The sequence below is a fragment of the Neolamprologus multifasciatus genome, chromosome 2 (genome assembly GCF_963576455.1).
Source record: "Neolamprologus multifasciatus chromosome 2, fNeoMul1.2, whole genome shotgun sequence".
Lineage (NCBI taxonomy): Eukaryota > Metazoa > Chordata > Actinopteri > Cichliformes > Cichlidae > Neolamprologus > Neolamprologus multifasciatus.
In genome coordinates, this window is record NC_140440.1 from 27,260,371 (window position 1) to 27,375,231 (window position 114,861).

General features: G+C 38.6%; 9 protein-coding genes, 2 long non-coding RNA genes and 1 pseudogene across 14 annotated transcripts; 2 read left to right on the top strand and 10 right to left on the bottom strand.

Annotated features, from left to right (window-relative positions):
* Positions 1-2,655: 2,655 nt before the first annotated feature.
* LOC146524559 (uncharacterized) lies at positions 2,656-8,198 on the bottom strand (annotated as a pseudogene). Its single transcript, XR_014869391.1, has 5 exons — positions 7,723-8,198; positions 6,339-6,657; positions 5,541-5,792; positions 5,333-5,452; positions 2,656-3,049 (listed from the first exon to the last, which is right to left on the bottom strand). The product of XR_014869391.1 is annotated as an uncharacterized LOC146524559 (transcript).
* Positions 8,199-16,538: 8,340 nt separating this feature from the next.
* Positions 16,539-21,092, bottom strand: LOC146524560 (uncharacterized). Its single transcript, XM_085134404.1, has 4 exons — positions 18,968-21,092; positions 18,682-18,837; positions 17,724-17,816; positions 16,539-17,359 (listed from the first exon to the last, which is right to left on the bottom strand). The coding sequence occupies exons 1-4, from the start codon at positions 19,958-19,960 to the stop codon at positions 17,039-17,041; spliced, it is 1,563 nt and encodes a 520-aa protein (XP_084990530.1). The 5' UTR covers positions 19,961-21,092; the 3' UTR covers positions 16,539-17,038.
* A 2,682-nt stretch (positions 21,093-23,774) lies between these two features.
* On the bottom strand, positions 23,775-26,702 carry LOC146524561 (uncharacterized). The gene is made up of 3 exons (XR_014869436.1): positions 25,611-26,702; positions 25,232-25,354; positions 23,775-24,816 (listed from the first exon to the last, which is right to left on the bottom strand). It is a non-coding gene; the product is annotated as an uncharacterized LOC146524561 (long non-coding RNA).
* A 5,479-nt stretch (positions 26,703-32,181) lies between these two features.
* Positions 32,182-38,894, bottom strand: LOC146524562 (pregnancy-specific beta-1-glycoprotein 4-like). The gene is made up of 6 exons (XM_085132960.1): positions 38,663-38,894; positions 37,278-37,598; positions 36,456-36,713; positions 35,613-35,933; positions 34,924-35,181; positions 32,182-33,524 (listed from the first exon to the last, which is right to left on the bottom strand). Exons 1-6 carry the CDS (start codon positions 38,709-38,711, stop codon positions 33,343-33,345), a joined length of 1,389 nt encoding a protein of 462 aa, XP_084989086.1. The 5' UTR covers positions 38,712-38,894; the 3' UTR covers positions 32,182-33,342.
* Positions 38,895-48,275: 9,381 nt separating this feature from the next.
* LOC146524563 (uncharacterized) lies at positions 48,276-63,027 on the bottom strand. The gene is made up of 5 exons (XM_085133143.1): positions 62,085-63,027; positions 60,702-61,022; positions 59,904-60,155; positions 59,696-59,815; positions 48,276-48,854 (listed from the first exon to the last, which is right to left on the bottom strand). The coding sequence occupies exons 1-5, from the start codon at positions 62,131-62,133 to the stop codon at positions 48,673-48,675; spliced, it is 924 nt and encodes a 307-aa protein (XP_084989269.1). The 5' UTR covers positions 62,134-63,027; the 3' UTR covers positions 48,276-48,672.
* A 3,882-nt stretch (positions 63,028-66,909) lies between these two features.
* On the bottom strand, positions 66,910-70,734 carry LOC146524564 (uncharacterized). The gene is made up of 6 exons (XM_085133051.1): positions 70,501-70,734; positions 69,487-69,807; positions 68,952-69,209; positions 68,743-68,868; positions 68,501-68,608; positions 66,910-68,244 (listed from the first exon to the last, which is right to left on the bottom strand). Exons 1-6 carry the CDS (start codon positions 70,547-70,549, stop codon positions 68,066-68,068), a joined length of 1,041 nt encoding a protein of 346 aa, XP_084989177.1. The 5' UTR covers positions 70,550-70,734; the 3' UTR covers positions 66,910-68,065.
* Positions 70,735-76,117: 5,383 nt separating this feature from the next.
* On the bottom strand, positions 76,118-92,058 carry LOC146524565 (uncharacterized). Of its 3 annotated transcripts, none has more exons than XM_085133236.1 (4): positions 89,703-92,058; positions 89,243-89,614; positions 76,475-76,610; positions 76,118-76,381 (listed from the first exon to the last, which is right to left on the bottom strand). In XM_085133236.1, exons 1-4 carry the CDS (start codon positions 89,755-89,757, stop codon positions 76,330-76,332), a joined length of 615 nt encoding a protein of 204 aa, XP_084989362.1. In that variant the 5' UTR covers positions 89,758-92,058; the 3' UTR covers positions 76,118-76,329. The 3 variants fall into 3 exon arrangements, 2 of the variants coding, with proteins under 2 accessions (XP_084989362.1, XP_084989369.1); XM_085133243.1 differs by lacking the exons at positions 89,243-89,614; positions 89,703-92,058 and adding exons at positions 78,535-78,906; positions 78,995-80,416; XR_014869405.1 differs by lacking the exon at positions 89,703-92,058 and having other exon boundaries at positions 89,243-89,696.
* A 2,993-nt stretch (positions 92,059-95,051) lies between these two features.
* Positions 95,052-98,544, bottom strand: LOC146524566 (uncharacterized). The gene is made up of 3 exons (XR_014869434.1): positions 98,483-98,544; positions 96,752-96,862; positions 95,052-96,476 (listed from the first exon to the last, which is right to left on the bottom strand). It is a non-coding gene; the product is annotated as an uncharacterized LOC146524566 (long non-coding RNA).
* LOC146524567 (uncharacterized) lies at positions 98,538-100,654 on the top strand. Its single transcript, XM_085133202.1, has 4 exons — positions 98,538-99,052; positions 99,191-99,442; positions 100,017-100,106; positions 100,279-100,654. The coding sequence occupies exons 1-4, from the start codon at positions 98,923-98,925 to the stop codon at positions 100,536-100,538; spliced, it is 732 nt and encodes a 243-aa protein (XP_084989328.1). The 5' UTR covers positions 98,538-98,922; the 3' UTR covers positions 100,539-100,654.
* A 575-nt stretch (positions 100,655-101,229) lies between these two features.
* On the bottom strand, positions 101,230-106,344 carry LOC146524568 (uncharacterized). The gene is made up of 3 exons (XM_085133275.1): positions 105,992-106,344; positions 102,023-105,432; positions 101,230-101,462 (listed from the first exon to the last, which is right to left on the bottom strand). Exons 1-2 carry the CDS (start codon positions 106,342-106,344, stop codon positions 105,306-105,308), a joined length of 480 nt encoding a protein of 159 aa, XP_084989401.1. The 3' UTR covers positions 101,230-101,462; positions 102,023-105,305.
* LOC146524569 (uncharacterized) lies at positions 103,292-104,514 on the top strand. Its single transcript, XM_085133297.1, has 3 exons — positions 103,292-103,418; positions 103,995-104,084; positions 104,255-104,514. The coding sequence occupies exons 1-3, from the start codon at positions 103,292-103,294 to the stop codon at positions 104,512-104,514; spliced, it is 477 nt and encodes a 158-aa protein (XP_084989423.1).
* A 1,890-nt stretch (positions 106,345-108,234) lies between the features above and the next one.
* On the bottom strand, positions 108,235-110,555 carry LOC146524570 (uncharacterized). Its single transcript, XM_085133284.1, has 2 exons — positions 110,024-110,555; positions 108,235-109,464 (listed from the first exon to the last, which is right to left on the bottom strand). Exons 1-2 carry the CDS (start codon positions 110,374-110,376, stop codon positions 109,338-109,340), a joined length of 480 nt encoding a protein of 159 aa, XP_084989410.1. The 5' UTR covers positions 110,377-110,555; the 3' UTR covers positions 108,235-109,337.
* Between the last annotated feature and the right edge of the window lie 4,306 nt (positions 110,556-114,861).

The following is a 114,861-nucleotide window of genomic DNA, read 5'->3' on the forward strand; positions in this document are numbered from 1 at the left end:
GAGGAGTTCCTCTCCTGGTTTTAAACATAAGGAACATTTGCCCAGTGAGGCTGGACAGTGGGATGACATTGTATTATTTTTTAGATAGTGTTTATTTATTTCTGCCGACAGGGTTTGTAGCATATTGAGAAAGTTGTTTTTATTGTATAAGGGTATTTTAAAATTTTATTTGTAATTGTATTTGTGTTCTGGTTTTTCTTCCTCCACTGGAATAAATGGTGTGTCTAAGACCAGTTTAGTCTCTGTGCCCTGAGCGCTGATTCGCTTGCTCCCCTCGTCCCTGTATGCGAAAGAACGTTCAGGTGGGATATAACATACCCCTCCTCTTTGTGGTGCTCATGTTCTCAATTCTCCACCCCAAGGCAGTCGGTTTCCCGCCCCAGGTTCCCTAACCCAATTTGATCTCCCACACTAAACAGCGTTCTTCCATGTGTCCTCCCCCTCCTCCTTCCACTGTGGTCTTCTCTCCTCCCCACTTTGCACCAGTCCAGTTGCAGTCAGTTCTCTTCAGTTTTGTCCTGTGTAATCCAGCTGTCTTTTCCATTGCCATTTCACTCCAAATGTGGCAATTATGAAACTCAGACAGTCTTCCCAAGGTCCATTCATGCACAGTGAAGTTGCCGCTTGTTGGAAACACATCTCCAGCCATCCAGTCCTGATGATGGTGTTTTCTCCATGCTGATGCCGTTTGCACATACTGCTGCTGCTGGACCTCTCACTGCTCAGGATACTGCTGTTTTCTCTTGACCTGCTGTCAACTCTTGATGTCCGAAAACTGCATTACTTGTCTTTTCCTTTCTCTCCAACTGCTCTTCTACTTTTCAGCTGGTTCATGCTGAGTGATCCCTTTCCCACACAACCATTCAACCTTCTCTGCCATCTCACAACATACTTTTACCTACAGTTCTTACCATACAGTTACAACTGCCCGGAGCTTCTCATCTGGCTGAAGTGTAGTGCCTGCCCACAGCCGCCTCTTTAGCCCGCTAAGTTGGCTCAGCTACTCACAGGATACAGCTTCCCTTTACATTCAGAGCGTCCTCTGCAATGGACTTCTTCCCTTCCCCATGTTCCCTTCTGCAGAAAAGTGCTAAAATACCATCACTCCACGCACTGTAGTACGCAGAAATGATTCCCGACACTGGACTCGAACTATCGTCCCTGTGATGGACCTGAACAGGTAAATAAAACTATTTTTAACTTATTGTTACTGTTTCTTTAAAAAGCTCCATACTTGACAGTTACTGTGTAGATTTATAATGACTTTCCTGAATTGTCTGCTACAGGTTTGTGACTGAGCTTCTTGGAGGTGAGACATATGTCTCATGTTCAGTGGTTTTACATGCTTCTAACACCTGCATCACCCCACGGAGATCTCTGATGATGACTCAAACTACATGGTAAAATTTAATACTGCCTTCACAAAGGACCAATCTCAATGTGTAGCTACACGCAACCATCAGTGGCTCAAGATAGCCACTGTGCTTGACCCATGCTTTAAGGATTTAAAGTGTCTTGCGAGGGGAGAGCGAGAAGAAGTTTGGACCGGCCTTGAGGCCCTGCTGCAGGAACAGTGTAGATATAAAGGAGCCAGCAAAGACAAAGAACCTTCTCCTCTTTTGATTGTCATCAGATTCTGATTCAGATGGAAAGTAAATAAGAATGGAGATATTTTGAGTCCAATAGGTTTGTTATTTTTTGCACTAATATGTTCGATAATCAAACTGTTTTAGCCTAACGTACAAAATAATTTTGGCTAAGGTTACTCAGAGTTTAAAGGTGAAGCTGGTCAAATAACCCGTTATGTTTCTGCCTTATTTTTTTAGGAAAAAAAATGGCACTTTATGTTGAAAATTGTATTATTATTACAATACCCTTTTCAAAATGTACTGGTGGAGAAACTGAGATCTGCTGATGGCCTTAACAGTCACCAGATCTTCAGTATTTTCATGAGCCCTTCCAGTCTGTGTCTTCAGTTTCCCGTTCTTAGCTTACAGGAGGAGCATCGCAGCGACAACAGGGGTAGTAGAGTGGCTCCAGCAGAGTCTACAGGCAGGATTTTTAGCGCATGTTCTTATGAAGCTGAATATGCAATGGATTACAGAAAAATATATTTTACTTAATTCCACCATGAGATAAAAAAAACGAAGATTTTCTGCCAATTGTCAGTTATCAAATCTGTATCTGATCTCTTCTCACACTTTAACAAGTTTTGTTGGCATCAATTTCCCAAAAATTAAGTTCTATTGTCCGACACTACACCATTTTGTGAAGCACTTTGTGATTTTTATCTGTGAAAAGTGCTAAATAAGTTAATTTTACTTAACTACCACATAGAGAAAAAGATATCCTCTTTTAAATGCAATGTTTAAGTTTAACTTTTGTTCTTTTTTTCTCTTTTCATCTAAAGCACCAAGTTTTTACTTCTGTGTTCTCCATGGTCTCTTTTCTTTGACTCTTCTTGCATGGTTACCAGAAATAAACTATTTTATTGGCACTTTATTCACACACTGACATCACATTGTAAGCTATATGGTTGATTATTTTAAAATGCAGCAACAAACAACAAATGGCGAAAACATCTGTACACAAACGTGTCCTTCAGCACTACAGTTGAAATGTAAACGCAAAATAAAAAGTATGAAGGACAGAGAGTTTTTATATGATGATGATTATATTTAAGAGGACCTAAATAGAAAATTGCAGAAATTACAAGAAGAACCACATTTTTATGGAAATTTATACACAGTTGTTATCTTGTGAAAAAAAAAAAGTGGAATGAATGAAAAGGAAAAGAAAAACACACTAATCCTTATTTCCACACCTACACGTATATGTGACAAATGTACAGCAGGTGAAAGGTGACACTAGGTGTTGGAGTAAGGACTCATTTCAATCATGAAAACAGAGTTATCTGGAGATTCCACCTTTTCTGGGACAGCAGGGCCTTCCAATATTGTTTTGTTCTTCCAAGTGAACCAGATCCAAATCCCACTTAATGACAGAATTACCACAGCGGCTTTCAAACCAAATATGAACCAGGAAGTACCTGTGTAGACAGAAAAATGTTTATGACAAGTTAGAGCTGTGAAAGAAGAGTCACAGTAGAGTTTTCACTCATGTACCATAGTTTATAGAAAGAGGAAAAAATACATGAATGCGTCCCCTTAATCAGAGTTCATTTTTACTCATTTATATACAGTGATGGGAATAACGGCGTTACTAACGACGTTACTTTTTTCAGTAACGAGTAAACTAATTACTATTCCTATCGTTACTACGCCGTTACAGTTACTAACAAGAAAATGCGGTCCGTTACTATTTTTCAACAAACAGACGGTTGAAGCTGTGTTCAGCTTACCGCATCTTATATCAGTTGCACGGAAGTAGCTGTCTAGTAAGTAACCTGGATGCTACAGCTTCAAGCAGCTGCACGCGCTCCCGCGGACAGCAATCACTTTCTGCCCGACGATCACTTTTCGGCACAACACCTGGAGCTCAGGGGGGCAAAACAATCGCATGAGTGCTGTTTTTTGGCTAAGGAAGAATAAAGTAGTCCTGGTAAGCCAATCACATGACCACTTCAAGATGACAAAGCAACAAGGTGATATATACCAGTTTTTAAATTGTGTTGATAGGTCACGTAAAACCAGAGTCATGATAAACAATATGTGCCGCGTTTTTTCCTCAATAGTTTAACTTTCATCACGTTTACTGTCTAAGGACAGCGCTAGGAAGCACTCTCTGCTTATGAACAAAAAATACAAAAACAAAACAAAAAACAGCCCTTTCCTGTTGGTGGAAAAATGCGCCATGTCAACAAATCAAAAATGATATGGCAACATGACATTTGGTTGTTTAAGAAGAGAGGGACGTTTTAGCAGTGAGTTAGAGAGAGAGAGAGAGAGCAGAAAAAGAGAGAGCAAGTTTTGAGATGTGAGAGATTTGTGACTCTGTGTGATTTGTTTGGAGTGTGTAGTTAATGTGTTGTCTTGTGTAGTTAGTGTGTAGTGTTGTGGATGGTTTTGTGTTGTGTGCCAGAACAATGAGGCGACTGCTGAATAAAAACAGGAGCAGTGATACACCTGCTGCTGTCAGACCTGCAGGTATCAGGCTGTGATGTTCTCCTTTATAGTGGACAGAAATTATGTTTTTGGAGTGGCACAAATAATTTGTGTGGCATCTTATTGAATGCAGAACAGCTGATTGTTCTGTAAATAGTTTGAAATGGTTATTTAAAAAAATCAAGGTAAAAGGTAAATGGATGCAAATAACTGTGTCGTTTGCAAAACTTGTGCTTATGATTTTAAAATTGACAATTTATATTTGCATTTAAAGTTATGAAATATGATTCATTAAACATGTTTGTGGTTGTTACAGTACTCTGATTTCATGTTTTGTCTGATTTTAGATCAATTGTGTTAATACAGTATGTCAAAATGAAAACATAATTGTAAATTCAGACACGTGAGGTTGTGCTGAAAAGGATGATACCAAACAAGGCAAAGTAAATCGTTTTTAAAGGTGAAATGTTGAGGTAAAATCAAAAGTAGTCAAAAATGGCCAATTATTGTTAGGATGCCTGGGTCGTTGACCCAGGGTTTTGAGTTTATTGTATTATTTATCTTTTCTATTCTTTGGTTTCTTCGTTAGAGTTCTGTCTTATGGTTTGTCTCTGTGTAATCCTTAGTTGCTGTCTCCCGTTTGCTATATCCCCGTGTCCAGTCAGTGTCTGTGTCTGCCCTGGTCCCACGTCTCTGTTCCCTCTGTTGCAGTGTACGCGTGTTAGTCTGTGTCTTTAGTTCAGTCTGTGTCATGTTTCCTGTTTTACTTTGAAAGTCCATGTCTGATGTTAATGTGTCTGGTCTTGCTTCCCCTTGTCTCGTTAGGCCTGATTTGCCCCAGCTGTGTTTCCCTCCTGTTACCCATTCCCTGATTGCTCCCTCTGTGTATTTAAGCCCTGTGTTTCTTTGTGTCTGTGTTGTGATCTACTCTCATTTATGCTGTGTGTGCCATCTGCCTGTTCATGTAAGTTTATTTGGATTTTTGTTAAGTTTTTCCACGTTTTGCCATCCAGCAATAAAAGCTGAGTTTTGAGTTACTTTCCGCCTCCGAGTGTCTGCACATTGGGTCCTTCTACTTCCACTCCTGCCTGCACACAGCCCTAACCTGACAATTATACTCAGTTACTAACTTACTTTTTTGAAGAAGTAACTAGTAACTATAATTACTTTTTCAAAGTAACTTGCCCAACACTGTTTATATATCATGTGTCATCAGTGATGGCAGTTTGATTAAAGAGGGTTATTTGACACTATGTTAGTCTCCTTACCCACTGCAGTTGGTGTGACTGGTGTAGGTTCTGTTGTTGGTTCAATACACAGGCTGTTACTGTCCACAGGCATCCACCCTAATATCTGTGTCTCATTGATTGAGGTGCAGTTAATGAAACCTGGCAGAAAAAAACAAATAATTTGAGAAAGATGTTAGAAGTGAATTAGTTGTTATTATTGACTTTCATTCATAATGTTGTCACTCACGACAGGTCTTCTGTTCTTCTGAGACATTACTGACGTTGTTCCTGACTGAGCAGACAAGACGTCCTGACACGTGCTGTTTCAGAGTGATGATGTTAGTCTCATTATTTTCAGAAAAGAGCTCAGCATCTGTCAATGTGCGTCCATCCAGAGTCCAGCTGTACTGAGGACTGTCCCCTTCCTCAGAGGAGCAGGACACCCTCATCTCTCCCTGGGACAGACACTCAGAGACCAGCAGGACAGAGGACACAGGAGCTGAGAGAAACACACACAGATGACTTTTGGTACTATAACAAGATGCACTTTCATGCACTGTGCTTCCTTCTATGTAACTTTACATGGTCTGTAACTTGGTAGCTGATTTTCCATAGTTCCTAAAATCTACTACTTTGCAACACTATCAGTTGGTTATGGAATATCTAGGAGGGAAGAAATATCTCAAAATTATTTGCTGCAAAGGTAGCATCCTGTTACAGTAACATATACAATTTCAGTGAGCTCTTTACAATTATTCATTAATTCACAAATGTTTGTAGAGGCAGACTGCATGGCTAGCTGCTTGGTTTCATACATCTATGCCAATGGAACTAAAAACATCAGAATTCAAAGATTAAGAGATGTGGCCCAATACTTTGGTGAATGTAGTGTGCATCATGTAGATTATCATTATTTATTGTTTGCTAATTAAGAACAGGGGATGCACAAAATGTACGTATGTGAAATTCTGTGCTCTATATTGTAAACATTACCAAAACAATATTGCATTTACATCAATTAAAGGCTGCATTTCCCAACGTTTACCTTGAAAAAACAACTGTAAAGTCCGCACGCCTGATGATGCTCCATCTGAATCAAAGGTTTCAAGGGTATAATCACCACTGTCTGTCCTGCTCAGGTTATTGATCCTAAATGTTCCATTACTCAAAAAAAAAAAGAGATCTGTGTGCTATGTTATTATAAATAACCATATTATTTAACACATATAGTATTAATGAATTCTTTAACAGTTTGTATCTAGGTATTTCTGAGGTGCTGTCCATCAGCTGGATGTCCACAGTTCCTCCCAAAGCTCCATAACACTGAGCTCCATCCTGTCTGCCATCACAGTAAGTTTCCACACCTGCAAATTTTAAAACATTAAAAAAGAAAAGCATTTGTGATTTGTTAGTTTCTACCTAATAAATTACAACAACAATTTGATTAACATTGTCAGCAATCCAAAATTTACTGATGCGAGGACTTTTACTTGTTAAAAAGTAGTTTTTGTATTACCATGTTTATACCTAATGCCTAATTATGTTTTGGATAACCCAGTGTTTTGATTGAATGGTATCAAAGTATTTGAAGTAGCATTACTGCCATAAATCTGTCAGCTCTTAATATCTAACTCAGCGTAGGTAGCAGTTTTGACAATTGTAGGTAATAGAGCCTCAAGAACAAACATACTGCATCCATAATCCCAAAGTTATCACACAAATGTGTCCAACATTTACTAATATATTAATAATTAAGAAATACAGGTAGACACATTCTCCACATTTTAGCGGAATGCAAAAACTAAAGTATTTTCATGTAACCAAAAGAAAATAAATGTCAAACAGAAAACAGGAACCCATATTTCAGAGAAAAGACTCTGCACAGGACAGAGATGTTCATTTCTGAAGGTGGCATTAAAAATGGTAAAGTAATGCAGCCTATACATTCTTCAGCATATCTGTAGTGACTGCATGACTTAAATAACTTAAGATCTGGATTCCTAGTTACAGCCAACCGATAAGTTGAGAAAGATTCTTCAAAATCAGGCAGTTTATCACAGTAACAAATAAGCTTGACGTCTCCGATAAGGATGGAAAGAATAAAGTCCTTTAAAAAGTCAGTTTAAAACTCACTTAAACACACTGCAACAAGGCTGCCAAGGTGCATAGTGGGCTAAGAATTTACCACTGCTACTCAAACTGGTAAAAAGACAGAAAAAGGAACTAAAGCTCTGCTCAAATGGTCACGTACTGCAGATGTAGCCAATAGATTCTAACATTTAATTAAATAAAATAAATCAAAGTGCACACATTGTAACTTTGTGTAAGTATTTGTGCAGCTTTAACATCTCTGATGATGATGTCAGATATTTTGTACAGGTTAAAAAGGTATTAAATGATAAGTGTCACATGTAAAAAGAATATCTCACCATGAGACACTCCCAGTAGGATCACCATCAATCCCAGCACAGCTTCCATATCTCCTCACTGTTCCGTGTGTGTTGACACAGTCGACAGAGTACTTTATTAAATGATGCACATTTATCAAGCAGGTAACAGTCAGAAATGGCTCCTGCTACTGATCAGCCTCTTTTGAAATGCTGTTCTCACTCTGTGTGTGGAAATTTGAAAAAGGAAGTACAACTAGCATGTTCATTACTTTGCAGAAATAAAAGGAACCTCACAGATCTTCCACAGACTTTGTTTAATTATTACTCACACTGTCACAAGACTATTTTTAGATTGGTAACAAACTAACACTTTCCTGCCCATCACTCAGTGTCTACAACATTCATGCAGTTTAATGCAATTCAACAGCAGCCCCATTTATATTCCACCTTAAGTCCATATTTTGGTGCTGATACAAAGTACCTTGTATACACATCCATGAAGAAAAAAGAAACCCTTTTAAAACATTATAAAATGTACACTCTGACTTTAGGGATTGTGGTATTTAGGCTAATTAGTGGTTTGAGTGGTTGTTTTTGCCAATGCTCATTCAAACCAGTACAAGTTCTGAAAAATGACACTATTATTCAAAAGTATGTTTTAAATACTGCATTCTCAATAATCCAGATATAAATATTTAAGAAAATTGTCTTATTCTGCACAAAGCATTGTGCAGTGAGTGAAACATTTTATTGCTCATCTGTCTGTCTGCCTGCGCAGGCTACTGATCCTAAATGTGAATCCCACCCTCAGAGAACAGTGTGTTTAATACTTTGATGAAAGGCATTGGTATACTCATCTTATTTTTCTTTGAAATGAGTAAAATAGTGAAAAGTAGTTTCTTTGTTTTTGTGACTGGTTTCATTTTGTGTTTACTGACCAAAGAAGACTGTTCATTTTCAGTTTGTTTAATACTGTGAAAGCAGAGCCTCAGTGAAATAACAGGGAAAATCATCACACCTATAATGTCAGAGGAAGTTGGTATTAAAATTATTAAATTATTTAAATCTAAAACTCTTGGGTTTAAAAGCATAAACACACAGAATAATTCCAGCTTTGTGTCTTTTTTTTCATTGTAGCTGAAGTACGGGACAAATTGCGTTCCTTTTCACCTCAATACGAAACGCGTAATATTTTCTCTACGAGAAGATTGCGTTCTCTAATAACTAACCTTATGAATAAAATAAAGTTTACCATTAGTAACATCATAGCACCTGCCCAGCAGTATACGCAGTGCGAGTTATTGTTACTGACTGTAAAAAGTTAGCACAATGAAAGTAAACTAAACTTGGTTTATATCTGACCCAGATAGACTGCAGGTCATAACTTCTCACCTGAAGTTCAGTTCCCCTGATACTCGGACCAGCGGTGAGGCAGGAGGCCCACTTGCTGGCCTCCACCACTTGATAATGTTATTGAATCTGTGGAAGCTCCGCCATAGCCACCACCAAACAATTGAGTTATTTCTACACATCTGCCAGTATCTGGCCAATCCACCACCTTTCATTGTTTATACCGTTATGAAAAAAAACCCATAAAAACGAAAAATCACCATCGGCCCACCTGGCAAATGCCCGGTATGCCCGATGGCCAGTCCAGCTATGGACACTGACAGTATGACCAGAGGTTTTGATTCATCTAATAAACTAAACATTCATCCTGCTGCAACCAGGTAGAAGGGACCTAATGTTCAACTATCCACATTTAACTGTTCTACTCTTTGGTGTAGCTGCGGACCCTATAATGTTTTGTTGTTGCTGTTGTTGTTTTTTTATTCAATTTTTAAATCTCCTTTTACTTTTTGTCGGTCTCTAAGGGGATGCCAGGAGGAGAGAAGTGACGCTGCTTCCTGGTCCCATCTTTAAACACAAAGTAAAAAGTAAAAACATGCCAGTCAGCATGGTGAGCACTGAGTGAAGAATATGTTTGCAGGAATATAAATATATAATATAAGTACAGCTTGTAACATACCATTATTTACATATCCATATGTAGCAAGAGTGTGCTACATAATATGTAGTAAAGAATAATGATACTGCTTCACACTTTATTGTTGACCAGCTACACATTTGTTGCCTTTTTTAGACAGAATTATTGTTGTTGTGATTTAGTTTATTAGTTTTATTGATGTAGTCCCCAAAACATCAAAATATGCCATTTCAAAGGACTTTACATATTTACATATTGCACTGCATTAGAGAAATAAAATGTGTTGTGTCCTCTTTCGAGGTGAAGCTGTGGGCATGTGGATTTTCTTTTTTTTAATGACTTTGCAAAGTTTTTGCAGCACTGAAATTCATGCAAAGGTTCATAGTTGGTGATTATACAGAACAGCAGGGAAAGCTACTGGAACTGAGCAGAGGAGATCTAATGTGAGCAAACAAAGAGTGAAATCCAGAGTAGAACAGCCCAGAGGAAAAGTGTGGGGCCTGAAGAGCAGAGCTAGGTAAAGAGCTGCTGTCTGAGGCGGAACAGTGTGGACACTGGATGAGAAGTTGCAGGTCTGATGTTTGGAGGCAGATGTGGACAAGATGATAAAGTTAAGTTTATTGCTTTCGGCTTCCTCCCACAGTCCAGAGACATGAGATTAGTGGGGTTAGGTTAACTGGTAATTCAAAATTGCCCATAGGTGTGAATGTGAGTGTGAATAGTTGACATTTTGACATGATTTTGTTATTATGTTATTATGACAAGATTTTGTTCATGTCAAATCTGCTCAACGATTACGCTGTTGTGGTTACTGCTGTTACTTTGGACTTATGTTTTGGGTCGCTATCTTGCTGTATGATGAACTCCTGACTAACTTGACAGATACCAGAGAGCACCGCATTGTGATGGAGAACCCTGTGGTAGCCATTGTGATTCAGAGTGTTTCTCACTCTGTAAAAGTCACCAACCGTGGATTCAGCTAAACAGCTACAGACCAGACGCTTTCTCTTACTTATTTGACGTATGCTGTTACACACTGAGGAACCATCCCTTCAGCATGAAACAAAGATTTCACATTTTGATTCATCAGTCCATAAAACCACCTTCCAGTCTACAGTAGTCCAACATTTGTGTTTCATGGCCCAGGCAACCACTTTTTAACTTATTCTGGCATCTTATAAATGGTTTTCTTGTTGCAACTCGACCTGTCAAACCTGCAACTTAAAGGCTTCTCTTTGCAGTCAAAACTGAGACTTGTTTTCTACGATCACTATCAAGTTTCAAAGCTGTGGTCTTGTGAGGTGTCCCACACAAGCTATTGACTTTCAGAAATGTATCTTCTGATTCTGTGTGGTTTGAAGTCTGCAGACCTCATCCCGTCAGTTTACTTAGAGTGGCTCTTGATGGTGAAGGAAACTACTGACTGACATCTTGACTTCAGTGCAATTTCTGTGTAGGAAATATTTTTAAATGCTATTTTTAAATTTTAAATTTAGATGGTCTGTCTTTCTTCCAGGGTTAATTTCCTTTTTCTTGCCATTTTTATGGAAACACATGATCTTCGGCTGTACATTATAGTTCAAATAATACTCACAAGGACATGGTATCACAGCATGTTCCAACACTAGTTTTGCAAACGCCTCTATCTGCATGGGCAGGGTTGTAAGTAGTCAAGAACACTTTGGACACATGTAGGAAAAACTTGCAAGGCTTGAGTAACCTCCATCGCTGCAGAACAGCTTTTAAGTTCTTGTTCTTAACTTCTTGTTCCCTGAAAAGGGAAGTGGTAACATACTATACATATATGCACATACATTAACATGTTGTGTAGCAAGAGTGTGGGAAATACTTGCATGCCCTTGGGGTTAAAAAAAAAATAGTAGTACTTCAGACTTTATTTTTGACCAGTTATACTATGGTGTTTTTTATTATTCAGTCCCACAACACAAGATATGCCTCCTCAGATACCTTTACCCAAGGCCCTTTCACATAGGACATAGCATGCATTGCGCTGACCACTAGCTAGAGAGAATGATACATCATACAGCCATGTATACCCGCAATAATCTTGTAAATGACAGGCGTCACCAGAGATGGGCAGTAACGCATTACTTGTAACGCGTTACTGTAATCCGATTACTTTTTTCAAGTAACGAGTAAAGTAAGGGATTACTATTGCAAAAAAGGTAATTAGATTACCGTTACTTTCCCGTAGGAACGCTGCGTTACTGCGTTACTAAAACCGTGATTTTCTTGCGAGAAACGTCTCATGACAGTGACGTAAGCGAGTGTGATGTTTGTGACAACAGCTGTGTGCAGATCAACAGTGGATCATATATCGAGTGCGGGAGAGAGTATGAGCGTGCAGCGTTTAAAGCGTGGAAGTACTGACCTTATTTTGAGTTTGATTCCGTAAAAAGTGACAAAAACATTAGTGTCCGCTGTGCGTGGGAAGAAAACTTTTTACAGCGAAAAAAAAAAACCCCTAAACTTCCAAGCAAGCACCGAGTAGCTACGTCGTAATGAGAAACTCACAGAGAAACTGCGGTATCCTTCCACTGACCGCTGCGGCACACCTGCACCAGGATAAACCTCCGCCTACTCTACTCCTGCTTTACAGGTGAAAATAGAGCAAAAGGACCGCTAGTCTTTGACTTTATTTATTTTCTGCTGTGTTTTACTTGCATCTGAAAGAGTGAGTGTAAACACATATATATATATATATATATATATATATATATATATATATATATATATATATATATATATGCTTGAATGTGCAGAAAATAGGTTTAAATGTTAAAATAATTTCTTCCAGTCAGAGAATGGTGCATATAATTAAAATTTTGCTTCATGCATAAAGTAAAAAAAGACTTTTCCATTTGATTACATTTTGTATGATGGATTATGTAGAAAAAGTAGAATTGGGCTGAAAGATCTATCGCTTTATCACCTATTCAGGTTGTAAATCATGTTTTTAAAAAGTAACTAAGTAATTAATTACTTTTGAAAATAAGTAATCAGTAAAGTAACGGGATTACTTTTTGGGGGAAGTAATCAGTAATTAATTACTGATTACTTTTTTCAAGTAACTTGACCAACACTGGGCGTCACCAATCAGACAATATCACGTCAGACAGGTTTCTTTTAAAAAAGAGTCAAAACTGAAAACCTGGAAACCAAAACTTTGTGAAATGTGGGGTTTTTTTGCAACATTCTTTCCACAAACTCAAGTTTTCAAACAGTTGCAACATCTCCCACACTGTGTCAGTAGCTTCTGTACTGCATTTTCATCAAAATGGTGGTAAAAAAAAAATCGGCACAATTGTTCTCTCATGTCTTCAACCCAGCTGCAATGGCTGTGCACAATGCGCCAAGTTACAAAAATCCAAAGGTGAATGACCAGCCGATGTACTGCCTTTAAATTGGTAAATTCAGGATGTGATCTCACAAATTTTGGTCTTGCGACACCCGCAACAAAAACAGCACATCAAGCATAAAAACCCCATAAGGTCTCCCAGCAGCTCACAGAGAGAAAGCCACCAGTATCAACTGTCCATTAAATACTGTGTGTTATAACCTCAGGATAATAATGCTTGAAAACTCAGGGTCCACTATCAGGACGTTTAATGACCACTTTCGGAGGCATCAACAGTTAGCCACAACACATACAGGAACCTGTTTCCCACATAACATTCCGACAGGTAAAGCCCTGAAAAACCTTTGAAGGTTCCAGGGTGTAATGCCCCCAAACATACACAACATAAACACCAACACTCTCTAAAACACTATGGATCAGGTTAAGTAGTTGTCATAGTATCTCAATGGCATAACGATACTGATATTATTGATAGTATTGTTATCAGTCTGGAGCATGGGTATATCACATGCTAACAATTTGTCAGCTCTCTTGTACTGACTTATTTGTTACTGAAAACTTTACTGTGACCAGATTGAATGTATTAGCATCACTTCTAGACTCATCACAGTGTTAGCCAGTGCAGAAGTGTAAAAATGTTTTGTTTATGACTGCCGATTTGATGTTGTTTTGTCATTCACACACAGGAAGCATTTACATGTACATGGTGGTTCTCAAGTCAACTTAAATTTTTAAAGGTTAAACAGTGTCACCCAACACTGGTCATGTTTGATTCAAAGAAACATGATACCGGAATAATAGACTAAACATTGACTATTAACTGCAGCTACATTAAATCAGTCATTTCTGTAAACTCAACCTAAACAAGAGGCAAGGGAGAACTACATCCCTAAAGCTTTACATGAAGAGGTAATCTGACAATTTTATTCTACTGTAGCTGCAGGAGAATAGAAGGTGCAGGAGGGATAGAAAGATATGTGAGTTAAACTGGCTTGACTTTACCAAGTCAAAAACTAGTCAACTTGAAATAAAAACAGAAGCACAAAAACACTCAGTGTGGGTAACACAGTGCTTCTAATCAAACTTAGAGAGAATATATTTGCCAATTTTCAGTACCCACCCCCCTGTACAGGACGGTGATTTTCTACTGGGTCTTACCCAGTAGATGATGCAGGGTTTAGCTGGAGCCAGTGTGGGTGAGGGAACTCGCCCAGCCTGACTGCACTGATGACCAGGTGTCTTCCCTGATTGCCCTGATATGAAGAAACCTGAGTACGCTTGCAGGTCAAACTGTATCATCTCCCCTCTTGATTGTGGTACTTGTTAACCTATAGCAGGGCTAGGCAACTCCAGGCCTCGAGTGCCGGTGTCCTGCAGGTTTTAGATCGCACCCTGGGTTAACACACCTGAATCAAATGATTAGTTCATTGCCAGGCCTCTGGAGAACTTCAAGAAATGCTGAGGAGTCATTTAGCCCTTTAAATCAGCTGGGATGGATCATGGACACATCTAAAACCTCCAGGACACCGGCACTCGAGGCCTGGAGTTGCCTACCCCTGACCTATAGGATGCTTTTAGAGTGCAGCCTTCGAGGGTGTGTTACCTGGAAAGGCTAGAACAACCTACACAAGCTGTTTGGAGTAATAAGGATTAATACTCAGATGTATACCTTTATTTTCTTTTACAAAGGGTTAAGAGAAAATCTACAATTAAATTGACTCTAATTGTGAGAGATTTTATCAAAGCAACTTGGCACAAGCAAAGCAAAAGCACAAATTTAAAAAAAAATCAAATCGCATCCATCTAATTCACATATCTAATGAAGCTACTCTGAGCTAATGCTGATTTTGTTCTTTGTTCATGTGTGAAGGACTGTGAGAATGAGAACATAACATTTGTCATGTATTCTAAAAGGAGCTTTGAGACGGAACTTAAGCTGACTTAGCTTTAGACGTGATGTTCATTGGATTTTTTGTTCCCTTTGTACAGAGCTGTTTCACCTTGTTTTTAGTTACTGTGTTAAAGCTAGCTGCACAAATTAAGCTGAAATATGATGAGCTATCAAGAAAGCAACTCGCTAGTACTGACTATGTGGAAAATTGAGAGTGATCACATTAGATGTAATAGTAATACATTTCAGACTTTTTACAGTGTTAGTCAGTGCAGCAGTTTTCAAACTGTTTTGATTATTGTAACGGATTCATTCACACTGTACTGTTTTTTCACACTTGTCTAAACTTCATGCTTTTTCTTTATAATGTTCCTTTTCTCAAGCAAAGCTTCTCACACCATCTTCCTCTTCTTTGCTCAAGTAAGGTTAGACCACCCAACAATGGTCTTAAACCTACAAAGCCGACAGAGGAAGACGTGTGTTAAACTGGCTTCTAAGTACAAATAAGCTCACATAAGATTCAACATTTGACAGTGCACATGTTACGATGTGGTGCTACATATATAAATCTGATCTGGATTGTATTTAAATAAATGAGATCTGTTTTTGTTTACAATGTTTTTTGTTTTGTTATCTTCCAATTCCAATTCTATACGATTCCAGTTTTAACAAGTCAAAAAATAGTTGAAATGAAAAATGTTTTTTGGAGATTCCAACTCTGGCTTCCAGTAGTGCCTTGAAAGGAGCGCATATGAATGTGAGTGGCTATTTATTTTTCATAGCAATGCTATTTAGGTCTTGAATGCAGGGCCGGGGAGTTTTAGCCTTTTCATCAACAAAGAAAAACCCAGGTGAAGAGTTAGGGATGTATTTCTCCACTGCCTCTTGTTCATGTTGCAAGAGGTTATAGAGATGACTGGTAGGTAACGTAGCTCTAGATAACAGCAAATGTTAATGTCAGTTAATGTGTAACAATGTGGCATCATGTTTCTTTAAATAAAGCATGATCAGTGTTGGGTGACATTGCTTAATATTTGTTACTCAAGCAAAAAAGAGGAAAGTGGTGTGAGAAATTTAAGTTAGCTTGAAAAATGGAACTTTACAGAGAAAAGGCATGAGGTTTAGACCAGTGTGAAACAAGAGTGCAGTGTGAATGTATCTGTTTTACCACCTTGTAAATGCAAATCAGGTTCCTTTGTGTGGATCACAAAGCAAAATCAAATCAGCAAATTCATTTTTTCACACCAAAACATTTTTTAAATAAAAACATGCACTGTAAAAAGAATAACCCTATTCAAATTAAAAAAAATGATGTCCAATTGTCACATCCAAAATATTTGACTTCATAGAATCCAAATTGAGTCACTTGATATGACCTGATACTTTTATGTTGATATAAACAATATTACTAGACTTGACTGAAACTTTAAATTTTGCATTGATCCAAATTGATTTTTTTACATAGAACCATATTTTAATTATTGAACCAAGCTAATATATTGAAATTTAACCAACCTAATGTATTCACATCGAACCAAATTAACATGAACTAATATGTTTGTGTTGAAGCCAGGTAATTGATTTACATATATTCAAACTATATTTTTTACATTTCATTTTATTTCAGTTCAAAAATGCTCTGCATTTCCTATAAAAAACAAGACAGATGGCCAACCAATTATTTCAAAATTATTTATTGTTCCAAACCATTTTAACTATAATCAATAGAGAGGATTAGTAATATACAGATTTAGTGCTACGGCAGAAATGATTAGAGAAATGTTTGTTTTATAAAACCTGCAATCTTTTGAAAACCAGTATAAAACCTGCAACCTGTCTGAAACTGGCATAAAACCATTATAAAAACTCTTTTTAAACCAATTTGCAAGTACTCAAAAACGTTTATATGTGCGCTGTGCCTGTACAATGTAAAAAAAATCTACACATGTATCAATAAAATCAACTTAAATCTCCCTTTCAAATGGGTGTTCTTATAATTTTTGAATGTAGAATACCACTGCAGGCCAACCAAGCAAAATAACCAAGCACACATGCACATGCATGTGCACATACACATGCACACATGCATGCAAACACACTACTGTGCAGTGTTAAGTTCACAATTAAGTTTGCGAATCTTAGAGGTCATCTTGTTAAAGTCAAGCTCCATCATAATCTTTTGAAGAGCCTCAAAGGTGAACCTGAATCCTCGTGGATATTCCATATTAAGAGCATAACAGAGTCCAAAGACCATTGCCACTCCAGCTGCCACAGAAGGCAACTCATTCAGGACTTCCACACCATCAATGATTATCCCGATGTCTCGAGGCTGATGTAGGAGGCTTGAGTTGTCCCTGAAGACGAAGAGTGCCATGGTGGTACTCTGCAGCTCTTCCTCAGCTTCATCTTTCTGGGATATCTTGAGATAAAATATGGAACAAAATGTACAAGTGAAGAACTGAAGTCTGGCAAACCTGATAAATCTTTGACCATAATAAACTACTATTTTGATAGTTGTTTGGTCACAGACTATTAGAACAATTATTTTACTAATCAGATTGTGAATTGCATAATCATTAAATTAAATCAGTGGTGGAACATTTTCATAAATGTTCCACAAAGCCCAAGAAAAAAAAGAAAACAATACAGAACCCTAAGATATTAACTTGATGAGTTGATTAATCGTTGCTGTCCTACATTAATCACTGCATTTAATAGCAGAGTTGTCAAATTTACATCAAGAGACTGCATCTCATGTAGAGACAGAACAGATATGGACATACCATGTATTCTTTTATCAAGTCCTCAACACGTTCTCCAAGGTAGATAATGAGAGATTTAAGTATACACTCCCTTCTAATGTCAGCATCAGCATCCTGCAGGAACAGTTAAAATTGTTACTATGCAATATGGAGAGTATGCTGTGTGAGAGGAATTTTTTTTCACCTCTCTATCCTCATGAGGTGACTAATGCCCCTTTTCCACCGACAAATCGGAACGGTGCGCTTGAGAGCAGTTCAGTTTAGCGCGGATGAACTCGCTTGTTGCGGTGGAAACATAAAGCGGACGTAACTGGGAACAGGGGCGAACCCATCTGGCTATGAAAAGTCGCGCGCAAAAGTCTTTGTCCGCAACGTCACAGCCCGAAGAACAACAACAATCGCGATATATGTGTGTTTTTGTACTTTGCTCTGTCTGTGGTTCATTTTGATTGGTTTGATTTTTGGTTCTTGTGGAGGAAGTCGCCATGGTCCAAAGTCAATGGAGTATGGTTGCTGGGAGGTTTTTTTAAAGCCTTTTGTGGGAGCGCTTCTATATCACATTACGTGGGCACCACACACACCCGGGCCAATCAGGTGTAAAGGCGGTGGAAAAGCGTCCGCAGGGGGCTAAAGTGAACTGAGCCACACCGTGTTCTGTCGGTGGAAAAGCGGCATATGCTTTCTTGTCCCTAAATAAAAGTTTATATGTATATATGTATGTATGTGTATCTGGCGAGTGAGAGTGAAAATGTGTCTCCAAAATAAATTTTGTTGTAGTTGTGCTCTGTACTTGTATAATGACAATAAATCTCTTCATTCATTCAAGGACAAAGCCCACACTTCCTTTCAACATTTTAAAAGGTCACAGCCATAATCACTGACGTTACCAAAATAAAACTGTAACAGGATACAAATTCTCATTAGATACAGGGGTTAAAATGCTAACTGTCATGTTAATAGTTAATTATATACACCCTACCTGATCAAGAAACTCTAGGATTATGGCAGTTTTTGCTTTGGTTGTCCCTCCTTTCTTTCTGATTATTTTAAGTAGCTGTGGGGAGTGCTTGTCCAGCTGGGCCATGAATCTGGTTAGCAGGGGAACTGCAGTAACCCGCAGAAACTCTGCATTAATCTGTACATGAGTAGACAGTGTACAATACATTTTTTTAAAGACCAACTTCCAACAAGAAAAAGTCAAAACATATATTTCCCGTTTCCAAACTATGATAAAAGGCATTAGTACAAAAAAGTTAAAGTTATACCTCTTCCATCTGAAATAGACCTGGCCATCTTTCCAAGAGGTTCTTGATGTCAGGCTTCTTATCCACAACCTCTTTCCTCCTGAATTCGAAGGTCCTGGCCATCTTCTCTTGTACAGTTTTCTCATTGTTTCTCTTCTTTAATTCGGTCAGGAGAGATATTCGCTCTAGTTCTAGGCTTTCTGGATTCTCACTGCTGGTCTGAGGATAGTAATTGGCCTCACCTCTTCTTGCCTTTTTGTTGTTCTTGGCTGGCTTGGGATAAGGATCTTCTCGTGACTTTGATTTGAGGGTATTTACTAAGAGCTCAGATGCAAGTCCATGTGACTTAAGCTGAGTGCGGTAATTGCTCATCTTAGTCTTTAGTCTGAGTTTCCATCCGTAGCTCTCATTGAAGGAGTCTGGTTGCCTCAAGCAGGGATGTTTCCTTGTCAGAGCCTCCGCAACGTCACTCAGGTCTGCATCACTGGGGTACGCCTTGTAGGAGAAAATCTTCTCTGCCAGTCTTTCCAGAATGTCGGACAACATTTTCGATGTAGGTGTGAGCCTGGTTTGGTCCTTTGTGTATTCCGCATTCCCTTTCTCAAGTTGACCTTCTGTTTCAAAAGAGAATTGTGGGATGTTGAACTCCTTTGGCCAGGGCTCTGTGCGGAGTTTCTCAGAGGAGCTGCTGCTTAGTATGACTGTGTCATCAGTGTGTGTTGAGATGGAGCTTGTATCTAGGTCACTTTCTACAAATTCTAAAATTAATGTTTCAGTAGCAGACGGTATGACCTTGATGGTGGTAAGATTCTTGATCATGGAGGTTGAGTTCAAGTTCACAAATGTTCCACCAAAGTCTACATCTTTATATTGCAGCCTGATACCTCCAGCAACTTTGCATGACTCTTTAACTTGTTCAATGAGCTCTTCAACTGTGTCTGGCACCCTTGATAGATCCATCCTCTCAGAGCTATTGTCACTCAACAAAATGAGGAGTCGTATGAGATTTGGCATATTTGTGGATCAAGTTGCCTCTCAGCGCTAGTGTACACAAAACTTACAACATAAAATAACACAAAGGAAAGAGACACAACACAGTATCAGCTCCCACTGCAGGTTTTTGAACATATGTTATAAGGGTACTGTCACAGAAGACTGCAAATTTGGATTGCATGTTTAGTGTGTACAACCACACCTTATCCTATACAAAGGACATTTTCCAAAGCCAAAAGTGGTCCAGTTATGTCATGGACTTTTCTAGCCTGTATTGCACAGAAGATAAAGTGTGCTCTAAGTCCAACCAAACTCTGTTTGAAGAAATGCCTCAGAAGGGGGCGGTGCCTGATGGATCAGCATTCATGTGGGTGGCAGGCTGAGGTGTGATTGACACGTCGCACTACTTACACAGCAATTCACCCTCAAAACAGCTTTTTTCTGCTTATAAACTGTATTAGTGAGTCTTTACCTATGCAACCTTTCAGTTACTGGGCATTTCTTTTACAATTTCATGTAAACTTGTTAAATTCTACACTTTTTGGTCTAAAAATGTCTTAGTGCTGCCCTCTTAGGGTTGAAAGGTGGCTATTGCATTTGAATTTTGTGATTGGCTGAAAGCAGTTCATGCCTACGTCAGCGGTACATGCCAGTCACCAGCATCGTCTCTAAGACACATTCGCAACCTTGGGGTCCCAACCCCAATTGGGGTCGCGAGATAATTCTTGGGGTCGCCAAATCATTTTGGAAAAATATAAATGAATGTAGCTTCCGAATGAATGACAAGTGGTTGGTCTCAAACAGGTATTTTATTACTCAAAGCCAGTTACTGGCTTTGAGTAATAATAGCAAATGTGGGTTTGTTTTTTTTTTAGCTCTGAATAAACAGATGAACAGAAGCGCTTTTGGACCGTTGTGGAGAAATATGCATCTGGTGTGAACAGCGGAGCAGCTGACAGTGTATGATTTTCCTAAGCGCACCACTTCGAAGTGTTCCTGCGGCCAATGTAAACCATGTGTAAGAGTTAGACCAAAAAGGGTAGAATTTAACAAGTTTACACAGAAATGTCAAAAACTGCCCAAAACTGAAAGATTGCATTGTAAAAACCCATTATAACAGTTTCTAAGCAAAACAAGTTTTTAGGCTTCAGTTACTCTTTAAGTAGTTACACTCCAAAATAACAGGACACAACCAAAATGAAATGTTCCCTTCGCCCTCCATAGAAAATGTTGCTGCATTTATAACTGGACAGAGGAAATTAGTGGACAAGGATCTCTTACTAACTCACACAACGGATGTAACTAATGCAATAGCAATATTACTTACTACTACAAAAGTGATTTTCAGAGTGCTTTTCAATTACGAAGACTAGAAAAGGGGAAATGGGGCACATCTCCCTACACAACCAGCATTGAGCACACACCTGGGTGAAGCCGAGAGAGCAATTATTGCACACAATAGTGCCAACACATCAGCAAGGTGAATGAGAGGATAATGAGGATTATGAAATGTTTAAAAAGGATGTGCAGTGTAAATGCAAAATGATACCTGTTCAGATTAAAATGAAAATGTATGCTTCAGCCATGGAATGGATGGAGCGATCTGTGGTTCTGAAAGCATACAGAAAAAAAAGAATAATGTTACTTCTCTATAAAACACATAACATAGAAAAACCAAGAAATACGTAACATGACATACACATCCTTATAAAAAGCTAGTACTATAATTTGATTTAGGTTTACCAAACAGTCTACAGACCAGCCATTAGCGACTAAGTTTGGCATAGGGTCAATTTTTTGCTGTTAAAATTAAAATTTCTTCAGAAAATGCACATTTTTCCGAGCCGCGCCTGAAAGTCAATTGAAGGAATTAGTCTTATGTCATTGATCTTATATGCTGGCTTGTTATTTCTGTCTCTAAATCATGCACATTAATAATTATCTTTTGCGCTCGGTGTACACACACATAACACACAGATATTTATATGAAGAGAGACAGAGACAAACGTGCGCGCACAAACACAAGCTTGTGTCTAGAAACCGCGAGCTCACCAGAAAAATTCAAACGAAGCGGAGCACGGAGTTATACTATGAATGTTATGAACTATGAACTTATGCTAGCTAGCTGTATCCACCACCGATGCATCGTGGTAACGCTAGCTAGTTAGTATACTGGTAAAAAACGGCTTTTTGCCTAACTTGCATTCCCGACTGTGATGGTCGGTTGCTGGTAACCAGTTCTAACGTCGCGCCGGATAGCTAGCTAGCTTGTAGCTAGCAGCTACAATCATGCAAAAATTGGGGGTGGCTGTCGACCCAGCTTAAATGGGGTTATTTTCTGCAATTTTGGCAATACAAATTATAAAAGCTTTTGTAACATACTTGGCTTTACTTACGTTTATTTTCAGATGAAATTAATCAAAGATGTGACACGATGTTTCCAGCAGCCATGCAGAATAAAAAGGGGTCCCGGTCTATTTCTGGTGGGCGTGTTCAAGTGCAAATCACTTTGACTCAAATTAAAGATATTATCTGTTCAACATGAAAAGAAATATATGTTTTGAGAGAAATCAAAAACTTTGCGTTGTGTCCTTTGTACAGATATTTAGTTTCATCCAAATCAAAAGTGGTATTTTAAAATGCAAAAAGAAAGGGTTTCACAATCAAATCAATGATTTTATTCTGTTTTGAATGGCACTTATTAGATTGAATGAATGACTGCATGTTAGACTTTTTTCAGTGTGATTAGTTCATTACCAGGCGTCTGGAGAACTGCAGGAGCTAATTTAGCCATTTAAATCAGCTGTGTTGGTTCAAGGACACATCTAAAACCTGCAGGGACACCGGCCCTCGAGGCCTGGAGTTGCCCACCCCTGCCCTAAACTATGATGTTGAACAATCTTTGTTTTCAGGTCATTCGAGAGTTGTTTTAAGGCTGCCACTCAGAGAAGATGCAAAGAGGAGAAAAACTTGCAATTGGCCACCTTAAATACCCTTTCTTATAAGTGGATTCACCTGTCTATGTAGGTCAAGGGTCAATGAGTTTACCAAACAAATTTTGTGTTCCAATAATTAGTGCTAAAGGTATTCAAATCAATAAAACATCATGGGTGCCCAAATTTACGCACCAGCCTAATTTTGTTTAAGTAACTATTGCACACTTTCTATAAATCCTATAAACGTTTGACTTCCCAAATATCATTATGCTTGTATGCTATATGATATATTTAAATGATCCAAAAAAACAATCATTTATGAAGAAAAATCCTGAAAATTATCACATTTGTATACCACTGGATTTGGTTTCCTCACTGAATTTATTGTTACTTAGAAAATGAAATAGAGGGAAAAGTTTCCTGACTGAAAGGGAAAACACTGAGTGAAATACATTTTGATTAATTTATCAAAAGAAAGTTTCACTTAAAAAGATCTCTTTATAATGTCTATTTTGTTAATGTTTTTTTTTATTCTTTTTATTCTTTTTTTGAACCATCCTGTTAAGTAAAAAAGTGCTCAGTGAATTAAGTTTATGCCTTCTTTGTTGTACTTTGCTAAACCTCACCATACTGCACCCCAGCTGGTTAGACACCCATGAAACGAGCGCAAATTTCCTGTGACAGAACCACACCAGCTATAATGCATCATTTTCACAGCTTGTTGCACACATTTAGTGCTGCTAATAATAATTAGTGAGTGGAAAGTTTCAGTAATGTAGACAGTCATTTTGAATGTAGTAAAATTAAAAACTGCAGATTCTGCACTGATAGAAGCAAACTCTTACTCTTAATGAGGCTCACTAAGCATTATGAGTGATACATTAATAGAAGAAGAACAGACAAAAACTCATCTGTTAGACAAAACAACTCCTGCATCACAGAACAGAGATGGAACTTAACACCTCTAAGAGGCATGCAGTGAAACTGTCTGAATAATACAAGGCTGTAAAATACCTGACTTTATTTTGCGTACTTTTTCTTCCCCAACTCTAAAAAGTGGCCTCTCCCTACTTCCTTTTTGTTAAAGTTAAGTTGAGCTGCTGGTTTTGGCATTGGAGGTTTTGGATTTTGGCCTTTTAAAAATTTGTGACATTAATGAATTAATATTTCATACCATCAGTGATATTACTAATTTCTTTGTTTGTTTTGTTTTTGTTGGTTTTCTTTTGTTTGTTTTTTTAAATCTGTTTTCCTTTGTCTCATCATTTGATTTACTTCAAGAATAAATAAACTATTGGAATTTTTATTTCACATCTACTCTCTGCTTTGCTATAAATATAAAGGCTTGGGCCTGATAGGCTTGAAACAAATAGTCATCACTGTCTGACCTGCTTAGTTTATTGATACTTAATGTTCCACACCCAGTAACATTTCTTTTAAGTAATGACCCAACAAGTCAACTAAAAGTATTTAATGTTTAATAATTATAAAGATGTATACATTAATAATGATAATAAAACATGGAAGTGAAACAAATGATGAACAAAGTTAAATTGAAAAGAGAAACATTGCAACCATATAACATTTGTTCAGAGCTTCAACAGAATAAAAATGCAGAAAACGCTGACACTGGTAGTATTTAAATATAGAGGAAACTTAAGACTTGATGGATTTTCTCAAAATATTCATCAGATTTAATAGTTTGTATTTCTCTGATAGGAAATCACCTTTAGCTATATTGACACGGACCTTTTGTGCTCGTGGAATAGATACAATCAAATCCTGTTGGTTCAGTGTGTCGAAGTCGCTTTGAAAACTTGACTTGGCCGTACTCCACCTCTGGCTTTGCCTCCACCCTTTGCTCTACTTGCTTCCCTTGCTGCTGCAGCATAACCCTGACATCAGCATACGTGACTTCCTGGTCATCATCTTTCTCTGCCTCTGCAGAGAAAATAAATTGAGCAAATAAAGTCAGTGAGTCATCAAAACAATAGTTTGACGTTTCATGAAACTTAACAACAACTTAACAAGAGTTAAATAAATTAGACACACATATATATTACTGATCACTTTGAGAATGAAGTCGAAATGTGCAAATTACATTTCTTGTTTCAAAACAATTGCCACGGCTGCTATACCCTCAACAAAATACCTGGTTTAGACAACAACAAACATACGCTTTATTGCACAAGGGTGGAACCATCGCTATCCTTGCATCTGGCCATTGCCAACCATTTAAACCCAGTTAAAGAAATGGGTATCAAAAAGATCAAAAAGAATCACAACTTTCTTGGTAATATTAAATAAAGGAAAATATTTTTTGTCAGACTGAAGTAAGTTAAAGGAAGTTTTGTACCTTTTTGTTTTGTAGAGAGTTTATTCTGTTTTTTCCTCTGAGCACAGATGACAGCTACACCCACAAATAAGAGAAATACCAGTGCTGAGAGAACACCACCGATCAGGGGCAAAGCTGCTACTCCTAAAATGAAAGACATACGAAAACAAAACAAATGAACTCAGTAAACACGTTTTTTGTTTTTGTTTGTTTTGTTTGCTGGTTTTACAAATTTATTTGGAAATACAGTGGAAAAAAAGAGCCATTCACATTAATGTCCCAGGTGCAAACAATGGGGAAAAAATGCAGCAAACAATTAGATGAGTTATGACATTTGTACAAAGTGGTCATAATCAATACAAACCGAATATTACCTTTTGTTTATAATAATCTCACTCACCACAGGTAGATATCTTCTCTTCTTTGGAGACATTACTGACGTTGTTCCTGACTGAGCAGACCAGATGTCCTGAGACGTGCTGTTTCAGATTTATGATGTCATCCTGATTATTTACAGAAAGGAGTTCAGCATCTGTCAGTGTGCGTCCATCCAGAGTCCAGCTGTACTGAGGACTGTCCCCTCCCTCAGAGAAGCAGGACACCCTCCTCTCTCCCTGGGACAGACACTCAGAAACCAGCAGGACAGAGGACACAGGAGCTGAGAGAAACACACACCCAAATGACTTATGTTACTATTATAGGATCTTGATAATAATTTTCTGATCACCTGCTAAATTTGCTAGTTTGCTCACTTACGGACACTCAAAGACCTGCAGGACATGATTAGTCTCTAATTCTTATGGTAGTTTTATTATAATGAAGAGAGAACCAATAATCCAGAAAAAAACACATTACATAAAAGTTAGAATTTGATTTAAAATGATTGAATGTCATTCATAAGTATTTGATCTTCAAGCAAAGCATGACTTAGTACTTGGTGGAGAAACCCTTCTCAGCAAGCACAACAGTAATTCATTTCTTACAGTTGGTCACCAGGTTTGCACACATCTCACAAGGGGGTTTTGGTCAACTCCACTTAACAGAAACTCTCTAAATATTTTAGGTTTGTTGGCTGCTACTTGGAAACTGAATGCTTCCTGTCATTCCACAGATATTTTACAGTAGTGAGGTCTGGATACTAGATAGGCACTTCATGACCTTAACATTCTACTTTAGCCACTACTTTGCTGCCTTGGTTGTATGTTTTGGGGCATTATCTTGCTGACAGACCTATCTCCTCCAACACTTTATACATTTTATTCATGTGCTTTTTTCTGAAATTTTTTTGGTTCAAAAATTCACACAAAATGTGTGTGAACAGTGAATCTCTGGGCCAATAAGCACATGTTCAAATGTAACAAGTTGTGAGTTGTATTAAACATATCTGTTCTCAGAGTGTATCAACTACATAAAATTGTCTGTCTTTGAAATTCACTGTTCCCTAACCACAAATGAGAATATCAGTGCATAATTTAGTATTTGTAATTCAAGATTCTGCTTTTTCATTAATTGAATAATATCATTTTTAATCCAATGTTAAAAAATATATAAAAAAATAGGTTATTTTCCACACATAAAGATATTTATAAATGTCTTTATTATATTCAACAATAGCCTTACAGTACTCATTTAAACCATGTGTTTGACCTGAATTCCAATTTTTGTTTCAAACTCAAACCAATTATGCTGTGTGCATTCATTTTTTGTTTGCATAAAAACATCTGCAAGCATTTCTTTGTGTGTATCTTTTAGGACCTTTAATCATGCTCTACAATTTTTATTTTGATGTAATAATTTTAAGTTTCTGCCTATTTGCTTTGTTTGGTCAAATTGTATTCAATTAAATTGTATATAGTTTCACTACAACAAGACTATATATTACATTCTCAAATTAAGAACAGGGAAAGTCCAAAATGCATGGATCTGAAATTTATTGGGATATATTATATACATAGTAAATAAAAATTTTAATTCGTGCTTTGTTTTCCAACAAGGAAAACTTACCTTGAAGAAACAACTGTAGAGTCCGCTCACCTGATGATCTTCCATCTGAATTAAAGGTTTGAAGGGTATAATTACCACTGTCATTCCTGCTGAGGTCATTGATCCTAAATGTTCAATTACTGGGAAAAAAGAGATATCTATGTTCTATGCTATTTGAATAAAACGTATTATTTCTGACAGTTAGTATTTTTGATGAATTCTTTGACAGATCATATCTAGGTATTTCTGCAGTGCTGTCCATCAGTTGAAGGTCCACAGTTCCTCCCAAAGCTCCATAACACTGAGCTCCATCCTGTCTGCCATCACAGGATGTTCCCACACCTGAAAATTTTGAAACATTAATAAATATTTGTCTCAGTTCATACTATGTGAACAAGCATTTTTTTGGCATGCAGATTAACATTACACAGGTCTGTGAGTGAAGCACATTGTGTTAAGGCTCAGCTAGCAGCACTATTTTAGAATTAGTGTCACGTTTTGACATTTTTGTCTGGAAGTCCAAACAGTAGAATGATTTTAATTTAGCTGCAGCTTGTACATGCTGGCTTATCATTACTACTGAATCATCTACTGTGATACTTCAGATAGTACAACAGAGTATTATAGCCACATTAAGAAAAAATATATATTGGTGATCAATTATAGTTTTTGCTACGGTTGCAAGACTCTCTACTAAATGCCTGGTGTAGATGAGTTAGTGAAACAAACTAATCACCGTATTACATCACATAGCATACATCCTCTTTATTGGACAAGGGTGCAACCATCGATAGCCTTGCATCTGTCCATTACCAGCCATTTCCTTTCCAGCCAACTCCAGCAAGTTGGATTGTTTTTCCATCAGATACAACTTTCTGCACCATCTTTTCAAAGTCCTTATACTGATCACCACAAACCACTGTTTATGAAATAAAAGGGGAATCATTTCCTTCCTCGATTCCAAGGTATGATTTCACTAACTCAGTGAGTATAGCTAGTCTAGCGGATTGTCTTAAAACAAGTGTACTCTCCTCATTTGGACTTGAAGTAGATTTTCCTCTTTAATCTCACAATTTGGACATTATTCTTGAAATAATCAGTAATATTTTTTTCTTAATGTGGCTCTAAGCACTCCACCATAAAATAGAGCCATTTTAAATGGTTGTGGTCTTTCTGCAAAATGTAAAGGTGCCTGCTGCGACAAAAATGAACAGTTCCGACACTTTGATGTTTCAGTTAACTTTCCCCACATAATTATGACAAGTTGTTGTTAATGTGAAATCTGTTCATATATACCATAGTTGTAGTAGATACCCAAAATAAAAAAATATGATATATTCTAATAAACAGTGTTTGCACTGATATTACACTGATAGTGTCTGAAAACTGCATTTAAAACACATTTATATTGTAGATAACTGAGGGCTTTTCCAAAATCTAAATAGATTAAATAAATAAAAAATTCTAAAAATGGTACATCTTCCATCATATTTGATTATTAATAAAGCTGTGATGGAGCTAATTCAGGTGATTAAAATTAGTTATATATTATTTAAACAGTTCTTCTTCCATAACTGTATGTACTTTAAGTGCATATCCACATGAAATTGATATCAGAATTTGATATTATTATTACAAGGAGCCAAACTGTGTAATTTAAAAACAGTTAAAGCATTCTGTAATTGTAATTATATTCAACAGATCTATTGTTGATTTTTTCTGTGTTTGAGATTCTTCATCCATAAGAAAAAAGTCAAACCTTTTCACTGACTTTACTGGATCCCATAGCTGTAAAACATGTTATTCTATTTTGAAATGTAGAATTAAGTATTAATTTTAAAATGTTACGTGGCTCACCATGAGACACTCGAAAGAACAGCAACAATACAACAGCTTCCATGTCTGCTCAAGGTTCAGCTTCTGATGATCCAGACAGTGGCTTTCAAGCTTCAGCTCAACGTATGCTGCTCTGAACAGACTGCTGTGTCCTGTTAGTGAACCGCCTCAGAGAGCAATGCGCAAAACCCTTTGTGTTAGGTTTTATTGATGAGGGGATGGAAGGAGGTGGCATCAGTGTTTCTTCCTTTTTAGCTTTCAAGAAGAGAGGGAAACATCTCATTGATACTAAAAGAGGTTTTGAGAATAATTTCTTAAATTCCTAAGAAATCAGTTCACCTGTATTACAGAATTTAGTTTTTAGTTATAATAATTTAGTTTTTATTAATAATAAATTTTCTCTCTCTTTCAAAAAAAGTCACTCCGGATGACCACTAACTTTTTAAACACTATGCAATGAATTGATATATTTTATACTTATACAAATAATTACAGGTCATCTTTAAAGCTTGGCAAATCTCAAGTTTTAATAGTACAAATCTTAAAGCATTAAAGTCCAATAAGCCACTAAAACACAGTTAATCCAGTAATAGCATGCTGCAAAATAGCACCATCTCTTGGTAGAGAATAATGTCAATGCCGCTGAGGCCAAGGGGCAGAATGGACCTTATATACAGATGCAAACAAAGAGGCTCAAAAAAATGGCGTGAATAACGTTTATTTACAAAGATGTAATTTTTAAATGTAAATGACAAATACTAGTGCAGGGAACTGTTTACAGGGGCTATGTATATCAAGCTATGTATATCAGTGAAGGCAACAATAGATCCTCAGCACTTAGCTCTTGCATTTATATACAGTGTTATGCAAATGTTTGGGCACCCCTGATAACTTTCATGATTTTCCTTCATAAAACATTGTTTGGATTAGCAATTTATCAAATAGCAGACAAACACAGTGATATTTGAGAAGTGAAATGACGTTTATAGGATTTACAGAAAGTGTGCAATAGTTACTTCAATTCAATTTTATTTATGTAGCACCAAATCACAACAAAAGTCGCCTCAAGGCGCTTCATAGATACAGAGAAAAACCCAACAATCATATGACCCCCTATGAGCAAGCACTTTGGAGACAGTGGGAAGGAAAGACTCTTTTAACAGGAAGAAACCTCCGGCAGAACCAGGCTCAGGGAGGGGCGGCGATCTGCTGCGACCGGTTGGGGTAAGAGAAGGAAGACAGGATAAAGACATGCTGTGGAAGAGAGACAGAGGTTAATAACAGATGTGATTCAATGCAGAGAGGTCTATTAACACATAGTGAGTGAGAAAGGTGACTGGAAAGGAAAAACTCAATGCATCACGGGAATCCCCGGCAGCCTACGTCTATTGCAGCATAACTAAGGGAGGATTCAGGGTCACCTGGTCCAGCCCTAACTATATGCTTTAGCAAAAAGGAAAGTTTTAAGCCTAATCTTGAAAGTAGAGATAGTGTCTGTCTCCCGAATCCAAACTGTGCGTCTGGCAGCACATATGAACTAGCTAGTCGATGGGAGACACTCAGAAAGGCCGGACAGCCCTGATCCTCAAGGACCCCCAGAAGGGACTGGTCCCATTCAACTACCGGCAAGGCAGCCGGTAGTTGGATGGGACCAGGCCATTTAAGATGAACAGGCACATGGCAAGAATACCAGAGGCACAAAACATTAGCTCCTGGTAGACCGAGCAGACAGCCAAGATTGCAAGACTAGGCTAACCAACCTGTGCACTGGATTGATTACAAGAAGGTTTATGACTCAATGCCCCACACCTGGATTTGTCCTGCAGACAGACAAAATGGTGTTGGCTAACTAACCGGAAATAGTGGATGTAGAAACAGAAGAAGACAGCCGTAGTGATAGATGTAGCGATGACAGTAACATCCGAAAGAAGGAGAATGAGAAGTTTGAGAAATACCAAGGGCTTAGAGAGGAGTTTGAGAAGATGTAGGGGGTTAAGGTAACAGTGGTCCCAGTGGTAATCGAAGCACTAAGTGTAGTGATTCCCAAGCTAGGTGAGTGGCTCCAGCAGATCAATATTCAAGATCTCTGTCCAGAGAGAAAAAAAAGAAGAAGAAAAAGAATACTGCTAGCATAATGGACAGGTTTTTAATGGGGGCTCTCACATAAAAGCAAAGCAGAGGTTGAAGCATTGCAAAATATGCTTCCAAACCAACTCCCTTCCAAGCCAAAGGCTAGAAAATATGATGATGCATATCTTGTATTGGGCTTCACCTGCACAACGACGGTGCCAATGTAGGTATACTGACAGAATTTGTTTCCCCTGCGTTGGGAGCACGCGCTGGGCTGTCCAAATCACGGACAAACAGTATCCCACATTATGGATTTTCAGTTCACAAACACTTCTAATAATGACATTTTGGCAATGTTGTAAAATAAAGGGGGTACAATCGAACCAGAGAGAAAAAAAGTACACTTTCTCCAGTCTGGAATCATTGTAATCTCATAATGTCAAATAAGGTACATGTTTTCCGCTCCTATGCTTATGTATTCCTGCCTCATCAGTACCATGTGGAAGAGTGTTTTTCCAAAGCAGGAGAACTGATCTCAAACAAAAGCTTCTGATTTCTTAATAAAAATCTGCCTTTTCCCCTTACACACACAAGTACACAAGCACACAGTCAAAAGCACTTATATTTCCTAAACCAAACTTCCCCTTTATTTCACATTTTTCTCTCATACTTCCTTGAATAACAATAAAGTATAAAGTATTTTTCTGTTCTAAACATTACACACTGTATTAGTCAATTATATTATTTTTTATTATATTGAAATTATTTGGAATATATAGACTTCTCTTTCATTTAGATTAACACTTTATCATCAGCTGGTTTTGTAAACAGGAAAACAGATGTCAGAATAAATATACCTAGTTCAGTTCCTTGGCACAACCTTTATCCATATTGCCGGCAATACTTTTTTTGTCCTGCAGATGTCGGTATTGAGCGATACACTCCACTAGAAGTAATCTACCCATCATTACTCTCCGCCATATGTTAAAATACCATAAGATAGCTCACTAAATGTAAAGCTATAACAGTTTTTTTATTACACATTAAAACAGCTAAATAAAAAAACTTTAAGTTTAGTTATTTTAATAAGGACTTGGACTTGGGCCCCTGATCGGCACCGGGCAAAGTGGTCTGGTGCGAACCAGGGGAAGGCCCATGGTGGATGTTGGCACAGTGTGAATTCTGACCAGTGCTCTGTCAAAGTGAAGAAATTCAATGAAGCACGGGTAAATGGCGAGAGTAACTATGATTCTCTTAAGGTAGCCAAATGCTTTGTCATCTAACTAGTGAAGTGCGTTCAATTCCAGAGAGAGTTCAATTCCCACCATCAGGCTGGGGTCTTGCTGTGCTAGTCTGCATGTTCTCCCAGTGTTTCTCTCCGGGTACTCCAACTTCCTCCCACAGTCCAATGACATGGAGTTAGTGAGGATAGGTTAATTGGAAACTCCAAATTGCCCATAGGTGAGAATGGTTGTCTGTGCCTATGTGTTAGCCCCGTGAACAACTGGCGACCTGTCCCTGCACCCTGCCTCTCGACCTAAGGCAGCTGGGATAGGCTAAAAAGGATAATGGCAGAGAATGGATTGATGTAGTTTAATAAATTTTTGGCAGTGACAATAAGCATGAAACAGACTGAGCACAAAAATCATTTACTGTTTAATGCATGATTATTTAGTCAACTAAAATATTTGTTCTCACAAACATTACTGAGGTGTATAACTATGTCTGTAAATCACCTAATGTTCACTATAAATGTTAATATGTTATACAAAAGTATTTTTACAGTGTAGAAGCAGAAGTAAAAGCAAAGTATACAATATGAATATTTACTAAATTAAATGCAATCTTTAGTACAATGTAAACTTATTTTATAACATCATATTTCGATATAGGATTTTCACTTCAGTAAGGGAAGAGTATTTACATCTTTATTTATTTGTCAATACACTGGCAAAAACATATTTAACTCTCCAAAATGCTGAATACATTTTTTCAACAAATTCCCAAATAAAAGGCAGAAAGCATCATTAAAAAAAAGGTTAAATTTAGTATAAGCAGCAGTAACAAGTGGGCTGATTCTTTTTGTTTATAGCGTTTTCTAATTTCAGCTTTACCTAGAAAAAAAAAGTGGCAAATGACTATGGACTACTTTTCTTACATCTTTTTTTCTATTAGTTTCCACAGAATCCAAATCCAAAAATACTCATAGCTTCACCAGATGAAATTTGCAACTTAGTGTTGGCCTAAGTTGCAGAACTTCTCATTTCGACCATCAAAACAGAGTTTTCTGGGAATTCTGTTTGCGGGACAGCAGAGGCTTCAACTTTTTCATTTTTCTTTTTCTTCCAAGTAAAGTAGATGGAAATCCCAATTAATAAGACAATTACCACGACTGCTCTCAAACCACATATAGGCAAGGAAATATCTGTTCAGAGACACAAAAATCACAAGCAAAGCTAATGATGTGACAGAAGAGTTATCAGTTATATACTGTGGTTCATATCTACTTTTTTGCTGACTCTTTATTTACAACGACTCATCACACCAGGTAGTGGCATGTATTTGATTTGTAAGATTTTCTTTTTTACATATATCATTCCAGATACCATTTCGGAAGCAACCCAAGGGGATTTTTGTTTCCTCCAAAGAGCTTTTGGTCATTAGGCAAATGTGCAAACCACTACACTATTCAGCCACTACTATGGTTCACATTAGTTAAATCCTTTTCCAGTTGTCAAAGGCTAATCACATTCACAAATGAATGTGATTATTCAAGAATGGTGAAATAGATAACATAGATGTGTCTACTAGGAGGATGAGGGGTATCACTGGTGGATGCCACTATTTTTTGTTGATTGTGATCTTTAAGACTTGCAGGCACACAGTCTAGTGTTGTGTGGTCGTGAACGAAACGGCTCGTAGGGCTGACTCTTTGAAGTGAATGAGCAGAGGGAGAAAGGGCGGTACTTACACTTGCAGCAGCAGTAGCACACGAACAGAGCAGGAGGGAGAAAGAGAAAGAGAGCCAGGGGCAACAACAAGTGACAACATCGACACATTGAAAAGTTATAGTGAAGAAAATGAGTGACACCAAGAAAAGATGCAAAATCTGGAACCATTTCAATTTTATTGACAATACAAAGGTAGAGTGTAGAGTCTGCAAGAAAAGAATAGCATGTAGAGCCGGCTCCACAAACAACCTGCACAGGCACCTGAAAACTGTCCACCAATCAGTGCAATGAGAAGATAAAACACAGTTAGATGAGTGTGATATTATTGAAGATGCTTTTTGTTTTCTTTTTGTTTTTCATATTTGAATCTATATTTTATTGTGTTGTGGTTTGCAGTGTTTTGTGATGTTTCACTTTAAATTTGTTTAAAAGGAAAAAACAGAAAATTTAAAGGGTTAAAAGTTGAATTGTAAATAGTTGTTTTTTGTATTTTATAATTTATTTGATATTTAACATTTATCATTTATAATTTATGTGGCGTGAATAAATAAAAGCATATGTAAATAATAAACATACATAAATAATAAACATGTTTTTCCATTAGTAATTTATTTTGTGTATAATTTTATATTGTTGTTGATATTAAATTAATTAAAGCAACAAAACAAACCAAAGAGCTGCTTGGGAGCTGAAAGAGTCAGCTCTTTTTAGTGAGCCGAGCCAAAAGAGCCAGTTCTCTAAAAAGAGGAATTGCCATCAAAACCACTGTCTGTTGTTGGTTTAAGACAGACTGTTTATGGCTGCAAGTGCACAGACAATATATTACAGATAATATAATGATTAAGTTATTTTTTTTATCGTGTTCTCACTCACCACAAGTACATATGCTCTGTTCTTTGGAGACGTCACTGACATTGTTCCTGACTGAGCAGACCAGATCTCCTGAGACGTGCTGTTTCAGAGTGATGGCGTTAGTCTTAATATTTCCAGAAAGGAGCTCAGCATCTGTCAGTGTGCGTCCATCCAGAGTCCAGCTGTACTGAGGACTGTCCCCTCCCTCAGAGGAGCAGGACACCCTCCTCTGTCCCAGGAATAGACACTCAGAAACCATCAGGACAGAGGTCACAGGAGCTGAGAGAAAAACACAAAGATGACTTTTGATATCATAATAAGATGCACTTTCATGCACTATGTGCCTCGGCACTTGATGCCCCTAATCTCTCACATGGTCTGCCACTTGGCGCTGAGTTTCTGTAGCTACTGAAATCTTCCACTTTGCAAAAATATCACTTACAGTTGGTTATGGAATATCTTGGAGAGAACAAATATCTCAAAATAACTTGCTGCAAAGGTAGTATCCTGTTACAGTAACATACACAACCTCAGTGAGCTCATTAGAATTATTCATTAATTCACAAATGTTTGTAGAGGCAGACTGCATGGCTAGCTGCTTGGTTTCATACATCTGTGTCAATGGAACTGAAACCAGCTGAATTCCAAGATTAAGAGATGTGACCCAATTGCATTTACATCAATTAAAGTCTGCATTTCCCAACATTTACCTTGAATAAACAAATGTAAAGTCCGCTCGCCTGAAGATCTTCCATGTGAATCAAAGGTTTGAAGGGTATAATCACCACTGTCATTCCTGCTCAGGTTATTGATCCTAAATTTTCCATTTCTGGGAAAAAAGCTAGATCTATGTACTATGGTATTAGAAATAACCTTATTATTTCTGACAAATAGTATTACTAATGAATTCTTTAATAATTGGTATCTAGATATTTCAGAGGTGCTGTCCATCAGCTGGATGTCCACAGTTCCTCCCAAAGCTCCATAACACTGAGCTCCATCCTGTCTGCCATCACAGTAAGTTCCCACACCTGCACAATTTTGAAACATTAAAAAGAAAAACATTTGTGATTCATTAGTTTCTGTTTAAGTGAGTCCAAACTCACTTAAAGACACCACAACAAGGCTGCCAAGGTTCATAGTGAGCTAAGAATTTACCACTCCCACTAACACTGGTAAAAAGACAAAAACAGAATGAAAACTCTGCTCAAATGGTCACGTACTGAAGATGTAGCCAATAGATTCTTACATTAATATATTAAATAAAAAATCAAAGTACACAAATCTTACTTTCTTGTATTTGTGGTGCTTTAATTTCCCTGAGGACCGAGTCAGATATTTTGTAAGGTTAAAAAGCTAGGTTCACTTGTTGGTTTAATACACAAGGTTCTATTGGCTTCATACACCCACCCTCACACCTGTGTCCCATTGATTGAGGTGCAGTTGATGAAAATAAAGCCTATCCGTAAAAACATATAATTCATGAATAAATGTACAAAGTGACCATAATAAACAAAGTCATGATATTGTTTTATCAAAATGTTCTCACTCACCACAGGCAGATATCTTCTGTTCTTTGGAGACACTATTGACGTTGTTCTTGACTGAGCAGACCAGATGTCCTGAGATGTGCTGTTTCAGAATAATGATGTCATCCTCATTATTTACAGAAAGGAACTCAGCATCTGTCAGTGTGCGTCCATCCAGAGTCCAGCTATACTGAGGGCTGTCCCCTCCCTCAGAGGAGCAGGACACCCTCATCTCTCCCTGGGACAGACACCAAGAGACCAGCAGGACAGAGGACACAGGAGCTGAGAGAAACACACACAGATGAGTTTAGATACTATAATAAGATGCACTTAGATACACTGTGCTTCCTTCTGTGTAACTTTACATGGCCTGTAACTTGGTGGCTGGTTTTCCATAGTAGCTAAAATTTTCCACTTTGCAGTTATTTGACTTACAGTACATCGTGGGATATCTAAGAAGGAAGACATATCTCAAAATGACTTGCTGCAAAGGTAGTATCCTGTTACAGTAACATGCACATATTCAATGAGCTCTTTAGAATTGATTCATTTACTCACAAATGTCTGTAGAGGCAGACTGCATGGCTAGGTGCTTGGTTTCATACATCTGTGTCAATGGAACTGAAACCAGCTGATTTGAAAGATTAAGAGATGTGGCCCAATACTTCGGTGAATGCAGTGTGCATCATGTAGGTTATTAGCGTTATTTATGGCTAATTCATATGCTAATTCGAAACAGGGGATGCACAAAATATACGTATCTGAAATTATGTATACTCTATTATAAAGATATCCAAAACAATATTACATTTACATCAATTAAAGGTTGAATTTCCCGATGTTTACCTTGAATAAACAACTGTAAAGTCCGCACACCTGATGATGCTCCATCTGAATCAAAGGTTTCAAGGGTATAATCACCACTGTCTGTCCTGCTCAGGTTATTGATCCTAAATGTTCCATTACTCAAAAAAAAGAGAGATCTGTGTGCTATGTTATTATAAATAACCTTATTATTTCTCATATATAGTATTCTTAATGAATTCTTTAACAGGTAGCATCTAGGTATTTCTGAGGTGCTGTCCATCAGCTGGATGTCCACAGTTCCTCCCAAAGCTCCATAACACTGAGCTCCATCCTGTCTGCCATCACAGTAAGTTTCCACACCTGCAAAATTTGAAACATTGAAAAGAAAAGCATTTGTGATTTGTTAGTTTCTACCTAATAAATTACAACAACAATTTGATTAACATTGTCAGCAATCCAAAATTTACTGATGAGAGGACTTTTACTTGTTAAAAAGTAGTTTTTGTATTACCATGTTTATACCTAATGCCTAATTATGTTTTGGATAACCCAGTGTTTTGATTGAATGGTATCAAAGTATTTGAAGTAGCATTACTGCCATAAATCTGTCAGCTCTTAATATCTAACTCGGCGTAGGTAGCAGTTTTGACAATTATAGGTAATAGAGCCTCAAGAACAAACATACTGCATCCATAATCCCAAAGTTATCACACAAATGTGTCCAACATTTACTAATATATTAATAATTAAGAAATACAGGTAGACACATTCTCCACATTTTAGCAGAGTGCAAAAACTAAAGTATTTTCATGTAACCAAAAGAAAATAAATGTCAAACAGAAAACAGGAACCCATATTTCAGAGAAAAGACTCTGCACAGGACAGATGTGTTCATTTCTGAAGGTGGCATTAAAAATGATAAAGTAATGCAACCTATACATTCTTAAGCATATCTGTAGTGACTGCATGACTTAAATAACTTAAGATCTGGATTCCTAGTTACAGCCAACCGATAAGTTGAGACAGATTCTTCAAAATCAGGCAGTTTATCACAGTAACAAATAAGCTTGATGTCTCTGATAAGGATGGAAAGAATAAAGTCCTTTAAAAAGTCAGTTTAAAACTCACTTAAACACACTGCAAAATGGCTCCCAAGGTGCATAGTGGGCTAAGAATTTACCACTGCTACTCAAACTGGTAAAAAGACAGAAAAAGGAACTAAAGCTCTGCTCAAATGGTCACGTACTGCAGATGTAGCCAATAGATTCTAACATTTAATTAAATAAAATAAATCAAAGTGCACACATTGTAACTTTGGGTAAGTATTTGTGCAGCTTTAACATCTCTGATGATGATGTCAGATATTTTGTACAGGTTAAAAAGGTATTAAATGATAAGTGTCACATGTAAAAAGAATATCTCACCATGAGACACTCCCAGTAGGATCACCATCAATCCCAGCACAGCTTCCATGTCTCCTCACTGTTCAGTGTGTGTTGACACAGTCGACAGCCGTCAGAGTACTTTATTAAATGATGCACATTTGTCCAGCAGGTAACAGTCAGAAATGGCTCCTGCTACTGATCAGCCTCTTTTGAAATGCTGTTCTCATTCTGTGTGTGGAAATTTGAAAAAGGAAGTACAACTAGCATGTTCATTACTTTGCAGAAATAAAAGGAATCTCACAGATCTTCCACAGACTTTGTTTAATTATTACTCACACTGTCACAAGATAAAAATGGTACAATCAAAAAAATACAAAAACAGTTGTAAAAATAAAGTTATGGAGCTGAGGAAAAGGGTAGGATCTACTCCCCCAGCCTATTATTTCACAAAGTGTATGAAACAGCTGAAAACTACATGATGGAGAAGCTGAATTGAATATGAAAGTGCAAGTCTTTGCCACTGTGGGGCAAAGCACGCAACCACTGTGTGAGGTTGCGTTGTGGTCTTTTCTGAGCTGATGAGCAAGCTACACATTATCAGATCAGGAGCTGGCTGAGAACTCTTCAAAGAGAGGGAAATAGAACTATGATAACTGTGATAACTGGAGTGTGCAGAGTTTCCGTGAGCAGTTTTCCTGCATCTTGACTCATGTGTGTAGAGTGTTCATAGCATCATGTTTTTGTTTATTTGTTTTGGAGGGTTGAAAAATAGTTAAATAAACTTGTGATCATATTTATGGATCACGATAGCACATGCCATTGGCCAAATGATTTATTTACGTAGATGAAAAAAGTGAGTGTTAATGTGTCTGACGTCACAGTGTTTTTGTGCGCTGTGTAAAAGTAATTGCCTCTGATTGTGAGAGTGGTGATTCTGCAGGTCACCAGCTATTAAAAAAAAAAAAAAAAAAAAAGAGTAAAAAAGAGACAAAATTTACATTGTAGATGAAAAATAATCATAGGAAAAAGGTTTTGTGTTGATCAGCCAAGAGCAACTACAATCTCATTTTCTGCTTTTAAGAAAGGACAATTCACAAAAAACAGAGAGTCTCTTAAACTCACAAGCGAGCTCTCACTCCTCCCTGAAGACAAGGAATGCAGCTCCAAAGAGCAATAACATGGCAGATAAAGAGACAGCAGCAAAGTCCTGGGCAAAGAGTCCCAGCAAGCAGCAGCAGTGTGGACAAACAGCATCAGAGAAAAAGAGCAAACCCATCATCCTGAATGATTGGATGAATGGCACTGTGTTTCCAACAAGCTGCAACTTCACTGTGCATGTGAAAAGAACGTTTGAGGAGAACTGAGGAGACTGTTGGAGTTTGACATTTGCCACTTTTGGAGAAAATGGCAAGAAGAGACAGTGAAACACAGGACACAGCTGAAAGAGAACTGCCTGCTATTGGACTGTTGAAGTGGGAGAGGACAACAGAGTGAGAGGAGTGGTGAGAACACATAGGAATTTTGTTGTTTAATCTGGAAAATCAAAATTTGGGTTAGCAAACCTGGGGAAAAGAAAACTGACTGCTTAAGTGGGAAAATTGTGAAAGAGTCTGAAACACTGCAAAAAGAAACATACAAAAATCACACACACACAAGCAGAACATGCATTAACCCTACTAACACTTCCAAATACAAGAGAGCTCATGAAGATTAGACAACATCTTAAGCATGTGAGTCTGTTTACCATCTTGTCCAAGTCACTTAGTGTGATGCAAAGATCAATGGACTCATAGCACATTAGTTACAAAATGATTAAATAATAGCAGAGAAATGTGTAGGAAAGGCAGCTTTAAGAACATGCTCTGCTGGATATGCAGCTCCACAGACATGCATTAAACCTGCCTAATAACACAAACACCCATGCAATGAAAATTAGCTTGTTATCTCTCATCAGTGTTAAAATAGGGTAAATTTAACAGACACTTGTTATCAAATGCTGAATTTATCCAATAATAAAAAAAATTGACTCTCTAGGTTGCAGGACAACAGTTTAACTTTTGTGGGAAAAAAGATTCTGGTTTGACCAACCAGTAATCAGACAAAAAAATTAGTTGTTAATATAGTAAATTGGGAGATGCTGTCTGCTTGTTTGATGCAGCATAAGTAATTTACTGTATGAGGGAAATTCTATTTTTGTGATTACATTTTGAATATGCATTTCTGTTGTCCTGTCATCTTAGTGGGTTAATAGCTGATATGCAAATTAGTTGATCGTTCTTAGATTGAGGAAAGGTGACTGAATTCTAGCACGAGTGAATGAGATGTGTTGGAGTTTGTTAGAGTGGAGACTCTAAAACACTGAGTTTCCTGTTTTGATGTGTGAGTGTATCCTGTACTTAGATACACAACTCTGAATACGTCAGAACAAACTTCTTTTGTGAAGTGCATGACAACATGTCACATGTTTTATGATGACAGGAAAAAAGGAAAATTGAATAAAATGGGTGTGTGGCCTAAATGAGTGAGAAGCACAGATCTGGGGATTAAACCCATAGCTAATAATATATTAGGCTTATGTTGTGTGTTGTGCAGCTGATGGTTGGTTCGGAGTGAATCTAGCTGATGATTTTTCTTTTGTTGTGAAGTTGAGCCTGCCAATTAGTATGATAGTGTGATAAACCATGTTAATGGTATGATTTACCCTCCTGAGATGAGGAGCTTGTGTCATGACATAAGACACTTTTATTTAGGCCTTTTTATTTTGATACTTTCACAGTGCACTGAAAGTTTTGTTCGATGATCTCTGTTTGAGCAGATCTGTACGATTAGAAGCGCTATACGATACGTCGTCAAGAAAATTGTTACAAGTGAGTTTCTCCACATTAAAATGGGCTCAGGAGAAAGCCACTTATTTGGGACGATTAGAAAATGAGAGTCCCTGCCTAAAAAAGGATTCAGCGAGGTAATCCGATCTAAAATTCTTCTTTTTTTCTTTTGAAATGACGTCATTTTGCTGAGGGTGGAAATCAAATGCGGCGATAGTTTCCACTATCAGCAAAGAAAGAATGAATGAATGAATGAATAAATGGAAATAAAAACAAACTGACTGATTGGTAAAAGCTGACAAGACTTGACCATGACTCAAAGTTAACCTCCACCTAGACAGGACAAAAGGGTGGATGAATTTATGTGTTTCTTTTTACAGGAGCAGAAAGATGACAGCAACATCTGAGGTTGCATACCGATTTAACTTTTAAATGCCACTTTCTGTGTCTGTGAATCTACCAGGGGTGTGTTATTCATGGGTTTGTGTTGCTCACAGAGATTACTGTGAGAAAGAGTGTATACACCTGCGCAGCGCTAACATTTACATTTCTTTTCTACAGCATTACAATTCTTCTTGTGACTTGATCATGTGACTTATACCAGAACAACTAGTTAATGTTTTTCTACTACAAGATTTCTGGGTTTATGTGTGAAGAAACTGTGTTTATAGGTTATGAGTGGTGATGCTGTTACACTGTGTTTTAGGGAAGATGTGAAGGTTATTTTGATTTCACTTCCAGATCTTGTTTTTCAGGCCATGATGGTGTGTATGCAGGCTCCTGGCGGAGCCAGTTTTTAAGCAAACTTAATATGCAAATCACACTAACATCTTTTATTGCAGGTTAATACGTCCGAATTGGTGCTGCTCCAGAGGGGGAGATGCCCTGATGTTGCCTGGGACATGATCTAGCTAACCTTTTTCTTTAAGACAGGAATCTGGTTTTGATGAATTGACTCATGGGAGTGTCCATGCGTCAAGAGAAGGGGCCCAGGATTAACATGAAACAATGAATTAACATTAAACTATATTTTATATGATTTTTGCAGCGATTTGTGTGATTAACAGTTCATTCAACGGGTATCAAACCTATGCAAGTGGTGCATCCATGTTCAGATGAGGCTTTGATGGCCTATAAGTGAAGTTCACTGAACTAAAGAATGTGGTTTGATGATTGTTGACATGCTCTCCAAATAGAAGTTTTTCCTCCTAGCAAGGAAATACAGGTGCAGCAGTCATCTCCTGAGAAATCTTCAGAGGCCCGGTGAGAAGCAAGAACCATTCCAGGCATAGCTGACAGCCCAGGCAGTGGTTGAGGTCAAAGGACGAGCTGGTTGGGGCCCATCATGAGATTAGACTTTGGAGCCGCAGCAAGGACCACGAAGCTGCGTTGGAATGAGAACTGTGCCAAGGGGGATTTCCAGAGGCCAACAGAGGAGATTTTGGACAACAGACGGGCACCTGAAGGATGAGGGGAGCGTGCCAAGCTCCATCGACAGCGCAGGGGGAGTCCGAGGATGACATCATGATTCTGTGAAAAGCACAGGAACCAGAAGCTATGGTGGTGATAACAGCAGTTACCTATGAACATCACCTAATGCTGTGTCACTGTACTGTGCATATGATGACACTCTGAAGACTGCTGGGATCATAACAGCAGTAAGATAACTGGACCCACCACCCTTTCCACAGAGGGTTTTTTTTTTCTGCAGTAGAAGAGTCATAAGTATTCCTATCACAGGACAGAAAGTTCTCCACGCCCTTTTCCCATGGATAGGGACTGGAAAACATGCTCTCGGAAGTGAGACACTGGACTATAGATTCGGCTTGTTCCTCAATGCATCCTGCAAGGTCAACGAGGGACATAACCAAGAAATGGACGCTCTCTGAATTGCTGTAATGCAATATCGTGTAGCACTGGACATGATCCTGGCTGAGAAAGGAGGATTGTGTGTCTTATTCAACACCATGTGCTGCACTTACATACCAGATAATGTACATTCTTTAAACATGGCTTCAGATTCTAAAGAGACTGTTGATCGGCGTTGGAGTTTTCCTGGTTTTATTTTACTTTATTATATTTTATTTTATTTTGCTTTTCTTTACTTGTGTTATACCTTGTTTAAAGGCTGTAATTCCACAGATGATAAGTCTGTCTCACACAGGTGTACCACAAACCGATGAAGATCATGAAGACTTCTTTTCCTATTTGTTAAATGAAGATGAAGTGCAACTAATTATGTAGTAACTAAAAATGTGAAAGACAAGTAGTTACTTACTGATGACTATGATGTAGACTCTGATACAAGTGTCTAAGTAGCCCATAAAAACCAGCAAATGCATTCTATGATGAACTAACTGAAAATACATGTTGTAAGAATTTATGTCCCGATAAATGATATGTGTTTTGCCGTACAATTCAAATTGCTAAAAACAGGCTGGAATGTGAAAAGATTTTACCTTATTACCTTTATGTTTAGCTTTATTTGAATTGCACAGTAATGCCTGTACATAGCGTGTCAGCAAATTCTTTAGTTGCAACAAAGTGATCACATGAGGAAGTTGCTCAAGTTTAGATAACACCCACATGTATTGTTCTAACCCACTACAAGATCGTTAATCAACTTGTCCATCTTCGTCTTGCAAGGCTTCATCCTGTGCAGCCTCGTATGCAAGCAGCAGATAAGAAGTTGTTTTTTCCTAACTTGTACTCCACCCATGAGTGTTACGTGAGAGGACAGTATATAATAAACTCTGAGTGAATGCCTGGCGCGCTTTGCCTACACTTTCTGTAGTCGACGGAACGTGTCAGGCAATCGTCCATGTACATGAATTAACTCTGGGCCCGTGATTCTTTGCTTTCCTGAGGTTTTTCTCCTTACAGAATCAATATGCAATTAGTAAGTAGTTGCTAATGTCACAACATACTACTTATTTTCACAACATACTTACCTGTGAATCATAGAGGGCAATTTCTTGAAGTGAAAAGTCCTAATGGGAAGAAAATAATTATATATTTTGTGCAACTGCTGTTTGTAAATTAAGAATTTAGAGGAGTCTGTGGAAACATCCAGAATTGAGGCGGTGCTAGCAGCTAGGAATGGTATGTCTTCAGATAAAGTAGCGTGTTATCTGTATTTAATATTCATTACAGCTAATATCCTGATCCAACAGCTCCACTTTTTGTGTATTTTAGAGGCCTCTTACATTTGCTGCTTCTGGCACGCTCATTTCAATTTACAAGAGGAAGAACTCTGAACTATGAAGAAATGGTGCAAGTTGCATCAGCGTAGTGCATGTCAGCTGTGGTCACATATGGCATGTGGTTTTAAAAAGAACATTTGTATTCATTCCCAGCATTAGACACCTTCAGCTGCACTTGTAATTCTGAAGACACATAGCCTCCTCCAGCTCCAATTTACTTTAAGAAAATGTACTGCCAGGATGTGACTTTCCTATATGTGTTCTCAAACTGTTGATACTTTGTTCTAAGTAGTTCTTAATTATGAAAGATAACATTCATTACAATGGAAAGTAAAATCTTGTCTGCACACCACACAAACACCCTCTGTCCATTCATCATTTGTAAAAACGTGTTGAGATGATATATAAAATGTACAATGAGTGGATGCAAGCGTGAATTGTTCTAATAAAATGAGACAGTTTTGTAAGTGGATTACAGTTTGAAGTTCATTTAAACCTAGTGCATGTGCGTGTCGCTAGGACTGATCAGAAGCAAATTTCATTTCAAATGACTACCCAACAGAAGCCTTGATGAAAGTGTGGTTTTGTGCAAACTGTGCAAAAAGGAGTTGGCATACCATCGAAGCACTTCAACTTTACGGTACCATCTAAAGCAAAAAACATGTTGCATCGAACACAGAAACTATGGGAGCGTTTAGCATTAGCTGTCCCAGTTAGAGTACCAATAAAAGGTGTTGGCAGCCCAAACTTGATGAAATATCGGACAAACTTACAAATTCTCTCGCAAAATGGATCGCTCTGACTGTAGACCACTATCAGTGGTAGAAGACAGGGGTTAAAAAATGTGCTAGGTGATCCAACTTTCCAACTGCTGTGCCGAAAGACTATTTCAAGTAAAATCAACAGGAGGGCAGGGGTGCGCCTCTGCCTGCATCTGTGAGAATTGCTTTCCCACTGTCAGGTGCAGCTTTGCCAGGGGAGGGTCGCAGCGGCCGTGCCGACAACGTTGCTGACCCATGTCTGTCTGTTTCAGGGCGGTGCTACGAGGGAGGCCACGTTTGCAGTAATCGAGGGCCCAAGTGTGGAGTGTGGCTGGACTGCGTGGCGACACGCCGTCAGGAAAAGACAGGTCCGTGATGGTAGCTTCCACCTTTGTTTTCTGGCTGGCATGGTCCCCATCTCAGAAGAGGAGTTCCTCTCCTGGTTTTAAACATAAGGAACATTTGCCCAGTGAGGCTGGACAGTGGGATGACATTGTATTATTTTTTAGATAGTGTTTATTTATTTCTGCCGACAGGGTTTGTAGCATATTGAGAAAGTTGTTTTTATTGTATAAGGGTATTTTAAAATTGTATTTGTAATTGTATTTGTGTTCTGGTTTTTCTTCCTCCACTGGAATAAATGGTGTGTCTAAGACCCGTTTAGTCTCTGTGCCCTGAGCGCTGATTCGCTTGCTCCCCTCGTCCCTGTATGCGAAAGAACGTTCAGGTGGGATATAACATACCCCTCCTCTTTGTGGTGCTCCGACATGTTCTCAATTCTCCACCCCAAGGCAGTCGGTTTTCCTCCCCAGGTTCCCTAACCCAATTTGATCTCCTACACTAAACAGCGTTCTTCCATGTGTCCTCCCCCTCCTCCTTCCACTGTGGTCTCCTCTCTTCCCCACTTTGCACCAGTCCAGTTGCAGTCAGTTCTCTTCAGTTTTGTCCTGTGTAATCCAGCTGTCTTTTCCATTGCCATTTCACTCCAAATGTGGCAATTATGAAACTCAGACAGTCTTCCCAAGGTCCATTCATGCACAGTGAAGTTGCCGCTTGTTGGAAACGCATCTCCAGCCATCCAGTCCTGTTGATGGTGTTTTCTCCATGCTGATGCCGTTTGCACATACTGCTGCTGCTGGACCTCTCACTGCTCAGGATACTGCTGTTTTCTCTTGACCTGCTGTCAACTCTTGATGTCCGAAAACTGCATTACTTGTCTTTTCCTTTCTCTCCAACTGCTCTTCTACTTTTCAGCTGGTTCATGCTGAGTGATCCCTTTCCCACACAACCATTCAACCTTCTCTGCCATCTCACAACATACTTTTACCTACAGTTCTTACCATACAGTTACAACTGCCCAGAGCTTCTCATCTGGCTGAAGTGTAGTGCCTGCCCACAGCCGCCTCTTTAGCCCACTAAGTTGGCTCAGCTACTCACGGGATACAGCTTCCCTTTACATTCAGAGCGTCCTCTGCAATGGACTTCTTCCCTTCCCTTCCCTATGTTCCCTTCTGCAGAAAAGTGCTAAAATACCATCACTCCACACACTGTAGTACACAGAAATGATTCCTGACACTGGACTCGAACTATCGTCCCTGTGATGGACCTGAACAGGTAAATAAAACTATTTTTAACTTATTGTTACTGTTTCTTCAAAAAGCTCTATAGTTGACAGTTACTGTGTAGATTTATAATGACTTTCCTGAATTGTCTGCTATGGGTTTGTGACTGAGCTTCTTGGAGGTGAGACTTATGTCTCATGTTCAGTGGTTTTACATGCTTCTAACACCTGCATCACCCCACGGAGATCTCTGATGATGACTCAAACCACATGGTAAAATTTAATACTGCCTTCACAAAGGACCAATCTCAATGTGTAGCTACACGCAACCATCAGGTTGCAAGTGTCTTGCGAGGGGAGAGCGAGAAGAGGTTTGGACCGGCCTTGAGGCCCTGCTGCAGGAACAGTGTAGATACAAAGGAGCCAGCAAAGACAAAGAACTTTCTCCTCTTTTGATTGTCATCAGATTCTGATTCAGATGGAAAGTAAATAAGAATCGAGATATTTTGAGTCCAATAGGTTTGTTATTTTTTGCACTAAAATGTTCGATAATCAAACGGTTTTAGCCTAATGTACAAAATAATTTTGGCTAAGGTTACTCAGAGTTTAAAGGTGAAGCTGGTCAAATAACCCGTTACGTTTCTGCCTTATTTTCTTAGGAAGAAAAATGGCACTTTATGATGAAAATTATATTATTATTACAATACCATTTTCAAAATGTACTGGTGGAGAAACTGAGATCTGCCGATGGCCTTAACAGTCACCAGATCTTCAGTATTTTCATGAGCCCTTCCAGTCTGTGTCTTCAGTTTCCTGTTCTTAGCTTACAGGAGGAACATCGCAGCGACAACAGGGGTAGCAGAGTGGCTCCAGCAGAGTCTATAGGCAGGATTTTTAGCGCTTGTTCTTATGAAGCTGAATATGCAATGGATTACAGAAAAATATATTTTACTTAATTCCACCATAAGATAAAAAAAAGAAGATTTTCTGCCAATTGTCAGTTATCAAATCTGTATCTGATCTCTTCTCACACTTTAACAAGTTTTGTTGGCATCAATTTCCCAAAAATCAAGTTCTATTGTCCGACACTACACCATTTTGTGAAGCACTTTGTGATTTTTGTCTGTAAAAAGTGCTAAATAAATTAATTTTACTTAACTACCACATAAAGAAAAAGATATCCTCTTTTAAATGCAATGTTTAAGTTTAACTGTTGTTCTTTTTTTTCTCTTTTAATCTAAAGCACCAAGTTCTTACTTCTGTGTTCTCAATGGTCTCTTTTCTTTGACTCTTCCTGCATGGTTACCAGAAATAAACTCTTTTATTGGCACTTTATTCACACACTGACATCACATTGTAAGCTATATGGTTGATTATTTAAAAATGCAGCAACAAACAACAAATGGCGAAAACATCTGTACACAAATGTATCCTTCAGCACTACAGTTGAAATGTAAACGCAAAATAGAAAGTATGAAGGACAGAGAGTTTTTATATGATGATGATTATATTTAAGAGGACCTAAATAGAAAATTGCAGAAATTACAAGAAGAACCACATTTTTATGGAAATTTATACACAGTTGTTATCTTGTGAAAAAAAAAAGTGGAATGAATGAAAAGGAAAAGAAAAACACTCTAATCCTTATTTCCACACCTACACGGATATGTGACAAATGTACAGCAGGTGAAAGGTGACACTAGGTGTTGGAGTAAGGACTCATTTCAATCATGAAAACAGAGTTATCTGGAGATTCCACCTTTTCTGGGACAGCAGGGCCTTCCAATATTGTTTTTTTCTTCCAAGTGAACCAGATCCAAATCCCACTTAATGACAGGATTACCACAGCGGCTTTCAAACCAAATATGAACCAGGAAGTACCTGTGTTAGACACAAAAATGTTTATGACAAGTTAGAGCTGTGAAAGAAGAGTCACAGTAGAGTTTTCACTCATAGTTTATAGAAAGGGGAAAAAATACATGAATGCGTCCCCTTTATCGGAGTTCATTTTTACTCATTTATATACAGTGATGGGAATAACGGCGTTACTAACGACGTTACTTTTTTCAGTAATGAGTCTAACTAATTACTATTCCTATCGTTACTACGCCGTCACAGTTACTAACAAGAAAATGCGGTCCGTTACTGTTTTTCAACACACAGACGGTTGAAGCTGTGTTCAGCTTACCGCATCTTATATCAGTTTCACGGAAGTAGCTGTCTACGTAAGTAACCTGGACGCTACACCTTTAAGCAGCTGCGCGCTCCCGCGGACAGCAATCACTTTCTGCCCGACGATCACTTTTCGGCACAACACCTGGAGCTCAGGGGGGCAAAACAATCGCATGAATGCTGTTTTTTGGCTAAGGAAGAATAAAGTAGTCGTGGTAAGCCAATCTCATGACCACTTCAAGATGACAAAGCAACAAGGTGATATATACCAGTTTTTAAATTGTGTTGATAGGTCACGTAAAACCAGAGTCATGATAAACAATATATGCCGCGTTTTTTCCTCAGTAGTTTAACTTTCATCACGTTTACTGTCTAAGGACAGCGCTAGAAAGCACTCTCTGCTTATGAACAAAAAATGCAAAAACAAAACAAAAAACAGCCCTTTCCTGTTGGTGGAAAAATGCGCCATGTCGACCAATCAAAAATGATATGGCAACATGACATTTGGTTGTTTAAGAAGAGAGGAACGTTTTAGCAGTGACGGTGAGAGAGAGAGACAGCAGAAAAAGAGAGAGCAAGTTTTGAGATGTGAGAGATTTGTGACTCTGTGTGATTTGTTTGGAGTGTGTAGTTAATGTGTTGTCTTGTGTAGTTAGTGTGTAGTATTGTGGATGGTTTTGTGTTGTGTGTCAGAACAATGAGGCGACTGCTGAATAAAAACAGGAGCAGTGATACACCTGCTGCTGTCAGACCTGCAGGTATCAGGCTGTGATGTTCTCCTTTATAGTGGACAGAAATTATGTTTTTGGAGTGGCACAAATAATTTGTGTGGCATCTTATTGAATGCAGAACAGCTGATTGTTCTGTAAATAGTTTGAAATGGTTATTTAAAAAAATCAAGGTAAAGGGTAAATGGATGCAAATAACTGTGTCGTTTGCAAAACTTGTGCTTACGATTTTAAAATTGACAATTTATATTTGCATTTAAAGTTATGAAATATGATTCATTAAACATGTTTGTGGTTGTTACAGTAAAAAATATAACTTTTTCTACTCTGATTTCATGTTTTGTCTGATTTTAGATCAATTGTGTTAATACAGTATGTCAAAATGAAAACATAATTGTAAATTCAGACACGTGAGGTTGTGCTGAAAAGGATGATACCAAACAAGGCAAAGTAAATCGTTTTTAAAGGTGAAATGTTGAGGTAAAATCAAAAGTAGTCAAAAATGGCCAATTATTGTTAGGATGCCTGGGTCGTTGACCCAGGGTTTTGAGTTTATTGTATTATTTATCTTTTCTATTCTTTGGTTTCTTCGTTAGAGTTCTGTCTTATGGCTTGTCTCTGTGTAATCCTTAGTTGCTGTCTCCCCTGTTTGCTATATCCCCATGTCCAGTCAGTGTCTGTGTCTGCCCTGGTCCCACGTCTCTGTTCCCTCTGTTGCAGTGTACGCGTGTTAGTCTGTGTCTTTAGTTCAGTCTGTGTCATGTTTCCTGTTTTACTTTGAAAGTCCATGTCTGATGTTAATGTGTCTGTGTAACATAGTTAAATAGAGGTGAAGTTAAATCCCGCTAAATGGGACATTGGCGCCACCTACTGTTGAAAAAGTCACCCTGCAACATTCACAAAGGGCAAGGGATTCTGGGTAATCCTCAGAATAATGGAGGATTCCTGCGAGGTAAGGAATGCGCAAATGTCGTGGGTAGGAAAAATCATATCGCAGGCTATTAAAGTAATACAGTCTGACCCGATTATTTTTGTTGTTTATACATCATTTGTTGCGGGTCATTTCTCCAGTCTTTATGTTGAACTGAGTGCACGTTTATGTGAGATTTCTTTATTGGGAAGAGAGGAAACAAAATGGGAGCATAGTTAGCTAACTCTGTTGTTGATTTCCCGTTTAGATTTTGTGCTGATTGCCCACGACATTAAAAAGAGAGCATTCTAACCATTGCCTTTTTGTTGTGAATGCAGGTATGTGACTGTGCCACACTGTTTAGAGAATTCACATTGTTTCATGTACAGCTTTAAAATATATTTCTATATTCCTTTCATTTGGAAAATTTAACATGCAATGTTAATGGTGTTGAAGTTTTTCTATTTTGGTTGTATAAATTTACCACTATACGATCACACTACAAGTGGAAATGTAATCCTCAGAATAATGGAGGATTCCTGCGAGATTTTGTGCTGATTGCCCACGACATTAAAAAGAGAGCATTCTAACCATTGCCTTTTTGTTGTGAATGCAGACCATAGAAGACACTACACAGAGGTCACATTGGTGCCGTGACTCGTTCCTGACGCTGCCGAATCGGGCTGGTGTCTTCTCGTCGCAGCATCATCGTGGAGCATCGGCTTCCTTATTGTTTAGTCTGTTGGGTAACGGAATCAAACTTTGGGGACTGTTGGACATACTTTTATATTGGCTTTGTATATTGCCATATTGTATTAAGCCCACCTTAGCTCGATTAATATCCTGATAGATATGGATCTGAGTGACTCTGATGACACCCCGAATGTGACTCCCTTTGTTGTGGGTAGGGGTAGAGGGTTCAGAACTGTTCCTTTTTCACTGGGTGACTGTCGGGTGGGGCATAGAGCAGCAGATAGTTCTTGTGACCTTGTGGCTGAGTCACAGTCAGTACAGTGCACTAAGGCATCTACCTCAGACCCCCCAATAACTGATGTGAGTCTAGTCGACCAAATGAGCGACATTGTGCAGCAAATTGGGCAACGCCTGGCTGATAGCATTCTGTCACACCTGACTACGCCACACACTTCGAGCCCTGCTACATATACATGTCCTGAGGTGGCGCATGAAACAACGGATCTCCCCCCTGGCCGCTCACTAGATCTTTCTCAAGTCCAGCTGGTGGCTCCACGACAGGTTAAAGACCCACCTGTGTTTCGGGGGGAGAGTTCGGACTCATTGTCTGTTGATGAGTGGCAAAAAGCCATGCAGAGTTACATAAAGAAGAGTGGCATTCTCCCAGAAAACCAAGCTGAGGAGATTTTGATGCATCTGAGAGGCAGGGCAAAAGATGTTGTGAAATTTGGTGTGAGGAATGGTGGAATTGATGTCCAGCATAATCCACAAGCTATCTACAGACTTCTGCACAAACATTTTAGTTCCACTCAGTGCTCGTCTGTGCCCCTGGCTGACTTTTATTCCACCCTGCCGAAGGACCAGGAGGATCCATATGAGTATTGGCTGAGGCTGAACAAGGCTGCTGATGTTGTTGGCAACTGTCTTAAGGAGCAGGGGAAATCTTTTGAGAACTCTGGTGTGGAGGTTGCACGCATGTTCATCAGACACTGCCCCTGCAGAGACTTGGCTCTTATTTTTAGAACCAAAACATGTGATAAATGGTCGGCTCGTGAAGTTCAGGAGGTACTGGATGAGTATCACCTGGGTAAGGGGTTCCAGTCTCCTCCACAGAAGGGTAACTGTGTCTTTGTGAATAAGGCAGAGGTTAGCACAAATGCTACTCCTTGCTTGGCTGACCATGAGCAGAGGCCAGCTGTGAGTCAGGATAGCTCAGCTATTGAGAGGTTGATCAGCATGCTAGAGAAGGTGCTGCTTCAAGGCCCAGGCTATGCTCGAGCTAATGCCAGGCGACAGAGTGCCCGACTGCCAAGAATACCGGGCTTAGATGACACACCATGTTCCATCTGCAGAGATAGCTCCCACTCCACACTCACGCACTGTCGGGAAAACAGATTGTGCTTCCTGTGTCACCTACCTGGTCATTCGAGACGTAACTGCCCAGAGGGCAAGTGTACTCCTTCCAGTGGTCATCAGGGAAACTGAACGATCTGCGTGGAGGGGAGGACAGCGCAGATCCAGCAAGTAAGCCTCCTATCTTGGACACGACTGGTATTAATGATTATGACACTTTGTATTCCACTTACAGTGGCATCGTCCCGCCAAATAAAACACTGATTGCACAGGGCTTGCATAGGCTCTCAAACACTGATAGCTTATTCTACTCTGCAGTGACCACTAGTAGTGGACAAGTTCTTAAAGCATTAGTGGACAGTGGATCTATGGCGTGCACCATAAGTGAGACAGTTGATGAGAAACTTTCACAATCGATACCTGATATTGAGAGACGTTCAGCTGAAGACGTTGTCATTGTTGGTTGTGGGGGTCACCTCGTTACGCCTTCTGCTATGTATGATCTTACAGTATCAATATATGGCTTTAAGGTGGTGATTCCTGTCCTGGTGGTTCCGGGCCAGGCTGATGACATGATTCTGGGCAGCAATGCGATAAAGTGGCTTATTTCACAGCTAAAAGTGACTGTTGGTACCCAGGATGATGCTTTTCCTCATTTGGCAACTTTGCTGTCCTATTCTGATGACTGTGATGGCAGAGCAATGCCTCCAAGTTTTGGCACTGCAAAGCTTAAGAGACGCGTCACCTTGCAGCCCTTGTCTGAACATTTAGTGTGGGCTAAGCTCCCTGCTCCTGATGCCTCAGCGGTGGGAAGTGCTGTCATTATTGAACCCACTCAGTCTCGATCCAAACCTGCACAGATCCTAGTGGGGCGAGTTGTCACTTCCTTGTTTGGGGATGGCTGGGTCCCTGTTAAAGTGGTGAATCCCTCCGACAAGCCCCTCACTCTCAGGAGAAATGCTAAGGTTGCTGATGTGTCCCCCTGTCTTTCTGTGCAGGACTTACCTGAACCTGTTCAAATTCAATCCAGTACACAATACACACAGAACTCGTCGCCCGCACTGAGATCAGAAGTGGAGATGTCACAGCGCTTGTGTGATTTGGGCCTGCAGGACCTGGACCTCTCGTCCTGTGAAGTTTCCCCAGAATGGAGAGATAGGCTGCTGCGACTCATTGAGCAGTATGAGTCCATCTTTTCAAGGCACAAAATGGACTGTGGTGAGGCTGCTGACTTTGTCCACAGAATCCGCCTGGTGGATGACAAGCCCTTCAGACTGCCATACAGACGGGTCCCACCATGCCATTACGAGAAGCTTCGCACTGCTCTAGATGAGATGGAGGAGTCAGGGATAATCCGTAAGTCCCAGAGTGAATTCTCATCCCCCCTTGTCTTAGTTGTTAAGCCAAATGGTGACCTGCGCATATGCAATGACTTTAGATGGTTAAATGCAAGAACAGTTAAAGATGCACATCCATTGCCTCATCAGTCAGACACCCTCGCAGCACTTGGGGGGAATGTTTTTTTTTCTACAATGGATCTCACATCGGGGTTTTACAATGTCAGACTCCACGAGGACGACAAAAAATACACGGCATTCTCCTCCCCATTTGGCCTTCATGAATATAACAGGATGCCTCAAGGCCTGACAAATAGTCCTGCTACTTTTATGCGAATGATGATGTCCATTTTTGGTGATGAGAACTTCACAAGTTTGTTGTGTTATCTGGATGACCTTATGGTCTATGCCCCATCTGAACAGGTGGCTCTTGAACGTCTGCAGATGGTTTTCTCACGACTTTCTGCCAACAACCTGAAGCTCTCACCTAAGAAATGCCACTTTCTTCAGCGGTCTGTGAAATTCCTGGGACACATCATATGTGGTGAGGGTGTGAAAACAGACCCAAGTAAAGTGCAGGCTATAGACAATGTGCAGGAAGCAGACCTGATGGAGTCTGACGGGGTGACACCAAGTGCAAGGAAAATCAGATCCTTCCTGGGGATGGTTCTCTACTACCACCATTTTATCGAGCGGTGCTCTGTAAAAGCTAAGCCACTGTTTGATCTTGTGGCTGAACCAGCTGCGCTGCGCAAGAGAGGTAGAGGTCATAAGCCTAAATTTAAAAAGGGCCACGTGAAGCTGTCTCCAGCTGACTGGACTGATGAGTGCAGGGAAGCATTCAAGGCCCTAAAACATGAACTTGTGCATAGTGTCACATTAGCCCATCCAGATTTTACTGCGCCCTTTCTCCTTGCAGTTGATGCTTCCTTTGACGGCCTTGGAGCCGTCCTCTCACAGTTGCCCCCCGATGGTAGCATCGCCAGACCAGTGGCATTCGCCAGTAAGACCCTGTCACACTCTCAGCTAAATTATCCAGCGCATCGTTTGGAGTTTCTTGCTCTGAAGTGGGCAGTCTGTGACAAGTTTAGCCATTGGCTGAAAGGGAGCCACTTCACAGTGTGGACGGACAATAACCCGCTGACATACATCTTAACCAAGCCTAGGTTAGATGCATGTGAGCAACGATGGGTTTCAAAGCTTGCAGCATACAGTTTTGAACTGAAGTATGTCCCTGGCACCAAAAATGTTGTCGCGGATGCACTGAGTAGAGAGCCATTTGTCCAGTCGTGCATAGGCCACAGGCTAGTTACTGAACCTTATGCTGCCCTATTGAACCAAATGCACGGTCTGGTGGATGGGACCGTGCAAGATATGTTTCGGTGTGCTGCAAACTGCCAGTTGGTCGTGGATCAGTCTGAGGTGGAAGCTACCACTATCCTAGCTAACCCTCAGGGTTGTCTCTCGTCACAGGATGTTTCTGCTGTGTTGGGTGCACATGACTCTGGTGGTATCAGCCATGTGAGAGGTGTGGGATCTGATATCCCTCAGGTCCCAACTATTGCCCGTCCTGCCTGTACACCGAGAAGTGAACTCGCTAACCTGCAGGAACAAGATGAGGTTTTGGGCAGAGTTTCCTTTTATGTCCGGCGTCACAAGAGGCCCACCAGGCATGAACGTGCTGGCGAGTCCCGTGGTGTAATGAAATTACTCAGACATTGGTCCAGACTCTTGATTAAAGATGGTATGTTGTATAAGGTGAAGAAAGACAGGAACATGAACGTGACGATTTACCAGTTTGTTGTCCCAGACACTCTGAAGACTGAAGTTCTCAGAGGCATCCATGATATGGCGGGTCATCAGGGCCAAGTCCGCACCCTGTCTCTTGCAAGGCAGAGATTCTTTTGGACAGGGATGGAGCGTGACATCATCAATCATGTGAAAAGCTGTTTTCGTTGTGTGGTTGGGAAAACCCCGGAGCCGAATGACCGTGCCGCACTGGAGAGCATTTGTACCACTGAACCGATGGAGTTAGTTTGCATTGACTTCTGGACTGCTGAACAGACTGACAAGAAGTGCGTTGATGTTTTGGTTGTCACAGACCATTTTTCCAAATTAGCGCATGCATTCCCTTGTAAGAATCAGTCTGCCAAGCAGGTTGCTCGCCGCTTGTGGAATGACTTTTTCTGTGTGTACGGCTTTCCCAGACGTATACACTCTGATCAAGGAGCCAACTTTGAGAGTCAACTCATTAAGGAGCTCCTGGACATGGCTGGCATCCAGAAATCACACACCACTCCTTACCACCCAATGGGGAATGGTATTGTCGAGCGATACAACAGGACCTTGGGGAACATGATACGGGCTTTGCCCCCTCAATCCAAAGCCAGGTGGCCGCAAATGCTTCAGATGTTGACGTTCTGCTACAATTGCACTGAACACGAAACAACAGGTTTTGCACCTTTTTTTTCTCATATTTGGGAGAATTCCTCGTCTGCCTGTTGATGTTGTTTTCCAGCATGTTCTCCCTGATGGTGCCGTTGTTGACCATGGTGAATTTGTCGCCCATTTGAAGCGTGACCTGTCTGAGGCTGCCCGCATTGCCAGGCAGAACAGCCGTATTGCCCAGGCTCGCCAGGCGAAGAATTATGACCGCAAGGCTAAGGGTGCGCCCCTCTCAGTTGGTGACAGAGTCCTGCTCGCTAATCGTGGTGAGAGAGGAAAGAGGAAGATCGCTGACAAATGGGAATCCACAGTTTTTGAGGTGGCATCTGTGAAACCTGACATCAATGTGTACCACATCAGAGACCCTGTGACACTCAGGGAAAAAGTTGTTCACCGAAACCTACTACTTCCTGTGAGTTTCATTCCTGCAGGAAACGAGTGCATACCAGTGTCAACCTGCCCCTCGGTTGCAGGTAGTGGACAAGGTGAACCAGAACTTCCAGGTGATGTGCAGGATGGTGAGACGAAGACGGTTCGCTGGCTCATGCAAGTGGACCAAGCAAGTGACGGGGACTCTGCGGTTGGTCAACCTGGTTGTTCTCTTGGTGCGGCTTTGAGCGTCCCAACCTCTGAGGCAGAATCGACTGTGGCTCCGCCTGCTGTGTGTGACCCGTTGGTTTTCCGTTTGCCCTCCCCTGCCCCCTCTATTGAATCTGTTGTGTCCCGGAGTGCCTCCTCTCAGCTTCTGGCGGGAGATGCTCAACATGTCCTTTCCCCTGATCTCGTGACTGACACACACCTGAGTACAGAGGCCCATGTAGTGCGTACACAGCCACCACCTCTTTGTACTAGATCGGGTAGACCTGTGAAACCTCCAACACGTCTCATTTGTGAGATCAATGAACAACAGGTTGATGATTCAGTGTCGACAGTTGACTCCTTGTTTTCATTTGTGCGAAATATGTTTTCAGGATAGATTACTAGCCGTTTTGCAAATGTGCTGTTACTCAGAACGTTTTGGGTACTACCTGCTTGGAGCAATGTTCACATAATGGGAGGTGTATACGGCATCTTTTATATCTGGGTTGGCAAGGGAATTGGCCGCTCTCTTGCTCGCCTTATTCCATATGGAAAGTTTTTTTAACTGACTTGAACTATATTGTGCTGTGAATGCAGAACAGCTGATTGTTCTGTAAATAGTTTGAAATGGTTATTTAAAAAAATCAAGGTAAAGGGTAAATGGATGCAAATAACTGTGTCGTTTGCAAAACTTGTGCTTACGATTTTAAAATTGACAATTTATATTTGCATTTAAAGTTATGAAATATGATTCATTAAACATGTTTGTGGTTGTTACAGTAAAAAATATAACTTTTTCTACTCTGATTTCATGTTTTGTCTGATTTTAGATCAATTGTGTTAATACAGTATGTCAAAATGAAAACATAATTGTAAATTCAGACACGTGAGGTTGTGCTGAAAAGGATGATACCAAACAAGGCAAAGTAAATCGTTTTTAAAGGTGAAATGTTGAGGTAAAATCAAAAGTAGTCAAAAATGGCCAATTATTGTTAGGATGCCTGGGTCGTTGACCCAGGGTTTTGAGTTTATTGTATTATTTATCTTTTCTATTCTTTGGTTTCTTCGTTAGAGTTCTGTCTTATGGCTTGTCTCTGTGTAATCCTTAGTTGCTGTCTCCCCTGTTTGCTATATCCCCATGTCCAGTCAGTGTCTGTGTCTGCCCTGGTCCCACGTCTCTGTTCCCTCTGTTGCAGTGTACGCGTGTTAGTCTGTGTCTTTAGTTCAGTCTGTGTCATGTTTCCTGTTTTACTTTGAAAGTCCATGTCTGATGTTAATGTGTCTGTGTAACATAGTTAAATAGAGGTGAAGTTAAATCCCGCTAAATGGGACATTGGCGCCACCTACTGTTGAAAAAGTCACCCTGCAACATTCACAAAGGGCAAGGGATTCTGGGTAATCCTCAGAATAATGGAGGATTCCTGCGAGGTAAGGAATGCGCAAATGTCGTGGGTAGGAAAAATCATATCGCAGGCTATTAAAGTAATACAGTCTGACCCGATTATTTTTGTTGTTTATACATCATTTGTTGCGGGTCATTTCTCCAGTCTTTATGTTGAACTGAGTGCACGTTTATGTGAGATTTCTTTATTGGGAAGAGAGGAAACAAAATGGGAGCATAGTTAGCTAACTCTGTTGTTGATTTCCCGTTTAGATTTTGTGCTGATTGCCCACGACATTAAAAAGAGAGCATTCTAACCATTGCCTTTTTGTTGTGAATGCAGGTATGTGACTGTGCCACACTGTTTAGAGAATTCACATTGTTTCATGTACAGCTTTAAAATATATTTCTATATTCCTTTCATTTGGAAAATTTAACATGCAATGTTAATGGTGTTGAAGTTTTTCTATTTTGGTTGTATAAATTTACCACTATACGATCACACTACAAGTGGAAATGTAATCCTCAGAATAATGGAGGATTCCTGCGAGATTTTGTGCTGATTGCCCACGACATTAAAAAGAGAGCATTCTAACCATTGCCTTTTTGTTGTGAATGCAGACCATAGAAGACACTACACAGAGGTCACATCTGGTCTTGCTTCCCCTTGTCTCGTTAGGCCTGATTTGCCCCAGCTGTGTTTCCCTCCTGTTACCCATTCCCTGATTGCTCCCTCTGTGTATTTAAGCCCTGTGTTTCTTTGTGTCTGTGTTGTGATCTACTCTCATTTATGCTGTGTGTGCGCCGTCTGCCTGGTCATGTAAGTTTATTTGGATTTTTGTTAAGTTTTGCCACGTTTTGCCATCCAGCAATAAAAGCTGAGTTTTGAGTTACTTTCCGCCTCCGAGTGTCTGCACATTGGGTCCTTCTACTTCCACTCCTGCCTGCACACAGCCCTAACCTGACAATTATACTCAGTTACTAACTTACTTTTTTGAAGAAGTAACTAGTAACTATAATTACTTTTTCAAAGTAACTTGCCCAACACTGTTTATAAATCATGTGTCATCAGTGATGGCAGTTTGATTAAAGAGGGTTATTTGACACTATGTTAGTCTCCTTACCCACTGCAGTTGGTGTGACTGGTGTAGGTTCTGTTGTTGGTTCAATACACAGGCTGTTACTGTCCACAGGCATCCACCCTAATATCTGTGTCTCATTGATTGAGGTGCAGTTAATGAAACCTGGCAGAAAAAAACAAATAATTTGAGAAAGATGTTAGAGGTGAATTAGTTGTTATTATTGACTTTCATTCATAATGTTGTCACTCACGACAGGTCTTCTGTTCTTCTGAGACATTACTGACGTTGTTCCTGACTGAGCAGACCAGACGTCCTGAGATGTGCTGTTTCAGAGTGATGATGTTATTCTTAATTTTTCCAAAAAGGAGCTCAGCATCTGTCAGTGTGCGTCCATCCAGAGTCCAGCTATACTGAGGGCTGTCCCCTCCCTCAGAGGAGCAGGACACCCTCATCTCTCCCTGGGACAGACACTCAGAGACCAGCAGGACAGAGGACACAGGAGCTGAGAGAAACACACACAGGTGACTTTTGGTACTATAACCAGATGCACTTTCATGCACTGTGCTTCCTTCTATGTAACTTTACATGGTCTGTAACTTGGTAGCTGATTTTCCATAGTTCCTAAAATCTACTACTTTGCAACACTATCAGTTGGTTATGGAATATCTAGGAGGGAAGAAATATCTCAAAATTATTTGCTGCAAAGGTAGCATCCTGTTACAGTAACATACACAATTTCAGTGAGCTCTTTACAATTATTCATTAATTCACAAATGTTTGTAGAGGCAGACTGCATGGCTAGCTGCTTGATTTCATACATCTATGCCAATGGAACTAAAAACATCAGAATTCAAAGATTAAGAGATGTGGCCCAATACTTTGGTGAATGTAGTGTGCATCATGTAGATTATCATTATTTATTGTTTGCTAATTAAGAACAGGGGATGCACAAAATGTACGTATGTGAAATTCTGTGCTCTATATTGTAAACATTACCAAAACAATATTGCATTTACATCAATTAAAGGCTGCATTTCCCAACATTTACCTTGAACAATCAACTTTAAAGTCCGCTTGCCCGATGAATATCCATCTGAATCAAAGGTTTCAAGGGTATAATTACCACTGTCTGTCCTGCTCAGGTTATTGATCCTAAATGTTCCATTACTCAAAAAAAAGAGAGATCTGTGTGCTATGGTATTATAAATAACCATATTATTTAACACATCTAGTATTTTTAATGAATTCTTTAACAGCTTGCATCTAGGTATTTCTGAGGTGCTGTCCATCAGCTGGATGTCCACAGTTCCTCCCAAAGCTCCATAACACTGAGCTCCATCCTGTCTGCCATCACAGTAAGTTTCCACACCTGCAAAATTTGAAACATTGAAAAGAAAAGCATTTGTGATTTGTTAGTTTCTACCTAATAAATTACAACAACAATTTGATTAACATTGTCAGCAATCCAAAATTTACTGATGCGAGGACTTTTACTTGTTAAAAAGTAGTTTTTGTATTACCATGTTTATACCTAATGCCTAATTATGTTTTGGATAACCCAGTGTTTTGATTGAATGGTATCAAAGTATTTGAAGTAGCATTACTGCCATAAATCTGTCAGCTCTTAATATCTAACTCGGCGTAGGTAGCAGTTTTGACAATTGTAGGTAATAGAGCCTCAAGAACAAACATACTGCATCCATAATCCCAAAGTTATCACACAAATGTGTCCAACATTTACTAATATATTAATAATTAAGAAATACAGGTAGACACATTCTCCACATTTTAGCGGAATGCAAAAACTAAAGTATTTTCATGTAACCAAAAGAAAATAAATGTCAAACAGAAAACAGGAACCCATATTTCAGAGAAAAGACTCTGCACAGGACAGAGATGTTCATTTCTGAAGATGGCATTAAAAATGATAAAGTAATGCAGCCTATACATTCTTCAGCATATCTCTAGTGACTGCATGACTTAAATAACTTAAGATCTGGATTCCTAGTTACAGCCAACCGTTAAGTTGAGAAAGATTCTTCAAAATCAGGCAGTTTATCACAGTAACAAATAAGCTTGACGTCTCTGATAAGGATGGAAAGAATAGTCCTTTAAAAAGTCAGTTTAAAACTCACTTAAACACACTGCAAAATGGCTCCCAAGGTGCATAGTGGGCTAAGAATTTACCACTGCTACTCAAACTGGTAAAAAGACAGAAAAAGGAACTAAAGCTCTGCTCAAATGGTCACGTACTGCAGATGTAGCCAATAGATTCTAACATTTAATTAAATAAAATAAATCAAAGTGCACACATTGTAACTTTGGGTAAGTATTTGTGCAGCTTTAACATCTCTGATGACGATGTCAGATATTTTGTACAGGTTAAATAGGTATTAAATGATAAGTGTCACATGTAAAAAGAATATCTCACCATGAGACACTCCCAGTAGGATCACCATCAATCCCAGCACAGCTTCCATATCTCTTCACTGTTCAGTGTGTGTTGACACAGTCGACAGCCGTCAGAGTACTTTATTAAATGATGCACATTTGTCAAGCAGGTAACAGTCAGAAATGGCTCCTGCTACTGATCAGCCTCTTTTGAAAGCTGTTCTCACTCTGTGTGTGGAAATTTGAAAAAGGAAGTACAACTAGCATGTTCATTACTTTGCAGAAATAAAAGGAACCTCACAGATCTTCCACGGACTTTGTTTAATTATTACTCACACTGTCACTGGACTGTTTTTAGATTGGTAACAAACTAACACTTTCCTGCCCATCACTCAGTGTCTACAACATTCATGCAGTTTAATGCAATTCAACAGCAGCCCCATTTATATTCCACCTTAAGTCCATATTTTGGTGCTGATACAAAGTACCTTGTATACACATCCATGAAGAAAAAAGAAACACTTTTAAAACATTATAAAATGTACACTCTGCCCATATGGAAAACATATATATTAATCTTATAAAGTTTGTATCTGTCTTGTGTGAAACTTGTATGAAAAGCATACAAGAGTGAAAAAAATATAAGATCCCTAGAAAAAATATATAAATGAAACTTGTATGTTTTGGATACTTACTAAAACAATATATGAAAGTGGCCACTTTCATGAGTAAATCATATAAGCCTTATATGATTCACTATATGAAGTAGGCCACATCTGATGCAAGTCTTTTATACGTTTTTTTTTTTCTATTTCTTTTCTATACGGGTGACTTTAGGGATTGTGGTATTTAGGCTAATTGGTGGTTTGAGTGGTTGTTTTGACCAATGCTCATTCAAACCAGTACAAGTTCTGAAAAGTGACACTATTATTCAAAAATATGTTTTAAATACTTGGCTGTATTGTTTTTGATGCATTCTCAATAATCCAGATATAAATATATAAGACAATTGTCTTAATCTGCACAAAGCATTTTCATTGAGTGAAACATTTTATTGCTCATCTAAGTGTTCATCTGAATCATAGGCCTGCTCAGATTGTCTGCCTGCGCAGACTGCTGATTCTAAATGTAAATCCCACCCTCAAAGGACAGTGTGTGAATACTTTGACGAAAAGCATTGGTATACTCATCTTATATTCTTTGAAATTTGTAAAATAAAAGTACTCTGCATATTTGTTTCTTTCTTTTTTTGCTTTGTTTTTCATTTTTTGTTTGATTTGTTTATTTCTGTAACTGCAGAGCTTCAGTGAAAAAACAGTGCAAATCATCACACATATGATGTCAGAGGAAGTTGTTTTTAAAATTATTAAATTATTTAAATCTAAAACTCTTGGGTTTGAAAGCTAGCTCACTAAAACTAAAAGCAACTAGCTGTTTCTCTTCATCATCATTTTTTTTTTTTTCCACAAGGAGGAAACTGAATTAACATGGTCAACAATTAATTATTTAAAATAGGACTACACTACTGATGATTATGAGTATGTCAGTATGACAGAGTTTTATAGGAGCTCCCGCGTTCTGGCAACCTTCAGATAAACTACTCTAGTCTAACTACTGAAATCAGCTGTCATTAGTGATCAGTTTTGGATAAGAATGTGTGAACTCAGAAAGAACGGAAGTGATTAGAATGGAACTAAAGAGAGAGAAAAGAGAGAAGTTGTCTTTCAGTTTAGAGATACTAGTACTTTGAAACCAAATGTGTAATTTTCTTGTTTAGCTAATCATGCAGTTTCACTGACATTGTAATATTTACAATTAAAATAAATGCAATAACTAAATAAAATTAAAACAAGTAAGAGGTTTATATGTATTTTCAAGCCAGTTCAACACATACATGATAAAAATTCCAATTTATGTTCAAGTTTAAATTACATATTATTTCAAATCTCAAAACACATTCGTAGACATCAATGATTGTTCTGTTGTTCACTGGTTTTAAAATGTTTTCTGAAGTTATGTATGTCGAGGTTACATGTTAGTTAGTTTCACCATAGAAGTTATTTTGCACAGAAGGAAGTGAAATTGACTTGACCTAACCCTAATATTCAAAACTTCATTAAAATCGTCCTTGATAGTTGACGTCAGACTTTCAACACATTCCTCCTCTGGGCCACCTACTGTACGTCTATACCAAGTTTCATCTGAAACTGCTTTCATACTCCCAAGAAATTAAAGCACAAATCTGCTCAAATTTCACAACATTCAAGGAATGTGATAACGTCATGTTAAAATTTATTTAGAAATAATTTATAAGAGGTGACATGAATTTCCAATGGATTCCTCTTCTTTGACACCCACACTATATGTGTGCAGTTTCATCTCAAACCATTGCATAACTCTGGAGAAATTAAAGGACTTTTCTTGTTAATTTCAACATGCACATTTGATTATAACAATAAATGAAAAATTAATTAAATATCATCTTTGATTGTTGACATGAAACTGTCAAATGAATACTCCTTTCTTTTACCTTCTCTATATTTGTAATAAACAAAACTTTACAAAAGAAATCATCTTTCTTTGACAGTTGACATGAAATTGTCCACAAATTCCTCTTCTCTGAAACTAACACTACATCTCTGCAAATTCAGCTTCAACCACTGAAACACTTCTCTTGTGAACTCTAGTGAACTCAAGACAGACAGTAAAGTGGTGTTGAGCACCCCAATACAGGAAGTAGGGATTGGCTCTCTGTTTAAAGAGTCCAAATCTCTGATCCTATCGATCTTACCCAGCAAACAGTGCAAAGCTTTGATGAAACCGATGTGTGAGGGGACTCACCTAGCTGTAACTGCCTCAGAAACCCAAGTTGCCCTGCTGTTGCCCTGCTGTCATCTGTTCTCGTAAAGTATAACCAAACTTTTGAGCGTTTGTGCCACTTAGTCGTCATGTTTCCTATCGGGTAAATGACACTACGCAACGTGGTGACATCATTCAAGGGAACTGGAATCGATAGGGGAATCGTTTGCAAAAATGGCAAACAATTCCAATTAATTGAAACAATGGGAACCGGTTCTCAACAAGAACCATCTGTACCTAAGGGTCTGTTAGTTTAAAAGGGCTGGAGTAACCTGTAACATGGATAACAACACTCTGCTGGGTGCTGGGAATATTGTACTCAAAGGATGACACACTGAAGAACTAGAACATAATTAAATATATAAAACCAAAGTAAATCATGAACCCACATAACTCAAAACACTTAGTCGGTGACCCAGGAACCATGACAGTTAATTCTAAATGGTATAAATAGCTCTTACATGTTACTCCAGACAGACTGTTGGTGCTGTTTTCCAAGGCACTAGTTTTTTTTGTTTTTTACATGCAGTGCATGTATAAGACATTCACAGAATTTGAACACTTAAATAAACAAAACTGCAAAATGTGAATTTCTCTCTCTCTCTCTCTAAAACGTACAAAATTGTCATGGTCCCTGTGCCTCCTTGGCCAGCCCAGTGTGGCCACAATTGTTTGTTGTTTTGCTCTCTCTGCTCTCCTCGCCTTGCTCTCCTCGCCTTGCTCTCTCTCTCTCTCTCTCTCTCTCTCTCTCTCTCTCTCTCTCTCTCTCTTACCTGTAGGCCTGGGCGGAGCTCAGATTAGGCTCCCGCCCTTGGCCTACATACCTGCAGCTGATCTCCGGTGATTTGCAGTTGATCTCTGGCTCTACTTAAGGCAGGGGCTCTGAGCTACTCGTTGTTGGAATATTGAGGAACTGTCATTAGTATTGCTTGGTTCCATTGCGATTCTTTTGTTCCCGTGCTTGCCTTCGACTAACCCTCGTCTTTGTAAATAGGTTTATCTGGATCTGTCCTTTTTGTGACCCCTGGACCCCGTGAGTGAAAGTGAGCAGCTTGTGTGGAGATTGTTTGGACGAGGAGCGGAGCGAGTGCGAAGACGTGTTTCCCCAGCCTGTTGACCCCCGGGACCCTGGTGTTACCCCCCCTTCACGTGTATATAGCGCACCAGTGTGATTAATAAAAAGTTGTTTGAACCGTGCTTTCTCAGTCTGCGCCTGAGTCCGTTCCACCGCCGTGACAAAAATGCCTTTTGTAGATTTAAAAAGGTATGGTTTCACTGACTCAGTGAGTATAGGTAGTCTAGCGGTTTGTCTTAAAACAACTGTACTCTCCAAATTTAGACTTGAAATAGATTTTTGACTTTAATCTCAAAATTTGGGCATTATTCTTGAAGTGATCAGTAATATTTTTTCTTAATGTGGCTCTAATACACTATAAAATAGAGAGAAATAGAGAAAATAGAGCCATTTTAAATGGTTGTAGCCTTTCTACAAAATGCAGAGATGCCTCCTGTGATAAAATGAACAATTCTGACACTGTTTCAGTTAACTTACCCCCATAATTATGACAAGTTGTTGTTTATGTCAAATCTTTTCACATATACCGTAGTTGTAGTTGACACCCAAAATAAATAATAATAATAATAATAGTGTCTGAAAACTGCATTTAAAATAAACTTACATTGTAGATAACTGAGTGCTTTTCCAAAATCTAAATAGATTAAATAAATACAAATGGTAAAAATGATACATCTTCCATCATATTTGATTATTTATTAAACAGTGATGGAGCTAATTAAACTGATTAAAATTAGTTAGACATTATTTAAACAGTTCTTCTGCCGTAACTGTATTTTAAGTGTATTTTAACTTTAAGTGCATATACATATGAAATTGATCTCAGAATTTCAATCTCTGTCAAATAGGAATAGGTCACTCCAGATGTTGACCAATAATATTTACAAACACTGTGTACTAAAATGATTGCTTTCATATTTAAAAACTGAGGTTTTGTGAGAATATATACAAAAATATAGTTAAAATAGTTACAGTTCTTTACAATAAAGTCAGATAAGTAACTAAAAGACAGTTAAAACAGTAATAGAATACTACATAATACCACCATCTCGTGGGAATAAATAATAATACTGCTTCAGACTGATTTGTTGACCAGATACACATTTTTTGGACTATCATAATTTGTTTCAATAGGCTTTTGTTTTATGTATATAGTTCAAAGATATGCCACCTCAAAAGATGGCATCAGGTCTCCTTATTAAAGCGTCTTAAGAGTCACTACCTGAGGTGCTCAGTCACTGCTGGATCATTGAGGAACTTCAGTCAGTGTAACTCCGGGTCTTGTCCTGGTTTGCTGTGCTTCTTGTCATCTTGTGAAGAAACTTACCTGTCTCCTCTTGTGCACAGAAACCAGTGGAGAGCAGCCTGTTGAAGAGAATCACTGGCATCTTGGAATCTGGATCATCACAACTGTGAGAATCGAGTTTTGGGATTGTTTGTTGCACATTTTGACGCTTGTAAGTAAATTAATAGTCCATTAAGTCCATTTGAGTCCTGCTTTGCCTTAAAGGAAACCTCACAGCCTCATCCAAGTGATTCTCCAAATTGCAGCAAATACAGTGATGGTGACTCACACACCTTTCCCTTGAGAATGTCATTTGAACATCAATATCTCTTGTAAGGAATCTGTTAGGAAAACTGTTTAAACCAGGGTGTTTAATCACTGTCCAAAGGTTTTGCTGCACTGAAATTTGTACAAACATTTAGCCATTTACTTTATTTATTTCTAATTTAAGGATCATCTGGTCCAACTTCTACCAAGTCAAAAACTAGACAAGTTCACATGAAAAAAAGAAAAACTCCCACATAAAAATGGTCTATCATCATGTCTGCAGAATACAAAAGCAGTAAACACTCAGTGTTTATATAACATACTATCTTTAAATCAAGAGATCATAAAATAATACATGTGTAGTCCTCTAGTATAATGCAGATGAAAGTAAAATAAATCAGTAAGTATTAGCTTTTTAAAATTTTTCTGATGGGAAATCACATTCAATTAAAGACCTTTAGACATTTTTAACATCAGCTCTTCTCTCCATGGATCTTCAGTGATGCAGTCTGTGTAGAAGCACTGAACACTTAAATCACCTGAATTTATGGATGTTAACATACAAACAATCATCTCCTGTTGGTTCAGTCTGTCGAGGACACTTTGAGTACTTGACTTGGCCAAACTCTAGCTCCGCCCTTTTCTCCAGTTGTTTCGCCTGCCGTTTCACAACTCTGAGATCAGCAAAGATTTCTTCCTGATCATTTTCTTTCTCTGCAGAGTAGCAAGAAGGAGTGGCTCAAAAACAATAAATGAATGACTAAAGGAATAGTTGCACTTTGTATGAAACTTCATTTTTGAGCTTTAGACTTTATGGTGGATTTTGTTAAGCTGTTGAGATTTTTTCTTTTTAAAGTTAACTGTGGCTGCTTAACAATATTTAAGTGACATATAACAGAGATATAGTATATGTATAAAAGAGTAAAAAAGCAATTTGAGAAAAGTGAGTAAAGGAGAAGAAGTATTGTACCTTTTGTTTTGCTGTTTTTCTTTTTCCACTGGGCACAGATTGCTGCTACAACCACAACTAAGAAAATTATAAGTGTTGACAGAACACCACTGATCAGCGGCAAATGTCCTATTTCATAGAAAGAAGACATAACAAAAACACACAATTAAGTCAATAAACATGAAATGAAGAAAGGAGAAAATGATATCAATGGGTCTAGCTGTTTTTTCAGTTTCCACCGTACCATGGGTCATTCCTCTTACCCATTGGTGTTTGTGTGGTTGTGGTTGGTTCACTTGTTGGTTCAATGCACAGGGTGTTATTGGCTGCATACACCCACCCTGACACTTGTGTCCCATTGACTGAAGTGCAGTTGATGAAAATGAATCCTATGGGCAAAAAACAGATAATTTATCAAAAATGTAAAAGTGATACAATTGTCAAAGTTGTAATTATCACCTTTTTCACTCACCACAGGTAGATATTCTCTGTTCTTTGGAGACTTTACTAACATGGTTTTTGACTGAGCAGCCCAGATGTCCTGAGACGTGCTGCTTCAGAGTGATGATGTTAGTCTTAATATTTCTAGAAAGGAGCTCAGCATCTGTCAGTGTGCGTCCATCCAGAGTCCAGCTATACTGAGGGCTGTCCCCTCCCTCAGAGGAGCAGGACACCCTCATCTCTCCCTGGGACAGACACTCAGAGACCAGCAGGACAGAGGACACAGAAGCTGAGAGAAACACACACAGATGAATTTAGATTTATTAGAATCTCTCTAATAAAAGAAAACGCAGAGATATATAAATTACCAAAACAATTTTAAGTTTCTGTCTACTACTTGGTGTCATTTCCCAATAGGGGAAGATAAAAAATCACCTTGAATAAACAACTGTAAAGTCTGCAGATCATTGCACAAATTATATGTATCTGAAATTCTGTAAGCTATATAGATTACAAAAACAATGTTAAGTTTGCATCTATTAATCACTTATTAACACAACATTTACCTTGAAAAAACAACTGTAAAGTCCACTCGCCTGATGATCTTCCATCTGAATCAAAGGTTTGAAGGGTATATTTTCCACTGTCTGTAATGCTCAGGTTATTGATCCTAAATGTTCCATTACTGGGGGAAAAGTGAGATCTATGTGCTATGGTATTAAAAATAACCTTATTATTTATGGCAAATAGTATTTTTAATGAATTCTTTAACAGTTGGTATCTAGATATTTCTGAGGTGCTGTCCATCAGCTGGATGTCAACAGTTCCTCCCAAAGCTCCATAACACTGAGCTCCATCCTGTCTGCCATCACAGTGAGTTTTCACACCTGTAAATTTTGAAACATTAAAGAAGAAAAACACTTGTGATTATTTAGTTTCTGCCAAATTAATTACAATAAAAACATTGATAGCAAACCAAAATGAATTCATGTGAAGACTTTTACCTGTTACAAAGTTGTTTCTTTTTTTTCTTTTTTTGGGGGGATTAACATGTTATTACTTAATGCCCAATTGTGATTTTTGGATAATCCACAATTTTGATGAGCTGTATATAAAATTATGAAATCTATCAAATTATTTTTAATAACACTATTGCCATAATTACATACTGATTATTTCACTCTGAGTAGGTAGTTTTACAAGGTGCAGGTAATGGAGCCTCAAGAGCACACACATTTAATCGATAATATACTCACAAAGTTGTGACAGTAATGTTTTTAACATTGCAACTAGGTTAATAACTAAGAAAAACAGTTAAACAGATGCTCCACCGTAAAATCTGTTTGCACTTAAAACAACAACACTAAAATAATGTCAATAGACGACCATTATACTGAGCAAAGTTACTACTCTCCTTTTTTTCTAGAATCACTGATACCAAAAGTGGTCTGCTCAAATGTTCACAAATTAAAGATGTAAGAAAAATGTCCAACTTCATGTACTGATTTAAAAAATCACATTGCTTATTATTAATTATCATTTTTAATAAGATGCCACATGAAAAACCCAGAACAGCTTACCATGAGACACCCCCAGTAGAATCACCACAAATCCAACCACTGCTTTCATTGTTTAATGACGTGCAGACAGCAGTTAATAGTCAGAAATGACTCCTGATCAGCCTCTTTTAAAAAGCTCATCACATTAAAAACAGAAGCAAAACTAACATATTCATTACTTAGCAGAAATAAAAGGAACCTCACACAGCTTCCACAAACTTTTTTAATCATTATTCATACTGCCATTGGACTCTTTGTAACAAAATAACACTGTCCTTCCCATGATGGCAGTAGACTAATAAAGTTTAATTTAGTGCAGTTTAACAGCAGGCGTGTTTATATCTCATCTAAAGTGAATTCTTGTTATATCTTATTTTAATTTAGTTTATAATTTGTTTTAGTATCTAATACATTATATTTACATCCACGAGGGAAGCAGACACTTTTGAACAGCTTTGAACATAAAAAAAGAATGAATGATTGTTTTTTAGGATGACTGTTGGTTTGAGTGGTTGTTATTGTTGCCAAAATTAAATTCCAATGAGAGAAACACCTCATCGCTCATCCAAGTGACTTCTTCATTCTCAGCAGACTAAATGTTTCCTACCTTATAAATAGTACAGTTACATAATGACTGAAATTACCCCCATTGCCTAAGCCAAACGCCCAGTATTATGAGCACTGATCAACTGCCATGAGTACTATTCACGGAGAGTTGGGAACTGCTGCAATCATCACAGCACTGTAAGATGGTGTGGCAGAGGTGTGGTCTCTGGCTCAGCTGCAGGGGAGGAGTGGGGCAGTGAGCTCAAGGGGGCAGTACCAAGGAGGCTGGAGGGACAAGTGGCGGTTATTTAACTAATGAGGTTTCTCCCTTTATATACAGTGAACCTGGAGACCTGAGGGAGGAGCATGCACTGACGACTGACTGGGAAGTTAATGAACTGTGTACAGAAATGTCCAGCCATATGTTTGTGGTGCCTTAATAAACACTCCCCAAGCATTCAAACATACCAGTGTGTCAGGTCTATCATTACAGATGGTGAAAGAAGAAACACTGGTTTTAGGAGGGAGTCAAAGAGGCCATTCATGTAAAAAAGGAGCAATCAGCTGTGGAGACTTAAGACTACGTCTCTCACCGTCTTACAGTTCTATGATTGCAGCCATTCCCCAACTCTCTGTGAATGTTTCATCACTATTTAGCCTCTCACTAATCAAATCAGCAGACAGATTTCACACAAACTCTATTCTACTCAAATGCAAACAACATGGACAACATAACTGACCATGATTCCTGTAAGTGATCAAACCTCGTTAATTAATTTTTTTTTAAAAATACATTTTACATTTAAGAAAAAAGCCTTCTGACTTGTGTTCATTCTGATTCTGTTCATTCTTTGCTGCTGTTTACATGTTTGGCTCATGATCACATATTAGACAATGGAACCACCAAGAAAAAAAAAGGAAACTTTCTCCAGGCTACAATCGTTTTGATCCCATAACGTCAAATAAGGTATATGTTTTTTCTTTCTTGTGTTTATCTTTTCCTTTTTTTTGTTGTTTATTTTTATTACTTTGTTTTGTTTATGTATTCCTACCTGATTAGAACCTTGTGGAAGAGTGTTTTTCCAAAGCAGGAGAATGATCTCAAAGAGACAAAATCAATCAATCATTAACTCATCACTACTCTGTTTTTCCAGAAGAGAGCTCAGCATCTGTCAATGTGCGTCCATCCAGAGTCCAGCTGTACTGAGGACTGTCCCCTCCCTCAGAGGAGCAGGACACCATCATCTGTCCCTGGAACAGAAATTCACAGACCATCAGGACTGAGGTCAAAGATGACAAACACACAAAGATGGCTTTTGATATTACAATAAGATTATAATCAGATGCACTTTCATGCACTATTCACCTCAGCACTTTTCCCTGCTGTGTAACTTCACATGGTCTGTAACTTGGTGGCTGTGTTTCTGTAGTTTTTAAAATCTACCACTTTCCAATAGTATCACTTACAGTTGAACATAGAATATCTAGGAGGAGAAATATCTTAAAAGGTAGCATCCTGTTACAGTAACATACACAAATTCAGTGAGCAGAGGCAGTCTACATGGCTAGGTGCTTTGTTTTATACATCTGTGCAATGAAACTGAAAACATCTGAATTCAAAGATTAAGAGGTGCATGAATGGCCTGTATTTGTATAGTGCCTTACTAGTCCTTAAAGACCTCAAAGCGCTGTACATATTCAGTCATCCACCCATTCACGCACACATTCACACACTGGTGATGGCAAGCTACATTGTAGCCAAAGCCACCCTGGGGCGCACTGACAGAGGCGAGGCTGCCGGACACTGGCGCCACCGGGCCCTCTGACCACCACCAGGAGGTAACGGGTGAAGTGTCTTGCCCAAGGACACAACGACCGAGACTGTCCAAGCCGGGGCTCGAACTGGCAACCTTCCGATTACAAGGTGACTTCCCAACTCTTGAGCCACGATCGGTCATCAGGCATAAGAAGTGCATGAAGGGTACATTATACAGATTATCATTGTTTGTAGTCTTCTAATTCAGAACAGGGAATGTGTAAAATATATGTATCTGAAATTATGTACACTATGTTATATAGATTACCAAAACAATGTTGCATTTACATCTATCAAAGGCTCCATTTCCCAACATTTACCTTGAAAAACCCCACACGCCTGGTATTCTTCCATCTGAATCAAAGGTTGGAAGGATATTTATACCAGTGTCATTCCTGCTCAAGTTATTGATGCTAATTGTTCCATTACTGGGACAAAAGAGATACCTATGTGCTATGCCATTAGAAATCACCTTATTATTTTTCATATTTAGTAGTTTGAAATAACTTTTTAACAAACTGTATTGGGATTTTTCTAAGGTGCTGTTCATTAGCTGAACATCCAAAGCTCCATAACACTGAGCTCCATTCTCCATTCACACTAATTTTCCACACCTGCAAATGAAAAAGTCAACAGAAGCAAAATTATACCAAATGTAAGTGGTTAGTCAATACTAGAAGGGCCGTGGCAGCATTTGCAAATGTTTACATAAAACAGATAGATTTCTTTTTTAATGTGGATATTGTTTCTCTGTTCCAGTGCAAACTATGCAAACAGGCATTTATTGTAGTGCAGAAGAGCATTGTACAGGTCTGTGACTTAAAAACAGTTAGAGTTCAGAGTTCATATGAACCTGAAGCTACAGCATGGCTGTGTTTGCTTTATTAACTGCATATTCATTTTGAAATGATCTCAGAATGAGGCATTCATATTTAAATTAAACCAAGCAACATACATTTAAAGTATTCAACACATCTTTAGCTGAATTTAGGTTTTTTCTCTCATGGTGAGCTACTACACTTCTTTCATGTGTTCCTTCATGAATACTTAATACTTGTATATGTTAATATGTTTTGAAGGCACAGGAATCAGTACAGTCAATCAGATACATTTGACTGGTGATCCAGTCAGCAACTTTTTCTCTTTTGAAGTTTACTTTAACTGCATCTTCATGTTAAATATGCAGTTAAAGTAAGTATAAGCTCAGTTGTGGGGTGTGTACTGCTCTGATTACACTGCAGCCCCAGTGTGTCTTGGTAGCGATCAACCTGAGAGCAGAATGGTTGAAAATGTCGATGTCAGGTTATGATGAATTGGTTCTACTTTTTGGTTCTAGTTTTTTACTCTCATACGTTGAGAGGACAAAAGAAAGTGACGTTGTTTTTAGTTCCCCTTTTAGCCTTCAAGAAAAAAAGAATCGGGGGGACGGACTGAGAATAATGGAGGAAACCATTTTTCATGTATACTACAAGAGGTTTTAAGACTGTATTTAATTCCTAAAATGTCCACTTTTAGGAAAAGGTTTTCAATCACAGAAATATGTTTAGGTGACAAAATAAGTATAAGATCAATTATGGTTTTGTATTTTTAATCTCTAAACTCTCTCTCTCAAATAAAATAAATAAATAAAAATAAAACACTGTAAACCTCTGCCAAACAGAAATGGTCAGATAAGCAGGTGTGCTGGGCACTAAATGTTTACACACACCGTGTGTTATAGTGTTTCATTTCATATTTAAAATCTTTGATTTATGAAGAATATACACAAAATTACAAAATATGCTTTTGGTATGTAGGATTTTGATGTGAAAGAAATACAATTAAACAGATTCTCAACATTTCAGTCCAAAGCAAGCACAAAATTCTTTTCATGACATAAAATCCCATAAAGTGCCATGATAGCATAATGTGTTTACATGACAAAAGTACAGAACAAGAAGATTTATCTTGAAACCAAAGAACAAAACTAAAGAACAGACCAACAGTTGCGTCTCAAATAATGAAACTCATTGCCTTTTTTACTTTACATTGAATAATTTCTCTGTTATTTTATATATAATTTAATCATTTTTGCCTGCTGAAGTATTTCTGTCCAATTTATTGCCTATAGTAGCACAGAAAAGGGCAAATGCAATGCCATGACATAATTAAATCTACAGCTACTGGACAAATTAACCTAAAAAGCTCCTGCCATCTCAACCAAAGTAACTAGTGCTGATCCTTTCCTGTTAAAGCGTAAAAGTGTAAAAGCTTGAATGCAATCCCTTTATGAACCAGTAGAGAGAAACCTCACACCTACCAATATGTTTGTCCAGACGTTAAAAGTAATGTCGTTATATTGTTTACATAGCAATAGGGTCTCTCTTCTTCATAGCATCATTTCTAGTGCAAAATCATAACTAATGATTCTGTTTGACCTATTTTTAAGTGCAGAAATACATGTTTCTGTTTTTGACATACAGTATTTCCACAGACTCAATCATAGTCATATGAAGGTCCTCTTGTTTGACAGTAAGTTGAGTTATGTACACTGTATAAAAATTAGATTTGAAATACATTTTACCTTAAAAAACAACTAACATATAAATATAACAATAAAGTTAACGCTTTTTTTAAAAAAAATGAATTATTAATCGTAATTATTCATTAGCACCACTTACAAAGTGGTGAAATAAATTGGAGAAAGCTTTTGTGTGCAGTCATAATTCACTTACAGTCAACTTCATTAAAACAATGAAGCTGACTGAGTGAATTATGTTCTTCAGTTGCATGAGAAAATAGACGTGTGAAACAATGTAGAAGTTTGAGAATATTTTAGCAACACTGAGAGCCTCATTTTACACCGCTACTATATGAAGGAAGTGAAACGCAGACAATGGTCAACATACAAGCTGCAGGGACACAAGCAGCTTTCCCACAAAGAGTCCATCTTCATTTTATCCTGTCAGTGTCCCTAGAGTCAGATCCACACTGATGAATATGCGCCCCTGTTAGTTATAATTAAAACAGTTATATTTATTTTCAAACTTCTTTAGGTTCATTCAAAGACACTAAAGTGATAAAGCCAAAACCCACAAGGTTTGATATAACTTTTAATATATTTCTAACTACAGCGAGATAGATAGATAGATAGATATACACACATACATACATATATATATATATATACACACATACATACACACATACATACATATATATACATACATATATATACATACATATACTTTTTTTTTAATCCCTAACTCACTGAAAAAGACATTCATTTACAAAGTTTTTATTGTTATTTAAGGAATTTTGAATCAGGATAATATACATGACTGTATATTCTTATCTGATCTCCAAAATATGATTACAAAGCTGCAAGCATAACATTTTTTAATTGTTTTTGATACAATATGAAACTTCCACAGTCACCTCCTAACTGTTTTCATTTTCATCGATCCTCAGTTCAGTGTCCAGTGCTGATTATGAGGGAGTTCAGTTCACTAAAGCTCAGACTCACACTTAAGGTTTATGTTCTCTGTTTCACACCTGAGGCTGTGAAAGAAAAAAACACAATTATAGCAAAATAAATACTTTTACAGTTACCCATCAAATTATGGCACTGAAATTATGTAATTGTATATCAACCTCTTTTGATCATGAGCCGTCTTGTTACTAGTCTTCTTAAGATGCTTCAGTTCCCGATACACAACACAGCATGACACTGCTATCAGGGGAGATCCCAGTGCAGCAAAGACTAGCCTCAGGTAAGGAAAACTGTGTGCTGAGAGAAGAGAACACCGTGATAATTATAAGTACAGTACTTACAATTTATTCAAGTGTAATTTTTGGTAAGACTTGTTATTAATATGGTTAACTAACTGTAAATATATAAACGCTTGGGCACAAACCCCACACACTGGGTACCCTTAAGCCTTGTTTCTGGAGGTGCAGGTTTGTGAGTTGATGTATTTCATGTCAATCTTTTCCTAAACTAATCAAGAAACTTTAGTGATTAAACTAAATGAAGAGATGGTGAAAGAAAACTGGAACAATGGGGGAAAACACTCAAACGTGTAGCGTGGCCCTCCAGGTTCCTCCTCCTCCCTGCCTGTCTACCCATGAGCTCAACAAACTTGTACAATATTTATAGATGCTGTAGACAGAGTTTATTAACATTGTTTTAATGTTACTATCATGTTACAAAAACAGTTTAGATAATGTTTACAAATCTGTTAATTTTTTGTGTTATTATAATTTTTATTGAATAAAAATTAACTTAAAAGTACTTGACTATGACTTTACTAACTTATTAACCAAGGTATGATGAAGTATTACCTACATGTTTTTATTTGGCTTTGACTAAAACTAAATTCAAAGTAAATGTAAAATATGTTGTCAACCCTGTTTGCAACATAGAAGATCCCAATATGAAACAGGTCATCATCTGACCTGACCCAGTTCCTGGACACGTCACACCTTGTGATGAAAGCCAAACAAAGGCTCTTATTCCCCAGGAAACTAAAACGGACTGGACTCGCTTCTCTGCCTCTTATGAACTTCTACAGAGTGACAACAGAAAGTGTCCCCTGTCTTAGTATGACGCTGTGCTTTTAATAGTGTCTTCTTTGTGCTTATATGCATGTGTGTTTGTATATATGTGTATATATATTAGGGGTGGGGGAAAAAATCGATACTGTGTAGTATCGTGATAGTTTGTTTGCTAATAATGTATCGATACAGGGACAGCAGAAATCGATATTTTGTTACAAAAAAGGTTTTTGTGCTCTGACTTCAGAGCATGTTGATCCTTTTTCTGGGCAAGAATCCTGACATTCCTTCACTGTCCAAATGTGACAGTTTACTTATTTTAATTTAAGACATGTTTTATTTTAATTAAGTTTAAAACTTTATTATTTAATGTAAAATTATGTTTTGTTTTAATTTACTTTCAAATTCTTCAGTTGCTGAATGGGCTGCATAGTTTTCATAAATTGCATAGTTCAGAATAGCTATAATTGTACCAGATGGTTGCATTCAGTTAAGTTGGACTAGACTGTAATACAAACCGTTCAGTTTGTCATCAATAAAACTGACTAAAATGAGAGAAAGACTGAGTGTGAGACTTTGATATTAGATAAAATGAATATTGGTAAAGTTTACCTTTATGTACAGAATCTAAATATCGCAAAATATTTTAAAAAATTGTAATAATATCGTATTGTGCGTTAAGTATTGTGATAATATCGTATCGTGGGATGTATGGTGATTCCCACCTCTAATATTTATACATAACGACAATAAAAAGGATTCTTCTTCTTCTATTATAATGCATACATGTCACAGGTTAATATGGTCATACAGTGCAGCTCAGAATATTCTATCACCAAGTGGAAAGTTTCAGTGTGCCTTTAAAGTGTAGGTGGTAGTTAAAGTGTAGTCACTGGGAAATAAAAGATTATTAAATCATAAAAAGTAATAGCAGCCCATGCGTGGCTAAATAACCAATAATACCTCTACATAGACAAGTACTATATCAGCAAATACTGTTCACTGTACACTTGCATCTTTCTTTCCATATGTTTTTCTGCATTTCTGCTTCTATCATTTGTTGCACAAGTGACGTGTACTGTGTTTAACAGTTTAACAGTTACATGTCTGATTATCTTTATAATACCATCAACACTATTCAATAAAGAGTAACTTACATAACTTGCTTTCAGCTTTGTCATTGCCTTTAACATCCAGGGTGAAATAAATGTTTTTCTCTCGGACTCCACCTGAATTAAAGACCTCAGTGCTGTATTGACCTGAATCATTCCTCCTCAGGTTTGTGATCTTGATTGTCCCATTCCTGATTAGAAACTGTAGTCTGTTGTTAAATTCTTTGTCTATTGTTATTGTTTCTTTCTTCAGATTGAACACAATTATATTCACGGTGGGAAGCATCTTCAAACATGTCACCTCACGGCCACTAGCATCAGTCATCACTTGGATATACACAGTTCCTTCAAGAAGAGGAGAGCATGGACATGTGTTCGTCCTGAGGTCACATGTGGTCGCATCGACTGGAATGAGAGCTGGAAAAAACACATTTAATAGAACATGAGGTGAAATTATTCACACTACAAATGTGAATGTTTGGCTTCTTTATGAGGACAATCTTACCTTGAGTTCCTCCTGCTAGTAGCACAATGATAAAAAACTGTTCCATGCTCTTCATTCACCCACACTGTGGTTTCAATCTTTCAAAGATTCTAGAAAATTATGTACAAATCTGGGTGTAAATCTGCTGCAAACCTGAGTCCTAACTGACAGGAAACAGTAAATGATATAGACAGGTTATTTTCACAACAGCAGGAAATAAACTGCATGTCTGCGTGTTGTAGCGACCTGATTTCAAGAAATATCCATCAAATGCGAATAAACAATTTTCCCCTTGCTCTTGTAATTAAATACACAAAACTGAATCTAAACAATACACACTTTCAAATGTGTGTCAGACACTATTTTTTCTTCATGTTTACTTTTGAGAAAAAACGTGCAACATCTAAAGTGATAAGTTAAGTTACAAATAGTCTAGACGTTCCTGTGGTGAGAGCTTTATTGCATAACAGTCTTTACAGGATGTCCATGACAGATGTCTTTTTATGTTTGGAGGTTTGCAGAGTTTGCTTTCTGAAATGAAGGGAGCGAACTGATGTAGAAAGAATAAAATGTAAGCAACCTGTGAAAAAGCAGCTTATTAAAAGGATGCAAATCATTAGCACAACATGAAACAGTGAGGCAATGCTGTCCAACAAACAAAGGAGCCTTTTATCTACCAAAAGAGGCTGAATTCAATATGAGAATTTCAGCTACACAACTCACAAGTATTTGGTAACAAGCACAGATAAAACTGTAAATTATATTTCCAGTGGTAAGTCACCTGTGGATAGAAAAACTGTGTAATAACATAACAAGAGTTGAAATGTCACTGTGAATATAGTAAAATAAATAAACATATAAATAAACACGACATGATTCTGCAATGGAAGCAAACATTACAAATCTTCACTTTGTAATGTTTTCAGTAAGAACAAAGAGTGATGGTGAACATGAATAAAAAAAGAATCAAGAAAATCTGTGTTTCGTCAGGGAAAAGAAGGATGTAATAAGCTTACTTACATTTGAATGGATGCACATAGCAGCACAGGCTAAGAAAGTAACATGTAAGTGCTCAGCTGGAAGTGAGAAAAGCTCATCTGTGAAAAAAAAGACCCGTGTATGGGTACTTCCTGCATTACAGAACAGAGATGGAACTGTCTGTGTGGTCCAGGGCTTTTATAGACACTGAGGCTACACTGACTTTTATTTTGCATACCTCTTCTTATTCTGCCCTAAAAATATAATCGACAGCTAGATCTATGAACACCAAGATGTATGAATGTACATGGGCATACCCAGCTGGGTGGGCATCGCATAGGTTTTTACTCTGCCAGAATGTAATGCCACAAAATAACCAGCTCAACATATATTGAGGATAAAATTTTGATTTACTTTTTGTAAGAGTTTCAGTATTCTATTCTATTCTATTCTTATATATAAACGTTAATAGGTTATTCATGTGTTATTAAATAGAAACAGGCAGTTTTGCATTTTGCAGCGCTGTGTCCTGCTTATTACACAGAAACTACCACAGTTGTTTCCATGTAAAACTTTTTAAGTTTTCTGAAAGTTTTAGGTTTGCAAGTATCAGGCTTGTAATGTGCTCCTCTGTCTTATGGTGATTCTAATTTGGATTGGGGAGACAGACTCTATCTCTACTTTTAAAATTAGGCTTTAAACTTTCGTTTTTGCTAAAGCATATAATTAGGGCCGGAACCCCTCCGTTAGGGGTTAGGTGTTCAGAGCAGCAGCTCCCCAGATACAGCCTTTTTTACCTGCACAAATGCCACCTGGCACAGCCCTGTCCACTGGACCAGATCCAGAGCACCCTTTTGTTTTTAAAGCATACATGTTATGTAACGGTTGTTTGCATTTGATGTTTTGTTGAGCTGTATGTCCAAATTTTGCTCTTTTGCACCCTCTGGTGGTGAACTATGGAGGGTACAGTTGTTTGCAGTTTGGGTCTCCACCCAGCTACTTCTTTGCTACTGCACATTGTGTCTGCATGCTGCAGCTCGTGGTTAGCGCCACACATGGAGAAAGACATGTTCAAAGTTAGAGAAAGAGAAGAAATAAGTAAGAAATAAGATGGAGAATAAGACAATAAGATCATAAAGGAATATTATCCCCTCCTGGATGTCAGCTCACGAGGTTTGTGTACTGTAAATGTTTTATTTTATGTGATTAAAGACTTTTGATTGATTGACACCAAGTACAAGAGTGCATTTTGATGTGATGATTTTTTTTGTTGTTGTTTTCGTCGGTGAGTAGTTCTCACGGGTTTTATAACTCTACATTGTCCCTAAGTCAGTCCTTGAGGTTGCTATATGTCGTTTGATGTTTGAGCTAATGAATGGTAAGTCTAAAATCTCTATATTATCGCGTGGTGCCTGTTCTACATCTAGCCAGGGCTCATAAGAGGGTATGTTTTAACCTTCCTGAGATGGTTGTAGGCTGTTGGCTAAGAAGTAGTGTTGAAATTTAGGCAGATCTAGTCCTCCTTTATCCTTCGTCCTTTGTAGCATTTTAAAACTAATACGCAGGGGTTTATCTTTCCAAAGGAATTTAGAAATGAACAGTTCCAGAGTGCTAAACCAGTCTGGTGGTGGTTTACTTGGAATCATCAAAAACAAAAAATTGATTCTTGGCTAGACCATCATTTTTATTGTAGCAACCCTTCGATCCCATTAGTGATTTGAGTCTTCCATAATTCTTTTTCTATCCCAGTGCAATCTACAAATATAAATATTTAGGTATTAATGTCTCTAATCTTGCAGATTTAACTAACCTAATCCAAACAACACCCCAATTTAAAAAAAAATAGAAGGAGTAATTAATCAGAAGAACTGTAGATTTTAACCAGTTTGTCGAATAATCTGAAACCTTTGAGAAAGAGTTTATTTAAGCAATCACCTCAGGGAGAGTGGTTTGTGAGTTTTGGAGAAAAAGCAACACATCATCCACATAAAGACTAATTTTATGTTCTACATTCTTGCATTTCATGTCTTTAATCGCAATAGCCGTCTGATTGGTGCTGCCAGTGGAAAAACTGCAAACAGTGAAGTGGAGTGTGGCCATCCCTGTCTCTGGAGACAGAAGTTGCAGGATGTTTGGTCATTTGTCCTGACACATGCTGTTGGGAATTGTATAACATTTTTAACCAGTTTATGAAAGAGTTTCCAAAACCAAATTTGTGTAGAGTTGCAAATAAAAATTTCCAGTTAACTCTGTCAAATGCAAATATTAATAGTCTATCAAATTAAGTAGTCTACAGCTATTTGATTAGTGCCTACCTTTTATGAAACCATAATGGTCAGGATATATATTTTGAGGGATTATTTTAAGGTCAACATTACTAAGGGATACTGGTCAATAGCTGTTGGGAAATACAGGGCCTTTGCCTGGTTTTAGTAGGAGACTAATGTTGGCAGAAACGTCTTGATGTATGCTCAGTCATCCAGGTAAGTAAATCTCCAAACGTTGATTCTGTTCATCTGGACGTAGGGTAAGATTGGAGAAAGCTGCAGTTTCCCCAAACAGTACATTATGTACTGTTTATAAGATTGGGGAAACCTGCAGTCAGCTGAGAATGAAGAAGTCACTTGGACGAGTGATGAAACGTTTCTTCCACTGTAAACTCTACGTCCATATGAACAAAATCAATTTTTAGAGAAAATGTTGGCAGAATTCATATTTGGTGGTAGTTTGCTATTTTCCTTGATTTCCTGCAACATTCTGTGGAATACTGGTGCCAGAATTGTCCCGAATTCTTTGTAGAATTCTGCTGGAAATGCATCTGGACCTGAAGCCTTATTATTGGGTATACTTCTCAGGGCTTCCTGGAGTTCACCAGATGTCAATGGCGAATCCACTGCTATTACTTGACTGTCTGGTCATTTTAGAAGGGTTAAGTTGTCAAGAAACTGATCAGTTTCCTTTTTTGATTGGTGAATATAAAGTTTTGTAAACAAAGTGAACTTGACTTTAAGTGACTTACAGGTTTCTTTGAAAAATACTTTCTTATATTCAGGTTCTTCCTTTTTGCTGCCATCCTCCTCTCCTCCTTGCAGGTCCTGGCAGCGCAGGTTTGCCGCTGCTAAAACTAAACAGAGCTCCCTGAAAGGCACAGCCAATCACATTGGCCATATTTGTCACATGAGGTAGGACTCCAGTAGAGAACATAATTTAACTCTTTCTGCACCACTGGGTGAATGAGACATTGACAGATCTTTTTTTTCTTTCTATCGGGTTTGTTTTCTTTACTCAAAGAGATCAAATTATTGGTGGGGATAAATTCAATAATCGCTGGATATTGGTGGGGACATGTCCCTTACGTTCATGCCAAATCAACGCCCATGCATCAGAGCTTTCCCTGCTTCCCAGAGAACAGATGCTGATGTTCCAGGCTGGTCATTACAGTCTAAATATAAAGCCCACTCTTTTTTTTAAGCATTTAATAAAATTTTCAATTTTAAGCAATTATGTATTAAATCTCCAGTTTTTACTTGGTGGAATGATTTTCTTATGTGTTAGACTCAAACACACATTATCACTGACAGATATAGGTTGTATCTCAGTGTCTAAAATGTCGCTCAATAGTGAGCTGCTGACTAGGAAATAATCCAGATGAGAGTAAGAGTGATGGACATTTGAGAAGAAAGTATATTCCTTACGGCTGGAGTGAAGGTAATGCCATGCATCGCAAAGTCCGAAATCACTCATATACTGTTTAATTATATTTGTTGACTGCCAGTTGCTCTGAGTTCCTGCTGCATTGAGCCTGTCCATTTCTTCATTTAGTCCAAAGTTGAGGTCGCCCCCAAGAACAAATGAGCAATCTTGGTGTTCCAAGAATGCAGTAAAAAAAAAAGTGTGGAAGAATGAGTCATCAACATTTGGGCCATATATACTTACAATACATATTTTTTTGTTAGTAGATAATTTAATGATTAGAAATCTACCCTCTCGATCTATAAATGTGTTGAGTACTGTAAAATTAATATTTTTATGTATTAAGAATGCTACTCCCCTTTGTCTAGAGGCTGAGAACACATTAGGAAACTCAAGTTTTTGAAGTTCATCTGTAGCTGTGGCAGGTCTATGAGTTTCTTGTAATAAAAAAAGAGCATGTGTGTGATCATGCTGTTCAGATGTTTAAAGATTGAGGGTGTTGTGTGTGACTGCTTAGAAAAACAGGTGATTGGTGTAGTAAAAGAAGGGAGAAGGAAGAGAACCATGAAAAAGGGCAAGCGGGAGGTATGAGAGAGAATACTTAAACAAAAAATGAGAACATTGTAATTAACTTAACATCACCTTGAATTAATAATCTGATGTTAGACAGATGTTAATGGAAGAGGAGGATAATAGAAAAATAGTGGATTCTTATCTATAGTGTCGTTAATGCAACCAGGGAGTGTTGCTGGGGTTAGAACTCTTACTACTATCTCATCAGAATACTGATTGTTGTCTCAGAATTCTCACGTTATTCTTGGAATGTTGACAAATGTCATGGTCCCTGTGCCCCGCTGGTCGACCCTCTATTAGGCAATATGTTTGTAGTTTGTTTGCTCTCTGTCTCTCTCTCTCGCCACGGCGACGCTCATTGCGGGCTCCCGCTGCTGGCCCACACACCTGCTCTCATCACCCCACCGGCCGCTGATCCCAGCTGATTACTGCACTACTTAAGATGGCGAGTCTGCACTAGTCTTCGCTGGATCGTTGAGCTATCAGCGTCAGTCAAACTTGTGTATCTGCCAACCTGTATCTTGAAAGCCCTTTGTTATTATTCCGCTAACCCGACCTTTTGTGTTTAGATCGTTTTTGGAACCGGATCCTGAGAGGAGTGACTGAGGAGGAGTTTTTGTACAGAAAGTGTGGAGCACCTTTTCCCGTAACCCTGTTTCCCACGGACCCTGGCGACCCGGACCCGTTTCCCCTGCACGTTGTATATAGCCACTTGGTGATTGTGTTCACTGTGAATAAACGCACTGTTCTTCGCTTAAAGGAATACCCTGGCCTGCGCCTCTCTGAGTCTCTTTCGGAAACCATATCAACAAATGGAATTCACACTTTTACATCAGAATTCTGGATTTCATCCCAGATTCTATCACAGTTCTTAGAATTCTGGACTTTACTTAAGAATTTTCCCTTTATTCTTAGAACTTTGCCTTTTAGAATTATCACTGAGTAATAGAGGCTCAAGAACACAACCATTATGTACTCCCATGTTATCCCAGCAATATGTTCACCATAGAAATACAGTCAAACAGATCCTCCACAGTTGAATCCAAAGCAAATGCTGTAAGGTCTGTTGGCCATTAGGACTAAAACACTGAAGTCAAGTCTATAGAAGACACATTAGACAGAGCAAAAATGCTATTTTCTTTAACCTCGAGGTAGTTTGTATGGAGGGTGTTTATATAAAAGGAATAGAGAACAAGAACACAACTGAGTCTCAGTACTTTACCACTGCTAATAAAAAACGTAAAAAGAAAAAATGTGAAGTGACACAAACTGCAGATGTAGCCAGTAGATACTTACATGAATTTATTTTTAAAAAATGAAATAAATAAACTAGAAGTATTTGAGCTGCTTTAACATCCCCAATGTGAGTCACAGTAGAATCACCATCAGTCCAAGCACAACTTCCATGTCACCTCCTTGTTCAGTGTGCACTGACAAAGTTAGCCTACTTTATTAAATGGCATGTACATCAAGGAGTTAACAGTCAAAATTGGCTTCTGATAAACCTCTAAGACAGTTCTGTGGAAAGCTGAAAAGGAACACCAGCACATTCATTACGTGGTAGAAATAAAAGGAACCCCTCGGAGCTCGAGCAGACTTTTTACTTATTACTCACTCTTTCACTAAACTACTTTTAGATCTGTAACAAGTTAACACTATCTTGCCCATCACTTTGTGTCTACTAATACAGCACTACCCTTGCTGAAATTCAGCTGTTTATATCTCATCTTAAATGGGAAAATAAATATTTAATGGTCCACAGTATCAAATGGAGCAGATCATCTACAAGCACAACTAACTGAGCAGTATCAGGATTACATAGTAGGTCATTACCCTCTAAAGTCAGAACTATGAAAAAAAATTTTACATTCATTCATTTTTTTAATCAATTTGCATTTATGAATTTTAAATTAATGATTTTTACTGCATGCAGTATTTTTTTTTCTATTTATTGCTTACAGTAGCATCGCATGTGTCTGATTGAATACATCAGCTTATTTAAGGAAAAAAAGTCATGCTCATAATATTGTGGTCTCAAAAACTCATGTACCAATTATTATGCACACGGCTTTAAAAGGACAAATTCCCTGCTGTGACATAATTAAAACTACAGTTGCTAGAAGACTCTAGAAGAGGTGTTGCAAATTTAAATGCAACACCTCCATAAACCAGTAGAGGGAAACATCACACCTACCCATATGTACAGGTCCAGATCATTAATTTTATTTTATTGTTTACACAACAATAAATGCTCCCTTCTTCTTACCTAGTTGAATTAATTGTATTTCTGGTGCAAAATCATAATTCTGTTTGATCTATTTTTAAGTGCAGAAATACATGTTTCTGTTTTATGCGCATAGTATTTCCACAAATTCAATCATACTCATCCTAAGTAAGAAAGTATTTCTGAAAGTCCTTTTGTTTTGCACAATAAGCTGAGTTATGTGGCTAAGTAGGAAACAACTAACATATAACAAAGTTAAATTACCACTTCTTCTAAATGAAATTATTAATTATTGATTGTTATTAGTTATTCACTAGCACCACTTACAAATAAACTGGAGAAAGCCTTCACTTGATATCATACTTCACTTACAGTCAACTTCACTAAAACAGTTACATTGTTCTTCAGTTACATGAGAAAATAGACGTGTTAAACAATGTAGAAGTTTGTGAATATTTTAGCAACACTGAGAGCCTCAGTTTCACCCTGAGATCTCACCATATGAGGAGATATGTTCATTTTACACCACTACTATATGAAGGAAGTGAAACACAGACAATGGTCAACATACAAACTGCAGGCCCACAAAGAGCCCAGCTATTGTACTTTTATTTCTCTTCATTTTGTCCTGTCAGTTTTTCTAATTTCAAATCCACACTGATGAATATGCCATCCTATTAGTTATAATTAAAACACAATTTTTCAAACTTTTTCTATTCATACAAAGTAATATATGAATTAAATGAGGCACTAAACACAAGGTTTGATATATCTTTAAATATATTTCTAACTAGAGTGAAATATTTTTTTTTAAAAATGGCTACTAAATCACTGAAAAAGACTTTTCCCATTCATTTACAGTGTTTCTATTGCTTTTAAGGAACTTTGAATCAACATAATATACATGACTCTATATTCTTATGTGGCCTCTAAAATATGATCACATAGCTGCAAGCATAAAATTTGTATTGTTTTCAAGTCTTTTTCAACATTAAACACATATAATATGAAACTTCCACAGTCACCTCCTGTTTGTTTAAGCAGCTTGGAAAAGAAAGCAACTGGACTTCTTTAAGTTTCATGAAAATTTTTCATCTCTGGTCCAAGAGGCATCTTCACTTCTAAAAACAAATGGTGGAGAGTCCCAGGTGTTTAAACCCTGGTAGGAGTTGTCCCTTATGAGCGTCATTGACCCACGATTGATCATGTGCTTTATTGCATGAGCCAAGGTGTTTAAAAAAAAAAAGCATGAGTCCTTACCACCAGAGGTTTTGAGTGAAACCACCCTAAGCCCTTACCTAAAACTATTATGTGACCCATCACTTGACAAAGCGGGGATTGAGGAACCTGGGAAAGGATCTAAAAACTGGGTTGTAGGTGGCAGACACTTGGTGTTGTAATGGTAATGACTCACACCTTGGGTCATGTGATGACAGACATGATTATTAGTGGGTCAAAGACCTTCTTAAGTGAGACTCTCCACCATCTGGTTTCAGAACTGAAGAGGTTTGTCGAATGAGAGGTGAAGCGTCTTCAAGAAACTCAGCGAAGTCCAGTTGCTTTCTATCCAAGCTCCTTAGACCATGACCTGGATGACTGAGAACCTACACAGACATACTTCTGATTGTTGTTTTTGAATTTCCTTTTTTTTTTTTAAATTTCATTGATCCTCAGTTCAGTGTCCAGTGCTGATTATGAGGGAGGTCAGCTCCCTAAAGCTCAGACTCACACTTAAGGTTTATATTCTCTGTTTCACACCTGAGGCTGTGAAAGAAAAAGAAAAAAACAATTATAGCAAAACAAAGATTTTTACAATTACCCATCAAATGATGGTATTCACTGGAATTATGTAATTGTTTATTAACCTCTTTTGATCATGGGCCGCCTTGTTAGAAGTCTTCTTAAGATGCTTCAGTTCCCGATACACAACACAGCATGACACTGCTATCAGGGGAGATTCCAGTGATCCCAGTAATTTATGTTAAAGCAAATGTGACTGCGTTTGCAACAAGGAAGATCTTAATACTCGTATGAAATAAGTCAGCTTGTTATGGGGTTGAGGATTCACTACTATATAACTAATAGTTAACATCATTACATGTTATTTAATACTTCAATAAGTGACCTCCATACAAGTATTAAGAACTTCAGCTTTGTTTCGTCCGTAGCCTTTGCATGTTAACACTTTCTGATTCACACGTGTTCTTATCTTTTATTCTTTTCATTCTTTTTGTGAAGCACATTGTGAAGGAAACTGCTAGATAGATAAATATTATTCTCATTTTTATCTTTCACTAAACCTGACCATACCACACCAGAGCTGGTAGTGTTACACACTGAAGAAAAGCCACACTGAAAACTTGTGCTGAACGAGGACAAATTTCCTGTCACAAAACCGCATCTGCTAAAATATTTCTTCTCCACAGCTTAATGTGCTCATTTAATGAAACTAATAATAATCAGTGACCAAGTGGAAAGTTTCAGTGTGCCTTTAGAGTTTAGGTGGTAGTTACTGGGTAATAAAAGATTATTAAAAAATAAAAATGAATAGCAGCCCGTGTGTGGCTAAATAACCACAAATACCAATAGAGAGACAAATACTGCATCAACATATACTCTGTTCTATTCTGTTCACTGTACATTTGCATCTTTCTTTCCATATGTTTTTCCCCCATTCTAGCTTCTATCATTTGTTGCACAAGTGATGTTTACTGTGTTTAACAGTTCCACTTCCACATGATGCTTACATTTGTAATTAACTTTATAATAACATAAAAACTAGGCAATAAAGGGTAACTTACATAACTTGCTTTCAACTTTGCTGTTGTCTTTAACATCCAGGGTGAAATAAATGTTTTTCTCTTGGACTCCATCTGAATTAAAGACCTCAATGCTGTATTGACCTGAATCATTCTTCTTCAGGTTTGTGATCTTGAGTGTCCCATTCTTGATTATAAACGTTAGTCTGTTGTAAAATTCCTTGTCTGTCGTTATTTTTTCTTTCTTCAGACTGAACACAGTTATGTTTTCCTTGGGAAGCACCTTCCAACACTTCATTTCACGGCCACTAGCATCAGTCATTACTTGGATATACACAGTTCCTTCAACAAGAGGAAAGCATGGACATGTGCTCGTCCTGAGGTCACATGTGGTCGCATCAACTGGAAAGAGAGCTGGAGAAAATGCATTTAATAGAACATGAGGTGAAATTATTCACACTACAAATGTGAATGTTTGGCTTCTTTAGAAGGACAATCTTACCTTGAGTTCCTCCTGCTAGTAGCACAATGATAAAAAACTGTTTCATGCTCTTCATTCACCCACGGTGTGGTTTTAATCTTTCAAAGCTTCTAGAAAATTATGTACAAATCTGGGTGTAAATCTGCTGCAAACCTGAGTCCTAACTGACAGGAAAGAGTCAATGGGAGATGATATATTTAGTTATTTTCAAAGTTAGGAAATCAACTTTCACTTTTGCTTGCCAACAAAAAGACTGAGATGAGTTGTTTGCGTTTTGTAGTGACCTGATCTCAAGAAATATCCATCAAATGCAAATAAACAATTCCCCCCTCACTTTAATACGCAAAACTGAATCTAGACAAAACACACTTTCAAAAGTGTGTCAGGCACACATGCTTTCTTCACATGTACTTTTGAGAAAGAACATGCAACATCTGAAGTGACACGGTAAGTCACAAACAGTTGTTCCTCTGGGGAGAGCTTTATTACTTAAGAGTCTTTACAGGGTGTCCAAGAGAGACATCTTTTTATGTTTGTAAGTTTGCACAGTTTGCTTTCTGAAAGGAAGGAAACAAATTGGCGTAGAAAGAATAAAATGTAAACAACCTATGAAAAAGCAGCTTGCTAAAAGGATGCAAATCATGAGCACAATATGAAACGGTGAGGCAATGCTGACCAGCAAACAAAGAAGCCTTTTGTCTACCAAAAGAGGCTGAATTCAATATGAGAATCTCAGCTACACAACTAAATAATAAACAACAATAATCAAATAAATGAACATGACATGATTATGCGATGGAAGCAAACATTACAGATCTTCACTTTTCTAATTAGCCTCAGGCTAATTAGCAGGCCTTTAGCATGAGGAGTGATGATGAACATGATGATGAACAGGTAAACCACTGTTTAATCAAGGTAAAGGTGAATGTAAATAGTTTACTTACAGTTAAATGGATGCACAGAGCAGCACAGGCTAAGGTAGTATGTAAGCACTGAGCTACAAGTGAGAAAACCTCATCTGCCAAAAAAAACCGACCCATGCATGAGTACTTCCTGCTTTACAGAGCAGAGATGGAACTGTGTGTGGTGCAGGGCTTTTAGAGTCAGTGAGTCTACTTTGACTTTTATTTTGTATACATCTTCTTATTCTGCCCTAAAAATAGAAGTGACAATTACATCCATGCACACACGTCCATCAGAATGTACATGTTGGCATCAGTTGGGCATCTCATAAGTTTTTACTCTGCCACAGTGCAATGCCACAAAATAACCAGTTCAACATATATTCAGCATAAAATGTAAATATACATATTGCAGGAGTTAACCAAGAGCTATTCTATTCTATTCTGTTCTGTTCTATTCTATTTTCCAAATAAAGTTCATGAGCCATACCATGAAGATATGAGAAAGAGTTGTTGAAGCTAGGTTAAGAGGAGAGGTGACAATCAGTGAACAGCATTACGACTTCATGCCAAGAAAGAGCACTATAGATGTTTGCTTTGAGAGTGTTGAAGAGGTATAAAGAAGGTCAGAAGGAGTTCCACTGTTTATTTGAATATCTAGAGAAAGCATATGATAGTGTGCTAAGAAAAGAACTGTGGTATTGCAGGAGGAAGTCAAAATTGGCATACAAATATGGGATTATGAGAGGGTGGTGCGCAACATGGATAAAGAAAGCAAGAGCGTGGTAAGGTGTGCACATGATGAGCTAGATGGGTTCAAGGTAGAGGTGGGATTGCATCGGGGATCAGATGGGAGCCACTTATTATTTGTGAAGGTGATACACAGGTTGATAGATGAGGTCAGGCAGGAGTCTCTGTGGATTTATGTTGTTCACAGATGACATTTTGATCTGTTTAGAGAGTAGGGAACAGTCAGCCTGGAAGAGTGGAGGTTTTCTCTTAAGAGAAGAGGAATGAAAAGTCAGTAGAAGCAAGACAGACTAAATGTGTGTAAATGGGTACAAGTGACACTGCAACAAGTACAGGTAATGAAGGTGAAGTAGTTTAAATGTCTCAGGTCAATCATCCAAAGCAAACAGGCAAAGCATGCAGGCCAAGTGGAGTGGGTGGACATGACTGTGTGGGGTTATTTGTAAATAGCAGCAAAAAGGAAGGTTTATAAGGTTGTAGCGAGACCTACTATGCTGTATGATTTGGAGACTGGCAATAACAAAAATAAAAGATGCAGAGTTGGAGGTGACAAGAGTTTAATATGTTAAGATTTTCATTGGCAGTGACCAGAATGGACAGGATTAGAATTGAGTCTCTCATTTGGACACCTTAGACTGTCCAGTTTGGAGACAAAGTTAAAGAGGCTGAGATAGTTTGGACATGTCCAGAATAGGGATAGTGGATACAATGGACAAAGAATGTTAAATAAGGAGCTGCCAAGCTGGAGAAAAAGAGGAAGACAGGGATCGTCTGACAGATGTTACTAGGAATGGGGTGAGATGGGGGAAGATGATCTTTTGTGACTAAAGAGAGCAGCCAAAAGGAGAAAATAATACTAAATAGTCATATGATAGTTAAGTGTAAATAGTAAACATCTACCACAGTGATTCCCAAAGAGTGGTGTGGGGGCCCCTGGTGGGCCACAAAGGTAATGCAGGCGGGCCTCAGTAGTAGCAGAAATTCTATTTGAAGTATTTATTGTATATTTATACAAATGTATTTATGTAAAAGTATTTATCTATCCTTCTATCCATTCTCTACCGCTTATCCTTTTCAGGGTCACAGGGGGGCTGGACCCTATTTCAGCTGTCTTAGGGCAAGAGGCAGGGTACACCCTGGGCAAGTCGCCAGTCTGTTGCAGGACCAACACATAGACAACCATTCACACTCACGTTCACCCCTGCACTGACACCCATGGGCAATTTAGTTTCCAATTAAACTATCCCCACTAACTGCACGTCTTTGGACTGTGGGAGCAAGCCGGAGTACCCGGAGAGAGCCCACGCAGACACAGGGTGAACATGCAAACTCCACTCAGAAAGATCTCAGCCTGATGGTGGAATTAAACACAGGACCTTCTTGTTGTGAGGCAACAGTGATAACCACCATGTTGCCCATAAATAAATATATGTATAATATATTATAATATAATAATATGTATTTATTTATATAAAAAGGTGAGCTAAAACTGGTGACAGAAGGTGATCATTTGGGGATATTGTTCCCCTGACCTAAATTTACTGCTCTGTAGTAGTGGAGTTTGAGTAGTGAAAATGTCTATGGTAATGGTTTTTATTAATGTCTGAGTTTGATAAGATAAGAACTAAAATATAAACTACTAAAATAATTTTTAAGATACAGACCTAACTCGGGCCTAGCTGACAACCTGTGTAGAATTGGCCTTGAAAGATGTGAGAGTGTGTGTGTGTGTGTGTGTGTGTGTGTGTGTGTGTGTCTGTGTGTCTGTGTGTGAGTGAATGAGCGCACACACAGGACACTACACAATGATCGGTGAATGTCGGATTTTTAAAGTGTATGATTTAATGAAAAAGGGGATCGTACTGAGTAAATTGTGATTGACAAACACAAAGTTTTAAAGAGAAAGACATTTGGATTGAAAAGAAAATCATGCTGAAGTGAACGTGCTAATGAAATCCAAACTGAATGAAATGTGAATTAGTGAAACTTATTCATACTGTATGTGAAAGAATGCTTAAATGTAATGGAAGTTTCAGTGCTAAAAGAGAGAGAGAGTGAGTGATAAGGTGGGGCTGAAGTTCGGTGAATCTAATGTAAACACATGACTGGCCGACTAGATATTACAGAGAGAGAAATGGGCTGATTAGGCACGTGACAAAGTATAAATTGGGATGCCTGGAGGTGCCCTGGGTCAGTCTCCGGCACCCGGCAAGATGAGCAGTTCAAAGGAATGAAGCCCAGAAGTTCACTGTTGGAAATTCCACCAAAGGAGTGATTGGTCATAGTGGACTGGACTTAACTGGACTTCTACCATTTTCCAGGTGGACTGCAACTTTTCAAGATTTCCAAAGATTATAACTTTGAAAAGATGTGTGATCTATCAAGGAATCCTACTTTCCTGATTATTTCCATTAATACAGAGCATTGAAATGGAACACATCAGTGCTGGAAGAGCTCCTCTCTCCACCAACCTCTCGCCCCAAAATGATAAGAACAAAGTCAGCATAAGCTTAGAGTGGGTTAATTAAATAAGTAAAATTAATGTACTTTGATTATTCTTTTTATACTCTTTTTAATTTTTGCTTTTACTTTTCTTAGCTTTTTCAAGCAATATCTTCCCTTGGATTCTGCAGGCAGGTTAATAAGTGCCATAGTCAAGATATATACAGTGTATATATATATACATATTTAAAAAGGTGATGATTAAACAAATGGATTACACAGAGGTCTTTTCCTGTTTCATATGTTAGGCTATCCCCTCTCTATCCCTTGTCTAATTTTGGTAATTCCACACATTGCCGGGAACCCAAACAAAAGAGGCTCTGACCGAAATCTGACCGTGCAATGCAAACTCTGTTTGCCAACAACCAGGCTCCTCTCAGCATCAAAAGACTCCACCTCTAACCTAAATAAACAACTGGAAGTAAGTTGTTTTTAAAAAATTAACATTAGCCTACTGCAACTACCTTTTTTTAGTTGTGGTAGTTGCCTGGGTTATGTGCCACTTCAGTAGCTGAAAATAATCATATGCATTTCTGAAGGCAGACAGAAAGAAAACATATTACTGATACAGAGAAACTTTTCTATGCGAGACCATTGCAAAAAGTGCAGACTTACCTAATGTCCACTTTACTGTTACTCATTTTATATTAAGATTTAAAAACTCTTGTTAATGCTTTCCATCAAGTTTAACAGTCTGCAGTTTATGAACTAACCTCAGCTGACACTAGCTAACAATGTTAGCTTGGTGGCGAGTAACCTTCAGTAATAGTAATAAACCACACAGCAATAGTACATTCATGTTGTTGTAAAAGGATGACAATATATCATATCACCAGTCTCCCTCTGTTCTTTGTCGTGTTCTCCATTTTTCCTATGTGGTGTTGTGTTAGTGCTACGTTCTCCAGTCACGTCAAGTTGTTAGTTGTCAAATTCAAGATCCTTAGGACTAGTTTAGCTTTTGTTTGTTTCTTTCAGCCTTGATGTACTTTGTTTTAGTTCATGTTTTCCAGCAATAAAGCTGCCATCTTTAGTTAAGTTTTAAGTCTCCGAGCCCTGTCTTCCACACAGCTTACCATAAAAATTATAGAGATTACTCACTGAAACTTTAATAATTATTTATTATTATTTTATCATAAAAAAAAGGCAATTCAACTGACATTTTAGAAGTGTAATTATTTCTAAAAGAGTAAATCATTAACGGTGATAAAACATGTAAGTGAAACAGATTCTAAAGAGATAAGAAACAAAGTAATTACATCATTTAGTCATGTCAAAGTATCAGTTAGTCAGAGAAAAGGAGACAGGTGGGCTGATAATAAGGTAATCAGTGAGAGCAAAGCCAGGAAGAAAAGCTAAAAACTGAACATAAACTGAACTGAACTCTTTAAGCCTGAATCAACATGATGCAGTTTGTCTTTAAACGGTTAAACAAGAGTGTAACTAGAGGAAGCAGACAAGAAAACAGCATGAGAGATGTCGACAGAAATGAGGAAACACTGAAAGAAAAGGACAGAGATAAGACAGAAGGAGGAACACATTGGAAAGGGGAACTAACTAAATTTAAAGTCATCAGAGCCAAGAACCGATGGCACAAACGAAAAGGCTAAAAAAAAAAAAAACGTATACAGACAAAGGAATAAACTATTATGTGAACAGAAAACTAAATAGTAAAAATAACAGAAACCTAATCCAAAGATAACCTAAAATCCCAAACTTCAATACCAAGACCCAGGGACCATGACAATTTCCGTAAATCACCAAATGCACAAAAATCAATGTTACAAATATGTTGTGATTGTGTAACTATAGAGAAGCAAAATATATGAAAACCCAGTCAATTAAAATAAAACAAAAAGCATCTTTAGCATAATAGAAGCATTATTCACAATACTATATTTTGGATTTAGCATAAAGAGATTTTTACACCATAACACTAACGAACAGACTGATGACAAAACATTATCAGTATGGTATTATTGTCACTATAACAAGTAATTGGCCGTGCTCATATCTGTATTATTGTAGGGTTTTTTGATATGTTATGATTTGGTTCTATATAAATAAATCTGAATTGTCTTTAATAAAAAGGTGGTGTGTCTTTGTTTACAGAGTAAAAAGTATTAATCATTGATGAAACCAAGTAACATGAAACAAAAGGTTTTCTCATATTCTGTAACTGTAACATCTGGATGCATTGTCATGCTCAAAATTGTTGCTCCACTTTAATTCATACATACAAAACTTCAGTGTTTTTACTTGAATTATTTCCATTTAAATGATGAATTTATGCTCTGTTGTAATACAAAAGTAAAGATGAAGCAAAGAAAATCAGTATTTATACGTTTTGATGGTTTGTTTTGTGATAGAAAAGATGTTTAGGGATTAAGCATCACTTCCTCCCTCTGTGGGCATTTAGTGGTGTAGTCTGTAGAAAAGCACAGACCATATAAATCACCTGATTTTAAGGATTTTGCGATACAAACAATCTTCCTGTACAATCATCATGTTGGTTCAGTCTGATAAGATCACTGTGAAAGCTTCACTTGGCCATACTCCACTTCCTCTTCTCTTCCCTTCACTTGCTTCTCCTGCTGCTGCCTGATCCTAACATCAGCGTACATTACTTCCTGGTCATCTTCCTCTGCATAGAAGCAAGATAAAATTAACATCAGTGAATCATTAGGGTAATAGTTTTTGTGAAACATGCTGTTCTGACCTGTTTTGATCATGTTTTTACTGCAGTAGAGCTGACTGGTTAGCAATACCCACTTATTTCAATGAAATTATAACATTATGAAGAAATCATTAGCAAGAAAGCTAAAAAGTGTCTTCAAAAAAAAGAAGCAAAGTATGATTCTGTATATCTACAAGAAGAGCAAAAGGCTGAGTGAGGTGATTGAAAAGCAAGTTTTGTACCTTTTTTTGTTTTGTTTTTTCTCCTCTCAAAACAGATGACAGCTACACCCACAACTAAGAAAATCACCAGTGCTGAGAGAACACCACAGATCACTGGCAAAATACCTCCTTCTAAAAATAAAAGGACACAGGACAGAAACACAAACAGATGACTTTTGATGCTAAAACACAATCTTGGACATACTTTATAGCCTCTAATGAAGAACAGCAAAAGCACAAACTACATTTATCATAGATAAGATAGAGAAGACAGAGAGATTATTTATTTATTGAATAAGTGACCAGTTTTTGTAATATATTTCTAAAGGCACTATTGCCGTGAAATTCTCACCAGATGTCAGTGACAAGCCTTTCCAATCCACACACGCAAAGAAATCAAACCACAGATTTCCATAAATTAGGATATGTTCAATAAAGAGAAATGACACAGAGAAAACACACTTACCAAATTTACTACTTTGTACAAAAGCCTTTGTTGGTGCATCCTATATGGAGAAACGAGTTCTCAGGTGGGATTTTGCCAATTCTTCCGCACAAGAATCTGCTTATTCTATGATCTCTGAGCTTTAGTTCTTTCCATAGATTTTCAAAGTGATTCAGGTCAAGTGATTGGCTAGGCCACTCTAGAGTTTCCATGGCTTTGTGTTTGGGATCATTCTCTTGCTGAAACGTCCACCCTCGTTTCATCGTCATCATCCTTGTAGATGGCATCTGATCTTTATCAAGAATGTCTTGGTGCAATTTCCAGCATGCCAGTCCCATATGCTGAACAACAGCCCCACACCATGATGTTCTCACCTCCAAACTTCACTTCTGGTATGGTGTTTTGGGGGTGATATGCAGTGCCTTTTGATCTTCAAACATGGCGTATATTATGGTATCCAAAGAGTTCCTTTTTGGTTTCATCTGACCAGACTATATTATCCCAGTATTTCACAGACTCGTCTAAATGTTGTTTAGTAAACTTAAACAAGCTTCTTCAGCAATGGAACCTTCCATGGTGGTTGAGTGCATTACTTATCGTTTCCTTTGAAACAATTATAGCTGCTGATTCCAGGTCTTTCTGTAGCTCTCCACAACTGGTCCCTGGCTCTTCTGATATCACAAGGGCCAGCTATCAGAACTCAAATGATTATTCTTTTCACTCCTCTGTCTGAAATCTTCCGGGTTAAATTATTTTCTTTCCACTTCAGGATTATGGCCCCAACAGAGATCAGTAAACTTTAGTAGTTTAAAAAAATAAAAACCGATGCTATCAGTATGTTTTGTTAAAAAAGTAAGGTTGTGAAGGTCTTGCTCATTTGTTTTACCCATTATGAGAGATTTCTTGTGTGACACCTTGGTAATGAGACACCTTTTTATTGGTTAGCAGTTGGAAATGAACCACCTAAAATTAATTTGCACTAAGTGACAGGACTGCTTTATTATTACTGGCAGATCTCAGCTGGTGTCATGATTTTCAATGCTTTTTTGCACCTTTTTCCCTTTGTCATTTCTCAATATTACACATGAAATAATTAATGGACATCTGTGGTTTGTTTTCTTTACATTTGTGGATTGGACGGGTTGTTACTGACATCTGGTGAGAATTTCATGTCAATAGCACCTTTAAAATTAGATTAACTTGGAAATTTGGTGATGTGTTAAATACTTTTTTTACCCATTGTATAGATACATATGGATTATCAGAACAATATTAAATTTAGATCTAGTAATGCAGGGAAAAATTACCTTGAATAAAAATCTGTAAAGTCCGCTCAGCTGATGTTTGTCCATCAACATTAAAGCCCTTACGGTGTGTTCACACCGAACGCGATGGACGCGAATAGAGCGTCAGGTTTACATGTAAAGTCAATGGAAAAGCGCGATGACGCGCGATTGCGGGTCCCGCGAAAATTCGGAAGCAGATTTGCGTCGCGAAAACGCCAAAACTCGTGAAACGCGCGTCAGTGTAGCGCGTCTGGCGCGTTTGACTCGCGAATAAAACCACGCGCGTGAGTTTTTGTGTTGCATTTTGTGCATACGCGCGTTTCGCGTCTACCGCTCGAGTTGGAAAAATCTGAACTCCAGCGTCAAATCGCGCCGCGACAACCAATCAGGGGCCTGGTGACGTGGCTCTGACCTAGGTCAAAGGGGCAGATCCAGCCAAAGCCGTTCATTCTTCATTCAGTATGGAGGAAAAGCTCATCAGTGCCGTGGCTAATCACCCGGAGCTGTACGATGCTAGCTACTACTTTTACCGAGACAGGAATAAAAAGGACCTAGCTTGGAGACACATAAGTGAGGAGATCGGGCAACCTGGTAAGTTCATTCCTTCTTTTTAATTTTCAGACTGACCCGATGAACCCGCGCAAAAGCTAGCAAGCCCGCCTACTGTCCCGCTATTTTCCCACTGATGTACAAATACCTTTCCGCTAACAAGATAATGCGTTTATTCAGAGGACATCTGCAGGAGAAAGTGGAAGAGCCTCAGGGACACTTATAATAAGGAGAAGAAGGCAGAGAAGGAGAAGAGGAGTGGGTCTGCAGCAGGATCGGGGAGAAGATGGAAGTTCTTCGCGGTCATGGGGTTTCTGGACCCCTTCCTCACCCCGCGGGAGACTAGCGGTAATATGGTGCGGACCGTGGAGAACTTCTCCCCCGAGGACCAGGGACAGCCCGAAGAGGCAGCAGGGGAGTGTCAGTCAGAAGGTATGTTTACATTGAGTTAATGTAGGCAGTTAATTTATGCGTGTTGTCATACAGGAACATATTTTGTTTATTAATAAACAGTATTCAGTAGTCCCGCTGTTCATCCGTCACTGCCTCGCCTTTTAGCTGATTTTTTTTATTGCACCGTACAGCTTTCAACAATGCGCATTGCATTCTGCAGCCCAAATGACAAATCTCCTCCATGTCGTGTCTCCTGCGCTTGCCAAACTTATCATGTTTGGTTTTGATAACCATCACGTCCAATAGAAAAAAACAGCACAAAAACACTCATAACTATGAGCCTCATTCGGAAATACACACCTGCACCGGGAGCAAAAAAGGCGCACAAAAGTGGCGCCGCAGACGGAGAAAAAGCGCGGCATAATACTTTTACGTTTTAAAATCGACAAAGGTTTTCACTTTGAGAATCAACTTGTGAGAACTGTGACTACTGTTCATGTGCTGCAATAAATGAGAGACCACTGTATATAATAATAATAATAAGTATATAATAATATAATATTCTCTATGACTATTGTCTTCAACCTGTTAACATCTAATATTGTCTTGATAGAGTCAAGTAATCATGCAGCAGAGTCCTCAGCTGTCTCTTCTCCTGGCTCTCCAGTCCCTGGTCCCTCAGCTCCTGCTGCTGCACCCACAGGTATGAACATCAAGCACTGACAGCTTTTTACTTGCTTGAATTCCCTTGTGATCACCTTTACTAAATATCTACAACCAATCTGTTTATATCATGTTTTTTTTTCAATTTTGAAAATGAAAATCTAGTAGCAGCCTTCTCATTACTTTGTGTTGTTTTGTGCTGTGTTTTACAGGCCCACAGAGGAGGACAGCTCGAAGGCGGGCGAGGGACGGGTCCCAGGACGGTCCATCGGCGGTGGAGCTGGCCATCCTGGAGTCCCTAAAGAGGCCACGCCCGTCTCCAACTGAACATTTCCTCCTCGGCCTTGTTCCTGCTCTGGAGAGCATGCCGCCTCAGACACGAGAATTCGTGAAATTTCAAATTTATAAATTAGCTTTTGAAAACAGCACAGCTGTGTTAAATTTGGAAACATTGGACCCTAATGATCAGTAGTTTTCTGATGAGGCAGCAGCTCTCCAGGGCAGAAACAATGTTCTTATTTTTCTCCTCCTTCTCCCTGAGGCTCTTCCACTCCAAGCTGGGTCCTTTTTATTCCTGTCTCTCTGTAAATAGTTACATTTCATATATTTATGATAAATGTTTTTGTTAATGAATTTATATTTTTTCAAATAAACATTTATAATGACAAAATGTCTCTGTTCTACTACACAGCAAATATTGGCACCCGACTTGACACAAGTAGAATTTATTTCATATTATACTAATGACAAAACATACTAATACAGTGGGATGCAAAAGTTTGGGCAACATTGTGAAAAGTAATTATTTTCTTGTACAAATCACTGGTTGTCACAATAAAAATAGTCAGTTAAATATATCATATAGGAGACACACACAGTGATATTTGAGAAGTGAAATGCAGTTTACAGAAAATGTGCAATAACTGTTTAAATCAAGCAGGTGCATAAATTGGCAACACAAAAAAAGAGAAATGAAGCCTGGAAGTAAATATTTAGTGTATATCAATGTGTGTCTCCTATATGATATATGTAAGTGACATTTTTCATTGTAACAGTGATTCATACAGGAAAATAATGACTATTAATAAGGTTGCCCAAACTTTTGCACCACACTGTATATAGGAACATAGTGAAGACAAGTTATTTAAGAGAGTAAAAAGAGGTTAGTTTATTTTGGAGTAGAGCTCCATTTATTAAGAAAAATTTAAAAAGACAGGAACACTCTTTAGAGGTTTGTGGGTGGCTCTTAAAAGAGCCGTTGTGGGGAAGTCACTCGGACTTCAAACAGGCTACTCCTTTGGTTGCCAAGACACAGCTCCCTCCACCGAGAAGTGAGCCATGAATTTCTCCCTCACCAGGACAGCCTCTCTGGAGGAGTTGTTTGCTGGCAAGGAACCTGGACAAAATTGTTTAAAATGAGTATTATGTGTACTGCAGTTACAAAATACATTATTGAAATTCCAAAATTACAAATTGCAAAACATAAATCTTACATAAAACCTTTTGTAATTATAAGGATAATTACATGATATATATTAGATATAATCTAAAACAGTCTGCGGTGATTATATACAAATATTCAACTATCCCAGAATTAAACCAGGTCTAAATAAAAAGGAGTGAGTATCACTACAAAGGTTAACTCAGTGGTCCTAATGCTACAGTTTGATATCAGCAAACACCGAGCGCATACATTGATATGACACCACAGACATGCTATCATTCAAACACTGATAACAGCATAAATCGAATTAAATCGGGACTTGATGAGACCTTCTGAGTATCACTAGAAATATTATAAACAGTCGTCTCCGTACCACAGTTTGCTATCAGTAAAAACCGAGAGCATTCACTGTTAGCATAGCACGTCCATGTTAGCAGTGTATAAATGGATGGTTTAGCATGTATTAGCACAGGTATCAATAAAGGACTACCGTATTAAATACTTTTACTAACCTCAGGCAGATGGACAGGCGCTCTGCAGGTGGGATTGAGCGCCTGTAATTGGTGTCTAGGCGGGCGATTCTGGGACCGACCCGGGGAAGCAGGTCCTCAAACTGGCCGAGTGAAAGACGGTGATGTCGCTGGAATCGGCCGTCATCCAGGCGCAGCTCCTGGAGCAAATGGTGAAACTCACCAAACTGCTCATGCCTCTGGAGGACCTGATGGACCCAGGTAGGGCGAGGGCGTCTTTTACGCCGCTGCTCTGCTCTCCACAGTACATAGAGAAGGGAGACTCTCTCTTCAAGCGCTAACTCGACAGCTGCCATCTTGCAAAGATACCGGTCTGGCACAACTTCCTCCCACATCCCTCCCACATTTCCGGTTCACGCGCGTCAAAATATCATATTTTGAAGCGCGATGGATTTTTCTTGGACACGCGTTGAGACGCGAATGTGCACGCGTCAAATTAGGGGCGTTTGGGGCGTTTTTGTTCGCGTCCATCGCGTTCGGTGTGAACACACCGAACGCGATGGACGCGAATAGAGCGTCAGGTTTACATGTAAAGTCAATGGAAAAGCGCGATGAAGCGCGATTGCGGGTCCCGCGAAAATTCGGAAGCAGATTTGCGTCGCGAAAACGCCAAAACGCGTGAAACGCGCGTCAGTGTAGCGCGTCTGGCGCGTTTGACTCGCGAATAAAACCACGCGCGTGAGTTTTTGTGTTGCATTTTGTGCATACGCGCGTTTCGCGTCTACCGCTCGAGTTGGAAAAATCTGAACTCCAGCGTCAAATCGCGCCGCGACAACCAATCAGGAGCCTGGTGACGTGGCTCTGACCTAGGTCAAAGGGGCAGATCCAGCCAAAGCCGTTCATTCTTCATTCAGTATGGAGGAAAAGCTAATCAGTGCCGTGGCTAATCACCCGGAGCTATACGATGCTAGCTACTACTTTTACCGAGACAGGAATAAAAAGGACCTAGCTTGGAGACACATAAGTGAGGAGATCGGGCAACCTGGTAAGTTCATTCCTTCTTCTTTTTAATTTTCAGACTGACCCGATGAACCCGCGCAAAAGCTAGCAAGCCCGCCTACTGTCCCGCTATTTTCCCACTGATGTACAAATACCTTTCCGCTAACAAGATAATGCGTTTATTCAGAGGACATCTGCAGGAGAAAGTGGAAGAGCCTCAGGGACACTTATAATAAGGAGAAGAAGGCAGAGAAGGAGAAGAGGAGTGGGTCTGCAGCAGGATCGGGGAGAAGATGGAAGTTCTTCGCGGTCATGGGGTTTCTGGACCCCTTCCTCACCCCGCGGGAGACTAGCGATAATATGGTGCGGACCGTGGAGAACTTCTCCCCCGAGGACCAGGGACAGCCCGAAGAGGCAGCAGGGGAGTGTCAGTCAGAAGGTATGTTTACATTGAGTTAATGTAGGCAGTTAATTTATGCGTGTTGTCATACAGGAACATATTTTGTTTATTAATAAACAGTATACAGTAGTCCCGCTGTTCATCCGTCACTGCCTCGCCTTTTCGCTGATTTTTTTTATTGCACCGTACAGCTTTCAACAATGCGCATTGCATTCTGCAGCCCAAATGACAAATCTCCTCCATGTCGTGTCTCCTGCGCTTGCCAAACTTATCATGTTTGGTTTTGATAACCATCACGTCCAATAGAAAAAAACAGCACAAAAACACTCATAACTATGAGCCTCATTCGGAAATACACACCTGCACCGGGAGCAAAAAAGGCGCACAAAAGTGGCGCCACAGACGGAGAAAAAGCGCGGCATAATACTTTTACGTTTTAAAATCGACAAAGGTTTTCACTTTGAGAATCAACTTGTGAGAACTGTGACTACTGTTCATGTGCTGCAATAAATGAGAGACCACTGTATATAATAATAAGTATATAAGTATATAATAATATAATATTCTCTATGACTATTGTCTTCAACCTGTTAACATCTAATATTGTCTTGATAGAGTCAAGTAATCATGCAGCAGAGTCCTCAGCTGTCTCTTCTCCTGGCTCCCCAGTCCCTGGTCCCTCAGCTCCTGCTGCTGCACCCACAGGTATGAACATCAAGCACTGACAGCTTTTTACTTGCTTGAATTCCCTTGTGATCACCTTTACTAAATATCTACAACCAATCTGTTTATATCATGTTTTTTTCAATTTTGAAAATGAAAATCTAGTAGCAGCCTTCTCATTACTTTGTGTTGTTTTGTGCTGTGTTTTACAGGCCCACAGAGGAGGACAGCTCGAAGGCGGGCGAGGGACGGGTCCCAGGACGGTCCATCGGCGGTGGAGCTGGCCATCCTGGAGTCCCTAAAGAGGCCACGCCCGTCTCCAACTGAACATTTCCTCCTCGGCCTTGTTCCTGCTCTGGAGAGCATGCCGCCTCAGACACGAGAATTCGTGAAATTTCAAATTTATAAATTAGTTTTTGAAAACAGCACAGCTGTGTTAAATTTGGAAACATTGGACCCTAATGATCAGTAGTTTTCTGATGAGGCAGCAGCTCTCCAGGGCAGAAACAATGTTCTTATTTTTCTCCTCCTTCTCCCTGAGGCTCTTCCACTCCAAGCTGGGTCCTTTTTATTCCTGTCTCTCTGTAAATAGTTACATTTCATATATTTATGATAAATGTTTTTGTTAATGAATTTATATTTTTTCAAATAAACATTTATAATGACAAAATGTCTCTGTTCTACTACACAGCAAATATTGGCACCCGACTTGACACAAGTAGAATTTATTTCATATTATACTAATGACAAAACATACTAATACAGTGGGATGCAAAAGTTTGGGCAACATTGTGAAAAGTAATTATTTTCTTGTACAAATCACTGGTTGTCACAATAAAAATAGTCAGTTAAATATATCATATAGGAGACACACACAGTGATATTTGAGAAGTGAAATGCAGTTTACAGAAAGTGTGCAATAAGTGTTTAAATCAAGCAGGTGCATAAATTGGCGACACAAAAAAAGAGAAATGAAATAAATATTTAGTGTATATGAATGTGTGTGTCTCCTATATGATATATTTAACTGACATTTTTCATTGTAACAGTGATTCATACAGGAAAATAATGACTATTAATAAGGTTGCCCAAACTTTTGCACCACACTGTATATAGGAACATAGTGAAGACAAGTTACTTAAGAGAGTAAAAAGAGGTTAGTTTATTTTGGAGTAGAGCTCCATTTATTAAGAAAAAATTAAAAGGACAGGAACACTCTTTAGAGGTTTGTGGGTGGCTCTTAAAAGAGCCGTTGTGGGGAAGTCACTCGGACTTCAAACAGGCTACTCCTTTGGTTGCCAAGACACAGCTCCCTCCGCTGAGAAGTGAGCCATGAATTTCTCCCTCACCAGGACAGCCTCTCTGGAGGAGTTGTTTGCTGGCAAGGAACCTGGACAAAATTGTTTAAAATGAGTATTATGTGTACTGCAGTTACAAAATACATTATTGAAATTCCAAAATTACAAATTGCAAAACATAAATCTTACATAAAACCTTTTGTAATTATAAGGATAATTACATGATATATATTAGATATAATCTAAAACAGTCTGCGGTGATTATATACAAATATTCAACTATCCCAGAATTAAACCAGGTCTAAATAAAAAGGAGTGAGTATCACTACAAAGGTTAACTCAGTGGTCCTAATGCTACAGTTTGATATCAGCAAACACCGAGCGCATACATTGATATGACACCACAGCCATGCTATCATTGCAAACACTGATAACAGCATAAATCGAATTAAATCGGGACTTGATGAGACCTTCTGAGTATCACTAGAAATATTATAAACAGTCGTCTCCGTACCACAGTTTGCTTTCAGTAAAAACCGAGCATTCACTGTTAGCATAGCACATCCACGTTAGCAGTGTATAAATGGATAGTTTAGCATATATTAGCACAGGTATCAATAAAGGACTACCATATTAAATACTTTTACTAACCTCAGGCAGATGGACAGGCGCTCTGCAGGTGGGATTGAGCGCCTGTAGTTGGTGTCTAGGCGGGCGATTCTGGGACCGACGCGGGAAAGCAGGTCCTCAAACTGGCCGAGTGAAAGACGGTGATATCGCTGAAATCGGCCGTCATCCAGGCGCAGCTCCTGGAGCAAATGGTGAAACTCACCAAACTGCTCACGCCTCTGGAGGACCTGATGGACCCAGGTACGGCGAGGGCGTCTTTTACGCCGCTGCTCTGCTCTCCACAGTATATAGAGAAGGGAGACTCTCTCTTCAAGCGCTAACTCGACAGCTGCCATCTTGCAAAGATACCGGTCTGGCACAACTTCCTCCCACATCCCTCCCACATTTCCGGTTCACGCGCGTCAAAATATCATATTTTGAAGCGCGATGGATTTTTCTTGGACACGCGTTGAGACGCGAATGTGCACGCGTCAAATTAGGGGCGTTTGGGGCGTTTTTGTTCGAGTCCATCGCGTTCGGTGTGAACACACCGTTAAAGGTATATTTACCACTGTCTGTACTGCTTAGGTTATGTATCCTAACGGTGTGTTCACACCGAACGCGATGGACGCGAATAGAGCGTCAGGTTTACATGTAAAGTCAATGGAAAAGCGCGATGACGCGCGATTGCGGGTCCCGCGAAAATTCGGAAGCAGATTTGCGTCGCGAAAACGCCAAAACTCGTGAAACGCGCGTCAGTGTAGCGCGTCTGGCGCGTTTGACTCGCGAATAAAACCACGCGCGTGAGTTTTTGTGTTGCATTTTGTGCATACGCGCGTTTCGCGTCTACCGCTCGAGTTGGAAAAATCTGAACTCCAGCGTCAAATCGCGCCGCGACAACCAATCAGGGGCCTGGTGACGTGGCTCTGACCTAGGTCAAAGGGGCAGATCCAGCCAAAGCCCTTCATTCTTCATTCAGTATGGAGGAAAAGCTAATCAGTGCCGTGGCTAATCACCCGGAGCTATACGATGCTAGCTACTACTTTTACCGAGACAGGAATAAAAAGGACCTAGCTTGGAGACACATAAGTGAGGAGATCAGGCAACCTGGTAAGTTCATTCCTTCTTTTTAATTTTCAGACTGACCCGATGAACCCGCGCAAAAGCTAGCAAGCCCGCCTACTGTCCCGCTATTTTCCCACTGATGTACAAATACCTTTCCGCTAACAAGATAATGCGTTTATTCAGAGGACATCTGCAGGAGAAAGTGGAAGAGCCTCAGGGACACTTATAATAAGGAGAAGAAGGCAGAGAAGGAGAAGAGGAGTGGGTCTGCAGCAGGATCGGGGAGAAGATGGAAGTTCTTCGCGGTCATGGGGTTTCTGGACCCCTTCCTCACCCCGCGGGAGACTAGCGGTAATATGGTGCGGACCGTGGAGAACTTCTCCCCCGAGGACCAGGGACAGCCCGAAGAGGCAGCAGGGGAGTGTCAGTCAGAAGGTATGTTTACATTGAGTTAATGTAGGCAGTTAATTTATGCGTGTTGTCATACAGGAACATATTTTGTTTATTAATAAACAGTATACAGTAGTCCCGCTGTTCATCCGTCACTGCCTCGCCTTTTCGCTGATTTTTTTTATTGCACCGTACAGCTTTCAACAATGCGCATTGCATTCTGCAGCCCAAATGACAAATCTCCTCCATGTCGTGTCTCCTGCGCTTGCCAAACTTATCATGTTTGGTTTTGATAACCATCACGTCCAATAGAAAAAAACAGCACAAAAACACTCATAACTATGAGCCTCATTCGGAAATACACACCTGCACCGGGAGCAAAAAAGGCGCACAAAAGTGGCGCCGCAGACGGAGAAAAAGCGCGGCATAATACTTTTACGTTTTAAAATCGACAAAGGTTTTCACTTTGAGAATCAACTTGTGAGAACTGTGACTACTGTTCATGTGCTGCAATAAATGAGAGACCACTGTATATAATAATAAGTATATAAGTATATAATAATATAATATTCTCTATGACTATTGTCTTCAACCTGTTAACATCTAATATTGTCTTGATAGAGTCAAGTAATCATGCAGCAGAGTCCTCAGCTGTCTCTTCTCCTGGCTCCCCAGTCCCTGGTCCCTCAGCTCCTGCTGCTGCACCCACAGGTATGAACATCAAGCACTGACAGCTTTTTACTTGCTTGAATTCCCTTGTGATCACCTTTACTAAATATCTACAACCAATCTGTTTATATCATGTTTTTTTTCAATTTTGAAAATGAAAATCTAGTAGCAGCCTTCTCATTACTTTGTGTTGTTTTGTGCTGTGTTTTACAGGCCCACAGAGGAGGACAGCTCGAAGGCGGGCGAGGGACGGGTCCCAGGACGGTCCATCGGCGGTGGAGCTGGCCATCCTGGAGTCCCTAAAGAGGCCACGCCCGTCTCCAACAGAACATTTCCTCCTCGGCCTTGTTCCTGTTCTGGAGAGCATGCCGCCTCAGACACGAGAATTCGTGAAATTTCAAATTTATAAATTAGTTTTTGAAAACAGCACAGCTGTGTTAAATTTGGAAACATTGGACCCTAATGATCAGTAGTTTTCTGATGAGGCAGCAGCTCTCCAGGGCAGAAACAATGTTCTTATTTTTCTCCTCCTTCTCCCTGAGGCTCTTCCACTCCAAGCTGGGTCCTTTTTATTCCTGTCTCTCTGTAAATAGTTACATTTCATATATTTATGATAAATGTTTTTGTTAATGAATTTATATTTTTTCAAATAAACATTTATAATGACAAAATGTCTCTGTTCTACTACACAGCAAATATTGGCACCCGACTTGACACAAGTAGAATTTATTTCATATTATACTAATGACAAAACATACTAATACAGTGGGATGCAAAAGTTTGAGCAACATTGTGAAAAGTAATTATTTTCTTGTACAAATCACTGGTTGTCACAATAAAAATAGTCAGTTAAATATATCATATAGGAGACACACACAGTGATATTTGAGAAGTGAAATGCAGTTTACAGAAAGTGTGCAATAAGTGTTTAAATCAAGCAGGTGCATAAATTGGCGACACAAAAAAAGAGAAATGAAATAAATATTTAGTGTATATGAATGTGTGTGTCTCCTATATGATATATTTAACTGACATTTTTCATTGTAACAGTGATTCATACAGGAAAATAATGACTATTAATAAGGTTGCCCAAACTTTTGCACCACACTGTATATAGGAACATAGTGAAGACAAGTTACTTAAGAGAGTAAAAAGAGGTTAGTTTATTTTGGAGTAGAGCTCCATTTATTAAGAAAAAATTAAAAGGACAGGAACACTCTTTAGAGGTTTGTGGGTGGCTCTTAAAAGAGCCGTTGTGGGGAAGTCACTCGGACTTCAAACAGGCTACTCCTTTGGTTGCCAAGACACAGCTCCCTCCACCGAGAAGTGAGCCATGAATTTCTCCCTCACCAGGACAGCCTCTCTGGAGGAGTTGTTTGCTGGCAAGGAACCTGGACAAAATTGTTTAAAATGAGTATTATGTGTACTGCAGTTACAAAATACATTATTGAAATTCCAAAATTACAAATTGCAAAACATAAATCTTACATAAAACCTTTTGTAATTATAAGGATAATTACATGATATATATTAGATATAATCTAAAACAGTCTGCGGGGATTATATACAAATATTCAACTATCCCAGAATTAAACCAGGTCTAAATAAAAAGGAGTGAGTATCACTACAAAGGTTAACTCAGTGGTCCTAATGCTACAGTTTGATATCAGCAAACACCGAGCGCATACATTGATATGACACCACAGCCATGCTATCATTGCAAACACTGATAACAGCATAAATCGAATTAAATCGGGACTTGATGAGACCTTCTGAGTATCACTAGAAATATTATAAACAGTCGTCTCCGTACCACAGTTTGCTTTCAGTAAAAACCGAGCATTCACTGTTAGCATAGCACATCCACGTTAGCAGTGTATAAATGGATAGTTTAGCATATATTAGCACAGGTATCAATAAAGGACTACCATATTAAATACTTTTACTAACCTCAGGCAGATGGACAGGCGCTCTGCAGGTGGGATTGAGCGCCTGTAGTTGGTGTCTAGGCGGGCGATTCTGGGACCGACGCGGGAAAGCAGGTCCTCAAACTGGCCGAGTGAAAGACGGTGATATCGCTGAAATCGGCCGTCATCCAGGCGCAGCTCCTGGAGCAAATGGTGAAACTCACCAAACTGCTCACGCCTCTGGAGGACCTGATGGACCCAGGTACGGCGAGGGCGTCTTTTACGCCGCTGCTCTGCTCTCCACAGTACATAGAGAAGGGAGACTCTCTCTTCAAGCGCTAACTCGACAGCTGCCATCTTGCAAAGATACCGGTCTGGCACAACTTCCTCCCACATCCCTCCCACATTTCCGGTTCACGCACGTCAAAATATCATATTTTGAAGCGCGTTGGATTTTTCTTGGACACGCGTTGAGACGCGAATGTGCACGCGTCAAATTAGGGGCGTTTGGGGCGTTTTTGTTCGCGTCCATCGCGTTCGGTGTGAACACACCGTTAGAGTTAATTTTACTCTAAGTAGAGTCACATGCTTTTAATGTAACTCTGAGGTGTAAAATGATAGTAGTTAAAATCGAGTGTTAAAAATGAGTGTTTCTATTTCAAATCTGGAGGTGTTACAATGGAAACATTAACTCTTGACCTCTTAACTCTGAACTCCTAGAGGGGCTATGACACTAATAGAGTAAATTCACAGACTCCGCCCCCAGCACGGCTCCAATCGAAGCTGAAGTGAAGCCGTTTCAGAACATTTTGCTCTACATATTTGAGTTGTTTGCCATGCTTGGTAAGTCATTTTTTCAAAGATTGTTTCAATTATTATTATTAGCTTTTACTTCTGTGGCTCTTTGGAGTTGAGACAAAGCTGTGTGAAAGGCATTAGCCATGTTGCTCGCTGATAGCACCGCTCGCTGTTTTAGCTAGCTGAAAGGCAAATACCACAGCCTTGAAAAAAAGCTTGCATGTGAATTTTCGGTTAAATTTTTTGGTCAAATACACCTAAAACAATGTCTAGAATGTGAAATGTTGGTATAATGGTGCTACTTGAAGCCTGAAAACGATCTCCCATAAAAAACGAGCAAACAGCAGTAGCAGACGTCCTGACTGGGTTCTACGTTAGCATTTAGATCCCTCCAGAGTTTTGTGCACACGGTTTAGGTAAAAATGAAAAAGGTTGAGGTTTTACATTTAGTTCAGTACTACCTGTTGCCTGTGTCCTTATCTTTTGGGAAAATACTTTACACAAGTAATGTCTCAAAAAGGATTCCTTTTTTTTTTTTTTTTTTTTTTTTTTTTTACTGTGCTGCAATTGATTTGTGCCATTAATTAGTGTCAACTAATTTTTATTCAATCTCCACATAGGATATGCTTGTGAAGATGGAATATGGGGGAGAGCAGAAGTGCGTTGAAGTTCCACAAAGTGATGAATGAAGGACATGCATATTGTATTTTGTATTTATTGAAATAAGTGATGAGAATGCTGTTATTTGCATTTACCAGCTCACCTATGTCAGACCTTTTGATAAACGAAATTCTAATGAAAGTGAGAACATGTACACTGTTACATCTTTCAGAAAATGTTTTGAAATTGTGGTGCACAGTTCAGAATAAATGTTTTTCAAAAACCATTGCGTCTTTTTAGTAAATGTTTATTTCCAAAAGAAATTTCTAGAAGTTCAGAACAGTAAAATTCCCGCTTTTTAGAATTAATTAGAAGATAACTCTTACGTAGTTAAACTAAAATACTCTTTGAGAGTTAATATATAAACTCTTAACACCAAGTGTTAAATTATCAACTCCAGAGAGATTTGGTGTTTAACACTAAATCAGAGTTAACATACCAACTCTCCAAAAAGAGTTAAATTAACACTCTCTGGTGTGGACCCATATAGACACTTTAAAAGTGTTGAAATCAAATCTGACAGTGTTAATTTGGACATGCTGGATTTGCTGTGCAGGTTTTCAGTTTTGACTCTTTTTTTAAAAGAAACCTGTCTGACGTGATATTGTCTGATTGGTGACGCCTGTCATTAACAAGATTATTGCGGGTATACATGGCTGTATGATGTATCATTCTCTCTAGCTAGTGGTCAGCGCAATGCATGCTATGTCCTATGTGAAAGGGCCTTGGGTAAAGGTATCTGAGGAGGCATATCTTGTGTTGTGGGACTGAATAATAAAAAACACCATAGTATAACTGGTCAAAAATAAAGTCTGAAGTACTACTATTTTTTTTTAACCCCAAGGGCATGCAAGTATTTCCCACACTCTTGCTACACAACATGTTAATGTATGTGCATATATGTATAGTATGTTACCACTTCCCTTTTCAGGGAACAAGAAGTTAAGAACAAGAACTTAAAAGCTGTTCTGCAGCGATGGAGGTTACTCAAGCCTTGCAAGTTTGTCCTACATGTGTCCAAAGTGTTCTTGACTACTTACAACCCTGCCGATGCAGATAGAGGCGTTTGCAAAACTAGTGTTGGAACATGCTGTGATACCATGTCCTTGTGAGTATTATTTGAACTATAATGTACAGCCGAAGATCATGTGTTTCCATAAAAATGGCAAGAAAAAGGAAATTAACCCTGGAAGAAAGACAGACCATCATAACATTTAAAAATATTTCCTACACAGAAATTGCAATGAAGTCAAGATGTCAGTCAGTAGTTTCCTTCACCATCAAGAGCCACTCTAAGTAAACTGACGGGATGAGGTCTGCAGACTTCAAACCACACAGAATCAGAAGATACATTTCTGAAAGTCAATAGCTTGTGTGGGACACCTCACAAGACCACAGCTTTGAAACTTGATAGTGATCGTAGAAAACAAGTCTCAGTTTTGACTGCAAAGAGAAGCCTTTAAGTTGCAGGTTTGACAGGTCGAGTTGCAACAAGAAAACCATTTATAAGATGCCAGAATAAGTTAAAAAGTGGTTGCCTGGGCCATGAAACACAAATGTTGGACTACTGTAGACTGGAAGGCGGTTTTATGGACTGATGGATCCCTTCATGCTGAAGGGATGGTTCCTCAGTGTGTAACAGCATACGTCAAATAAGTAAGAGAAAGCGTCTGGTCTGTAGCTGTTTAGCTGAATCCACGGTTGGTGACTTTTACAGAGTGAGAAACACTCTGAATCACAATGGCTACCACAGGGTTCTCCATCACAATGCGGTGGTCTCTGGTATCTGTCAAGTTAGTCAGGAGTTCATCATACAGCAAGATAGCGACCCAAAACATAAGTCCAAAGTAACAGCAGTAACCACAACAGCGGTATATTTGAGCAGATTTCACATGAACAACATCTTGTCATAATAACATAATAACAAAATCATGTCAAAATGCTTGACATTTTGAAACATCAAAATGTCAACTATTCACACTCACATTCACACCTATGGGCAATTTTGAATTACCAGTTAATCTAACCCCACTAACCTCATGTCTCTGGACTGTGGGAGGAAGCCAAAAGCAATAAACTTTTTTTTAAAACTTTATCATCTTGTCCACATCTGCCTCCAAACATCAGACCTGCAGCTTCTCATCCACTGTCCACACTGTTCCGCCTCAGACAGCAGCTCTTTACCTAGCTCTGCTCTTCAGGCCCCACACTTTTCCTCTGGGCTGTTCTACTCTGGATTTCACTCTTTGTTTGCTCACATTAGATCTCCTCTGCTCAGTTCCACTAGCTTTCCCTGCTGTTCTGTATAATCACCAACTATGAACCTTTGCATAAATTTCAGTGATGCAAAAACTTTGCAAAGTCATTAAAAAAGAAAATCCACATGCCCACAGCTTCACCTCGAAAGAGGACACAACACATTTTATTTCTCTAATGCAGTGCAATATGTAAATATGTAAAGTCCTTTGAAATGGCATATTTTGATGTTTTGGGGACTACATCAATAAAACTAATAAACTAAATCACAACAACAATAATTCTGTCTAAAAAAGGCAACAAATGTGTAGCTGGTCAACAATAAAGTGTGAAGCAGTATCATTATTCTTTACTACATATTATGTAGCACACTCTTGCTACATATGGATATGTAAATAATGGTATGTTACAAGCTGTACTTATATTATATATTTATATTCCTGCAAACATATTCTTCACTCAGTGCTCACCATGCTGACTGACATGTGTTTACTTTTTACTTTGTGTTTAAAGATGGGACCAGGAAGCAGCGTCACTTCTCTCCTCCTGGCATCCCCTTAGAGACCGACAAAAAGTAAAAGGAGATTTAAAAATTGAATAAAAAAACAACAACAGCAACAACAAAACATTATAGGGTCTGCAGCTACACCAAAGAGTAAAACAGTTAAATGTGGATAGTTGAACATTAGGTCCCTTCTACCTGGTTGCAGCAGGATGAATGTTTAGTTTATTAGATGAATCAAAACCTCTGGTCATACTGTCAGTGTCCATAGCTGGACTGGCCATTGGGCATACCGGGCATTTGCCAGGTGGGCCGATGGTGATTTTTCGTTTTTATGTTTTTTTTTTCATAACGGTATAAACAATGAAAGGTGGTGGATTGGCCAGATACTGGCAGATGTGTAGAAATAACTCAATTGTTTGGTGGTGGCTATGGCGGAGCTTCCACAGATTCAATAACATTATCAAGTGGTGGAGGCCAGCAGGTGGGCCTCCTGCCTCACCGCTGGTCCGAGTATCAGGGGAACTGAACTTCAGGTGAGAAGTTATGACCTGCAGTCTATCTGGGTCAGATATAAACCAAGTTTAGTTTACTTTCGTTGTGCTAACTTTTTACAGTCAGTAACAATAACTCGCACTGCGTATACTGCTGGGCAGGTGCTATGA

Coding starts and splice junctions, on each gene's coding strand:
- LOC146524564 (XM_085133051.1), bottom strand. CDS start 70,549: ATGAAAGCAGTGGTTGGATTTGTGGTGATTCTACTGGGGGTGTCTCAT. Junction 69,210..69,486: donor TTTACAGTTGTTTTTTCAAG/GTAAATGTTGTG, acceptor TGTTTCTCTCAG/CTTCTGTGTCCTCTGTCCTG. Junction 68,245..68,500: donor GAAAAACAGCAAAACAAAAG/GTACAATACTTC, acceptor GCTACTCTGCAG/AGAAAGAAAATGATCAGGAA.
- LOC146524570 (XM_085133284.1), bottom strand. CDS start 110,376: ATGTGGGAGGAAGTTGTGCCAGACCGGTATCTTTGCAAGATGGCAGCT. Junction 109,465..110,023: donor CGCCTGTCCATCTGCCTGAG/GTTAGTAAAAGT, acceptor AATTTTGTCCAG/GTTCCTTGCCAGCAAACAAC.
- LOC146524568 (XM_085133275.1), bottom strand. CDS start 106,344: ATGTGGGAGGAAGTTGTGCCAGACCGGTATCTTTGCAAGATGGCAGCT. Junction 105,433..105,991: donor CGCCTGTCCATCTGCCTGAG/GTTAGTAAAAGT, acceptor AATTTTGTCCAG/GTTCCTTGCCAGCAAACAAC.
- LOC146524562 (XM_085132960.1), bottom strand. CDS start 38,711: ATGGAAGCTGTGCTGGGATTGATGGTGATCCTACTGGGAGTGTCTCAT. Junction 35,934..36,455: donor ACAGAAGATATCTGCCTGTG/GTGAGTGAGAAC, acceptor AAAATTGTGCAG/GTGTGGGAACTTACTGTGAT. Junction 33,525..34,923: donor ACAGAGCATATGTACTTGTG/GTGAGTGAGAAC, acceptor GTCTCTGAACAG/ATATTTCCTTGCCTATATGT.
- LOC146524565 (XM_085133236.1), bottom strand. CDS start 89,757: ATGAAGAGCATGAAACAGTTTTTTATCATTGTGCTACTAGCAGGAGGA. Junction 89,615..89,702: donor ACTAGCAGGAGGAACTCAAG/GTAAGATTGTCC, acceptor CATTTTCTCCAG/CTCTCTTTCCAGTTGATGCG. Junction 76,611..89,242: donor CAAAGTTGAAAGCAAGTTAT/GTAAGTTACCCT, acceptor CTCTTCTCTCAG/CACACAGTTTTCCTTACCTG.
- LOC146524563 (XM_085133143.1), bottom strand. CDS start 62,133: ATGGAAGCTGTGCTGGGATTGATGGTGATCCTACTGGGAGTGTCTCAT. Junction 61,023..62,084: donor CCTACTGGGAGTGTCTCATG/GTGAGATATTCT, acceptor CAAATTTTGCAG/GTGTGGAAACTTACTGTGAT. Junction 59,816..59,903: donor AGAAGAACAGAAGACCTGTC/GTGAGTGACAAC, acceptor TTTTTCTGCCAG/GTTTCATTAACTGCACCTCA.
- LOC146524560 (XM_085134404.1), bottom strand. CDS start 19,960: ATGCCAAATCTCATACGACTCCTCATTTTGTTGAGTGACAATAGCTCT. Junction 18,838..18,967: donor GTCTATTTCAGATGGAAGAG/GTATAACTTTAA, acceptor ACTCATGTACAG/ATTAATGCAGAGTTTCTGCG. Junction 17,817..18,681: donor TCCTAGAGTTTCTTGATCAG/GTAGGGTGTATA, acceptor CTGTTCCTGCAG/GATGCTGATGCTGACATTAG.
- LOC146524567 (XM_085133202.1), top strand. CDS start 98,923: ATGGAGGAAAAGCTCATCAGTGCCGTGGCTAATCACCCGGAGCTGTAC. Junction 99,053..99,190: donor TGAGGAGATCGGGCAACCTG/GTAAGTTCATTC, acceptor GCGTTTATTCAG/AGGACATCTGCAGGAGAAAG. Junction 100,107..100,278: donor TCCTGCTGCTGCACCCACAG/GTATGAACATCA, acceptor TGTGTTTTACAG/GCCCACAGAGGAGGACAGCT.
- LOC146524569 (XM_085133297.1), top strand. CDS start 103,292: ATGGGGTTTCTGGACCCCTTCCTCACCCCGCGGGAGACTAGCGATAAT. Junction 103,419..103,994: donor AGGGGAGTGTCAGTCAGAAG/GTATGTTTACAT, acceptor TTGTCTTGATAG/AGTCAAGTAATCATGCAGCA. Junction 104,085..104,254: donor TCCTGCTGCTGCACCCACAG/GTATGAACATCA, acceptor TGTGTTTTACAG/GCCCACAGAGGAGGACAGCT.